The following is a 144179-nucleotide window of genomic DNA, read 5'->3' on the forward strand; positions in this document are numbered from 1 at the left end:
CCTTTTTAAAACAATATGTTTTTTTCAGCATGCTGGAAAAACAAGTGACCACTTACTGGAGCAAAGACATTCAGACAAAAACTGAAGCTTGCAGCTTACTCTAGCATAAAATATACAGACTATAAAGCTGCTAAAGCTTTCTATTTCATCTCTTGCATGATCTGCAGGAGACTCATAAACCTATGCAACTCTCGATCTGATCCTACCTTCTGTGTTAGAAGACAAATCTTAATCACTATCATAAGATGTCTGAGTTTCCTTCTATTGCATAAATGTTTCCTTGACAGGTCAAAAAGCAGTTTTTCACTTTTTTTTTTTCAGCTGAAGCTGTTATTGGACTTTTTCTCTTATGTTCTGCTAAACAATTTTTTGCAACAAATGTCTAAGTTAACTGAAGACAATGATTATATCACAAAATAATTTGTAAATAAATTCCACTTTTAATACAGAGAAACACAATGTAGTCACTCTGTTATCCATAGGACTACTGACATTTGTTGTGATCTTAAATCACATAGTAGCAATCAGCAATTGGAAGTATTTTGCCTTTACGTATATATGCCCCTCAGAAAATTGGTGGGACTAACATGACATGGTTTTACTCCAGAAGGTAGTCAAAGACTAGACAGTCATTCTCCTATTCCAGATAATTCCATATTACTTGCTGTGTGTGATCCCTATCACACTTTTTACTGTTTTGGGGGGCTGGATTAAGGTTATCATTTTTCGCAATGTTCACCAATTTATCATCATGGGCAATACAGAATCTGTATAGAGTAGGTTAATTTAATTCGTTGAATACTGATAATAGAATAGCACAGTAAGAAACAAGAAGCAAACTAAAAATATCTTTCCCATCCACCACTTCTATCTCTTTCTCTTGAGAAGCTCTGGGGAATAGAAACTGTGAGCAGTTCATAATACTTCCATCTGTCACTCCTTCACAGTCACTCTCTGCCCCTGCTCCATGTGGGGTATCTCCCCCCACCAGGGATTGGACACCATCCTTCCCAAATTGACCACGTGTGGGCTTCCCACAGCCTGCATTTCTTCAAGTGCTACTCTGATATAACTCCATACCACAGGGCCCAGCCTTCAGGCGTTGCTCCACACAGATCCCAAGCAGCCCTCCTTCCCCATCCTGGACCCCTCTCCATGGGCAGTAGCTCTGGCCCAGGGTTGCTCCTGTGGCAGCTCTCCAGGGGCTATGTTTCCTTCAGGCTTCATCTACTTCACTGTTTGCTCCTCCATGGCTGAACAGGGAGATTTGCTCCAAATGGTGCCCATGGGCTGTAGTGGGACATTCTGCTCCATCATGGTCTGCAGGGAACATTTGCTCAGCACCTGGAGCACTTCCTGCCCTCCTTCTACACTGACCTAAGAGGCTGCAGGGCTGTTTTGCTCTCATTTTCTCACTCTATCCTAGTTGCTGTTGTGCAGTAGTCTTTCTCAAATATGTTCCCACAGTGGCACAACTAGCATTGTTCACTGGCTCAGCTTTGTCCTGCAGCAAGTGCATTTTGGAGCCAGCTGGATCAGGCTGTTTCCTAACTTGGGAAGCTTCAATGTTCTCACAGAGGCCACCTCTGCAGTACCCCATGCTACCAAAACTTTACCACAGTAAACACGATATTAAAATGACTTTTTCTTATTAAAACTTTATCCAATACCATCATTGCAATTGAAGAGGCAGAAAAACAAATGTGGGTCTATGTGTGTGTCTGAACTTAAAATAGATAATTCAGGAAATATGAATTATACTTTATTTCTTAATAACGTGCTTATGATTTTGTTTCTCATCACAGAAAGAGTGGCTCACAAAGACTTACATCACAATGAGAACTATTTCCCTGACCTTCAGATCTGACTTTCAACCCATATCTGCCATTTAAATAGGAAAATAGCAACCCGGTCTAACTAGATAAAGCATATACTGTAGTTGCTTCCTGGAATAGAAAGAAGACAAGTATGGTGTTTGCCATAGGCATATGAAATAGATAAAGGAAAGATCAAAGATTAAAAAAAAAGAAAAGAAAAGAAAAGTTAACAATAATGAATATACAGCAATGGAGAAAATAAAGGTTTTGTTTTCTTTTCCCCCAAAGTAAAAAACAGGAAAAAAATCAAGAACAGTTTTCCCTGAGAAGCGACAATCTGGTATACTTCTTCAATCTTAATAAAGCATTTAGGCTGAGGGAACTCTCAGACACTTGAAGGGAGGAGAGACAGAAATGTTTTACCTCTGACATACAGTTCTACAGTAGTGAGTTTTTATATTTAATGGGATGCGAGGTCATTTCCCGTGGGCTATTTAGTGGACCTTTGTAGCTTCAAAATGTGATTCTTCCCTCAGAAGGGCCTAAAGCTGATTATTAACCATGATACATAAATTCTTCAGAAGACGATCAAGTTAGGTTTATGAATTCAGGCTGAGACAGAATGCAGCCTTCTTTTTTTCTGCCTATAAATACTAAGAAGAATTGCTACTTACAGCAAAATAACCTTTTAAAGTCTATTTCTCATCCTCATTGTCCTTTTCCAACAGTGAAACAGCTGTTTACATGATTTTTTGGTGCTTGTAGAGAGAAAAGAAATGAAAAGAATAAAAAAAGGACACATATTCCAATCTCTCATTAGAATGACATATGTTCAGTTATTTTTTTTAAAATAGTTGCAGATTTTAAAAAGCGGACACAAAATAGTGGAAGGGTTGGGAAATGTTTGCTACATGATATTTGGTCTGATCTGGCAATAAACTGAATACTACATGATATTGTACTTGATACATCATACTCCAAACACATTGAGGGAAACTAATGTAGAAATACTCCAAATTTCATTACCACGTTGAACGGAGGCCTCGCCTGAGGAATGTGCTTGGAGAGAGCTACAGATTTTTAGGCCAAATACTCTGGATAAGTAAAACCTCAGATAAAATGTATTGACATCTGCAAATTTGCTTCTGTTTTATCTTTTCCAAAGGTAGTAATTATGAAAGAGGAATGTCCTGCTTATTTCACCACAGTTTTCATGATATTGCAAACTAGACATTTAACATTGCAATGCACAGAAAATACTGTCAGGACTAATAACACTGTTTCTAGCCTGTTATTGTAAAGGCCTTTTGTTACATATAGCTTAGTGTTCTTTCTGTTAGTATGGTTAAGTGCTGGCTTCCAATCTTTGATTCTCCTTCGGTTGAAATCAGCTGAAGGACTCCTCATATTAACGTCATATATGAAAGCAGCTCTGTTTATAGTATTCTTTATAGTGTTCTTTATATGTAAAGCTGAATTAAGATTGTCACATTTGTATCAATAAAATAACCACTTCTTTCCAGTAAAATAAGGTCTAGGCACATATTCTGTTCTCTAAATACAGTAATTGTTTTCTTTAAACTGTTTGTGTTAGTACTAGTAGCTACTTCAATACAATGATTCAAATATGGGGGATTTTAGTTCAACTCTTTTCCATTTGAGAGGTATTTTAGATTTATTTGATCAGATGTGTGAAGGAAAAAATAGAGGAAAGAAGGGAGGAAAGGCCATTTTCTCATCAGACAGGTTTTCTTAATGGTTTTCTGTTTTAGTGACTGATTTGATATATTTGTTTTCATTAAAAATGTTTTTATGGTTCATTTAACAGCAAGTTACTACATCTACAAAATGTAACCACAAGTTTATGAAAATTACAGTCAGTTTATGGAAATTCATTGTAAATGTATATGAGATGTTCACTTTTAGAACGTGCATATGTATATACATGCACACTTGCCCATTCACTATTGTAGATCAGCTGGTTCAAGAAGAATGTAATCTAAATTTTTTAAGATAATTCTATTAAATAATTTTTTTACTAAATCTATTCTCATGACAATTTGTAAAACACCTTAATCATCATGTCAGAAAACTAATTTTTTTTTCTGGAAACATTTTGTGCCTCTGATGTTACCTTAATAAATTGTTTTTGACCATGCATAAATATCTCTTTGTCCTAGGAGGCAGAGAGTCAGCAGCTTTTATGACAATTTGTCTTCCCTCTTTTTCTTAAGTTTATGTAGGATTTAAGGGCCTATATAGGCCCACAAAGTACAGGACTGAAAAGGAATGACAGAATAAATTCAGGTAAAGATTCATGTGGGATGACACGAGGGATGGTAATAGCTGCCAAGCCTTGCTTTCTCCAAAAGGTTGCCCAGACCTTTAGTTCTGCAAAACCCTTTAGAGCTGCAAAAAGACCGTTACTTGAAATTTTGAATCTTGAAATATTAAAGTAATCATTGCAAAGTTAGATTACTTTAGTCTGCTACACTGAAAACAACAACAACAACAACAAAAAAAAAAACAATACTAAAATCACTCAAAAACAGTGATATAAATCATAGAGTTGCTAGGGCTAGGCTGGCAAACTCTCACAGAGGGACAAACAAGACAAATGTGGCAACTACTTAATTCATATCACTGGTATGCAGTTAAACTCCAAAAGATTGGGCACAAGCACGTTTTGTACTGTCCTGGCATTTTGGAATTTAAGGCAGAATGATAATGTTAGTAGCATTACACTATATTTCTTCATTTCATGAAGAACCCTAAAGAGAATAAATGTCACTGACTGAAAACTTGTGGAGTTAACATGGAAACAGGGATTCTTGGAGTGTATAATCTTTGTGATGATACATCACAAATGATCCATGATTTCTTGGTGTTTGTACTTTGGTCTCACGGTTCTTTCTGTGAAGAGCAGACCTCAGTTCCACTGAATGTTTGTAGTAGAACAAATCCATCGAGAACAGGCAATGAAACTGTTAAATATTTCTTCACAGGAGTCTTAGCTGGTGGAAAGAAGATTTCAATTCACATAATTTATTATAGTCCAACATTCTCCTTCCTGCCTCAATAGCAAAGCTGCCAGTTAAGATCACACTGGAAGATTGCTGCAGTTTTTGCTGTTATTGTTTGATATTAAACTTGCATTTTCTTCTTATTATTATTTTCTATTAAACTAATTTATTACTAAGAAGTATTTTCATTTTGATTGTCTCCACCCATGTGCTGTCCCACACTTCATTTGTCTTTCCAGTGCATAAATATTTAAATAGAGATCTAGCAGGATTTTCAGAGGGGGTTAAGGGTATCTATGAATTGGAATTAGATATTTATATTTTCATTGTTCAAAATCAATATTACTTTTCAAGTGGAAGATATCTGGAGATTGTCATTTCAGTGTACCATTTATTAAAGCTCAGCAAAAGTAACCTGCCAAGGTTTTTTGAAATCTGTTATCTATATCTACTTCTCTCACTAAAGTCCTTTTCTCTTCAGTCTGCTAATAGCAGTGTCCAAATTATGCTTCTGTAATCTAATTATATTAAGACCAATGTTGCTAGTGTAATTGAGTGCAGTGTAGATTAAGGACATTGTTTTTAGTGTGACTATGGCTTTTCATGGGATGTTGTGAATAAAGGGCATGGATATTTTGAAAACATGTAGAAGGGATCCTGATATCTATCTAGTATGATCCTAAGTAAAAAATTTCTTCCAGGTGTAGCCTTAATAGCTACAAAGGGAGTTAGCTCTCCATGTCCAGAACCTTTCTTTTCTGATTTCATTCTCCTAGTCTTTTTCCCCACTTTGATAATTACATCACTTCCTGCCTCTGTCTGTGGCCATTCCTGCTCTTTTTACTATTTTTTCTCCTGTTTAATTTGTTTGTTTCAACCTTGCACACTCACCCTTTCAAGGACTCCCTGTGCAAATGCAACAACTCTGAGAGAGAAAGCAGAAGCAATTTTGTTACTTACAGTTTCAGGAGAACATTGATAAAAAAAAGTATATTTCCTATCACTGACAAGGACAGAGAATCACATAGGAAATTTTGTTATTATCAAAGTTAATTGGATTTTTCTCTTCGTTCAGTGATAACACTTAACAATATTACTGTCCCTATCGTCCTTCTATCTAGAAAACTGTTTTCTACCTGGGTAGACTGAGGCTGGCAATGAACAACTGAAGAAAATAAACTTTAGACTTTGAAAAGTCCTACTAATTAATAGATACAGGAGACATCCTAAGCTTTTACTTCAAAATAATCAACTTTTCTGGATTTTGCTAACACCTCTTAAATTGTCCACTGTAAGATACAGCTGAAAGATACAGCTCAGAAAGCAAATGGTATCCTGGACTCCATCAGAAGAGGGGTGGCCAGCAGGGACAGGGAAGTGATTGTCCCTCTGTATTCTGCTCTTGTGAGGCCCCATCTGGAGTACTGTGAGAAGGACAGAGAGCTGTTGGAGAGGGTCCAGAGGAGAGCCGCAAAGATGATCAGGGGAGTACCTCCCTTATGAAGACAGGCTGAGGGAGCTAGGCTTGTTCATCCTGGAGAAAAGAAGGCTGTGGAGCAACCTAATTGCAGCTTTTCAGTACCTAGAGGGAACCTACAAACAGGAAGGGAATCAACTCTTTGAAAGGGTACATAACTGCAGGCCAAGGGGAAATGGTTTTAAATTGAGGGAGGGAAGATTTAGGTTGGATGTCGGGGAAAGTTCTTTACTATGACAGTGGTGAGGTGCTGGAACAGGCTTCCCAGAGAGGTTGTGGATGCCCCATTCCTAGACTGTTCAAGACCAGATTGGATGAGGCCCTGGGCAGCCTAGTCTAGTATTAAATGTGGAGGTTGGTGGCCCTGCATGTGGCAGGGGGTTTGAAAATTCATGATCCTTGAGGTGCCTTCCAACCCTGTAGAAGGGGGTACAATCACCTCTCTGTCCCTGCTGGCTAACCCTCTTCTGATGGAGCCCAGGATACCATTTGCTTTCTGAGCTGCAAGAGCACACTGCTGGCTCATGTTAAGCTTTTCATCCATCAAGACCCCCAGGTCCTTCTCTGCAGGGTGGCTCTCAAGGACCGCTCCTTCCAGGCTGTATAGACGCCTGGGATTGCTCCAGCCCAAGTGCAAAGCCTTGCTCTTTGCTGTGTTCAACCTCATTATTTTCACCTGGCCCACCTTTCAAGCCTGTTGAGGTCCCTCTGAATGGCATCCCTTCCTTCTACCGTGTCAACTGCACCACTCAGTTTGGTGTCATCCGCAAACTTGCTGTGGATGCACTCAATTCCATTGTCAATGTCATTGATACAGATGTTAAAGAGCACTGGTCCCAAGACAGACCCCTGGGGGACACTGCTCGTTACTGGCCACCACCTGGACATAGGACCATAGATGACCACCCTCTGTCTGCGGCCTTTCAACCAATTGGTTATCCATCAAGTGGTCCACCCATCAAATCCAAGTCCCTCCAATTTGGAGATAAGGATGTAGTGGGGACTGTCAAAGAGTTAATTAGATCAATCTATGCCCGTGACAGGGAGGCAGTAGCCCCTGGGCCCCTATGACCCCATAAAATGGGAAGGAAAAGGAAAAAGGGATAAGGAGACGGGAGCTGAGCTCTAGAAAGCAAAAAAACAAAACAAAACAAAACAAAACAGCAGCAATGATCTACGGCGGAAAACTTATTTTACTGATTATGATATCGGACAAATAAATCAAATAAAAGAGGGGAGAGAGAGAGAGCTCCTGAGACAAAGTCAAACCTGAAAAGTTTGGTATAGCTAGAAAAGCACCCTCCAGCACCCACTGCAAGGCACTAAGAGACCGCCAAACTAGGAAGGGCCAGACCCCATGACTTCCATGATGTAGAGGGACAGGTACCCGGAATTGGAGCATTAACACTTTAACTCCAGTGCACTACGTGATGTTATGATATGGAATACCAAAAACCAAAAATTACAATACCATGACAGGGACCATGTCAAAGGCCTTTCTCAAGTCCAGGTAAATGACATTGGTCTACTTTCCCTTGTCTACCAATGTTGTCACTCTATCATAGAAGGTTCAGATTGGACCTTCCCCTGGTAAAACCGTGCTGGCTGTCTCAGATCACATGTTCATTCCTCATGTGATCAAGCATGTCATCCAGGAGGATCTGTTCCACGATCTTCCCAGACACAGAGGTGAGACTCACCGGCCTGTAGTTCCCTGGGTCCTCCTTGCTCCCTTTTTTGTAAATGGGAGTGATATGTCCCTTCCTCCAGTCATCCAGGACCTCACCTGACAGCCATGACTTTTCAAATATGATGGAGAGCAGCTCAGCAACCACCTCAGCCAGCTCCTTCAGAACCCTGGGATGCACACCATCTGGCCCTATAGACTTGTACGCATTCAGTCTCAGGAGGTGGTCTCAGAATTGCTCTGCCCTTACAATGGGGGGGGGGTTTACCACCCCAGTCCCCATCTAGAGGTTTAGGGATGCAGGGCTCAGGGATGTGACAAATACTAGAATCCTGTCCATCATTGAAGATCAAGGCAAAAAACTCATTCAGTACCTCAGCCTTCTCTTCATCTGTTGAAGCCAGTTCTCCTTTTACATTTACCAAAGGAGGTACACTTGCTTTGGCCTATCTCTTCTGGACAATGTACCTGTAGAATGCCTTTCTATTGTTTTTCACATCCCTCTCCAATTTCAGTTCTGCCTGCGCCTGGCTTTCCTGATCCCATATCTGCAAGTCCAGACGGCATCCCCGTATTCTTCCCAGGTGACATGCCCTTGTTTCCAGAGTTTAACTGCTAGACACGCTAAACTTTCAGATAAACACCATAAGTAAAGAAAATCTTGAATATTTAATTCAAAAGGATTTTATTATTGGTCTCTCTCTGAATGATATGTCTCACTAAGAAGGAGGAACCATTCTGTACTATACATTTGCAACATAATTGGGCTTTTAATAATGGTCACACAAATGATCTTTAAATCAGCTGCCAGTAATTTAATTAGATTAATAGGTAAGTTACCATAAAAATAATTTAATATACTAGAATTTTTGAATAGCTGGTATTCCTGAGAACTAGAAAATTGATTAAAGAGTTTATGAATTTCAGTACGGAGATTGGATAGAATTCCATTTACAGTTTTACTGTTTGTTTTGATTTGTTTTGTGGGGAGCAATATTTTGCTGAATTTCATAACATATATATACTTGGTCTAGGCAATTCAGTCTCAAATTGAATTTAATGATTTACTCTAAAAAGTGGATAATCATAAGGATAGGAAAGGAACTAAGCAGACTTTGAAGTAATGTACTTTAAAAAGTAATCAGCAATATTTTTCCTCTTTTAAAAACCTGCTATTTTGTATCAAGCTCTTAAGACGTTTTAGAAGAAAACAAAATGAAGGAAGTTATATATATATAAATTAACACTGTGAAAGAAATACTTTATTTTAGAAATTAGAAATAGAAAAACAATTAATGACAGTCTATCCAGATGTAAGTATTCCAGTTAGGTCCAAAACCTGCTAAAAAAAAAACTTCTGTTACAATGCAGTTAGAAAAAATGGACTGACTAACTGTAAAACTAGATTCTCTAATACTTAAGTTTTGCTACCTAATTTTCAAATGTTTGGCACCACATGGCAGAACCTTGTCAGAACTTTCTTCTTTAAATAGATTCACCATAGAATGTCCGCTTTTTACAAATTAAAGGTTTTAGCTTTGCAGAACTGGGGAAGAAAAACCAAGCTATTTTGGTCTAGTCTGAACTACAGCCAAAGGACAGCTTTGAATCAAAGCATTTGATCTGAACTTAACTGTGCATATGGGGGGTGGGGAGTGCATGACTGTGTATGTATGTACGTATTTATATTTATATATTGCAACTGACTGGATGTGTGATTTAATCTCTTCATCTTCATGCATTGTATAACTTTATTTGCAGTCCACAAGTCATCTGAATGATGAGCTGAGAATTTATTTAGATATTAAAATAAATTCTAAGCCTCAGTGATTTTTTCAGCATCAACTGAAAATACGTGAAAGCCTCAGCGGCTGATATTTATACAGAATTTAAACATACAAATCATAAAATGTTATTAGTTTGTGATGCAAATTAGATTTACAAAATGCTTATTTTTCCCTTTGTTGCTAAATCTAAGCTATTTCTATGAACTATAAATGGAAAGTAGAAGAGTGAATTCCTGGAATAATTTTTGAAAGATCGTGCAATTTTATTTATTTATTTATTTTTTTCTAAATGGGAAGTGAAGTGATGGGAGAAAAGATTTTTGTTGTTCCTTTAAAAGCAAAAATAATCAGTGTTACAGAGTTTCTATTGTTTAATTTAAGTTCTCTGGTCACTTCAGGCTTCATAATTTCACATATACAAGTGGTAAAAGTCAGTCATGTTTTGATCTTTATCTTAATAACCTGTATCCACAGTTAAAATTCTAAGAGGCTGGAGTCTTATCTATTTTGTCCCTCCTCTTCTACCCCCACCTCTCCCCAGCACTGAATGTAAATTGACTCACTGTACATTTTAAGATCAAGCTTGGATCCCAATTTAGATTTAAGCACATTCAAACTTCTTAAAAATATACATTCCATTCAAAAGTGAGGTATTTTTTTCCAGTGCACACAGAGCTCTAATCAAAACTAGAGCTGTATAGAATGCTTTAAATTTAATCCAAATCTCGGTGAATTTCATGAATCTGACTACTCAAGCTTTACATGAGTGAGCTCATAAATGTTATTTCTGCTTTTATGCATGATAGGTTGCGGGTTACTGCTGCTTCTGGGCTTTCACAACAAATGCCACAAGCCAGAGTTCATCTCTACCTTCATGCATTTTTCATAGCTCCAGCTAAAAAGTAAAACTGTACTGATTGATATTAGCTAACGAATACGTAAGCTGTTAGTGAATGTTTTCCACAGGTTACTAGTTTGTGTCACAGACAGTTGAACTGGATAACTGATTATCCATAAAGATCACATTTGTTTATTCAGGAAGTATATGTCAAAAAGAAAAATGGGAAAAAAAAAAACAAACAAACAAAAAATAGATGTTATTTTGCCTACTCATGGTATCTCTACGCCTTCTAAGAAGCAGGATTTTACAGAATTTTAAGAAACGGGGTTTTTTCTATTCCTCATTTCCCAATATTCCCTGTGGTTTCTTCTTCCAAGAGGAAAAATATAGAAGAGTGTCTACTCTAAATGAATTTTATACTTGAGCAATGAACACTGTAGGCTGATGTGCAGATTTTTTTTCATCCTTTACTTGTAATAATGACAGAGGTCTTCATTTTCACAGAAAGGTTGGAACTCATTTATGAAAACTGACAAATTTGGCCAGAATTCTGTTAACATATATTTCTACACATAATTTCTCTATCTATTTGCCTTTGTACAATGATTATGGGGAATGCTGTATCTTTTTTTCCCTTCACTGAGGAAATTTTCTTGCCGTGGCAGTTTAAATGCTTCCTCTGTCATTATGAAAACAATGTTTTGCAATTCAGAGATGATGCTGCTTCGGAAGCAGTTGAATCTGTATTATAAGAATATCTGTAAAGAACAGTGTACTAGAATAGGTGTAAGATATATTCTCAAGAAATGTAGACTTATTTGAGAAGTTTAGCCAAAATTAACATCTAAATCTGTAGCAAATATAGCATTTTATGCTTCTTCACAAGAAATCATTTCATCTCACTTTCAAACTGGGGGGAATTTTTCTTTGTTGCAATTACACAATTAAGGGACTTGCTGAATTTTTAAAGTTAGGTATTAAAGATAACACACTATTCTTATTTTCTGGCCTTCCATCACAACTTTAGTATATAGGAATGTGATGAGCGATGTCAGAAAGTCAGTGATATACACAATTTAACATGTAATACTTCAGAAAACAGAACTGTGATTAGAAACATCCACCACAAATATTTGAACTGTGTAACCATAAGCTGCAGAAATCACAGTCTCTCATTCTGTGTTGCCATGTGGTGCCTGATTACTGCAGAGCTAGCTGGAGGCCATACCACGATTTCACAGTATGGCCATTTCTTATTGAAGATTAGGGCTGCTGCATGGGATGAAACCATGAAGAGAACGATGAAGTTTAACACTGTATTATAGCTCCAGAAATCAACATGAATAAGAAGGCAATTACTTAAACACTTCACTTGATAACCAGTGAATTCATTGGGTTTGGTGACTAACAAAGGAAGATTTCCATGGATAGTACTGTGAAATACCTTTTCTCCAATGTGGTCTGAGAGACTGGAAGAACCGACTTAATATACAAACAACTACCAGATCCCATTTTGCAGAGGTCTGTAGGAAAAGTCAAGGGAGACAATGAAATTTTAGAATTAGAAGAAAAAAATATGATGGAAGGGTATGTTTTTTTCTTCCTATCACTGCTAAAAACCTTTTACTGAATATCTAAGAAATGACTGAATTTCCCAAAATGAAATCTCCTCAAACATTTTTGGAATTGTATGTACTTCTCTGCCAGTTGGGAATATCTCAGTCCAGGACTCATCATGATGGATAAGACGTTGCCACTAAAATGTTACAAGTTTTAGAATGGTATTACTCTACCGAAAACAAGACTTATGCTACTTCTCCATTAGCAAGTAACTTGATTCAATAGAAGTGTATCAACAGAATAAAGGAATTGATTACGAGACACTTGATTCTGGCTGGCTTATTTTTGAACAAATTTAGTCTGCTAAAAAATAGTGTACAGCTTCATTAAGGAATAGCTAGCAAGTGTGTTTCATGGATCTGCAGGTAGAGCAGCCCACAGTAGTTCTGAACTGAATTAACTTTAAAAAAATAAATAAAAAAAAAATCAAACACTCTGAGACACTTTTCAGTGAAGCCTCTAATTTTATTTTCTGAAAAGAAAAAAAAAAAAAAAAAAGAATTCTACTTTACATCTCAAAATTCACACAAGAACAGTAGGAAAAATAAATAGAAAATTTACTTCCAAACCATGGTACTGCTTTAATTCAAAATCTCAGCTATTAACAATATTAACAACTTCATAATCAACAGAGACTTTTTGCTCTGCATGTGAATGTATATAGCTCTGCTTGTGAATTTGACCATGTGTATTGAATGATCAATCAAAATATATAAGGTAGCATGATGGAAATGACTTACAGTATTCAAAGTATGCACTTTTACAAGAAAAGCTTTTTCTTGTCTTGCTTGTTTTTCCTCCAAAATGAAAATAAGCACAACACATCTCCTCAATAATAGTCTGTGAATTTGAACTCCCATATCTTCAACTTCATGGTTATGAATTATCTAGAATGATGTGAATATGTTGGAGATTCACAGCCTGGAAGTATGAAGGAGTTCTGGAGTAACTGAGATTTTGTCTGTGTAACTGAAAAAAATCCACATTTTCAGAGGTTCAGTAGTTTTTTGCTTTGGGAAGACTATCAGTTATAATGTTCTGAACTTCTATTCAGGATGGGCCTCTAAATATCTCTGAAAGGTTTTTAACCTCTAAACTTTTATCGTGAAGTAATTTAGACAAAATGGTCAGATTTCTGGAGTCTGTGGAGGAGAAAAAATGGCGTGGGTATTTTATCTCCCTGAAATATCCAGATTGTAATTTAGGGAGAATTCAACAAGCTGGTTTATTTTGATCATGTCATATGAAATTTTGATGATGGGTGCTGAAAACTATGAGAGAAATGGCTGGCTGAAGAAGGATACAACTTACTAATCTTCACTTACATTCTACTATTTCTTACATATTAATATTTGTTGTTGAGTATACACTGAATTTATTTGATGTATTTTTCTCATTGCTTTTCTAATTTACGCACATAAGTGAACCTCTTTTGAAATTATAATATGAATCTTCTGGCTACAGTAATTAATGCTAATTAATTAATGTTAACAGGAGAAAAGAAGCTTTTAGATCCTTTTGGAAATACTGACTTTCCTTTAGAGTAGAATCATCCAATTAGACTCTGTGTTAATGATGTAATGGTAACACCATCCTGTTTAGTCAATTGGTATCCTTTGGATAAGGATGGAGTTATCTGGAATACCCAGATTTGCTCTTTACTCACTAGTACATTAGTAAAATCACTAATGAATTGCTACCTGACTCTTCTCCTAAGTTTTCCACTCTGTCTTTTGCAAACAGATTAGTAAAAAAGTTGAAAAAGAGTTATTGAGAAAATATCTTCCAGAATATGGAATAGCTAATGAATATGATTATTTTAATCCATAAAGGTTGCAGACCAGGAGGGACAACAGAGAACAGGATAATTGGTACTCAGAAAGAAGTATATATAAAAAGGAGCTGGGAGATTGACACTACTGAATGTTGTTAAATGCAAGCATTAGGAAAACAAAAACTAAAGAGCAGAGTCCTATACTGTGTGCAAGAAAAGCTGTATGCCTAAAAACTACTCTGATGAAAGCAAGCAAAAGTCTTCTGAAGGGTAAAGCAACACTGCAAACATTGCAGATCAGGAACAGCTGTGCCAAATTTGAGAAGATTCATAAATAAATGGTATATATCATGTGATCTTTTTATGCATAATGAAGTATAATTGTCTTTAGCAAACAATGCTTTATCTGAGACACCTTCCAGGGAAAATAATTTATCTGGCTGAACTATACAACACTACTTGGGATGAGAAACTGAATAGAGATTGAATCTTCTATCGATTATCTGTTTAAGTTAAGACATGGGTCAGAAACTGTAATCATTTCCAATTTTGTGTTAGGATTCTGATCACATAAAGACAAACCAATACCTGAAATCCCATTGTTGTTACAGGCCAGTAAAAGATAGAATGATAGTCAGACAGAATAAAATTCTAATGATAAGAGCAATAGTTAAAAAAATGGAAAAGTTGATGATAAGTGATCTAATAATCATTGACAGAGGATGTCAAGCGTTTCATGTTCTGGGTTTGTTTTCTACACATGACACAGAAGCTGACTGTATAACAAAGTGTCTCTAGCTTTATGGAGCTATTTTTAATCCTAAAATACAGTATTGGCTCTTGGGAATCCTTGACTTAGATCTTGTGAACATGCTTCAAACATGCATTGGCATGTTTATAGAACCACTAAACTGTTAAATAATTCATGATGGAAGGAATCTCAATAGGTAATCTAGTCTAACTTCCAGCTCAGCAGGAGTGTGGGGAAAGTCATCTATGAGATCAGCCCTCCTTGTTCAGGACTACATCCAGCTGTGTCTCCAAGGATGCAGACTGCAGATCCTCTCTGTTTCTCTGACTATACTTACAAGGAAAAAGTTTTTTCTTATTTCAAGTTGGAATCTCTCTTGTTTCAAAATCAACAAATGTAATGTAGCAAGCTGAAAAGAAACACCTTAACAAGGGAGCTGTTAAACTATGGGCTGGAAAATCACGTTGCAAGTTCTTTTGGAACACATTTCTGGACATCTGAAGGAGTTAAAGACAACTGGGAAGAGTCACCATATATTTGTCAAGGATATATCACAGCTGATCAGCCTGACTATATTCTAGAGTAAAATGACTGACTTGTGGACAAGAAATGGATGTTACTTACCGTACTCAGCTCAGACTTAGCAAGGCATTTGACGCTATGTCCCACAGTGTTCTTGTATACAAGTTGGTGCCTAAATGTCTGAGAGGGTACACAGCTACTAACTGCCTGATAGCACTCAGAAGGCTGTGGCAAGTGGAATGTCACAACAATCCATCCTGGGATATGTCTACATTAGCATCTTTAAGTGATCTTTAAGTGATAGAGGAGGTAATAAAGTGTTTGTTCAACAATTTTGGACATTACATCACATTGGAAAGGTAAGGGAACTGGATAATTCTATGATGTGGTCAAATTCACTGTGAGGAAGTCTTGAAAACCTTGACCTTTACTGAGGACTGTGGAAGGTCTGCTATAAAACCATGGGATTTTATTTGGATTTGTTTAGAAATTTCTTTGATATCTTTAGAGAAAGAATTACTAAGATAGCTTTCTACATGGAAGAGTTATTGAATCAGGACATTAATATCCTCTGTTTGTAACAAAAGAAAGTGTTATAAACTATAGGCACATCTCAGAAAGGACACTGAGATCACTAAGTTTAAAAGTGTCAGAAAGCTAAGATTTCTATGCAGTAATAATGAGGTACATTTTGAAAATCCTAATTGAATATATTACTGTGATTCTCACTAAAGACAATCACAATAGAAAGCAGAGGCATTGATGGTTAATGAGAGTGAAGGTACAGAATTTAAAATTCCATATCCGAGGGCGAGGAAAATTCAGAGAGTAAATGTGTTCAGTAAAAAAGATCTGATGATTTCCAACTAAGAAATATGGGAAAAATGAAAACTAGCCTATGAAGCAAGATATCACATGCACTTCTAGGTATGTCAAATTGAAAGAGAAATGTATAAACTTGACCTAAATAACTTGACCTAATAGATAATATCAGAAAAAAATTTGAAGGAAAGTATAAACGTGGACATAAATAAAAAGCAGGAGAACAAAAACTGCATTAAGTAAAGACATATCATTCCAGACAAACTTTTTTCACTGGTGAAATAACTGTCTTTGTATCTTAGAGAAAGTTGATAGATCTTATTTAGCTAGCATGTTAGTAAAGATCAGATACACTTCTGCAGAAGATACTTTTAACTGAGAACCATAATCTAGAATGATGTTAAATAGAAATTTATTACTTACGATGATAGAGATGAAAATTAAATCCTGAAGTGAGCAATGAATTGGTAACATTTGACTGTAACTTTGACTGTTCCGGAAAGGGAAAGAGTGGTCTGACACAGAGATCCTAAAAATCAGGTTGTGATGATGAAAATTCTTCTGACAAAACATGGAGGTACTATGAATACAGAAAATTATTGAATAATTTATTGAAAGAAATAGAATGTTTGCATTATCATTTTATTTCAGAGTAACAGGGAGACTGTGAAGTCAGTCTACTGATTTTTCCCCCTTACTATGATTCCCATCATAAACGTCTCAGAGCGCAACTGGAATACATTTCCTGGTGTATCAGGAAATGCACCCAACGCACTTCAAACACAAATAGGTTCACTGCACCACTCTTATCTGCATCAAAGTTCAAAATGCACCCTGAGATGTGCAGACCAGAAGTTCTTAACACTACTTCTTGTACTCAGTGGATAAGCTTCTGCTAGTCCACACTATTCATTAATATAGGCCTATAATGTAAATGTAGCCTTGCCATTTATTCATCTATTTCATCACAGAGCCATAAAATACCTTCTTTTAAGGTAAAATTAAACTGAAGCTTGAGCTCAATGAGGATATCTAACATAATCCAGTCACTAATATTCATTTCATAAAATCAGACTTGAGCAAATCTTAATTAAAACCTCAGGTACGTGTCCTGTGTAAACAATGGATTCTGGACATCAACAGTTTGTGATACAGATCCACTCCTGTTGTGCAGATCTACTCTCTAAGGTATGTATAGCCTGTGATATACTCAAAGCTTGAATTAAAAACTAACATTGAAAAATAGAAGCTCATCTGTTGGAAACAACTTGGAAGGAGAAATTTTGGCTATATTACTTCATCACAGAATAATATAAAACAATCCAGTGATGTGATTATGAAAAAAGGAATGTATATGAGTCAAAATTTTTCCCTTACTAATATTTGAAAAAAACATTTATGTAACATTAATGTCTTCACATTAGAATTTGAAGATCATGTTTTTTAAAATGCCTATAAATGTTTCCTTTTATTTCTCTACTGTTTCTTACATTTCTTGGAATATCTGATTTTCAAATAATGGCTGTTCTTCAGGTTAGCCATTTTCAACAGTCTTGAGATTGCAAAATATAGATATTCAGAATCATGTCATTTCCTTTATTTGTGCAAAACTGAAATTAGTTTCAATAAGCAGAGGAAAAATCCATAGAGATAGAGGTAGCTCTAAGTTCCTATGGAATACAAGTAAAGAATGATCAAATAATTCTATATTAAATAATACTCTATATTAAAAAAATCTATATTAAATAATATAGAATGGTATAGATGTGACTGAGGGGCTGGAATCCAGCGACTCCTCTAACATACATGTAATCATGGATGAAAAAGAATGGGCAGCAAATTACATTTGTGTTAAAATATTTGTATATATTTGTGCTTCCTATTACATTATAAATGGTTTTATTCATTTTCTTGTATTTTCTCATAATACATTTGGAGACATTGCAAGAGACTATTCTGATTGTCAATCTTTTTTATGATTAAAAAAATCTCTAATGAACTACAAATGAATCTTATGAAATTCTTGTTTTAAACTCTTATTACTGATTAATATGCAATGAAGGGAACATAAAAATGCTAGGAATTAAATAAGTGGTATTTCAATCTTGATAAGTACTTACTGTAAGCAACATCTTGTAGAACTTTAACAATGGAATGAGGTGTTAGTTTGGACCTGAGACAACCAAGTCAATTGCTTATTGCTTAATTTCCAGTCAAGGCAGAGAAAAATCAGTTTCCCTGTCCGTTTTTGCTTCTGTATAAAATCTGGTGTTGAATCAATTGCTCAGTTTTACTAGCTTTTTAAGCTTTTCCATGGACATGTCTCTGTTTAGGTACTTTGAAATTCATATATTGTTTATGATGTTTTGTACAAATCTGTGTGCTGTCCTTTTGGTGACTGTAAAACCAAATATATGCAGTGCGTTATGCTTTTGGAAGACTCTGAGTTGCTTTGTCTCCTTATTGGTTATGAAATCCTGCACAGGCATTTTGATTAAGGTTATTATTAAAGATCAACAATTTCAGATTCTGTTTTGTATGTCTATTGCTTTGTCTTCCAGATGTGAAATTTCATAAATGTTGATGTTTTGCCACAGTAGAGGGGAAACTTCTTGAATCAGACTGTTCAACAGTACCTGCTGATTATAGCTTGCCTGTGTTTTGAGGTAGTTACCTTTTCCAAGTTCTAGATATATCTGTTTCTTTCAAAAATAACAGTACAGTGATGCTCCAAGAAAACGCCAGTGCCCTGTTACAAGACCTATTCATTGTGTATTACAGAGTACTAATTACTCTGTTTCTTTAAACCCTCATCTTCTAAAGTTGTGGTCTTCTGCTCAATTTTATATATAGTGAATAACTCCATTAAAGGCAAGAGGCTGCTCACTGAGATTAAAGCTAAAAACACGTTAGACTTCATGAGATGTCTTTGGAGCTGCTGTTATTAGCCTTGATTTATTTTTTTGTCTATAAAGAAATTTGAGTTCAATAACACATAATCATTTATCATAGATTTTAAATCTCAATAGAAAATGCATTCACCGAGCTATTCTTTTATTAAACTTCTGAAATATAACAAACCACTAAAGGTATTTCTTGGCCACATTACAATGTAATCTCTACTTGGTTTTGATGTAGTTTTAAAATCAGTAGTCTCTCCACATTTTATTTTATTTTTTTATTTGCTGTCTTTCATGATCTGTTTAGTGTTATTTTGGGTTGTCAGAAAAATAGACCAATTAAAGATTCCAAATGAACTTAAAAATATTTTGGATGAGTGAGACATTTTTGAATTGCATATTGCTTTAACTTATATATGAGGCTCAAAAAAAAAAAAAAAAAAAAAAAAAAAAAAGCCAAACCAAACCAAAACAAACAACCAAACAAAAAAAACCTACTGAATACTGATCCTACTGTTTGAGTAAGTTTTATTAATTTTACCAGTACTGGACCTAGGTTTTGCACAACAGTTTCTGAGGGCTTCGTTTTATACAGTATTTATATTGCAGAAAATGTTCTTACATTACCCTAGTCTGCCTTATGCATGTGCCACATGCTGTATTGATGTCCATCCAAAAATAATAAAACACTCAAAATGTGAAAGGAAGAAACTATTATGCATAAGTCATTGTAAGTACAAAGCCAATTTTGTATTGTGGGATGGTGTCCAGAAACATGCTCAAAGTGAGGAAAGAGTTTTCTTTCTCTAAAAACAAACCTGCATTTTAATTTAAGCAAAGTTAAGTAGAAATTGTTTTCTTTGATTTATTTTCCCTGAATAAGTTCAATTCCCATCATGATACAGGGATTGGGTTTTCTTTTTTTTTCTTTTTTTCTGTTTTTTCTGTTACAGTTCTATTTACAGGTTTTGTTCGTATTTACCATGAAACAAAATTTCTCTTAAATGTTTCCAGGCCTGAAATGGAAGAAAAAAAATCTCTCTTTGATTATCTTGATCTGAGAAGCTCTCCTGCTGGCAAATCATTCTTTCTCCTTTACGTTTTCTTCCAGAGCCAAAGGACGTGGTAAATTCTGAACAGCCTGAACCTTCTCTGCTCTAGAGAAACTGCTAGTCCAACAGTTATGACATGTGGTAAACATGTGGGAGACTCGTTTTTAGTTGCATTTTGTTGAGAAAAATATACTTTATGTTCTGTTCAAACTATTCCACTTCCTATAAATAATTAAATATTCAGTGTATCAGAGAATGAAAGGGAAATGTAAACTCAATAAGCCAGCGGTTTGATATTCAGATAGCAGATAAAAGACGTAGATTTACATTATCCCTCATTTCAGGTGAGGCCTGCTACTGTTTTTCAGAAAGTTAGTTCATATTTCTAAACAAATGGATTGTCTTCAGAAGTCTAATTAGGTTTTGATTGTATTTTGATGAATGAACAAAGGTCTCCCAAGATATATAGGATATATGGAGAGGCATCCAAATTCTTCCAGAAATGGACTATTGCAGAAACTTAAGCCTGTTCTGAACTCGCTAAAATATTAGCCTAACTTCACCATCAATTTTTGTTAAAACTAGTATGTTCTTTAAAGCTTTGTTTGAAAATGTAATATTTTTACACAGGAAACTATTAATCAGAAAAATCTCTACTCATCTTTCTATTTCAGAAATTACGACTGCAATATATTTAATTTATATTTAATTTTGGCATATTGCTCGGAGATACTGAGATGAAAGGCACTATGTAAATGTAAAGTATGTTTAACAAGTAATGACTTAAAAAGTAATATAAGTAAATAAACATAAAGAGCTGAAGATAATGGAAATTACAGGGTAATATTTTAACCAAGATTCTGAACAGGCTTAAGAGTAAAAAAGAAGAAGTTGACATTCTAAATGAAGAAAAATAAAATAGAAGTTTGGAAATGTTTGCTTTCTAGCTCCTCATCGTGTGCTTGTGTCTGACTTGCTGAATATGATCATGAGAAAATTTATTTCATGAATGCAAAAGAAACTAATTCAAATCAAAATAAATGGGAAACTTTGAAGCTTTCCACTGAACTGGCATATTTTTTCCCACTGGTGATGTGTTCCACAGTGGGATGTGGAATGAGGCTAGAGAAGTTCATGAAGAGTCTGATCTTAAGGCAAATATGGGGCACTGTACACATGAAATAAATACACTTGTTCTCTCAAACATATTAAAAATATGTGTAATCGAATGCAAGTTGATTGAGATGTACCTATAATTAATAGAATATTAACTGTTTCTGCTATAGTTAGAGGACATAATTCTTTACTGTTTTCCTCTGGCACTGTATTTGTATCAGCAACACTTTCACTCAGTGATTTCTCTTTGAATGGGCCCTGCCAATAACAATCCAAAGTCCTTGCCAGGGAAAATAAAGCTCTAAGATTTAGGAGACCAGTGGATGGAATAGAATTGAGAGGGCTGAGGGGGTTTTTCAGCCTGAGTTGCAGTGACCAGCACTCCCTCATTGCCAGCAGCACAGTCACGGCTGCTTGGGCCTCCCATCTCTCTCCATCTGCCTGTGTCTGGAAAGAAGGCTGCAAAATTGGATCCTTTCGAATATTTTAAGCTTTCAGAAAGCTTCAGTAGGTTGTTATTTCCTTCTGCTTCTAGTTAGCCCTTACAGTTGTGCTGTTTTGATGTGAGCTGACTTTGAGAGGTCAGGCAGGTTAAATGGTGTTTGATTAAAATCAGAACACCCAACAACTACTGTTTCACAGTTTGACTTGGTTGGCCTCTTCATCTGGGAATTCAGGAAGACACCTTCAGCTTAAAAAAAAAAAAAGAAAAGAAAAAAAAAAAAAGAAAAAAAAAGAAAGGAAAGGAAAGGAAAAAGAAAAGAAAAAAAGGCAGACTTTTTTTCTTATGACTTGAAGAGAAACAAAGAAAAAAAGCCACATTGCGTATGCTTTTCTGGCAATAGGCCTGCCACTGTTTATCAAACCAAGGCAAATCCAATTAGCCTGTGGCCTGCCTCCCAACCTTATTAACCTGCTCAGCTGTGAGAAACTCAACAGCCCCTGCCAATATCTCATTTCTCCAGCAGCCGATAAGATCAGCTAAAGATATTCAATGGGGTTTCCTTTCACTCTGGTTTCATCACAGTCACTGGCATCTTAACCGCAGTAGCCGGATCTTATTTTCCTCTCATTTACTACATGAAATAGGATGGCGACTCCAAGGCCTATGCAGCTTGCTGGAACAAACACTGATCAGGGCTCGGCGGTGTTTGACAGGACGGGCTGATTTCCCTTATCACGGCTTGCCCACAAAGGCACGGGCCAGGCCTGGGTTATTAGCATTCCTCGAAGAGGTGCGTCAGGCCTATTTCTGTCACGCAGACAGATTGAGCCTTTCACTCAGGCTTGCGAATGAGTGACACATGGCCTGACTGGGAGGACAACATTGTTATTTGAGTTAAGAAATCAATTTGTATCAAATGTACACTGTAATTTATTTGTTGGCTTTGAAGGGAACCTGGCTGAGATAAATGGGAATGGGCTTCTTTCTTCCCCCCTATGCTGAGCTGATAAAGTTCTTGTGAAGCTCCAGATAGCTCCAGTCAGAGCCAAAGTGACAAACATGTTTAAAGTTGCACAGTGATCTTTAAATCTCAAAAAGAACACCTTGTTGGACATGATAGAACATTTTTTACCTTTTCCCTCTATCTGTCAGAAAGCTGCTGTGACACATTGCTTTAGTATTTTTGCTGACATTTTCTTTATCAAGCACATCTGTTTGTGGTCGAAAGATGCTTATTCCTATTTTCTTCAATCCACAGCAGCCTAGGAAACTGCCAAAAGGAAAGAAGAAAATGAGACATTCTCTCCAAGAATAATGCTTATTTAATTTTCTTTTTAATTGTGACTTCTCCCGATCAGATTCCAATTTTCTTTTTTTACTATTTTTTTAAGAGAAAATAAAAATATGGTGAATAACTTTCATGAGATCTTGTCTATATCAACAAGTTTGGTTGGGTTTAGATTGACAGTACACAAAGGTGTTGAGAAAATATTTTAAATTGTGAGCTATGATTTTGACATTCTCCTCCATTATAGTTATAAATATGATTCTAAGTGTCACCCTTATGCATCAGTGTTATTATCTTTGAAATAATATGAATAAACCAGAAGTTATATCTGTGGTTTAACATATGCTTGTAGTTATGACTCCATAATGAAAAAATGCCAGCAAACTAGCCACAGGCAGAGTAGCTCATGGCCATTTCAGTGCAAATAACTTGGTTGGTTAGTTTTGCTTTCAGAAGTGATCTACTTTATCCTTCTTCTGCATTTTAGCTTTCCTCCTATACACAGACTCTTTCTTTTTTTTTTTTTAACAGATGCGTGTGTGTATGAATACACAAACACACAAACATTATAAAGCAGTACAGACTGCCATGGTCTGTTCAGTCTGCACAAAGTAGCAGAATGAGTCATTCTCAAAGGAAAGTTAAGTTTGAGATAGTGTAAAGTGTGCAACCAGGGTTAAGCACTTTTCCTGTCCTTCCAGAAGCTAGATCGAATACGATGAGCAGTGCAATCATTTTTAAGGTAAGTTGGCTTTAGAATGTGTTGAACTTATTAATGGCCTGATTATACTATTACAAAAATGGTCACACCATTCCTAGGAGTCTTAGGAAAGGCCGTGCATCAGGATTCCACTTCTGTCAGTCTGTCCAACCAATGTATTACACTCTCCTCATTTCTGCCTTTCCACTGGGAGCATTGCAATCCTTTAGGCTGTGAGCAGCCTGCCAGCTTTAGATCTTGTTATACCTATGAGTACTGACACTGTAATAGTCTTAAGCCTTGCTTTCAGGTTTCTTCTGTGCCATGCCCTTTGGGTAAGGGCTTGCCCTTTTACTTTTCTTGCCCACGTGCATAACAACAGTGTTGTTACTATGACTTGTGCGACATTCTTTAATGTGATGTTTTTAAATCTTAATTCTGTTTCCAGTTTTAGGCAAAAGCTTCAGATTTTTGTAGTTTAGCAACTAGTGACAACACATCATTTTGAATATCTAGAACAGTGTTTGATTGTAATCCAGTAGCATGGTATGTGGATATGACTTTTGATTTTCAGACACTCAGAATAGGCAATACTGCAATCCAATTCTAATTATCAAGAGTAAAATGCTCCCTACTTATATGCATTCATACTTCAACAAAAGCACATTCCATAAAACATGCATCTTCTCAAATAAGATCTGTTTTGCCATGATCTTTTAGCTGTATTCATATATTACAGCCTAAGCACATCCATCAATTCACTGTCAGATCAGACTGTTCAAGAAATCATACCAAATATTGTTTTAACTTCATTGCCTTAGAAATAACCATGGGCAGTGGAGTAATTTAGACCCCAGAAATGGCAGTGCAAAATAAAACACCCTCTAGCTCTGATACAAGAGCACTCTATCATGTCTACAGCTTAGCTCTATTAAAATAATACATCCTCCAAAGCAGTTATTTTGGCCATCTCCTGCATTATCTTATATTCGTTAATGACAGAAAATGGAAAGCACTTAATTTCTCTTCCAGGTTTGCATTAATTCATTATGAGCAATGTTGTTTTTGCTTCTGCTGTGAAATCTCCTGATGATAATATAAAGATGAACACTTAGCATGGAATTCAACGAGGGGGAAAAAAAAAAAAAAACTTGCAATGATGCGCCAGGTTTGTTCATGATTTACTGTGCACTATGTTCTTCAAAAAAAAAATGGCTGGCAGCAGGTGCACGTCGCCTTTTACCTGGTATTCACTATCTCACCTGAGACAGAGGTAATGCTCTGGGCCAAGGAATGCTCTTCTACTTCTGAGTGTGTGAGCAAGTGTCCAAAGCTGGGAAAAGCCTTCAAGAAAACCTGGGGGGGAAACCTTTTGAGCAAGCCTGTAAGTAACTCAGTAAGTAAAGAGCCTGCAGCAGGAATAAAGGGTTCCTAGGGAGATAAGGAAAGGAAAGGAAAGGAAAGGAAAGGAAAGGAAAGGAAAGGAAAGGAAAGGAAAGGAAAGGAAAGGAAAGGAAAGGAAAGGAAAGGAAAGGAAAGGAAAGGAAAGGAAAGGAAAGGAAAGGAAAGGAAAGGAAAGGAAAGGAAAGGAAAGGAAAGGAAAGGAAAGGAAAGGAAAGGAAAGGAAAGGAAAGGAAAGGAAAGGAAAGGAAAGGAAAGGAAAGGAAAGGAAAGGAAAGGAAAGGAAAGGAAAGGAAAGGAAAGAAAGGAAAGGAAAGGAAAGGAGAGGAGAGGAGAGGAGAGGAGAGGAGAGGAGAGGAGAGGAGAGGAGAGGAGAGGAGAGGAGAGGAGAGGAGAGGAGAGGAGAGGAGAGAGAGGAGAGGAGAGGAGAGGAGAGGAGAGGAGAGGAGAGGAGAGGAGAGGAGAGGAGAGGAGAGGAGAGGAGAGGAGAGGAGAGGAGAGGAGAAAAAAAGAAAGAAACTACTTCTCAGGAGCAGAGAGGACAGCATTGACTGTACTTCAAGAAACTTTTGAAAGTTGCTGGATTCAGAGCAAAGCTGGAAAGAAGAAGGGATACAGTGAGCAGGGGAAGATATATTTTCATATTCTTTTACTTTACAAAGAAAGCCTCGCTTATCTATTTAAAAAGGTTCATTGTTTTACTGCAAGCTAAAATAAATGGTAACTTCAGAGTTCATTGAGTGCTTTTGGCTAGCTAGCTGTAAGAACAGTATCTATCTCAAAACCCTAACTGGCTCAGGGTTCTTTCCCTGAAAATATCTCTGCATCCTGAAAGCTGCAAAAACAACAAACTTGGAGATGGTGAACAAGAACTCAAGTTATTTCACAACTGGTTGTTATAATCTAAATTTGACATGTAGAAGAGGCAAGCTGTCATTTACATCTATTAATAAAAGCAAAGACTGAACTTAGAATAAAATTCTGGTCTTTAATATAAAACAAAACAAACTCACAATCCTCTGAATGAAAAATTTCCTAATATAATCTAATCTAAATTTCCCCTTTTTTAGTTTAAAATTGCTTTCCCTTTTCCTACCATGATCCGATCTTGTAAAAAGTCTCTCTCCCTCCTGATTATAAGCTCCTTTTAAATACTGGAAGGTCACAATGAGGTCTCCCTAAAGCCTTCTCCCTCTCCAGGCTGAACAAATACAGCTCCCTCAGCTTGTCTTCACAGGAGAGGCATTTCATCCCTCTGATCATCTTCCTAGCCCTCCTCTGAACCTACTCCAAAGTCTCCACATCTTTCTTGTGCTGAGGACCCCAAGCCTGCATGCAATACTACTCCAGATGGGGTCTCTCGAGGACAAAGTAGATAGGGACAATCACCTCCCTCACGCTGCTGGACAACTTCTTCTGATACAGCCCAATATATTATTGACCTTATGGACTGCAAGTGCACATTGTTGGCTTGCATCAAGGTTTTCATCCACCAGAACCCAAAAGTCCTTCTTCACAGGGCTGTTCTCAACAATTTCTAGTATGTGTACATATCTAGGATTGCCCCAACCCAAGTGTATCACCTTGCACTTGACCTTGTTGAATCTCACTAGATTCTTATTGGTCTGGTTCTCAAACTTGTCCAGGTAGCTCTGGATGGCATCCCTTCCTTCTGTTATATCAACTGTATCACTCAGCTTAGTGTCATCAGCAAACTTTCTGAGGATACACTCAATCTCACTATCTATGTCATAGATAAAGATGTCATTGATAAAGAGCACCAGTCCTAAGACAAACCCCCGTGGGACACCACTCATTAGAGGCCTCCACCTGCACATAGAGCCATTGACCACAACCCTCTAGCTGCAACCATCCAACAATTCCCTACCCACTGAACAGTCTACTCTTCAACTCAGAGATAAGAATGTGGTGTGGGACCATGTGAAAGGCTTCCACAAGTCCAGCTAGATAACTTCAGTTGACTTTCCTTTGTTCACTGATGCCATCACTTCATTGTAGAAGGCCACCAGCTTGAACAGGTATGATCTGTCCTTAGTGAAGCTGTGCTGGCTGTCTCAGATCACCTCCTTGTCTCCTGTGTCTTAACTTTTCTTCCAGGAGAATCTGTTCCATGATCTTCCCAAGCACAAACATGAGGCGCGCCAGCCTGCAGTTCTCTGGGTCTTCCTTTCTACCTTTCTTGAATATGGGAGTGATATTTTCCTTTTTTCAGTTACCAGGGACCTCTTCATACAGTCATGACTTTTAAAATATGATGTTAAGTGGCTCAACAACCACATCAACCAGTTCCTTCAAGACCCTGGAATGCAAGTTGCTTATCCCTGTAGACTTGTACACATTCAACGTAATCATATGGGCTCTGACATGCCCTTCTCTTACAGTGGGAGGAATTTTGCTCGCCTAATCTCCATCTAGAAGATGAGATGTGAAACTTCATGTCAGAATATCCATGTCACTGTTCCAAGGTCTCAAGCATAACGTTGCTAGATCTGGTTATCATTTTTTTAAATGTATCATGTTTCTAGAGTCAACATTTCCCCAGATTCCTCCAGGGAAAGAAGAAAAAGTGGCTAAAAATATAAGTACGTCATCCCATGTTGATGCTAAAGCTAATGTGGAAGTAACATTTCTGCATTTATACTATCTATACTTTAGAGATTCAACAGCAATATCTCTAAAAACTCAGGATAAAAAGAGAAAGAAGTCTGCCTTTTCCTTTCTCATAACTCTAACTGCTATGTTGACATGTAGCAAGGCGAAGGGCAGCTGAAAACAGAGCAGTGCTCAGCTGTTTTTTGTTGGCTTTGGGTTTTTTTTGTGTGTGTGTGTGTGTGGTGTTTTTTTGTTTTTGTTTTTGTTTTGTTTGTTTGTTTGTTTTGTTTGTTTTCCACATATGTTGTTTCTTTGTGCATGGGAGGCATACCTGCAAAAAAGGAGGACACATCACGAACCCTAGGATGAAAAACCACTCTAATCTGCAGGCTGTAGGATGCCAATTTGAGGCACGGGACTTAAAGTCTCAGGAAAAAGAAACAACTACCCTTGAAGAATCTTTTCAGAATGGCAACGATATCTATTTGCCAGTCACCTATGTTTAGTGTCTACATGTGACATCTTCTCATTGAAAAGTGAAAGCAGTGAAACTGCAAGCACTCGCAATGGAACTACAGAACCTATGGAAAGCTAAAAATGGGACATTAGTTTTGTGAGTAGGAAAAATGGAAGCTCTAGAAAGTTCAGCTTCATTTCTCTCATTTCTGAATGAAGATTTGAGATTTATTAACTAACCGAGTTTTGAATTGGTTCCTTGTTCCTGATAGTCAAGATCTGGTTAATGAAAGGGTGGAGATGAGAATAGGATCAATGTATATCAATATAGGCAGAGAGTAAGGCCTTCCAGATACTGGGTATCTTCAACTTAGCTTATGATGCCTTTTCAGACTGAAAGTATTCACATAAATCTTTGCTTCATACTGAATCATTACGGACAGATTCAGCCAAAACAATTTTGGCAAATGATACAGGGCAAAGTATGTTGTTTTGCCTGTACAGAGAACTCTTATGACCTTTCCTTAATTCACTGTGTTTTGTAGTAAATATGACCCTTTGAAAAGAGAAAACTTGATGGAAGGCAGACCACTTGGCAGACAGTTAGCTTTCACCAGTTTTTGAAAAAAAGAAGCAGTTGTGACATGAATATCTAATTTTTAAAAACTGTAATAATATGCATATATTAGATGGCACGATTAGGGCTATAAATAAACACTGACATTTTCCTAGCTGTGGTATTGTTATGTCTGTAATTGTATTTGAAATAATCTCAAAAATGTTTTCTGTGTTCATATATCAGATTTTGTGCAACTCCTCTCAGAGAGCTTCTGAAAAAATTCCATGCAGTAGAATAATCATCCTTAGACATGCAAGTAGATATAATGCTAAGATACGTGTACTATCATATGTCTTCTAGTCTTCATCCTGTTCAACTCCGCAAGAGTTAAAGCTGTTCTAATCTGCAGGAGATGACCTTGATGAGAATCATTTTCCACTGCCAAATAGAATCTTATATTAAGATAAAGAGTACTGTTTCTCAACTGCAATTCTTCAGTTTCTTGAGTAGCAGAAAGTCTGAATGCTGGAGAACCTGATGGCAGGATGCATCAAATAAATCGTATTACTCATGATGATGATGATGATGATGATGATATAGAAGCAGTGGGAAGGTGCTTTGGGGGAGCAAGCAGTCAAAAATGAGGAGCATCCATAACACATCATTTTACTTTTTATTGTTTCATTGGCATCAGACTTTTCTGGTTATTATGACCAAGCCAGGTAAGGGAAGAGTTGTTACTCAGTCTCAGTTTTCTCCTGATCTACAAGCATTGAGACAGCACAGGAAAGGGAATGAGAAGACTCCTTCACAGCAGTTTGAGGCAACTACAGGCTAGATCCACAGCTTCCTGTCTTTCCAGCACATTTTTGGAGAAGCATCTCAAGATGGAATGTTCCCACTGCAGGTTTCTTCAGCCCATGTATATCATCAGCTAAACAGCTGATTGCTGGAGACAGCCTGACTGCACATAAAGCACAGCCTTTGTATCAGCCTCAACCTCAGATCCCTTTCCTTTTCTTACTGTTCATCCCTAGGGGGAAAAATTGAAAGGAAACAAAAAATTTTCAAAACCCTGGAGACTAAGCTATCAGGTGACCTCATCCGAAACTATTCCATAATTTGATGAATGCTACTTGGGAAACCATTACTTAGCATTGTACCGTCTCTTTGTTTTTTAGCATGGAAGACTGATGTGAATGCATTCCTACTAAGAATAGACTGGCTTACTGGTTTGCTAAAACTATGTACAAGAGATGCATGTATATGCCTGCTATATATTCAGAAGTCAGCAATCCACTTCAGTACTCCTTTGTAAATGCTTGCTTTGTGAATATCTAAAGAATTTTGTGATATCTAGCTTTCACTTTTGGGTAAGTTAGTTAGAGCTACTTGTATACAACAAACACACCTTTCAGTGAGTAATGCATTTCCAAATGTTTTCCATCCAAATACTTGAGATATGATGTTATGAGATTTTTAATAAAATATTTGGCTTTAGTTGAAAATGGCAATGGTGAAGACACTGCTCATTAATAACAGGACATACTGTAAATTACAGCTTTCAATAGAGTAATAGAGTACTGCAAACAAAGAGTGACAGAGGTAAGTAAAAAGGAAATAATTTTGAAACTCTACTGATTAAGATGCTAAAGTAATTTGCACTGTTTATTTTTAAAAAAGCTAATTAAAGAGTTTACATTTGATCAGGCACTGTAAAGAATTCCTGACAGGCATTGTTATAATATGAAATGCTGCAGTCTCCAGTAGAGTTTAATTTAGAGTAACAAAAAAGAAGGGAAAAGAAGAAATAAAACAATTGAAATGTTGCAAGCACACTGCCTTAAGCTCAGGGGAAGCTTTTCAGAAAACTGTTTGGTAGAAGCAATGCAAACTAAGATACTGCCCTGGGAATAATATTTTTCCCAAAATTGTTTCAGGTTGAAGTGTTTAAAGGAGGTAGTATACAGTATATTTTATAAGTCACCAGCTAAGAAATTGAAGAATTACAGCTTTTCATCTACTTGCACTGATTTTGCAAGATGATCCAAAGATACTGGTGTAAATTTTCACTGTAAAATTAGTGATTCCTGCATGAGATCAACAGAGGTCTGCATTGTTACCAATTACCAATACTAATTCAGTAGTAAATAGCACAATGTTTGCTAAACATATTCAGTTTTAACATCTTGTACAATTGTGTTAATTTCTTCCAAACATACCAAGGCTGCTCCAAAAGTAGTATCTCTTATTTTATTATGTTGGCCTTTGATATCAGAAGTGGTTGCTGACATAGAGGTTGAACCTTCTACCACTATCCCCTTATGTTTTGTTACCTTGAGACAGATGGCAGCAGAGGAGCAGTCTGACAAAATGGCATCTGACGTGGAAATGTGTATGAAATAAAGGTGTGTCATTGAATTCCTCCATGTGGAAAAATACTGAATCCATTGTCATTTACTGACAGTTGCTGAATGTTTATTGAGACCAAACAGTGGATACGAGCACAGTAAAGCGGTGGGTGTGTTTCAGCAGTGGCAACAACAAGAAAGGGTCAACTCCTCTGCTGCAGATGTCTATGAGCACAGCATGTAGGCTCTTTCACTGGTGAAAATGTATAGCTAATGGAGATGTCTGTGTTGAAAAATTGTGTTTAGTAGCTGAGAATTTGCAGTATTATTGTGTTCTTCGTTGTAGTTGCCGTAGAAATAAATAGGAAGCATTACTTTTGGAGTGACCTATGTGTTTTTGGCCTGAGAGCACTTTGGAAACTGTATTGATTTCACTCTTGATTAATAACTTCATTATGAATAATGACAGTTGATGCATGTCACTTATTTTAAATCAGTCAACTGTTGTTTATTTACTTTAATGCTATTTACTTTTACAACAATATTTTTTTCATATCCACTGAATTGACACTGAGAAGTTTATTGTACTTGTGGCTATTAATTTTTTTTGCAGGATATATGAGAAGGCAACTTTTCTTTGCCATTAGCAGCCCTTGAACTCTTCATATTTTACTTTCCTGGTAGGTAGATGTATGAGCTGTTACAAAGGACGGGAGTTGAGCTATAAGACATTGACTACACAGAAGACAGACTGCTCTGTCTCACTTTTGTCACCAGTACAACTGTATGATTTGCCTTCCTAACATTTCACTTTGTGTCAGAGTTGGAGGAAAATTAATTGGCAGAGAACCAACTCGGATAAAGCAGTAGCATGAGGAAGAGCCGCAAATGCCTGGTAAGAGTGTTTCTTGCCATGTATGTTGAGCAAATCTTTTCCATCTTTATTCAACATATCATAACCATGGAGATCTGGGATATGAGACTTCTGATGGAATCTACACACACAGTCCAAACTACATATGGTTGTGGCCATATGCTATATGACCCCATGTATATCACTCTTTCAGGTTCTGTATTTTAAATTAGTGGAAATTAATCACTTCATTATTGCTTGCAAGGCATTAATACAACTTACTGCCACAAGAGAGCATTTGCACTTAGTACATGCGTAAATTTTATTTAAGGAAACATTTTCTCATTTAAACGGAAATGAAAACACAGCCATTTTTACTAGGCAGACTTGAAGTGCAGACAGACTGCTTCTGCAAGAAGACAGTACAAATCTCTGTGAATCAGGGTGTAAACCTACACTTCTATCAGCCAGACATTGCTGTTGTAGGTTGAATGTGTTCTACTAAGACTGTTGAAACAGCTGGCCTATCACATTGAGTGCTTGGATATTAGCCATATCATACTATCCCAGATCTCTGAAAATTGTGGGGTTTCTTTTTAGGTACAACTGACTATTTTTTTTAATATTAACTGTACTCTCAGAACTGGCATCTTATGTGTCACCTTTGTCTGCCTTCTACGTGTTCCGATATGGAGAAAATCCTTTGTGTACATTTTATTAACTGTAGAAGAAAATATTTACTAAAATAAATTCACTCCAATTAAACTTAAGTAAGAATTTGTGTTAAGTAAGTGGACATTTACAGCATGGTGCAAAGTCAATTTGTCCATGTAGTCTTTTGAATGAATTACTTTTGAGATTTTTGTGTGTGTTGTTATTGAAAACTAAATGTTCTCCTTACAAAAAATACACTCATATCTCCCAACGAGCCCCCTGCAAGCTAGTTCACTCTGCGAATACCTTGTGTTTCCCATTATCCAGTATGTGCCAGTACTGCCGTCAGCATTTATGTACATCATTGTCCACCAACAATGCCAAAGCTGATTGACCCATAGTCTATTTTTCCCAAACTCAGCATGCATTTTCATGCCCCTGCTTGTTATGGAATACCCTTTCCAGTTTGCTGTTTACAATCTAATCTCAACAGAAATTCAGTTCTGTTATCCCAATTCATTTCAGGATGTTTTGGATAAAGGTGTAGACACTGCTTTTGAAAATGTCTTATTTCTTGGTAACTGTGGGATATAAATAACATTTTTTATTAGTTCATGTCTTTATTTCTCTAAGGTTACATGTGAGGAAACTTGGAGGAGTTCTTATGCAACTCTGAGCTTAAATATACTCATTGCTAGGTTGCATTTCAAATCACAAGAGATCCTCTATTTCTCTCCATTCTTGCTTACTGTTTCCCTGCTTCTCTATTCACATCTACCTTATCACCATTTCACATGAAAGGAAGTGAAGCACAGGGCTCATAAAAATAAAAGATAATACAATGTATGAATATCGCTGAGAGAGCCAATTTCTCCCAGTTAAGCCTTAATGCAAGTTCAGGCTACCTAGAGTGTGCTGTGACAGAAGACAGAAATAAGACTTCAGACAGCTTCCTAAAGAATGAAAATCATACCTCACTTGCTGTATTGTTGCAAAGGGCCAGCAGGTTAATGGCAAAGCAGCTTTATAACATATAGAATGCACTGGCTGCAGAGGACAGAGGGCCAGACAACCTGGGATGTAGCCTATGTGCTGGTGTTAAATGTCCACAGCTGCGTTACACTGCAGCAAAGAGTAGTGGCAGGTGTTGGTGCTAGGCCGTTCTGGAATATCACAGTATTTTGCCTCCAATAGTGGCTGTGACCAAATGTGAATTTGCTTTGCAGTTTTGGAGAGGAGTTTTTGTAAATTTGAGCTGTTTGTCTTTTTCTCCCTAAATTATAACACTGGATTACAGTAAAAAATAATATTAATCAAGTCTAAAGGCCACTACCTAATTGACTTTTATATTAGACCCAATTAATTTTTTTTTAGCTACACTAGTAAAAATTCATAACTATTACCAGCTGCCAAGTGGATATGTATGCCTCAGTGCAGAATTTGTTCCATTTATTCTATTTACTCAGTGTCTTTCAGAAAGACTCTGACTCTTCATTTGTACATATTTTTTACTATGAATTGCAACCCCAGCTAATGCCGCTTTGATTTTACTCTTATCTTTCATTTCAATGAACATTCTCACAACCTTTACTTCTCATCACACATAGCCAGGCACTCTGAGGCATGGTGTCAATCACTAGACAAATCATTAAACAAAAAAATAAGCCAGTTATTTTAAAGCTGGAGTATTTTTCGCAGGCTCAAAAGACAGAGACCTAATGACTTACCAGGGGCTTTGCTCATAAGCACGCACCTATGCTATACTCAGGGCTCAGTATTATTATTATTATTTTTATTCTTTCAATTCTCACACTTAAAACACAAACACATTTTCTCCTAGAATATGCTGACAGCGTGTCTTGGTATCTCAAGGCAGAAAGGTTGCTTTCCCCCAGGCAGTGTGCTAGCAACCTTCACATGGACACACATGACTGAGCTGCCTATAGGCACCCTTGCTTTCATTGTTTCCATAATTCAATATGTTTAAAAACAGCCATGCTAACAAACACTAGAAAAAGGAGTAGGAAGTGAAATTCTATGGGAGTGAACTTCAGAAATGTAGCATATATAACTGAAGAAGGTGTTCAGAGTGAAAGTCTGAGAGGGATTTGATATGCAGGAGTAAGACCACATCTGAAGCTGAAAAATTACTACATGCAATCAGAGGGAATAGTGGCGTATAAAATAATAATAAAACACTGATTGTTCTAACACTAACATATGGTTTGAAAGAAAATTTTAATAAATTACATATTATCACAAATAATTCACAGTTTACAACCTTTTGCTTCATTTTATTAATCCATTCTCTACCACATGAAAAAGCCCTCCTCAGTGAGCTACTATAATGATTTGAAAACATTTTCTGAGCCTAAAATATGTGGCAAAATTATCTTATCTCTTAAACTAGTTTGGGCTACAGGAAAAACATAAAAATAATTATGCTTTTCCAACCTACAAAAAGTAAAATTCAGGAGAAATTGCATATATTAAATGAAATAGTACCCCTTCTTGCTCAGGACAAACAAAAAGTTAGACATTGCTGCAGGAGAAGAAATTATAATAAATATGGCAGAATTCATTTTATTTTTGTTACTAACTATATTTTTTATTACTATATTCTTCTATATAGTTAGACAAGCTTTTGAAGTATATAAATAGGCAAAGGTCAACAAAGAAGGTCAAGAGAGCCAAATGGAGTAAGGGGAGCAGCTGAGACCCCTTGGTCTGACCAGGGCAGGAGAGGCTGAGGAGAGGCCTCATGGTTGCCTACAAGTCCTCATGAGAGTGGAGGGGCAGCACTCAGCTCTGCTCTCTGGTAAAAGTGACAGGACCCAAGGGAACAACAGCATTGTACTATGTCATGGGGAGGTTACGTTGGGGGTTAGAAGAAAGTTCATCATCAAAGTGTGGTGGGCATGGAACAGGTTGCCCAGAGCAATAGTCACAGTACCAGGCCTGCTACAGTTCAAGGAGTTCTTAGACAAAACTCTTAGACATGGTTTGAATTTCAGGTCCTATGTGGAGCTAGGAGATGACCTCAATCTTTGAGGGTCCCTTCCAATTGGGGATATTCTTTGATTCTATGATTCTAAGTGTATATTTTTAAAAGCAAGCCAAAGTCCTTTGAGATGAAATGTATATGGCATAGTTCTGTACAACTCCTCAACCACTTATGAGTGGACAGAGGATATGACAACACAATGATGCAGAGACATTAGTAATCCCTTTTCAGTATTCAGCAAGAAATGATACCGCTCCCTGAGGTGATTTTAAAATGATTAATAATGCAGAATAGTAAAGTAAGCCATAAAAAAAGTGGTGCTCCCCCTCACCGTATACTTGCGTGAATCACAGAATTGTAGAATCACGAGGTTGGAAACGATCTATAAGATCATCTAGTCCAACTGTCTTCTCATTACCACTGCTACCACACAAGCTACTAAACCACAGGTTCGCAGCTCCTCATCCAGACAGTGAAGGGCCAAAGAAAATGAAAAATTGTAGGAGATGTGAATCTCCATATATGCTTTCACTTTTGCAAGACTAATTTTTTTAAGACCTTTTGAATGAATGTGTAATATGTAGATGACCTGAACTTGAATGGACATGCATCCAGTTTTCCTGTATCAATATTGCTTTGCTTATTGACAAACATTTGAAGGTATGACAGAATCACATTCTGGTGCAATTGCAAAATTTGAGCCCAACTTGAAAGCTGCAGCTGCTAATTTATTTTATTGCAAGAGAACTTGTTCTTCTCATTCATTGTTTGCCTGTGCAGAACATGATACTAAGACTTGACAGCTTTTCAGAGAATTCTGTTCATCCACTGAGAAGATGAAAGATCACCACTGTCTGTGGAATGTATTTTTCCAGAATTGACATGATACACATTTCTTGTTAATGCCTTGGAACATGCTAGTGGAGGAGGTCATGGAGGTCACGTACAATGCTTTAGAACTAGTTTAACAAACAGATTAATCACAGATTGCTGTATTTTCTGAAATAGCATGAAAAATTGCAACATGGAGTAACCAGTAGTACTGCTCCACCAGGCACTTATTGTGATAAGCATTTGTAAAATTATTTGCATTCTGGATGAATTTCCTATAGGGTATTTTATAAAATCCTTCATTATAACATTAAATTTGCTATTAAATCTCAGTTATAATTACATATTTTTATTAAAATCTTGGTACTTTCAGAGAAGCACTGAAAAATGAAAAGCATATATATAAAAATGCATAATAATTAAAACTTAAACAAATGAACGTTTTTCAGACTTTCTACATCTGTACTACTTTACCATGCTTTGCTAAATAAGTGTTACTACTGAAGAAACTAGCCTCTTTAAGAAGAACTTAAATATCTTAGATGCCCTAAATCATTATTTCCTGTGGTGTAGCAACATTATATGATTATAATTTTATGTATTTTTTCTTTGCTAGAGTGGGAAAAAAAAAAAGCTTGATCAAAAATGAATGTGATCTAGCATATAAAGTTTTAAACATATATTTTAAATGTATCTACAGGAAATAGTAATTTATGGAAATTACAATTGGATTAGTGCAAACGCCATAAACTGCAAAAACAATGCTGGTCTTACTGTATCTTACAAATGACAGTTGAAAACAGGTCAGCTATGAAGAAGTTTCAAGCAGTAATTATGGTATGCAAACTTTGGAGACATCATCTCATTTTTTCTGCGTAACAGCTCATTGTAGTGAGGAGAAGCCTTCAGTCATTAGATGAGCTCAAAATGTAACACATTTTTACTTCACTCTGCACTAGTATCAAATGCATATTGTATTTTTCAGTGTGTTTGCTTGCTTTTCACTTGGCACAGAATGTATCTACTGATAAACAGCCCTTATATATTACTAATATACTGTAGTATAACACCAGGAAAGCATGAGACGATATTCTGTCTAATTGTTTTGATCAAACATGACATGGACTTTGTACTCACACTAGACATATTTCTGTAAGTTATAGCTTTCACAGTACCTGCTTTCATTTTTTTGTAATCCTGTCTATTTCAAAACCTAAAGAATGCAGCACAACCATTTCACTTTTCAACTTGTCAAGACTTTGCACAAATGATTTGTCAAGAAAAAGTCTAATTATGTCTGGCTTAAGGTTTCCATGTTAAACAGGAACAATTGTGGTGACTGCGAAAGAACCGCCTCCTGGCACTTAAGCGAAATGTGAAAGCAACATGATTGTCCTGCCTTGTGTCTTTCCATCAACACCCTGTGGTCAGAAAAAGAAACCACCAAATACTTCACTTCCATTTCTATCAGTTTCTTGTGATTGGCAGCACCCTGACATTTGCCTTTTACTGTATGTGAGTCATACTGTTAGGGCAACAAGAGAGCCTGTTGAATACAAAGTTTGAAGCTAAGCAGACATCTTGCCAAGAGCTGCTACTGCAGCAATCAAGCAGATTAGTTTAAGTAATTCTAATGAGCATATTAAAGCTCAAAATTAATGAGGATATTTGGAGGGAAAACATAAATCAGGCCAATTGTAGGTGATCTAGCACTGTGAAACAGTTTATAAATACATCAATTTTGCTATAGCATTTTTTTAACAATCTGACATATCAGTAACTACTTACCTTATTTTTCCATTTCAGAAATATTACTTTTACTTCCAGTATAGTCTACAAACAACAATAAAAATTTTATCCTTTACTGAGGACCTGATCCAACTTTTTAGTGGTGTCATTAGTACCAGTGGAAGGCTTCCAGAAACACTGTGGCTATTTGTTTTGAGGTAAAAATCCTGTAATAACTATGCTGACCCATAGCTTGTAAGGAAATACATGGCAAAAACAACATTTGAGGAACTAACAAGTGATGTTCAGACAAGTCGTCACAAACCAGTAATGATATCAGTACTTGGCTTCTGCAACATCTATCAGAACAATGAGGCTAATCATGATTTAAAAGCTAATAAGTCTGTATTAGCCTTTCAGTGTTATGACTTGGTGCCTGGTGACAGATGAATACAGTTACATGCAACCACATATATTGGCCAGAAAATTTAGAAACAGCCTTCATTGCTGAAGCATTCTTGTTATGTAATGACCAGCAAGCATGTTTGTCTCTCACCAGACCCGTTTTTCTGTTTCTTTGGCTAGGTATCAATACTATTACTATGGTAGATGTGAATCATTATCTTATTTACCCATTTAGAACATGTGATAGAGCTTCCACCTCTGAGTTTCAAACCATCCTATGTAGAAATTGGTTTTGAATGTAATGACTTAGATCTTGCCTTAGGGAATTAAGATTCTGGGTGTAGATGGACCTGAGTTATTGTTTGAGGTCTAGTGGGTTTATGCAAATTGCTTGACTGGAGCTCTGCTTCGGGTGATAAAGATGCAGATGCGTCAAATTCAGTCCTGTGCTTAGCTGCTCAGCCATTCCTTGTGTTTATTTTAGGAATCAGATAATTTGTAGTCAAGAAAGTTCTCAACTTACATTGCATAAATTAATCAATGTTTCCAAGTTGAGTATTCACCATGTAAAGTCCACTTTAAGACTTCATAGAGTGTATTTGGTAGATTTTGTTACCTGATGTACTCTACTAATTTCCTCATGCAAGAAAGCCCTTGGGGGAGAACCAGAAATAATTATTCTGGCATCAGACCTACAGTGATATCAGGGAAACATAAAGATTCACATGCTGAAGATAAAGAATATACAGTAGTAGTTCAGGAGAATGCTGGCATCTCAGAGAATGAATCAAGCAAAGCCTAGGATTCATTTCCTCAGTGCTCATCTAGAGATGGAAGGACAGGTCAGTGACTGAAACTACCAAGTAAAGCTCTTTGCAAGTTTGGCGTGTTGGTCAAGCAAACATAGATGGAGAAGAGCTCATCTCCTGGAAAGGAAACAAGGCCACTGAAATCACTGAAAGGGAGCTACTATGACTTGTTAAATCTGAAGGACTGCTGAAACAAATACATTTATTACACTCAAGTCAGAGTAACTAATAGAAAATCAAGATTTATCTTCTCAGAAACATTCATTCCTTTTCTAAATTTAAGTTGCAAATAGTATTGTAGTTTTTTTACAGAAAAAAAAAAGGATTCTTCAATTTCCAGATGACTTTCAGCAAAAGTAATGTGGAAAAAAAAGGGCCCATTTATTTCCACCCCATTCACAGACAATTTTAGGTTATCTGGCATTTTATCCATACACTTTACTGAAAAAATTACAGTATTTTAATTTGTAAAGATTATGAGTTTCTTCTCTACAGTATCTTACATGACAATCATTAAAGCACCTTATTTTTCTTTCTTCACTGAAGTGCAAACATATATTTTTTTTAAATTTCTAGAAGGTGCTTTAGTTAATAAAAATGTTACCTTCATCAGAATTACCGGGACCAGTAACTACATTCCTAAGAATGAAATGTGGATGTTCTGAATTATTTCAGATTTCCTGCTTGTCTCTTGATATGTTAGAATATCTAGTTGTAATAAACAAAGGAACTCCCAGGAAATAGGACCTGAAGTTCTCAGAATCAATTAACTCTCTATTTTACCTCAGTTATTTTCCTCTTCTCCTTCTGCCTCTATTTCCACATTTCACAACAATCCCTGTTGTCATTCTTGTCAGTCTTAAAAATAATTTAAATATATTTTAGCAACAGAAAAGACTAGGGGTAGGATAGATAGGGGATTCACTACTGCATAGAAGCTAGAAAGAATGAGAGACAAATGTCACAGGACATAAAGCCTGATAATTACTTTATGCAGAGAAAGCAACTGCATACTGTTACTTCTCAAGTTATTCTAGGGAGCATGGGAATTTGCATAGTGTGTCTTTTTAAAGCAGTGTTTGTTATGAAGCATGGCTTGTCTAATATGAAAAGGAAGAGAAAAAGAGTTTTGTATTTATTTGTACTTGTTTTTAAAAAAATTAATCTTGATCTGTGTCAAATTCCATGCTGCTTTGAATTTTTTTCCCCATTGCTACGGATCTCTGGAACAGAAGGTTTGCATGCCTTTGATGTACTATGGTAACTATACAATCTCTAGAAAAGCTGATCACACTAAAAAAAAACACTCCAAAACTCAAAAATGTTCAAATGTATATTTGAATATAGCATACATCATGAACACATTCTTTTACATGAAAATATTTTTAATTAAAACTAAAGTTGTTGTCTGAAGGGATAAGAAAGAAAATATTACGTTTGATACTGTAACTAGAAATGATTATCTGAATATAAATGATGCGTTATTTTATGTCTAAGTGGAAGAAGAAAGTTTTGGAAATTTTGCTTGGATTACTCATCGTGCAAGATTTATGACCAGTTTCAAATTAATGTTGCTCAGAACCTCAGCTTGCAAGCCCTATCAAGTTTATGTAACATCTTCTTACCAAAATCATAAACCACAATATTTTAATTGAATAAAATATGTTTCTTAACCTGTCATTGCATAACGGTACCCTCATCTTTGGCTTAGTTATATAAAATGTATAAAGTCAATGGAAAAAATGGCAAACAAGACTCAATGGAAGTGGGCATAACAAGTTCCAAGGTGCAGATGTTTATCTTGGAAATGTAGTTATCTGAAAAGGTTCTTCTTAGCAACTGAAAAGATAAATGATCTTACTTGAGAGCTTTCTAGCCATTTATCATTTAGATAGTATTGGTCACCTTTTTTGAGTGAAGTGAACAGCTCATGAGCATATAGTGCAGAGCCCTCAATTAAACAAGGAACTTAAGGACTTGCTTAGCTTTCAGGGTGTGAATGAAGCAAAAGATAGAGATGGCCTCTGTCAAAACACACAATTTGATCATTCTTCTTTGTCCATGTGCACGATTCAGGCTGTAAGCAGAGGAGAGATATTTAAACTCTGAATACATTCTTGCATGAATCAGCTATGGACATAGCAGTATACAGAAGTGTGGGCTTTGCAAATTTTCTCTCTATACAGTATTTCACCAAAGGTAAAAGCAGTCAATGGTGTTAGGAAGCCATTGAGGGGGGTGGGAGGGGAAGATCAAGAAGCTTTACCTCAAAACTTCACTGGAGTGGCCTTGAGTTCTGCAGGAATGGCTGCAAACAACTGAGAAGCCTCTAAACTTAGATGGGAATGGCTCAGCATAATTATATCTTGTCCTTCAGTGTAGCATGCTGACATGTAATTTTAGCATTTTTATAGTGGATTGCAATGTTACAGCATTTCAGATGGCACAAAACACAACAGTATCACAGCTTTGTTCTTTGGAGAAGTTCTAAGAATCGTAAAAATGACAACTGAAGTTTTCCCATCAATTTTATTGCTCTGTGCAAGTTAGTGAGTTCTGACTGAGGAAAAAATAAGATAAAATTGAGTAACCACATGAAAATTTGCATTTTTTTTTTTTTAGTAATTATTTCATTTTGTATAACATAGATTTACATAAAGACTCAAGATGTTACACAGAAAATACAAAGTTTGAGACAGGATAACAAAATCTGTGAAAAGCCTTGCTAACATTTACCTCTCATTCAATGTCATAAAGCTTTAAATATTAGCTCAGAAAGATTTCAGGGGAAGCCAAAGCAAAAAATAATTTCTCTACTACACGTTTGTATCTAAGACATATGGGTGTTCAAATTGACCAGTGAAAAGAACTAATGTCTGCTGATGAATATGAAGAAATAATAATAATACATTCTTAAGACTGTGCAAAACATATATCTCCATTGCTGGAGGAACTCAGCTATTGATAGACTGTCTACTCTGTGGTCCAAAAATGTATACATAATATTGCTATGGTCAGGACTGGTTTTGGTATTTTTGATATTCCAAAGAGTTTAGACATTCCCAGATGACCCAGAAATCCAATGCATGCTAGAAGAGCAAATGCTGTCAGAAGCAATGAATAACCAGATCACTTTTGTCTCAGGTAATGTTAATGACTCTATACAGTCTGAATACAGCTTATCTGCCTTGATGGATTCAGAATAAGACCTGAACAGAATAGATGTGAGTATACATTGCTTGATCTAGATTTTAAATACCAGGGCTACTCTGAAAGTAATCCTTCCTTTTGTATTATGTAGGCCCATGATGACAAAGGCAGATGGTAGTGATACAGCAGTAGGGGTTGAACCTTTTCTGTAAAATCCCATTACATTTTTTTTTCCATTCAAGAGATGGCAGCAGAGGAGCAGTCCAAAAAATAGCATCTGACATGGAAGCACGTATGAAGCAAAGGTGTGTAAGTAAATTCCTTCATGTGGAAAAAATTGCACTCCCCTACCTTCATCAGTGCTTGCTGAACATTTATGGAGACCAAAGAGTGGATATGAGCACAGTTAAACATTGGGTGGTGCATTTCAGCAGTGGTGACAGCGATGTGAAAGACAAACCTTCTTCCAGATGGCCATGCAGATTTTTATGGTGCGGGCATGCAGGCTTTTGTTCATTGCTGGCAAAAATGCCTACCTAATGGTGATGATGATGTTGAAAAAGAGTCTTTTGCAGCTGAGAATTTACTCTATCAGATAGAGTTATTTATATCTGTTGTAGTTTCCATGGAAATAAGTAGGAGGCATTACTTTCGGAGCAACCTATGCGTATGTCTTGAATTTCTTCCAGGTGTTCTATAAATCTCACACTCCTTGAGCAGTACATTTAATTTAAATATAGCTCTGCTGTCCCACTGGAGAACAAAAATCTGTGTCAATCTGGGAAAGACTGTTCTTACAGCAGGAAGAAAGGTGATTTCATTTAAATACGGGTGTATTTAATGTTTTTGTTTCTTTTAATGTGGCAGTTTTGTTTCTCCTGAGATGACTGGTGTGCTGAGCCTTGGCATGTTGAAAAAGCATTTTTATCATTGTGTATCTTTATGGGAATACACAAATTTTTTTATCTGCTGCCATCCTACTCAGTAATTTGTTGAGAAAGAGAAGGTTTGTGCTTAGACCTCCTTGTGTATCCATGGGATACCACTTGCTACAGTGGGAGCTGAGATAATATTGTCTATGAGCAATTAATTTTTCAAAATATACAATTAAAAAGGCATATTCTTTTTTGTATACTTTCTTACGGACATCTTTATTTATGTTTCAGGCAGAGTATACACTGTGTATTTGCTTTCTCTCTGCAGGGCAACATCCTGTCTACTTTTCTTTTTCCTTAATAGTTTAGCCCTTTGGTATCAACATCTTATGACAACATAAGAAGAAAAGAAAAGCTGATTCCTGCACAAGGCAAGCTTAGCTACAATCTCCTCACCTTTGTGTAGATGTCCCTAAAGACTGCTCCATATTTGAGATATAGATGTTGAAAGGAGGTTTCTCAGCACACTGCATGTAATCCAGTGCTTTTCAATCTGTGTTTTTCCTTGTTTTCAGCACTTTGTATTTGCCTCTACTGAACATTTCAGCTCACTCCTTTTCTATCAGGTTAAATCCTTCAAAGTAGAAAAAAGAATTTTTTAAAAAGGAATTTAAATGCATATGGGAGTTTACAGTAATAAAGGACAAATCAATGACAATTTTTTGTATTAATTAATGTAGCAGTTCTTAGGTCCTACCTTGTTTGCCTTGTTTGGATAATAAAGGAATTGCATACAACTCATTTCTGAATATTAAGCAGAAAGTAATGTTGACCAGCCACATAAAATACTAGTCTGAAAAAAAAAAAACCTCTTTGCACCACCTTTTGCCTTCATACACATTGGGTTAAAATTCCCCTGGTTTTACTTTCTTTCAGCAATATTGCGTCTTTTGAGCTCATTTACAATATCATGCAGTAGCAATCATTATGATCTTTTTCATACTTAGTCATTGTCTGCTTCATATGCTTTGAATTTCTGCACCATTTTGTCCATCACCTTTTGTTGTAATTATCATGACGTGCTTCTGAGGCTGGCTTGGTCTCTTAGGAGAAGAATCTTATTGTTTTGCTTATCAAGGAAGTGGGTATTCTTTTTGTAAAATTTGGGAAATTTCATACCTCTATTGTTACTTCTAGCACTCATATTCTTGTTAGAGGAGAGAAGTCCTAGTTCTGTCATCACTGGTATCTGACCTAAAATTTGCAGATTGACTGCCTTTTTTTTTTTTTTTTTTTTTTTTGGAGAATATGCCCTAAAAGGAGAGACTGAATGAACTGGGCTGTGGGAGAGGCTGAGGGGAGACCTTATTGTTCTCTTCAAATACCTGAAAGGTGCTTACAGCGAGAGTGGGGTTGGTCTCTTCTCACTGGCGGCAGGTGACAGGATGAGGGGAAATGGCCTCAAGTTGCACCAGGAGAGGTTTAGGTTGGATATCAGGAAAAAACTTCTGTACAGAAAGGATTGTTAAGCACTGGAATAGGCTCTCCAGGGAGGTAGTTGAGTCATCATCCCTGGATGTGTTTAAAAACCATTTGGATGTGGTGCTCAGGGACATGTCTTAGCAGGGCGTTGTTAGGGTAGGTATGGTTAGGTTGCAGTTAAACCTAATGATCGTTTAGGTCTTTTCCAACCTGAGCAATTCCATGATTCAGTGATCATCTAGCATGCAGTGATTCCTCTTGTAATTTCCTACCATAAATGCATGCCATTATCCCAGTCTTAATTTATCTGGGATTTCACTGATTTTCTGCTATGTAGATTTTTTGCTCTTGAATTGACCTTTTCCTAAGGTTTGTATTTTCCAGCATTTAGATAAAATGTAGAAGTAAAAGATTTTGTAGTAAGAAAGCTTTCATGAAATAAACTAGCAATTAAATAGTTTTATCTGTACTCTTTCAGATGAAATAAAACTTACTCAAACTAGAATAACAGCTGAGAAAGTCCCTGAGAAGTTACAGACTTCAGAACATAGGATGAGGCCTTTCTCTTTAACTCTCTTTTGCAACTTCAATTTAGGATTCTGCTAAACACTAAACTATCCTTTGATAACAAGTTATGGATTTCTTCTATTTCAGTATTTCTGTGTGGAAACATTTCCCAAAGGATGCACCACTTGCTGATAAACCACCCTGAACAAGAACTGAATTTTCAGCTGTCTGTCCAGTCCAGTATGTCCTCATGTCCAGCAGTTTTGCCTATATTGTCCACATAGCCTAAGCTCAGACCACACAACTGTCAGTGGCTTAATCATTTGCCTAGAGTCACACGACCGCATTTACTTACAGCCTTACTAATCTGTAATTTAAAAATGTATTATGTTCAAAATACACATATGAAGTTGCATGCAGAGGTACATGTCTCCCAGACAAAGATTGGCAGCACTTTTAGTGTAAGGATTGCAAAAGTACAGAACTAATTCTCAGAGAAGGAATACAAATGTGAGAACCTAGTGCCAGAATAATAAAAATGCTACTGTGGTACAGAGGATAGATAAAAAACAAACTAGTTACTTCTTCTTGCTTTCTAATAATCATATTGTCTTTCCTAGTGCATCTGTAGCCCTCTAGCAAACTTCCAAATTTCAAGTTCTTTAGTTTGCTACCTTAATATCTCTCAAGCCATACAAACGCTTTGAGCATTCTTGCAATTCTTCCTTTGCTCGAGTAGTTGTGGTGCATTTGAAAATTTTTAAAAGATTTTAGACTTGGACAAAAAAATTCCACTTCCAAAAGAAATCCCATCATTTCAGGTGATCATTCTGCTTTCTTCCTTTCCCCTCATTCTACTTCTGCATGTGCACAGTACCTAGCAAAAAAAAAGAAACAGTCAATCCTTCAACATTGAGACATTTCTTTGAAAAAGAAGCCAGATGTGGCTGTTTGAAGACAAAGCAATGAGCATCTGCTATACTTTGGAGGACATTGGATATGTGGACCTATATTATATCCAATTATCATCAAAGAGTTTGAGAACATATTATTTTTCTTTCATACACAAAATGAAGACAAATTTCTGAGAGTGCTTCAGTCTTTCCCACCTACATTTAATTGCCCAAAACATTTAACAAGTACCAAGCCTGTAGGCAGGAGTGCCATGCTTAGTATTTTCTTCTTTGGTCCTCAAGATAAAGGCCAAGCTCTGCACTTTTGAAAAGCAAACGAAAGAAATGGAAATACCTTCCCTTTCCAAAGATCTGCAGGTTTTAAAGGATACCGGGATAAAAAAAAAATCCTCAAAGCTTTCTGCATGGTGGCTAAACAAGATTAGGTAAAACACATCCTCCCCAATGCACACACAGAATATAAAACATCTTAATCCCTCTCCAGTAGGGTAGCATAAGCAGTTACTATGCAGAAGAAACTTGCATACAGTAAGCAGGCCAACAAATGCATCCCCATTGGTCAGGCTTTTTTGCTCTAAAAAAAGAGCGTTGCTGGACTCCTAAAGGAACTATGTAAGACCACTGGCAGCAGAATTACAGAGAGAAAAGTAGTTTACTCCTTATTCTGTTAAAATTAAAACACTCAAGAAACTTCAATATGCTTGTTATTAAAATATGAATATCAATGGAGACAGATTACCTCCATCATATACATGTGATTTTCCTTTTTACCAAATTAGCTGCAAATTTTTATAAAAATTTTTATTAAAGTTTTTAAAGAATCCCAAAGCCCCTGATGATGTAAACACTAAAGCTTTTGTGAAGTAAAGGAACCTGGCCAAGCCTCTTCCTAAATATGCCTGTCTCCCTATCAGCTGAATTAACAAAAAAGCTAAATCCCTTCACTGCAAGCTACCACTGTTCGTTCCCAGTGAGTACATCATTTACATGTATCACCCTGCTCTTTCTTTTATTGTGTTCTTGTTTTGGTTCACTGTTCCCCTTAATTTGAAAAGCCACTTTCCCTTGCTGTACATTTGGAGGTATTTGGTAGCAGAACAGAAAAGGCTTGTTACTGAAGCTGAATTAACCTAACAAAGAGAAAGAGAAAAAAAATAAGAGCCTCACACAGAGCCACTAAACTTCAACCACAGTTTCAATATTTAAACACCATAAACACAGAGAAGCATAAGGCTTCTTTATTCATGTACATTTGTTATTTTCCTTCTGTGTACATCATACATCTGTACCTATGGAATGGATATTTTGATAGATTAAGTTCTCACAAACGTGTAAAATATGTTATGAAATATTAAACTACAGATTATTCTGGTTTCTTTTTTTATAAGTAGAAATTAGTTCTCCTATGCCTGAAAAGACCATTACTATCACTGCAAGGATACATCTACATTACTTCAAGTGCAAGGCTCAAATTTTACAGATTCTGCATATACAGTACAGTACTTGTTTCTTCAAAACCCACTGGGATTTCAAGTCACCAAGCATTTATTATGCTGAAACAGTCCTTTAAAATGGATTATTTTGAAAGCTTACAAGGAAGAGCTCCTCCATCTCTATTAGCAAGCTGTGGACTGGTTCCCTTTGTAAGAAGCTGCAGGGGATGGAAATACTTGGCATCACTTTGCAGTTTGCTCAGGAAAATGTTCAATATCCTAGTACAAAATGCAATAAGAGAGCTGTTTACTATGGTGACTATCACAATATCTGTTCAGAACCGCCAAAAAACCAAGAGTCTTACAACAGAGATAACAAAATAGCCAGGAAGACAAAAATCTACTCAACACTTGATTTAGAGAATTTCTGTGGGAATCTGTGGTTCATGCTTGAGGATACAATGCTTCTTGTTTAACATAGTTAATGTCCATTGACTATTCTTTGCACCACTACAGTTACACACATATTGTACACAGAAATGGGACTCAAACACTGTGGATTACCACCTATGGTTTTACTAACTGAAGAATAGATTAGCAGTGAAATATAATAAAGGCTTCTGCTAGCCCACATGAATGGACTTTTTAAGAGCAGTGAGGCAAAATGAGAAGCCTTGGCATTGCAAGGTGGTAGTACAGAAAAACTTAATGCATTCTGGAAAAAGGAAAGTGACAATTTTCATTAGGGATCAATTTTGTTTTCTGAAGATTAAAAATCAAAAGGAGGCAAATCTCTTAATCGTCTCATATACCAAGTTCTTTTTAAGGCTTAGTATAACTGGTCTGAAATACACCATCTTCAGAGAAGGAACACAAGGAAATACTCCATCCCTCCCTCTCACAGACATTTATTTCCCTGTTTTTAAAATTCTGGTTTTAATAGCAATATTTTGGAGTGAAATCAAACGGAAAGTAAATTTCAAAGAATTCCAGGTATCACTTTTTGGGGATGGTGCAGAAAAACTTTAAAATATGCCCACTTGATCTTTCACATCCTCAAAAAATGAATAAGATGGGAAGTAATGCTAATACGTAATGATGGATATTTGCACATACATTTTGTTTGTTTCTGTATGTACTTTATATCTTTTTTAAGAGGAGTTAACATTATCTTTCAAAAGCTCTGAGAACTCCAGCATAATAAAATGTCTTTCAGAGGTTTGAGACATTTCAGGAATCATTCTATGGGAAAGTTCTCACCAGACTCATAGTTTGTACTGTGTTCTTCAGTACAAAACACCAACTGAGATTGTAGGCATTCTCATAATAGAAAGTCATCTAATTCCAGTTCCTCTGCTATGGACAGGGTTGTCAACCTCTACATAAGGCTGCCCAGGATCCCATCCACCTGACCTTGAATGCCTTCAGACATGGGGCATCCACAACCTCTTTAGCAGTTCTTCACCACCTCACCACCTTCTGAGTAAAAATTTTCTTCCATACATCTAACCAAATTTTCTTCTCTTTTAGTTTAAACTCATTCCCCCTTGTCCTGTCATTATCAGACCATGTAAAATGTTGATTCTCCTCCTGCTTGAAGCATGATAAAGGACATAAAATAATCTGCACAAGCAGATTACATCTGCCTAAAAACTTGTGTAAGTATTGTTGTTGTGCATTATTTTCATTTGTATAATTTTATCAAATGCCTTGATTTATATCTTCTTTTACTTTGTAAGAGCTCTCAAATGTTTCTTTTACCCTTTTCCAAGTGTCATCAGTAAGGAAAAACTATCCTGTTTCACAATGGGTTAAACCCAGCTCATATTCCCTATGACCTTACTACATATCACCCAGCTACAGAACTTAGAAGGAAAGCTGAATTCATTATTATTTCATAGTTTGCATAAATTAGAAAGGCAGGAGGTGCTTCAAACTAAATTTCAAATGATGTCTTGAAACACAAATCATTTTGTCCTGCATATAAGAGTTTGGCATCTTTCTGTAAAAAACATCATTTACTGTAAGAAATATCTTTCTGTAAAATCTATGAAACAGTGCAGTTCTTTGTTGTTTTTACAGATAACTGTAGTTAATCAAAACATAGAATTTTGACAAATATAGGGAAGAAACTTATATACAAGTAATAACAGAAATATTGTTCTCATGCTCTTTACCCTAGCATTCAATAAAAATCTTCTGTTTATGAACATAAATATAACTGCCTCAGAATTCAAGCTAATGCTCAGTTTTTGCCAATGAGATTTGCTATTTTAGCAACATTTCTAGTAGCCATATAGAACAAAAGAAAACTTGAGTAGTACAAATATCTTAGAGATGTACTGTTTCTCTGTGATTATGAAGATAAGGTTTGACTCCAGTTGTTATATAAGCAAAGAAACAATTATTGTTTGTTTAAATAAAATGTATTAGCTTAAAGAATTGCACCTACAAATATCACAACCTATTATGGCTGCAGTGGACCTTGCAGTTTATCTTTATAGTGATATATAATGCTGAGACATAAATGATAGTAGTAGATTGTTATAGATAGTTGTAGATCTTGTAGAACAACATACTGTTCTTCAGAAACACAGTCTGCAGAAATTCTTTTCCCATTATATGGAAATAAGAGTCTTCATTACGATCACAGATTCTTTTTTCCAAGGGTCTTTGGACATAACATCATAGTACCTAACAAATTTATGTTTCCTTTTCTGCCATTTTCAGTTGTTCTGTGGTATACTAAAGCTGAAGGGTGTAAGCACTGCAGTGACCCCTGAAATACTGATACTTCATTTTGTCTTCCAGAGGGAAGAATTTCAGTGTTTGGGAGACAGTTACCTTAGAATTATCACCATCTACATCACACAGAACCATCTGACCAACTTGTGAAAGCTGGGCATAATGCCACTGCAACAGATGGGCATGGATGCAGAGAGCCAAGAAATCATGTGTATGTATCAAATGTGAGAAATGAGGGCAAGACTCCAAAGACAAAAATATATAAATGTCAGTCTTCATCTGATACAGCTTCCATTCAAGAACAGTTCATCACTATGGTCTTGGCAGATTAACTAAAATAAAAGATGTTCAAACTGTGTAATAAAAAAAAAGTGTCCCACTGTATTTGGTAGAAGCATGGCAGTAAACACTGAAGTCTACCATTTCATCTTCCCTTTGTAGCTACCAAGGAACTGCCAGAAACAAGGATGATAAATTAACAGACCTAACCTCTCTATATTCATCTGTCTTTCAGTTATGCAATGTTATATAATCAGACTTCTAAGAATTCAGTGAATCACAGAATATCCCAAGTTGGGCGGGACTCATAAGGATCATTGAGTCCAACTCATGGCACCACAGAGGACCACCAAAATCATACCATATGCATTGTCCAGACACTTCTTGAAATCCGGCAAGCTCAGTACCATGACTACTGCCCTGGGAAGCCAGTTCTAGTGCCTGACCACTCTCTGGTTGTCATGGTTTTATGTTTTTTGGTTTTCAGTATTCTGCGTCATAACATCATGTAGTGCACTGGGAGTTAAAGTGTTAATGCTCCAATTCCAGGTACCTATCCCTATACATTACAGAAGTCATGGGATCTGGTCCTTCCAGGTGGGGTGGTCTCTTACTGTCTGGCAGTGGGTGCTGGAGGGTGCTTTCCTAGCCGTTCCAACCTTTTTAGGTTTGACTCAGTCTCAGGAACTCTCTCTCTCCTATCTTATTTGATTTATTAGTCTCAATTTCAATTAGATTGTATTATATTGTGTTATCTTGCATTCCAATATAGTAGTTAGTAAGATAAGTTTTACTTCATAGATTGTTGCTGCTGTTTTTTCCCTTCCTTTCTTCCCATTTTGTGGGGCCGGGGGGAGGAGGGGGGAGGGGGCAGGGGTCTACTGCCCCCTGTCACAGGCAATTGATTGATCTTGTTATCTCCGTGACACTTGTGAAGAACCTTTTCCTGATATCCAACCTGAGGAGCAGAAGTGAATCAGGGGGCTTTGGGCTATCTGATCTAGTGGAAGGTGCACCTGCCCATGGCAGGAAAGTTAGATCTAAATGATCTTTAAAGGTCTCTTCTAACCAAAACCATTATACATATCTCTGAATCCTGTCCTACATAGAGTCCTCCTGGACACTCGAAGTTTCCTTTTGTTTTGTGCAAGTGAGATTTATAAAGGATCTTATTAGTCTCATGAAGACATCTGCATCTAAGCTTCCAGCTTCAAGTGTAACCATTTTCAGACTTTGAGCTGGCCTTTTTCTAGACAGCACTTTACAGAGTTAAACAATGCAAAAGAATGAGCAATGTTTACTCATACTCTTCTTCCTAGTGAGTCTTCACTCAGTCATTCCACCCAAAAAGCAACATTCCATTAGCTGCTATATGTGCTTGGCAAGGTCTTGAAATATCACAGCCTTTCTATGCAATACTACATTTTCTCTAATGTCTATAGACTTTTTTAGAAATAATGATCACAATAAAAATGCACATACATGAATAATAGAAATAGAGAAATTAACCTGTGCAGATATACATATGAAAAACTGGGATGCTGTATTCATTTCTAAAGAGAAAGAAAGCAAGGGTGGCAAGGACAAATAAATCCACCTCCCTCTCAGAAGACCAATTTTTGCCTACCCAAACTTTGCTTTCTTCCTAAGACCCCAAATGCAGCAATTCACTTTTTTCTTCATTTTGTTGTTGTTGTTTGTTTGTTTTTTAAGTATTTTCCTTATCAAAATGTGAGATTATTGTCCAGCACTTATGACTGAAGGAAGGGAGGGAGAAAATCTTTAAATCTCAATTTTCTTCTTTATATCTCAGTTTTCTTTTCCTACTGTACTTATTCCTCCTATATTTACTCCTATTTATAAAACACCTGCAATTAGACCCATGGTGACTCTGAGCTTTTGCTGAGCATCACTAAAGTCAATGCAACTCCATGCAGGTCCCTTCTCCACCCTCAGATCTTTCTGAAATATGAAGCCCCAAAGATTAAAAGACCAGGTCAGAACTGTAAAAGAGCTATCCAAAAAAATAGCCCCTACAAAGTTCACAATTGTTGTAAAGTTCAACATAAGATTAATGAAGCACAATGCATGAAAGTCCTATGTTTCAAAGCATGAATTATAGATCCATGTCTACAGACAAAGGGTCTGGTAGAGGAAAATTCACAATGTCTATGGATGCTGACATAAGGGTGTTAGGAGGGGTCTGCAGATTTGTCTTGAAACTTTTAGACCCCTGTAAACAAACTTTGTGCCACCTTCTTTTGGTGAATAATTCATAGGAAGTATTTTTATAAGTGCACGTTAGATCATGTCCACTTATTTAAAATTCTTATTATTTTAAAATAAATTGTCTTACTTAAAATCTGAATGATACCGCATATTCAGAATTAGTTCTACTATTTCCGTTTGGGAGGATAAAAGTTGTTATTAATAAGTTTCTGTTCTAATTGCCTGCAAAATGCAATAAGATATGTTTTTCCCACTTCTGTCGAGCACTCATGCTATAATTAGCTTTCTGCAAAAAAAAACTATATAACTCAATCATGATCACTTGCCAAGTAGTGTAAAAAAGATCAAAATCAAAGGCTAAGATCCAGGTGACTTCTTAAGAGTAAGAAATTACTTTTCAATATTTGCTCAAAAGATACTCAAAATTTTAGCCTAGATTTTTTTCTATTGCTTGACCTACACCAGCAGGAAAATCAGAAGTTGTTGAAAGCCTTCCTAAATTTTGCTAAAATTCTTAAGCATCATTTCTCTGCAGTAAAGTATGAATTCCCTAAAGTGCACCTTCTGAAATGTCTGGAAAATATTTTTCATTCTCAAAATTATGTCAGTTTACTGCTCTATTTTTCCTTCAAATATAAATCTAAGTTGCCTGTGAAAGTTTATTCTTTACATTTTTTACGTTTTCTTTCTACTTCTTACTATTCTTTACATATGCATGCTTCAGGTTGCTTTTAATTATTTATTTGTTTTCCATAAAGATCAATCTTTTATGGGTACATATTAAGATACAAGGACCTGACTTCTTTTATGTGTGCCTGTACACAGAATTACTTACACATATACTTTAGAAGTTGCTTTCCAGAGTGTATATGGTATAAATAGCATTTTTCTTCACTGTTGTTTGATTTCTCCACATTTTTTCTTACTTCTGCAATACATTTTTGTTTCTTCTATCACCTTTTTTTAATTTTCGTTTTCCTGTTTCACTTTAATTAGACATGGGCATCAGACACTAAATTCAAACTAATCTTTCAAAGAAGTCCTGACCAGATTTCCTTAGCATCAGGCCAAATATACATGCAATTTCAAGTAGGTGATCAGCTTAATGTATTTAATAAAGTATGTAATTCTTTTGTCTTCATATGAAATTTCAGTGAAGAATTCAAAAAAATGAGAAGCACTGGATGAAACCTTAAAAAAAAGAGATGCAATAGTGTTGCACTGTAATTCCCATATATTTTGCCTGCTGGTGAAAATCCAGGAAATAATATTTCATGAAGGACAATATTCCGACATGATTCAGAGACAGGCAAGGTTTCTTCAATAGAATTAGTGATGGTGCTATCAAATTATTTTCTATAGAATCTGTCATTTGTAAGCTGTTTAAAGTACAGTTAAAACTAGCATTGTGATAAGAGACTATGTACCATAGGTCTCTACATCTTTAATGAGGAAGGGCTTATTTTTTGTTAAAAAGAAATTCAAAAGGGGGCAGTGTGCTTTAATTAAATATAACACAATGGGGATTTTTTTTTTCATGGTCTCTGCAGTAAAACACACAGTGATAAAGCCACGTGTGCATGTCTTGTTTCCCCCTCCAGATTCCAGTGATAGCAAAAGATTTTGCCCTTGATCATGCGGTTTTAGACATGAAAGGCTTCAAATCTATCCAAGCTCAAGATGAACACAGAATGCTAATTTGAGTTCACATGAAGAGCTGGACAAGAAAAGTCTTTCATTTTAAATTGTTAAAATGGACTCTTTTTGACGTCCTTTTCCAACTATCTGTTTCTGAAGCACATTAAATTGCTTGTCAATCCATCATGAAACAATAAATAAATTCTATAAAACATTTATTTGACACTAGCTTGTTTTCCTATATTTGAAGTTTAAATTATTATCTAAGAATTTATATGCTTTTATATACGTATATTCTACTTTTTTTTTTACCTTCTTGCAACTTTGTACTGATAAAAAATAATTTTATACAGAATGAGAGAGATGAAAGTAATGTAAAAGGCATAAAATCAAAATATAACAATATAAACCATAATTGGACATATCTCCAAAACACATCAGACTGAAAAATGGTATTTTGCAGAACACTGATGAAGAGAGCAAAAGAGGTCTTTGATGAATTTATAATTTCATAAGCAACATTATATGAGGTGTCTCATAAAGTCCAAGATGATGCATTAATTTTATTCTATATGATAAAAAGATTTACTGAGAGAAGTTTGATACGGTGATAATAATAATTTTAAAAAATAAAATACTAATAATAATTTTAAAAAAAACAACAGTGCCAGGTAAATCTCTCTAGGTCTCCCTAGGCAGAAAAATGTCATAGTTTCAATTTCAGTAATTGGGGATGCATGGGAAGCAATTACTTCATATCTCACTGGAACACAGAGACTCTATCCCCCTTTTTTTAATGGTTCAAAACTAGTAAGTTTGTAAGACAAAAAAATTAACTTACTACTGTCATCTGTGAATGTTGCTCATTTTTGCCACTGAATAATTGTATGTTTGGGGAGCAGAAAAATGAGAGGAGAGAAAGAACTAATAGAATTATTAACACTACTACAGATCACATCTAAATATAGACTGGCTGACATTTCTCTGCTACCTGGGACAGAATTATTTCAGCCCTTTATACTGCTGACCTCTAAATCTGGATAGGTAAGTCTGCTTCTGAAACTATCTATTTCAGCTTTAAATGGACAGAAGCAAGTCTCTTCAATGCAACTGTAATTGCTCTTGCTCTTCAGCATTGCTGATTTTGGAACCAAAAATTATCTGTTAGTTGTAGATGGGAATGAATGATAAATAGAAATCCAGACCATCAAAAATGACAAATGAAGGTGAGAATTGGGTCTTTCTGAATTTTGTGTGTATGTGTGTAATTTATGAAGTTTAGTTTTCTTCAAGTATTTTGATTTTATTCTCTTTCCTGGAAACCAGTTTAACAGGAATTTAGCATTGATGAATTATTACCTTCCAGTAACAATAAAATATCATCTCCATGTGCCCACATTACTAGCAGAAAGCACAGGTAGAAGTGGTATTAGAAAGAAAAAAAAATCAGAGTCCTAGACACAACTTTTTCTTACAGCACTTTGAAATTACCATACAAAAAAATAAAGTCAATTAATCTGTAGAATGGAATACTGCAGTGGCTTTCATTACAGATGACAAGTCTTTTTACTTTCTCATCTACCACCCTCTATAAACTATGATATGCCCTCCAGTGTTAATTGAATCTTTTGCACATCCTTAGAAGCTATATATTGAAGAACAGAAAAATGATCATTCAAATTTGATAACAGACATAGAAATATAATGGTAATAATCATGTAATGTATGAATCCAGTAGAAAAGAAAACATCCCCAATAAGGAATTTGAGCAAAAGATTTGCTCTCTCCAGCACTTTGAGAAAGCTTGTGAGACGGTCTGTAACCAAGCCACATAAAAAAACAGATCACTTTTCTTAAGATATCTTCAAATATCATCAAGTCATACTAAGAAAAGATTAGATTAATTATTTACATCATGTCTTAGAGATCTTGCCCTCAGCCTTCTTCCAAATACAAAATGAAACTTTATACTGTTTTTTTAGTACATAGCAAGATCAAGGAAAACCTGACTCATTGCTCTTGTGCCACCAAATTAATATAGTGAACTTCAGTTCAGGCAAAAGTAACAGACAGAACAGGTCCTAGGCTGGAGATACCCGAGCATTTACTTCAACAGCAAATTTGATTCCAGCTAATGAACAACACAGAGTCATAACCATTAAGGCAGTTTTACTATGATGTACCTTCAAAATCTGAAAGTAGTAATCTACCATCAAACACCATCTATTGCTAAAATGCGCATTCAGACACCTTATTAGATTCTCTGCTTAACCAAGAGACTTTTAGTGAAGTTGAGAGCCTGTCAAGGAAAAAAATGAGCGTTATAGAACCAAAATAACATTACGTTTTCTTTACTTCTTTATACATACTTATAATAGTGGTGATAGCCTTTAAATAATTTTTACATTATTTTGTTTGAGCATGAAATGCTAATACAATTTTTAATGGGTGCACGTAAGTACATGGAATTCCCATTGTGAATGACAACATTTTAAGAATAATATTTTAAAGCACATTATTAATGAATAAATAATTAAATAAATAATAAACAACCTCTTTTCATCTCATGCAAGAATACTACAATAATTCAGCAGTCCCCTACTCCCACATTCAACCAATCAAAACTACATTAATCAGGTGCAGTCATATCACTGAAGGAATGCTAAATGGTACGGTGGCCCCTAATCAATTTTTATTCTAATCAAATTCAATGCATTGTTCATCGTCTTGCTGTTCTTCACCTAGCAAGATAATGTGTCTATTATGTGTTTAATCATCATAACTTCATATGCAGTTTCATTTAGCCGTATGTCATGAAGGCACCTAGAAATGGAAAATTTCTTGACATCTTCACTGCCAATCAAAAGTCTATCACTTCAGCACCAATACCACCACTTGCTGAGGAATCTTACTACTCTTTCCTCATGGACAAAAATACCCTCATCAGATTCTGACTTGCTACAGAAACATCTAGTGTACAGATTCCAGCTGCAAAATGCTGTTTGTGTTTAAACATGTAGTTAGCAACTCTTACTCTGTACCTATCTGTCAGCAGCATAATTAGTATCATCATCTAGAACCAGCTCTGAAATCACTAGGTCTAAGATGATATTGTTACTTCTTTTGCTGCTCCCATCACTACTATCATATCTGTGCAACATTAGTTGCCCACAAACTATGGTTATGCATTTTACAGACACAAAACAGAAAGACAATTCATGCTCCAGAGAATTTATGGGCCTACTGCAATATGAAAAAATCATACGAAAGAAAACACAAAGCTGACATATCATAAGGAAGCAGCAAGATAACATGGATGCACTAGCAAGTCCTTTAAAAGTATTCTAGCAAAATAGATCATCATGAGAAATCAAAAGATATTGATTTTTGTTGAGAATGTAGGGTTTTTTGTTTTGTTTTGTTTGTTTGTTTTTTACGTAAAATTATGAGGACTAACATAGTAAACATAGCACAAACAAATATTTTAAAATCTTGAAAAATGGCTGGTAAAGACTTGTCCAAGTGAAGACAAATTTTGACTGTGAACACTCCTCTCACAATGTACACATTTTTTGACTTCTTGACTGAGGGGGAAGAAAAAAAGATGTAAAAAATAATTGAGGCTGAAAAAGGAAGAAAAATTTTAGCATTTCACCCCCAACGGGTTGACCTGGAGCTGGCAGGTTGTAATTAACAAGAAGACAACAGAGAGGAAAGCCAGTATTTATTCTGGTCATAAGGAAACAGGGTTTGCTTGCCAAACAAGATATTGCATAATTGCTTTTTGTTTTAGAGTCTGTGGTTTAGAACATTTGTAAAAGAAGGAATGTTAGCATCCATATCAACTCCTGTGTTTGTTGCTTCTACTTCATTTCCATTCCTCGTTGGGATTTAACTCACAGGATGTCAAATCCCTGGGATGAAGAATCACAAAGAGCATCACTGTCATAGAAAGGAGCAGGTCCTTGCCTCAGCTACCATTACTGTCACTGAAAAGCAAACAGAAGACAAGGCTCAACCAGTAGAAAACCAATAAAAAGGAAAAATGAAAGCCAGGATAAAAATGAACTCCTGTTTTGATAGAGCCTGGGATACTGTTCGCCTTCTGGGCTTCAAGAGCACACGAGCCAGCTGTGCTCTTTCATAGCCCAGAAGGCCAACAGTATCCCAGGCTGCATCAAAAAAAGGATTGACCAGCATGGAAAAAGAGATTATTATCCTATCCCTTCTGCCCTTGTAAGGTTGCATCTGGAGTTCTGAGTCCAAACTTGGAAACCCTAGCACAGGAAGGATGAGGAGCTATTAGAGCAGGTCCAGAGACCATGAAGACGATGAAAGGGCTGGAGCACCTCTACTATGAAGACAGGTTGAAGAAGTTGGACTTCTTCTTGGAGAAGAGAGGGCTCTGGGGAAATCTCATTATGGCTTTCTAGTACTTGAAAGGAGCTTACAGGTAGGAGGAGGACTGACTTTTTACATAGTCTGATAGTGACAGAACAAGAGAGAATAGATTTAAACTAAAAGAGACGTGATTTTAGTTAGCTATTAGAGGGATATTTTTTACTCAGAGGGTGATGAGGCACTGGCACAGGCTGCCCAGAGAGGCTATGGCCATCCCATGTCTGGAGGCATTCAAAGCCAAGCTGGGCAGCCTGAACTAGTGATTGGCAGCTCCATCCATGGCAGGGAGGCTGGAACTAGATGATCTTTAAGGTCCCCTCCAACTTGAGCCATTCTATGATTTCATGATAAAGCAAGGGAAGACATGCTTGCAAGAGGAAGAAAATCAGCTAGTTCCATCAAGATAAACTTGTAAATATATAATACTGCAGAGTTTGGGATTATAGAAGGCATTTAGTGAAGCAGTGTGGCACCATACTGTAAAATGCCACCATGGGAGGAGAAGAGAAAGAGATTAGAGGGGGTGTATAGGAAGCAGTATGGGAATGAAAGGGTATGACAAATGGTGCTATTACAGCTCAGGTTGTTCATGAGGGTCCAGTTCTAATGGATAAGAGTTTTTTGTCTAGGGCAAATACAGATCTGAGGAGCAGAAGGAAGATGAGAGCTTGTAGGAAGGCACAGAGCAGTTGAAGACGATAAGCTGAGAAAAGCATTATATTAAAGGTTATGTGAGTGGGTCACAAAATGATGAGGGAGGAATTAGAAGAACCAGACATGAGCAAAACTGAATCAAGTAAATAATCCGTGTGGGTACAGGCAAAACTGAACCATCATTAAGGGACAACTGAGATGGAGTAACAAAAAGTTCTAGCTAAGCTATCAGATGAATAAGCAAATATACCTCAGTTATTTATTCTATTATGTACAGCTCAGTAATGATCTGTGAACCTCAGTCCTTAAAATATGCAGCAAATAAATACATTTAACAGTACATTTCTGATTATTTGAAGCTTACATGGAGACTTCATAGCTTGTTTCTTATACTTAAGAAAGCTAGTTACAATAACTCTATGAGAGATGTTGAAAACAATTTAAAGGGTAATTTTTTTGTTGGGGTCATTGCTGGCAACTCTGTTTGGATTTACACCTCTCCCCTATATGAGGAGAGAAAACCAGATTAAATAGAAAAAGGTATAAATAAAATCATTTTGAAAGAGTATTCAAAGATTTACGGTACTGTACTTGAGTAGGAGTGATTGGCAGCACATTAAATAGAGCTTTGTGTCAGCTGCAGAGTGGACGCTGCAAAGACAGGATGTCAAGTTACGAACTGCAGACTTTGTGACTCCAACTTAACTCCTTGTTACATTTTGTGATATTAGCTGGGAGAAAGTTTATATCTACAGTGCTGGAGAAATTAAACACACACACATTGTCATGTTAGCCAAGCAAAATTTTGACTAAAATAAAATATTAGTGAAACAAAACTAGAAAGAGAAACAAAACAATCCTGGCATTTTATAAGTAGGTTATTTCAACAAGAACTGGATGGCTTGCAGAGGCCCTACACTAAGCTGTAACTTTGTATTTGAAATAAAACTATTAGCTCTCCCAGTAGGAGAGGGCCTCTAGTTTGACAAAATTTACTTAATTGGTTTCTAAAGATTACTCAATCTGTACTCCAGCTTTTTTCTCTATTACTATACAATATCATCGTCACAGATAGAAAGACCTGGTTTATATACAACTAGTCAAGATCATTTTATTTTTTCTTACTCATTTATAAGATTATTTCAGGAAATACCTACTGAGATATAATTGTTTTCTGGAAATATATGGGAGTCTAAAAGATGTGGACACTGAAACTGAAGTCACAAATATTCCCTACTGGTGAAAATAAATACTTTGAAATGCTGTTCCTTTTATGTGAGGATCTCAAAGTGTTTTGCGAATATTATTCACTAATTCTACATTCACAGTTGTCCTATGAGGAGAGCAAGCAGCATTTTGAGGCTGCTGTCTCCAGGCCTTTTCCAATGTCTGGTCATAACTGATTACTGTTGCTCTTGAAAACTACAGATTTCAAGCAGACCTGTAGATATATTTTAGTATCAAACACCTATAAAAATGATTTTACTGTGACATGTATAGTGTAGCAGTTTGAAATTGGGATTTCTTTACTTCTGTTTTTGTATGCTGCATATAAATTGCAGCTGGAAATAAGAATAATTTTGTCTGAGGGATTCTATGGAAGAAATATTTTCACAACACAGGCTCCATACTAGTTATGTTATCCAAGATCTGACTCCTCTAGACAAGCAGAATTAATAAACTATCTGTATCAAAATTAGCCAGTTCTTTTTAATAGTCTCCCTACAAATCAGCGGAAATATTTGTTTCAAAATTTGTTCTGCAAAATATTTCGTTATTACTTGAAAAAGACAAATGAAGTTGCACACATCTGATACCTCTGAATATCAGATCCCAGTATTTTTAAATGAGCAGAATGGAAAGAAATATAGATTTTCTGTCAATCTCTTCACATTATGTTTTTACACTGAAACTCCCATTTTCCTGTATGATTTTTCCACTTACAGGAATAACATCCATGTTCTGCCCAGCACTGACCCTATCTTCACCATCCAACAAACACAGAAAACTAGCTTTGTAGCATTAAATGTGTCCTGAAGACAATAACTCAGAGCATGGAGTATAGAAATTTGAAAGATTACTGGTGGAATTAATAGATCAAGAGATTTTTCTTCCTTGAGGAAAAAAAAAAAAAAAGAAAAGAAAAAAAAAGAAAATCACTGCACAACTCGTAACTTGATATTTCATTTTTATTTGATGTCAAGAAAAAGAAATTTTAATTACAATTTTGAGATTCCTTCTTGTCAGTTATTTCTCTTGTTTATGTCACATAATGCCTAAATATACTAACAATAGCACATCTTCATGAACACTGCATCAGTCAACATTCAACTAAATACATCTCTGCACATTTCTGAATGTACTCTTCCTTCATTTATTAATCTCAGTCCAGTAGTCTACAATGGATGTTGTCAATAAACTGTACGATACTTATTAGCATCTATCTAAAAGGAAAGTCGAACATAAATGTCAATCAAAGGATTGGTTGTAAAGATATGACTATTGAGAGAGACTGAGATTAGACCCCTGTATTGCCTCAAAATGCCAGTAGTTCTCCAAAAAAAAACAAACTAAAAGGTATTCTTAACCCTAGCATCTGTGTAACAACAGAACATCTGATCCACAACTGCCATTTTTCTTGTTCTTTACTTCTCGTTAAATATTCTAAAGATGTTCTAAATTGTTTTCTGTTTTGAATCATTTTCTTTTTTTAAAGAAGGACAATCTTCTTTTAGTTATCAAAAAGCTGTTCATTACAAATACTGTGAGAATTTTATCATCACTTGCATTAAAAAAAAAACCTTTTTTTTTTCTTAACTGAAAACTGGGTTTATGAAACCACTTGATAACTTCTCCCACATCTTTAATACTTCAGATTATTTCAACTGCCTCTTTTTTTGGAGAAGTACATCTATAAGATTGAATATTTTGACTAGAAAACACTTTACTCATAAGAGCAGGTTTTTTTAAGAACTTCAAAATACTCTCAAGTAATAGTTGTGGATAGATCAGTTCATCTTTCACCTTAGGGAAAAAAAATTCCAAACCTTCTTTATATCCCTCATTAGCCTGAAGATTGCTGTGGACAAGAACATCCACAGAGGGTCTTCTACAGGCTATAGTCCCCTTGCATCAGATGTGCCTTGATCTCTACAAGCCACAGTCCCCTCAGATGGATCATTCTCCAGCAGCAAGCAATTCATCCCAAGAGAGCACCTCCAGATGTATTACTCGTAATGCTACCTTCAACATAACTCCTCCATTTTTTCTCCAAATGGATCTCTTCACATTTGTTCCACTATAAAAGAAGGAAAATTACTTCTGAGAGGCTCTTGGCAATATTAGGCAAAGTATTTACAAGTTGGCTGACAGCTGTGTGTATGTATATATACATATATATATAAATATATATATTTATATACATATATAAAGAAGATTTGAACTCTCAGCTGCTGAAGGAGCTTTCTGAATATGTAGCACTCCTACTCAGGAATCAGCCTAGATCCAGGAGAAACTCTCCCTTCTGTGGCTAGCTCTTATATGAGTCCAGAGTGGCAACACTCCTGGTTATGTGGAGAGCAGTGCTCACTCAGCTAACCACATCCCTTCACCAGGTGCTCAATCACCAGTTCAAGCCAGGACCTAACAGCTCCCCTACAATATTTATCTTCAAGAATATCTTCTTGTGTGTCTGTTTATACCTCTTTATCATGTCTCCTTACATCCTCATCTGACTACTTCTTTATTCCTTCTAATCCCTCCTTTTTTGACTCCTCCCAGCCATGCAGCTTCAGTCTCTCACAAATATTTCTGATAAGAGGACTGGCTGAAGTTTTAGTGCCTAATGAAATGCTCCCACCCATGGCTGAGCCATATGGAGCTGGCTGTGACTGGTACAGAGAAGTTCATAAACATATCCCACACATTGCTCCTGCAGTGTCCCATGACCTACCCAAACCATGTCGGCTAAGTCAAATACATCATAGATGAATTTTTCATTTTCATTTATAGATTCATTTTTCTCGTCAAGATCAATGAGTTAGATGTCTCACCTGTGAATTTTTGAGGATATAGCTCTGCCTTTCTGAATCCATTCCAATCTCATCAGGCCTGTCAACCCACCCTTCTTCATCCAAAGTATTTCAGGCACACTGAATTTTCATAAATGCAGATCTATATGAAGATGTGACCTTTCAAAATTGAACATATTATGAACACCAATATAAACTTTAAATATTCCTGGTTTTCTACTCATTTATCTGTGCCAGATTTCAAGAGAGTATGGACTGATGGAAAGTTATTCTATCTTGTAGCAGCCAAAGAGCTGAATCACTGTCTGTTTCACCTCCCTATTTGCTGCTAATTAACAAATTAATAAAATGTCAATATAAGAATTTGTTGGACACTGTCTGAACTTGATGATTTTTTAATTAGGAAGCCAGAAGAACATATTCTGTGACACTACACGCAGGTACTACAATTTGAAAAATGCAATCATTGCCAAACAAAGACAAATAATATTCTGTTACTCATTAAACTTTGCTTTTATGTCTGAAATTTTATTGAATGTAAAATGGAAAGAAAAAAAAATACCTCATTGTTCCTTGTAGAAAAAGTAAAGTTGGATTCATCTACCACCATCAATCATTCAGTAAACAAGAAGTCAGTTTCATTCATATCAAAGAGCAGACACAGATTCATTATCAAAGATTAAATACATAAATAAGAAATTAAGAGTTTACAATATATATCTTCATAACAGTGGCCATGGAGTGCAAATAAAATTGGTATAAAATACTTTCTTATATCCAGAATTCTTAATAAATGCAATGAAAGAGAGAATAGAATAAAAGCCAGCTGTCTCTATGCTTTGTTTGTTTCCATTTCTTTTTTTTTTTTTTGTTACTTAATCTGTTAGATGAAGATATATACATTCTGTTAGATGCATTCTAAAGTTGACGGTACTGCAGTAGAATTCATTTTGGAGAAAGACAAACAGAAGATATATCCGATGAGGGTTACAAGCATTTCTGTGCTTCTATCTTGCCTCCTTTATGGACAAGGACATCATAATCAACCATTTCCTTAGGGTGAGGCTTTCTGAGAAGGTTTCCGACATAAAGATAGAAAAAGAAAGAACAATGAAAACATCACTTTTGTACCAGGCAATCTTATTAATAAAGGAAGATTTCTGAGTATACTGATAGAAAGTGCAGCATCTTCCAGGCTTTTCTTACAGAAACAACTCCTATAAGCCCACCTCCAACCCCACAACCCAATACCTTGCCACATAAACCAAAGACTTTTGCAAAGGCAAAGCACACAAAGAAGTGATTTGCATTAAATGAAAAATGATGGTGCTCTGTCATGTAGACTCCATGCAAGAGAAACTTTACAAGCATCTTCCTTCTTTGTTTGTGCTTAGGATTCTTGTTGTTTTCTCTCATGTCTTTAACACAATCACAATGCCCTGTAAAAAGCCTTCTCAGATTTCTTTCCACTCTGTGAAGTTTCTTTCATATCTTCCTACCCTGCCCAAATTTACCATAAGCTTCACTCTTAGCTGTCCTCTTGCTGGATTTTTCCTTAGTGTCTAACAGGGTCAGTGAAAGTTCTTGATAGACTGTAATCTCAGCTCTGAGATAATATAAATTTGTTTCTGCGTGAGATGCCATAAGAATATCAATATTTGACTTAGTCCTTGGTAGGATGCACAGGCATCTGGAATTGCCCCTAGTAGTCATGACTTCTGGCACACAGAAGAGAGAATCATAGAACCTTTGAATTGGAAGTGTCCTTTAAAGATCATCTAGTCCAACTGTCCCACAATGAATGGGGACATCTACAGCTAGATTAGGTTGCTCAGAGCCCACTTCAGCTTGACCTATAGTGTCTTCAAGAATGGGACATCCACCACATCTCTGGGCTACCCGTGCCAGTATCTCACCACTTTTATCATAAAAGTCTTCTTCCTTATGTTCAATCTAAATCCTCCCATTTTTTAGTTTGAAACCATTTCCCTTTGCTTTATCACAGCAAAGCTTGCTAAGGAGTCTGCCCTTTCCTTCTCATAGATGCCCTTTAGATATTAAAATATCTTTATCAGGTTTCCCCATAGTTTTCTCCAGTCTGAACAGCCCCAGATCTCTCAGCCTCTCCTCACAGAGGATGAGTTCCATCCATTGGATCATTTATGTGGCCTTCCTCTGGATGCTCTCTAACAGTTCCACATCTTTCCTATACTGAAGACTTCACATCTGGACACAGTACTCTGGGTAAGGTCTCACCAGCATAGAACAGAGGGACAGAATCTCCCTCAACCAGCCGGCCACACAAGATTGGCTTGTAAACCCCTGACAAGATGTTAAAGAGCATTAGTTCCAGTATAGAGCAATGAGGCACATCACTCATCAGTAATCTCCATCTGGACGTTGAGCCTCTGACCACTACTCACTGGGTATGACCTCAGAACTTGTTCCTTGTCCATTGAATTGTCCACCCACCAAATCCATATCTTTCCATTTGGAGAGAAGGATGTTATGAGGGGCCATATCAAAGGCCTTGCCGAAGTCCGGATAGATGACATCAGTGGCTTTTCCCTTCTCCACTGATGCAGTTATACCACCATAAAAAGCAACAATGTTGGGTCAAGCAGGACGTGCCTCTTGGTGCATTATATCAGTTTGATAGTGGGAGTCCTCAGAAGTTCTAAGTGTGCTATGGCTGAAAATGCCAGAAATATTAAATGTTAACTGACAATTTCAGTGAATGAAAATGCCTGTTATGCATACAAATATGACCAGAAATACAGATCCCTGTAGTTATCATAGTTACTCAAAATCACACATATTTTCCTGTAAAGCTATATTGCTTTTATCTGACACAACAATCTCCACTTCAGGGATCACCCCAGAGCACAACCCCAACCCCTCTTAACAAAGTAGTATGTAGTTAACACCATCCAGAGTGGACATGTATTTTCTTTGCTGCAAGCACCTGACCTGATATTTTCTCTGCTTCACGTGGCACCCCTGTAGCTTGGATGACATAAATATTTCAGTGTGGTGATTTGTCTGTTCAAAGTGCCTGAAACAAACTGAAGACTGTATAGCACCTTGCAAGAACACTGTTATTACAAAAAATCCTCACTATGCTATAGCCATAACACATTTTCCAGAACACAAAATGAAAATTTTAGAGCTCATAGACTGCATAGTTTTGATGTTATCAAATATGAAACAGGCTTTGTTAAGCAGCCTATGAGCTGCTAAGTGAGCTATTTTTAGAGCTGTACACATATTTTGTCTGTAGTTTCACTAGAAAGAGAGCCCAGGATTAGTGTAATACCTACAAGACATACAAGATTATGGCATTATATTGAGTGAGTAAAGATAAAATTATGTAGGTTTCTCTGAAAGTAATGCCTCCTATTTAATTCCATCGAAACTACAACAAAGAGCACAATAGCATTATTTGATAGATCAAATTGTCAAGCTGTAAGGCACTCATTTTCAATATAGTCACCACCTTTAGCTATGCATTTTTGCTAGTGATGAACGAGAGTCTGCATGCCATGCTTGTAAAAATCTGCACCAGTGGAGGTGACCCACTGCTTCACAGCTGCAGTGATGATGATGCAGCCCACACAGTCCATCTTTTATCGATTTGAGCAGACTAAAGTCAGAAGTTACCAAATCTGCTTTCGTCATCATGTTGCAAGAGAAAGGTGGTCTTCTTCACTGTCCTGACTGTGGAAGTTTGAGCCTTCAGGTTTGTCAGTGTCTCAGTGTAGCAGGAAGAGTTGATAACTTGCCAATGTTCCAGGAATCCCAAGAGCATCACCCCTTTCCTATCCCCCCCAAAAATGTACACAACTTTACCCACTGCATTTTGACCATTTTCTTTGACAGGTAATTCACATGGACTATTGTTTTAATTCTGGCTCATAGTGATGACACTAATTCTTGTCACTGGTAATGACGTGATCCAGGAAACTGTCACCTACAAATTCATATTGATTCATTGGGTCCTGACAAACTTGCACACAGTGTTCTTTCTGTTCCTGTGCAAGCATTTGTGGAAACCATCCAGTACCAACTTTGGAATATTCCAATGTTGCTGCCATCATTTCCAATGCTTTGAAGCTGATATTCAGCACCATTCACAGTTCCTTGATTGTAATCCACCCACTTACGTGAATGAGCTGATAGAGAATCTTCATTTCATGATGTAACACATGGCCATATCAAATACGGTTTGTCTTTCACATTGCTGTTGCCACTGCTGAAGCACAATGCCCATAGCCTCACTGTTTGGTCTTCATAAATGTTCAGCAAACATTGATGAATGTCAATGGGTGCCATTTTTTCCTCATGGAAAATGAAATATTGGCGGAATAGTTCAACCTCTACTGCCATATCATGAACATCTGCCTCTGACATCATGGGCCAACAGAATAAAACATGAAGCATTACTTTCATAGTAGCTCACTTACTTTATGATTTCACATTTTAATTTTCACTTTACTTCTGTTTAATCATAATAAGGCTATGAAACTTTGTATCATTAAATGTATAGAGAACAAATATTTGCAGAAGTCATTCAAGTTATAGCATAAATGTATGAGAAGAAAACTTACTTAAAATTCAAGTTTATTTCTACAGACAATGTTGACAGCATTCATTTTAAGTATACTACTTTATTAAAGCATGTGCTTGCAAAATAACTAAAAATAGCTGGATATAATGTAAAGAGCATGATATGCTAGGTTGTCATCACTAAGCATATCAGTTAGCATTGATTTTTGCTCTGACACAATGATGTACCCACCAGCAATGCCCTCTAAAAGGCAGTAGTCTTTGGATATTTGTTACCTAAAACGGTTGGCAATTTTCCATCTCTTTAACATTCTTCATACACAGGCTGAAGCCAGGAAGAGAAGCCTGCAAAGTCCTTGTTGATGGTGAGGAGTGTGCGGTTTACATTCTCCATCCTGATGCTGGTGCAGGGAGGATTGTTTCTGAGGCCTCTCAGAACTGTCTGATATAACTTTTGGTGCAGCACAAGGGTGATTAAAAGGCACTGACAACATTATTTCCTTCCTGACTTCTGTTTTCACCTTCACTGAGCGTCTCTTGGTTTAAAAGTAGACAACATTTGAGCAGTTCCCAGGGGAGCTCAGCAGTGAATGACAGGGCCCTGAGCACACACCTCAGGGATCTGGCTGCTGGGACTCAAGGATAGCTCAGCCCCAGCGAAGCCGGATGCAACCCCTAACTGCAAAGTGCCTGTGCGGGCACAATGGCTGACCCGAGAGCTGCCTCTGATGAGGCTGTGCTGTGGGTCTGACCTGAGGTCCAGCCCTGCCATTCTGTGGCCCTGTCTGGACCTGGCTGCAGTCCTTGGGCTACCTATCTACACCCACAAGTCCACACTCCAGCTTGGCCTTGGCCTGTCCCCTTCTTCAGGGGTGTACCCAGGCTACCGCACTCCTGGCTGAGGCAGTAGGATGGGTCCTGGCTGCCAGGTGTAACCCTGACAGACCCTGTGAGGAATCTTCTTCTCTGAGGGGTCTCCTGACAATACAGTATGGCTCAGTGAACTCACGTCTTCCTCTAAAATATGTTTATAGTATTTGCAAACTCAAGGCAGCTGTGAGAATTAAGTAGTTAGCCTTGAGAAAGTGTTGTGAGTCCTTGGGTGAAAGCTACAGCCTCATTCATCAGATTGCTTCTGATTTTTCTTATTTTATCATCATGTTTCTGACTGTCATGCATGTGCTTTGTATTGCTCTTACCTTGTCCTTTTGAGCATGTGAATGAAATGAGCAGCCTCATGTACTCAGGCCACCTACAGCTGTGTCTGATCAAGAAGGAAACTGTGCTAGGACAACAAAGGATATTGTGGCACTGGAGAAGAAAAAGGGCTTCCTAAAAGACAGAGGAAGAGGTGGAGGTAGAGTTTTAGCAGCACCAGGTACAAATCTGGTCTTTTTGCAATGCAGAAATCAAAGCTGAACTACTTTCTTATATTTTGTATTAGTTTTAAAGAAAATGACAACTACTGACACTCAAGATCCTACCAGAATTTCTTTCACTTAAAAAATAAAATAAAATCTACTGTTTTTCTATATCAGATAGTATAATTTTGTCTTTGTATGTGTGTCTATATTGCATCTGAAGCTGGAACAAGTATTGCAAAAATTATTCTGTGCTACACATCATCAATGGAAGGTCAAAAGAAGAGGTGAAAGAGGAGGCCTGCATTCATTTCAGTGCTAAAGAATGAGGTTCTTACATGAACAAATGCAATACAAATTGAAAACAAGAAGGGAGGATGGAGCTGTGATTCAGCTCCTTCTCAGTTCAGCAATGAGGGAAAGTTTAGACTACCATTTAAGTGACGTTAAACTGCGCACTTTACTTGGTAGTCCCTACAACAAATGCAAAACTTGGATGTCAAGTGTACACCATTCTTTTGTGCTGAGAGAAGCTCTTATTCAGGTTCTTAGCAGAAGGAGTGAGTGCATAATAAAGGCATCTGCCTTTGCCATATCACAGAATCACAGAATAGTTGAGGTTGAAAGGGACGTCTGACAGTCATCTGGCCCAACTTCTTGCGAAAGAAGCGATATCTAGAATATGTTGCTCATCAAAATTTTGAAGACTACCAATGAAGAGGATGATGCAAACTCCTTGGGAGCCGGTGTTCCACCAGCTGCACAGTGAAGAAGTGCTTCCTGATATTCAGAGAGAACCTCCTGTGTTCAGCGTTTGACCATTGGCTGTTGTCCTGACATTGAGCACCACTGAAAAGAGCATAGTTCTGTCTTTTCACATTCCCTTCTGATATTTATATACATTGATAATATCCTTTCTGAGTTTCCTCTTCTCTGCTGAACATTTTCAGTTCTCTCAGACTCTCCTCAAAAGAAAGGTGCTTCAGTGCCTTGATCATTTTGATTGAGCTCTTTCCAGTATTCTAGATCTGTTTTGGAGCAGGCAGGAGCAGAACTGGATGCGATACTTCAGGTGTAGCCTCACCAAAATATCCAATTTCTTTTCAAACTGACTGTCAGCCTCCAGACCTGCTAGATGTTTCCTTTCATAAGCCTAAAATTAAAATTAAATTTAACATAAAATTATGTTAAAAATAACATAAGCCTCATTTAATATGTCTACTTTGTTTTCCCTTATGTATCACTAACAAGATTTTGTAACAGGATATTTTTCAGAATATTATGAATGCACAACTTCCATTTTCTTCACATAATTGTTTAAGATTTCATTTATTAGGGCTTAACATCTATTTTACACTAAGTATATAACATTTTTTAATTTTGGGAAAAGAATTATTTATGGTAACTCAATCTTTATCTAAATGATTGAAAACGTACACGATCAACTGCCACAGCTTTTGTCAGATCCTATTACCATGCTAAATCCAATTGTTAGGATAATTAGTTTAATGCGCATTTATTGATCTCTTTTTAATGAGAAGAAAATAGCTTTCAAAATTTTGTACTTTGATAGATTGTTCAGGTTATTTCTGTTTTTGCTATATCTGTAAAACTCAACTGAACTCACAATCTTTCTGTAGAAGAAATATAAAAATAGTACTATTTCCAAGCTGGATAAAAATGTGAGAATGGCTGTCATGGAGAGGTACAGGAGTAAGAAGACATTCATTGAGTTCACTCTGATTTTTAATCAATATTAACTACATAATATACTGAGAAGCACAATACTCAGAGAAAAAGCATGGTTAGGACTGTTCTTTTATCCTATGAAGGTCACAATAAGATGGGTGCAATGACAAGAAAAATAGATTGAAAATAGCTTAAAGTACAATGGGGAAAAAAAAGAAAAAAAAAAAAAACATATGTTATGATGAAGAATTCCCTCCAGAATTCTTGCAAAAGGACTGACCTCTGCTGTAAATTTGCTTGAGAACTAGAACGGAAAGTTTAAATGAGATCTTTAGTGATTTCTGGCCTCACTGAAAGCTGAAAAATGACAATTACTCAATTTAAGAGATACTTTGTCTCAGAAAGGTAAATAAAGGGCAACTTGATGGCTCAACAGAATAATGTTAGACTGTAGACCCTCTAGCTTCCAAGACCTGGTGTTGTTCTAAACATTGCTAATCATGTCAACACAGTTGTTTCTTGTGTCAAGTAATGGAAGGCTTTGTGAACTGATCTTGATTTCATTTGACGAGGAAAGGAGAGAGAAATGTTGATAAAATTCTCTGAGGAATTTCCAGGTAGAGGTATATAAGTAATTTCACCAAGTAAAATTCCCACAGAAGCTCTAATGTGCCATAATGTTTCCTCTAGTTTTTGCTCTCCTCTTTTAATGATCCCCTGTAGATTTTCTTTTGGATAAGTTTTGAAATAGTCTAAGCCAAGGAAAAGCCAGTACTATTAACTTCATCTTATATTTCTCAGTATGGCATTGAAGCAAACAATACTACATATTATCTTTTTCATTACTCTTTTGCTATTCACTATTCTACTACTATGTGAAGATTTGTTTGCTGAAAAGTGTTGTCTCTTAATTGAATACTAGTATAGCAAATATTTCTTTCTCCATTCATTCACCATGAAGTGTTCAATGTGGATTAGAGAAACATAACATTGTCCTAGTCGTTTACAAAACTAGCACTAAAAAAGGTAGAAATATTCTTGTGAGAAGTATAAATTCAAAAATAATACCTATTTATTTCTAATTCCCAAATTTCCAGGTGGTGATTTCACAGCAAGGTGGAAGTTTCATGAAGCCCAGGTTCACAGAGAGATAAGACTGCTAGTACAATTTCTCTCTGCCTTTTTTTTTGTTTTTTTTTTTTAAATGGTTCTCCTCACTAGATTTCTCCTTGCTTCAAAATAAGTTAGTTATCAATAAAATGGGTTATTCCTGTCTCCTGCCTTTTAATCTTCTAATTTTAAAATAGAATTATCAGTATTGACTTTTCCTGCCACTCCCAAAACAGAAATGTAGTTTCCATTACAATCTGAAGTGAAGCTAGATTGAAGACACAAGGAAACATGAATGATCACAGTTTGAATAATAAAGGTAACTTCTAAAACCCAATTCCAAATGCTTAATGTAAAATGCCAGAAATACTATGAGATGCTGCCTCTTTCTCTGCTAGCATTTATTTTAAAGATAACCTCTGGAAGCAGGTTCCCCAGGTAATTATTCCACCGAGTAATTATTTCCTTGAAAGGTCACAGTATGACTGAATAATAATTAAGAAGAAATAACTATCAACAGTAACTAGGATTTATGAAGAACCCAATCCAATTTTTGCTTTGAATACATTTTGCATATACCTTGGAGGCAAGTTCCCATAAGCAGCAAATCATAAGAGGGTATAGAAGATTATATGCTCATGTCAATTATAAAGAAAGGTGCAAACTTCCAGGCACCAGGACAGTGAAACACAATGTAGCAGCCACTTATCTTTCATTCTAATTGCTTACATTTCCCAGTGCAGCCCAACTCTAAAAACTGCTTGTTTGCATTAGGTACATTGTCTTAGCTTCAGCTGGGGTGGAATTGTTTTCTTTAGTGTCACATATGATACTATGTTTTGGTTCTAGGAGAAAAATAATGTTGATAACACACTGATGTCCATAGTTGCTGCTAAGCAGTGTTGTACAGAGCCAAGGCCATTCTCAGCGAAAGGCCCAAGGAGCTGAGAAGGAATAGAATTAGGACAACTGACTTAACCTGACCGAGGGAATATTCCATACCGTATGACATCAAGTGGAAGGGGTTTTGAAGGAGATTGGAGTTCATCTTGCCCTAATCTGCTACTTAGGGGGCCAGCTGGGCATCAGTAGACTAGTAGTGAGCAATTGCTTGTGCGTTACTTGTTACATACACTCATATATATATATCTACTTGTATAGTCGTGTCTATTTTCCTTTTATCTCTCTTAGGAAATAGTTTCATCTCAACCCAAAAGTTCTACTTATTTTTCCCAATTCTCTCCCCCATTCATTTGGAAGAGGAAAAATGAGGAAACAACTATGTGGTACTGAACCACCTGCCAGGTTAAATCGCTACAACATACTTCTTGATTTTATGCAGTCTGTTTCTTCCTTCCTTCTTTCTTGTTTCTCCCAACTCATTTAAGTTACATCATTCACATACACTTCATATTCAAATGTAGGTGCTCAGAAAAGGAGAGTAAGAGTAAATACAGCAAATGGTCTTGGACAGGTCTGTAATAATTCTCATTCAACATTAATTTATTCAACAGGTTTTGCAAATTAAAAACTGTTGCATTTCAAAAACAAATCTTATTTCTATTGTTTGGTTTTCATATTTGGAGATTGAAATAGTGATTCATTTCTTTCTGCACTTTTTTCTTATTTACTTTTTCCCACAAAGATGGTGAAGGGCCTGGAGCATCTCTCCTATGAAGAAAGGATAAGTGAACTGGGTCTGTTCATCCTCGAGAAAAGAAGACTGAGAGGGGACCTGATCCAGGTCTATAAGTATCTAAGGTGTGGGGGGCAGAATGGTGAGGCCGGACTCTTTTCAGTGGTGAGTGGAGACAGGACAAGGGGAAACGGCTGGAAACTGCAGCATAGGAAGTTCCGCACAAATGTGCACAAGAACTTCTTTACAGTGAGGTGACGGAGCACTGGAACAGGCTGCCCAGGGAGGTGGTGGAGTCTCCTTCTCTGGAGATGTTCAAGACCTGCCTGGATGCCTACCTGTGTGACCTGATATAGGGAACCTGCTTTGGCAGGGGGGTTGGACTCGAAGATCTCTGGAGATCCCTTCCAACCCCTACAATTCTGTGATTCTGCGATTCTGTGATTTTTCAACAAAGCTTTTCATAAATTGAAATTAAGCCATAAAATGAACAAATGAATAATAACAACAAAAATTCCACAGAAATTAACAAAATATACTAAAACCCTGGAAAATTATTATTTCACAGTTCTGTTGCAACTCATCCTCATTTAATTTGAATGCAGCTCTAGAACATCCAAAATGGGGTTATGGGAGTCACCAAATATCAAAACCATGCCAGTTATTCCAGTGTCCCATTCTCCATTTGGACAACAGATTCACAAACAAACAAACAACAACAACAAAAAGAACATTCAAATTCAATGGATACATATACAAGATGTTTTCTTCTCTTTGGTACAAAAGATTTAATGACAATTCAAGCGTTTTGTCTTTTAGTTCTGTTCAAGTAGAATCAGTAACAGAATATTTTCCAAGCGTTTAGTCACTTTTCACTTCATTTTCTGTAGTTGAACATACACCTCTTAAATACTTAGAAAGTTTGTTTCAGAGTTTCAAAGTTTGCTTAAAACCATCCTTGCAGCTGAGTATCAGAGGAAACAGATTTGAGCTTGAACACTAATTTCCAGCTGTTCTATGACACTGCAACTACTTCAGAACGCATTTGGCATAGAACATTGAAAACATTATTCAGCAATACCCTTTATGCAACAAAAATATACTAGCAATCCAACAGCAGAGAGCCACATAGCATCTGTCTGTGCTCCTGTGCATTACAAAACTTAGAGCTCAGAAAGGAGGGTATTCAACATTTGGTCAAAATGAACTAGCAGTCTTAGTATTTCAAATATACTCATTTTGCCAAAATAAACATCTTCTTTATGTAACAATGATTTTTTAAGATACTTTAAATTTTACACAGACAGTAATAATGAGACACACTCTAGTATTTCTACTAGAATTTACAAGTCAAGATCAGTAGGTGCAAAAGAGAACATTCCTAAAATTTATTTCTCAATTATAAATCCCTACACAACACTGTCCACTTAAAAATCAGAGTCATTTTTATGCCATTAGAAACTCTAAAAACCTAAAAAGATCTTCTTCAAACTGTTTTCCTAAACTGCCCTTTTAAAGAAGAATTTGGGTCCACCATGCTTGCATTATTAGAGTTCATATAGTACCAGAGTCCTTTAAGTAAATTCCAAAAAAGTACCCTACTTCCCTCCAGAATTGTATAGTGTTTACTTCTTAGTGTTACATATCATACCTCCTGACCCAAATCTGAAAGATTAGGTTCTCTTAGGAAAAAAGAATCCTAAAGTTTTGATAAGAAAGACATAGACAGAACAAAGTTCCTGCTGCAGAGATGTTAACCTGTTGGCAGGGCTTAATATAATTCTTCTTAGACTTCAGGTTATGTCCTACAACACTGTCTGCTAGCAGAGGTCATGTGTCATACAGATATACTCCCTTGTATTGAGTGGCTTTTTAATTGTCTGTCAGTTCTGTCTGGGGTCCCACCCGTGTATGCTCCAAATGCAAATACAAAAAGCCATGAAAGGTGGAGCAGAGCCCATACTTTCATCTGTGTATCACTTTTCAGACTAACTGAAACTAGCCTGTCATTATATTACGGCCCATGCATTAGACACTCTTGTTTCACAGTAGCACAAGTCACAGTGGGAATAGGGGCCAATCTGTCAAGCAAGGCTTCCAGGCAAATTCTTGTTCAGCACAATGGGAAATAGTACAAAATTCCTTTCTTCAAGCTCTCAGTAATAAAGGTTGCAGGACCTCTACCAGTGCTGACAATTTGGCTGAAAATGATGCCCTAATGGCTCGCTCATACTATGGCGCCTGTCACCATCTCAAGGACAACCTCTAAGAATTTTTTGTTTAATTTTGCCCTTCAACATTTTGCGATGTCATGAGCATAGGTTACTTTTCCATCTTTAAAAACATCTTTGTGCTTTTCACACTTTGTCAGTAAAATATGGCAAGAGGTGATTTTTTTACATTACTAAATCAATCCATTAAGCATGCAAAAAACAAAGCAGTCCAGTGCTTACCCAGTTTCATTTCTTACTCAGGAACCCATCTCTACACAGTCTCCAGGAAAGAGGCTGCTAACGTGGGTGTCTGGGGAAATATTCTGGGGGAAACAGATCATGGTAGTCTGTGCCACCACTGCTTGGTACAGGAGACACTGTTCATCAGTATTCCCACTGAGGGAGAACCTAGGTGTTTCAGAACTAAGCTCCATAGCGGCAGCATGTGATTGCATCTGTAACCACAAAATGTTACTTCACCTCTTATAGGCAGTTTTAAGCATTAATGAATAAGAAATTATCGTTTCACTTGAAAATCTTGACTTTGAGTATGTTTTCTGATGACATAAGTTGAAATTAAAAGAAAATAAGGCTCAGGAAGTTGTCACTTATGACCTTAGTCTGCCCTTTCAAAAAGTGATAAAGTGAGTGTATTTAGATTCTTACTAATAGTACGCAGATCTCTACCATGTGAACAACTAAATGATTTTTGTGGGTATAAATTGCTAACATGTGTGTTCACATACTCCACTATGTCTAATGAACAGCACTATGTGATAAATATAAACACTTTTATAGCTACTGATGTGTAAATTTATATATATACGCAGTCAGTATTAGGCTGCATGATAATGAACAGTTGACTTGACAAATTGTTTGGAACAGGCATTCTCAAAACCATTGTCTAATGAATTTCTGTGGGTTGAGCCACATGTCTCCTTTTTACTCTACTTGTTGCTAATAACTTATGGCTTTGGACTATGAATTCTGTACTTGGTTTATATCACTAAGAGGAGTCTGTCTGTTGAACTAAAATGGAAACAGGAGGCCCAAGCTCTGCAGACTTTTTTCTGCCAAATACCACAGTTATTTTAAAGGCGTTTGCCAAACCACTTATGAAAATTTCCATACAGGAAAGAAAGGATCCAGTATAGTGGTAAATCACAAGGCAAATATTCTTCATTTGACAACTTTGGTATTCTTGTGGTCTGTAAGAGAGCAATGAGTGGTTGAAAGAAGGCATGATGGTTTGACTTTTCATTGTTCAAATCAGTTCACTGGCAGTCAAAAAATTTTCAGGAAGCTGACACTGATACATGTACAAATTCTTTTCAAATTTATGGAAAGCTATCAATTAAAGAACTTTCTCATGGCTTCTCTGGATCTAACAATCTCCATATCCACTACAGCATCATCATTATTGGTCGCTTTTTGTCAATAGTTTGTGTACCTCAGTTTACCTGCTAGCTGGTAAAAAAATTCATTCAAATAGCAATAACTTTAAAGAATGGAGGTAGTTTATCAGAATGATGAAGAGAAAATACATACTGGACAAACTCAAATAGCAGTGGCTTTTAGTTTCCACAAACAGGGAACTCAGTCAGCAAATGACATATTTAGAGTATTCAGAAATCTTCTTGAGCATAACATTATTTCTAAAGAATAGACTTACAACATTCACTTACATATTTTGTTTCAGAAGATAGCATTTTGGAATAAACTGAAGATGATCATAATTTTCATTAGAAAAGGCAAAGTTGCCATCAAACATCCACCTAGCAAATTCTTCCTTGGAAAGTTCCCTTATCAAGATTGTATGCAAGGGACAGAACTGTTTTGAAAGTCAGTGGTTTTAAAAAAGCTCTGTTTTCCATGTGTGTTTTTAGATGCAACCTTCAAACTGTCAGAGTTTTGTTATTGTTGATAAAACAGGTCAGTGATTGATGCCCAGAGGGGGGTCTGAGTTGAAATTATGAGTCAAAGCTTGAATTTAATTCTCTTGGTAGAAAAGACAGTAGTGAATACAACCCTTGCCGTCTTACTAGTGGCTCATCTATGATGACTATTGATTTCCAAATAACATCACTTTCTAATTTAAAAGATGAACACTCTGTTTTACAGCAAAACTATATCTTTGTTAGTATTTTTCATTTAGAAAAGAGACTATCAAATTCAGAATACATAGTGCCTAAATATCCTAAAATTCCGTACTATATTCTGAGTTGAAATGGTTTCAAAAGTAAATGTTGCATCATTTTGAATAGTTATTAAAAACGCATTAATATTTATGACAAAATATATGTGAAAAAGGACCATTGTATTCACATTTCAGACCAATCGCAACAGAAAAAATCCTTGACAATTAGTCTTCAAAATCACTAGGGGTGTGTGAGACACCCTAAAAAGGTCACAATACATGAATTATGCCTACAGAAAAATTCCTATAGAAAAATACTGTGTTTCTAGGAAATGTGGACTACTAATTTTTTTGGTGTGTCTGCACATACGCTGTATAGGGTGAAAAAGTAGTCTTTTTTGTTTCAAATTAATGTACATTCAAAATATGGCATGTATTAGCTCAAACTGACCTTCCAAACTTTTACCCACTATCAGTCTCTTGGAACTAGAACCAATTGAAATGTTTTATATTAAATGTGGCAGTTCATTGTGATGATTTCTTAAGACTGTAAAAATATTGTGGTATCACTTCTGAGGACATGTCACAGGTTCAAACACTATGACTGCCCTGTACAACTTGATGAGAGTTTCCTTGTCTCAGGTTATTTATCTTCCACAACAAAAAAGAGCATGCTTACTGAGTGAAGGTCACTTCTAAAACTGCATTTTTAAAATCCTATATTTTCCAGCATTTTCAACCTCTGATTAATGTATAAAATTCCAGACCAGCTTTTACACTACCACCTTATACTTTAGCAATCCCCCCACCTACAGAGGTAGGTAGATTACTTTTTTTCTTCATCTATCTTTGAGATGAGATGAGAAATTACTGAGGAAAAAAGGAAAGGAAAAGAGATTCTTTTGCCATTATACTAGCAAAGTCTTGTTCAGCCTGTACACATGAAAAGATATACTGTATCCCAATCTGTTCTGAGAGATCAAAAGCTGGCACTCTAAAACTTATAGAAGAGGAATTTTTTGCCCAAAGTAAAATCCATCCCCAACATCCCCTGTGTTAATGTGACTTCAGCCAAAGAAAAGTTTTCATGACTAGCATAACACTCAGTGACACTACTCCTATAGATCAGCTTCTGTTGCTTTTGGTACTGTATAAACATACATAGAAATTGCTACACATAAATAATTTATATATAAAATAGAAATGCCTATAGAACAGAAAGACCTATGTAGGACAGAGTTCATGCAAAATAGTCTCTGTTTTTTAAAGTTATGAAAAGGCTGATGTTTGGGGCAATGGCTCCACACCTTCAAAAGCTAGGAAAAGCCAAAAGTGTCCATGTAAGGAATTTCTACTAACAAAAGAATATTAAAGCAACAGTGTAATTTGTTTTCTGTCTAACTGGACAGAGTCATCTCAGCCTTACTAGTCAGTCAGCTCACTCAGTAGAATAATTTATATTTGGCACTTATGTGAGAGAAAGTATTTGAGGATTGAAAGTCAAGAGGGAGCACCAAGGGCTAATACAGACCAGTTTGGTGTACACACTCTTAGATCATCATGAAGCTCCTGAGGCCAAGAGTATGAGTGGATAGAGGCTCCACATGATGCTAGTCAGGCTCATTAAAGCCTTCTGGTGCACTCAGGGACTTAACAAGGCTACTTAACATTCTTCACAATAGTAACTAACAGATTACTTCCCTCCAAAAAGTCATGGGATATAAGATGGCAAAAATCTAGCCAACATTAACTTTTCAGTGATTGACTTAATTCATAATACACATATATTTAAGATGCTAATCAAAACCACTGGATAGGATTTTTTTCCAACATATCTGTAAGCATTTTATACACTTGATTTGTTTCCATTCATACTAATTTTATGTAATTTTCAAGAGCTAGAAATTTTATCAAAATTCCATGACTGAATTTCTAAGTATGAAATCGAAAATGAAAATAAATAAAAATGTAAAAGCCTGGTACACATTACTGTAGGATTCTGTGTCACAGTTTCACTGGAACAGAGCTTGCACATACAGCCAAAGATAACTGGGTGGAAATGATTTTCAAAATGTAAACAAAAAAGACTTGGTTTGAGGTTTAGTTTTTGCTCATTTGCTTATGACTTTTATTTATCCATATTTCTCCATGAGCGTTTAGAAAGATAGAGAAATAAGAAATAGAACTCTCTCTATTTTTAATCATTTCTAATCACTTCTCCTGCATTTTGTACACAGGAACAAGCTCTGTCATTACAGTAGGACTGAAAGTTAATCATGATTATGTTGTGACACTGCATTATTATAGAAAAATATTTATTTATTTTAATAGAGGTTTAAAGCACAAAAAAAGATTTGCCATATACTGAAGAATACCTTGTGTTTAACATAGTTCTACAAAATCACATGCAGATGATTAAAAGCAAAGTTTAAGACTTACTAAAACTACAAGGGATAAATATTTTATCAGAAATAAAATTCTTAATTTGTATGTTGTTTCTATAATACTGAGCTCTTGCTATTTCAGCTACCTCTCACAACTACATTTATAATAAGGAATTCATTTCTTCTGTAGGATATTGAATAACTTAGTTATATAATTAATTTCATTATAAAACACGCTTTTTAATTTGTACAATATTTATAAGCTACAACTGTCTTCAAATTGACACATGCATTCTTTCACTTACCTAGCTTAAACTTGTTTGAATGACCATAAGCAACTGCGAATGGATTTTATAACAGATTTTTTGAATGACTACAAATAGCAAAGTAAATTTTGTGTTCGTTAGGCATGCAAATGGTTGGAATAGGAAAGAAGTGAAAGACTTTATTAAAATTTGAAGGAAAACGTGCCATGTCCCTACTACCTGATGGCTAGTTTTGTATTCTAATTTACAGAATGCTTTTGTAGTGTATTATTTAATTACATTTGACACCATAAAATATCATGTCATAAAGTGATAACCCTGGACACATAATAAAAAGAAGAAAAAATTAACATCAAAATATATACAGAAGTAGTTCATGTTATAGGTTACTTGTCAGAGGCCTACCTGTGGAGCTTAATTTGATTTAAGAGAAGGTAGGATACACATAAGACAACCAAGATCCTTCCTCAGATTTCAGCGGTAGTCTCAAAGCATTGAGACATTTTTAGCCATCAGTTCTACAAAGTGCAGAAGCATACTTCATCCCTCACTTTGAGATTTTGTAGAATTGGTCCTGTGTTCACTTTAAGAAAATAATTCATAGGGCAATTAGAGCTTTAAGTAAAATACTTTGCCATGTAATATTAACAGGATGATGGAAATTACTGAGGCAAAGGGTCAGACAATTCAAATTTCACTACTACACTTAGCAAGCTTGTTTACTCAAAGTACAAATGGACTGTCTTGGTCATGGATGAGTGATGGAATCTAAAATGTCTTTGGTTTATAACAAAAGTGGAATGCTTTGCTTACATGCATTGAAAGGCATCTGAAGAGTAGAACTCAAGTAAGCTTATTTGATAACTATTATTAATAGTTCTCTTACCATACTTCTATTAGAATGAAATAGATGTATTTATGATAATGAATTAGTTTAACCTTTACCATATTACACACCTTATCCAAATGCTTAGTAGAAGTGCTGAACGCTCTGAACTAAAGGAGTAAGAGATCATTTCCTCACAGAAAGTTTCAGTAACCTCAGTTAACATGTGGGCCACTTAATATGTTACACTTAATATGTTTCATAAAACTGTTCCTATTTTCAGGAACATGTCACCAGCATCTTGTAAATCAGCACTAAATTTTAGCAAAATATTGGTATATCATGCTGTTTGAAAATATAAAATTAGGTAACAATATAAAAAAGAAGCAACCACCTGAAGTTAAAAACCTTCAAATATTGAAGAGTTATCATACTAAGTAAAAGGGACCTTTTTACGAAGAGCAAGAGCTGAGACATGAAGTACAATAAAGAATGAAAATTAAGCAAAAAACCTAAATGAACTAAGAAATCTTTTCCTGTCTTTATTAGAATAATCTTTAATAAATGTATGTCCTCAAGTTGTATTATGACTCCTAATTTGAAAAATGTATTCTATTAAGGCCTAGGAAAGTTTTACCTTACAAAAGTAGCTTTTCTAGAAGAATGATATGGAAACTATTCTGAAGTCCTTTCTTAATAAAGAGTTTAGTATGCTCATGAAGCCATCTGTGGAAGTACCATTCTGTTTTGGCTTTAATCATCTTACTATAAACATTCTTGTTACGCTATTCAGATGCTGCTAACTATTGTATTTGTTATCCCATTGTGATAAGGGCATTATTCCTGTACATATAATCATGTTTTTGTTTGCTTTAGGATTTTGAGGTTCCTATTTAAGCAGAAGTATTTATGAAGGTTATAGTTTAAAGCACTGTACAAGTGTTTCTTCAAACAACGGTAATCAGTATATAGATTTAGCCCTTCAAAATGAATACAACATTTTTCATGTGCAAATATTCTGCCATGTTTTAACCTTGGCAACTGATACAGCACAATAGCAAAGCTGGTGCATAAAATTTGAGATTGAAGACAACAAATACTTACCATAGTTTCTTCAAACCTTTTTGTACATGGCTGGCAATTACAATTTCACTTTGATGTTTTCCTAATAGGATTTGAAACTTCATGCTTAAATAGTTACTCTGAAATGGAAAGACTGGTTTGTGTAAGTTTATAGCAGGCAGTACAGACTGTTGAGAAACCAGAGTCATTATGACCATTCAGATGTCTTTGTATCCTGTAGTTTCAAGCTCTATTGTTAATGACTTGAGTTACAATGTAGAAAAGATCTCCGGTTAAGTAAGTCTTTAGCTTCAGTTAGGCATGTAGTGCACTCAATGAACAACCTGCAGGATGGAAGTTAAATGTGTGTAAAATGCTTTGCTGGATCAGGGACATATCTATCAATCGTGCAGCTCTAGGGAATTTTCTTTCTATTTATGTCTCTAGGTGATTATTTTGTAAACATTTTTATACGAATATTATAAGAACAAAGGGGAAACTATTTCCCTCCACAGTGGTCACTCCCTACATTCACACAAGTATAACCCATTTTCCCAGACGTAATGGAACTTCTGCGAGTGCATTTATACTGGAAAAGTTGTAGTGATATGCATTCAAGATACTAGTTTACTAATCAGTTTGGTCTATATATCATGTATACTTTACACTTAGAATTCCTGTATTCTTCATATGCTGCTCTACTATGCCTCAGCAGTCACCACTAGAGAACCCGTGTCTTTTGCTCCCAGCATAAATTAGTGGTTTCCTGAAATCATTCAAGCCTTCAGTTACTTAAACAATGAGCAAAATATTCAAAATAGATGTTGACTGCCAAATATATTTTAAGTAGTGAAATAAGTATCCCTAATAATTTTCAGAGGTGTTCAAGTTCTTTCTGTATCACAATGGGAAAATTAGAATTGTACCAGGATAGAACTCTATTGGAATTATATCATAGAATCATAGAATGGCCTGGGTTGAAAGGTGACCATCTAGTTTCAATCCCCCCGTGCTATGTGAAGGATTACGAACCACCAGTCCAGGCTGCCCAGAGCCAAATCCAGCCTGGCTCTAAATGCCTCCAAGAATGGGGCATCCACAGCCTCCTTGGGCAACCTGTTCCAGCGTGACACCACCCTGTGTGTGAAAAACTTCCTCCTAATACCTAACCTAAACCTCCCCTGTCTTAGTTTAAAACCATTAATTAAATGCAACTAAATGTAACATGTAACTAAAATCCAGATTTTTTTTTCCAAAATATTTGCACGAGATAACAATCCTTTCCAAAAAGTGTGTTCTACTTGATTAGTCAGAAGGTGGAAGATCTTCACTGATTTATTCTGTAGGATAGGTTGACACAGTTCAACACCCATTGAAACATAATTATCATTCAATATTTAACATTTGGCAGGAGAACATATTAAAATGTCTTCTTCAGAGCTACCAGACTAGATAATTGTTGATAGTTTTACAGAGGAGTCATTTCTAACGATCATAAAATGTCTTGGGTTGGAAGGGACCCAAGGATCACTAAGTTCCAAACTCACTGCTACAGCTAGGACCACCAATCTCCAGATCTGCTACTAGACCAGTTTGTCCATGGCCTTATTCAACCTGGCCTTGATCACTTCCAGGGACAGAATATCCACAACCTTCCTGGGCTGCCTGTTCCAGCACCTCACCACTCTTTCCACAAAAAACTTCCTCCTGACTTCCATTCTTCCTTTGGAAATGCATAACATAGTATTTGTGTGCAAAATGAAAAGTTTATTTCTCTTTCCGTCTGTACAAAAAGAGCACATATACATTTGACTACAGATAGCTTGCCTAAATGAGTTCACCCAGAAAGGTGATGAGTTCCTGTGGTCCTTGCTTAAATTAAGTCAGTGAGAATTACAGATTCTCCCTGGATCAAGCCCAGAGTGTAAGAAGGAATAACAATATTTTTTTCCAGAAGAAAAATGAAACTGGTTTTCAACCTCTCTGAATGTTTGAAAAATTTACAGTAATTACACATGCCAGGCCTAAAAATCTATTCAAGTACCAGTAAATTCAGGTCTTTTTTGTGTGCTTTAAGAGTATCATGATATCAATTTCTTTTGGCAAGAAATACCTAACGGTAATCTTTTCCTGCATTCCATGAGAGTTATTAGTCAAAGTAATCGTTTATTTTTTCATCAGAAAAATAAACTATAATGCACTCAGAACTGCAGTTCACGAAACCATAATTCTGCTTTGTTTGACTTACAAAGTGCTCTGTATTTTGAAAAAAAATGTTCCATAATGGATGAGGGATCTGTGAAAAGTTCTACCTCACAACATTAATTCTCCAGCTCTACCAGAATTGCCACTGTATGAGACCACCAAGAGTTATCTTCCAAAACTGTACCACTGATGACATAGAATAATGTATGAGAGAATACACACTGAAAACAATGTTAACTGCTTGGTTAACCTTTGGTTTCAATGTGAAAGCAATACTCAGCTTTTAATAAGTCTTATATAGAAATTATAGATCCTCCAGTGAATGGAAATCTGTAATGAGATACATAGGAAATAACTGTAGTCAGTTAATAAAATATAAATAAATGTTAATAAAATTTAAGTTTCCAAAAGGAGATACATGACGTATATGCTTTTATACAAACTAGATGGCATTCAAAACCCACCATGTTCAACATTATTAATTATGGCACAGTAATGATTTAAATTCAATTTGTGTAAAAATTAAGTAATGAAAGCTTTAAGGAAAAGACAGATGTGTATGTATGACATGTATTATATACTGTACACCAAAAAAGCACAATATCATATACATCACTTGGGAACTTAATTGAATTCTAGTATTTTCATTCTTAAGAGAAGAACTTTTCATTTTTGTCCTCTTAAAAGACAATGCTGTATTAATATGTACACATTTAATTACCAAAATCTAACAAAATAACATATTCACACACATGTATTAGGACTCAGTATAGAATTAAGCATTTTGAGTCTCTTTTAAAATTACTTTTAATACATTCACATTTAAGAAAATTAATTCCCTCCAAGTATAATAATGTTTTTGGGGAAAATGAGGTTCAGAATTATAAGAGCATGAAATGGTCTTTGTCCTATTAAGAACCAGGAAAAATTTCCTTTTTCCCTTTGATTTTGAAATTCCATTTTCAGTTGTATAGGTTAGTGAGTCATACCAATCTTTTGATATTCTGGTTCTCAGAAATTCTGTTACTGGTCTAGAATCAAGTTTCTTAGGTCTTTGCTCTTCCTTGGGTGTATAATCTTATCTACAAGAACAGAACAGAAAAAAAAAAGAGTATTTGCCTTTAGGAAAGTGCTTCTAAATAGCATCTACTTGAAATTTTTATGAGAGTAAAGTGTTAGATTAAGTTTCAAAAGGGGTATGTTGGTGAGCGGGAAGCAGGTGCTGTGACCGCAGATGTATGAACACATTGTATGGCTCTGCAATTTACTATACAAATGTTTCTACATAAGTGGTGCATAAAACAGAGAAACACCACCTCTTCTTCTTTCACCACCGAAGACAAACAAAAACTAAACCCACTTATGTTAAAAGAATGTTATTCAAATTGTGAAATGAAGCACTTGAAAGTTAGGAAATGCCAGAAGGCAAGTTATTCATGCAACATTAAATATGGCCTCCCACAAAATATGCTTTATGAGTTACAGTTACAGAAGTGCATAGATGTCTTATTGGCCAGACTTTCAATGTCTTTTTTTTTTTTTTTTTTTTTTTTTTACTTTTATTTTTAACTCAGAAGCTTAAACTAGTGTTGATAAAGATTTCATCAGCAATCTTTACTTGCTCATACAGGATTTTTTCACTAAGACTATGTTATCTTATTAGTCTTACCAGATAGTAAGGCTAGCCAGGGCACAACATTCATGTTAGATCATACAAAGACAGTTTTCATCCATAGGGGGACATTTTCTTTTGTAATATGTTAATCCTTGCAAAAATAATACACTCAGTCTCCTGGTTCTCATATTGCTACAAATGTAAAAATAAAAACCTTCTCTTCATTGTCTGAAAGTATGACCCACCATGAAACTTATTCAACATAGTGTCAGCATCAATTTCACCCCAAGAATTCCTAACTTATTTCCAAAAGCTACCTTATTTATGTGATTCTCACCAAAAAATTTAAAAAAAAAAAACTAACAAACAAATAGCATGCATAGAGCCAAATAAACATAGTACACTGCTTTATAGAGGTTTAGTTCTGTCTTTAAACTGTAAAGCTATACCAATGCCTGCAATTTCATAATAATGTGAGTTAATTCTATGATCAGAAGATTTCATACTCAGCTGTGGTTCTTCTCTTTTTTTTCTTTTCTGTACCTGTACTCTTGAAGAAGATTGACTTGTCTCCTTTTTAGCAGCAGATTAAAAATTCACTGCAATTGCCAGAACTATCTGAACACAAGTGCTTAGATTTGCTTAGACCGGAATTACAGCAATGTGTTCAGAGGTAAACACAGAAACCAAAGTCCTTGTCTGCTTTCCAGAATGTCAAATATATACTTTAATTACCTGTTATTTTGAAAATATTATTGCTATTCATAATTATTCAGCACAGCTTGAGATACCTTCTGCTCTGCAAGACTGGATACCACTGTGGCATCAGGCTGAATGCTCCGTTAATGCTTGGATAAATTCTTCAAAGAGATGGTAGATTCAGGTACTTTGCTTCACAATATGAAACAAACCATCTGATATTCTTCTGTCCCTAGTTAAAATTCTGTTCAGTCACTTTTCTTTCAACCTCTCATCTCAGCTGCTTGAGCATGCTTGGCAGGATCTGTGACAAAGAGTCACTGACAAAATTTCAATAAAATATGACTGAATCATAAAAGAGATGAAAGAATGAAGTTGTACCTTGCGAAGCATATATTTGAATGTAAAAGGAACAAGCTTGCCTCTCGTATCACTCAAATTGTTTTTAAATATATCCAGCCACAATCAGCTATGGAATAAACACACTAAAAGAAGGTTACATCTGAAAACTTTGTTTCAAGTTTTTACTAACATCATCTCTTCTGAATATCTTTTAAGAAAAATACATCATTCCAATTTTTCTGACCATTTTCATTATTTAAAAAGGGTAAATATTTAGATGTGGGTTTTTGCTTTTTTTTTTTTTTTCACTTTATTTTTGTTTTGTTTTTCCCAGACAGTTGAAAAAAAGAAGGCACTCAGCAGTGCCAGAGGATTATTGGAAACATAGCCTCTATATCCCACTTGCTGAAGCCAAGTAATTAGAGGAGGACAAACATTCTCTTGGATATATCCATTTCAGAATGCAACAAATTTTGCTTCAGTGTGGTGTAAATGCTTCTATGCCTGAAATTTTTGTCCATATATCATCTTCTCAACACTTCTAGTCAGAAAAGTGTTACAAAGCACTACTGTACTATTTAGGCAATGTTGGAACCTTTAACAGCTCAGCATTTCTAGAAGTCTAAGCCAGTGTGAATCCTAAGCAATACAATGAAAACAGGTCTTGGAATCACCTAGGAATTGGAGCTGAAAGAATTAACTCCATGTAAGATTCCCACAGTGCCTATAGGATTACCCTGGATAATGGTGTAATGGTCACATTGTGCATAAAATATTTTTGCCTCTCCTTTTTCCTTTTGCCTCCTCTTCTCTGTCTCCCACTCACAGAAAGGTCAAATGGAAAGTCCCTTATCTTCTGTTGTCTTCGGGAAACCAGTGAGATCCTGATATTCAGACAAAATATTTTTACTTTTGTCTATGACCTTTTATTTTTAAAATTGTACAGGCCACATCTGAATCTAACCTCATTCACAAATCAGATATGCTAAGTTCAGATGCAAGGGACAATATGTCTCTGCACTTTCACAGGAAAAAAAAAAAAAAAAAAAAAAAAAAAAAAAAAAAAGTTTGTGAAAAACTTACAGGAACTGCAATAGTATGTCTAACTTATTTTAAAAATGACTAGACATTTTTGCATTAGACAATGTAATCTAAAAATTTTCTCGAATTTGAATAAAACTGTGCAAGTTTCAGCTAAAATTTGTCTGTTTGGTCTGTCACTACAGACTCAGGTGAACATTTCATGGAGAACAAAAGGAAGGCGGTACATAAACTTGACACTGAATCATGACGACTTCTGGAATCTCTTGTGTCTTCTAGATTCCTTGCTGCTATGCTTTTTTCAAAGGATAGAGATATGTGATTCCATATTATTACACTTTGAAAATAAGAGTAAGCAATGCAAACAGGAAATAAACAGATTTAGAATTACAAATGTATACACTTTAACCAAGTATTTTCTTGTAATTCCTAAAAATGAACTTTCAGGCAAACCAAAAGCATTATTCAATTACAGGAACATCGCATATATTTTTCATCATTCCATTGGTTACTATGAATTAATGTTCAAATTATTTTATGCTTTCAAACAGGAACTTGTTGAAAAAACATCTTGTACAACTCAGCATTCAATGCCATACATGAGGTGTTGAGAACCTCCCAGGAACACTTTGGTGGCTGGTGTACAGGGCACATTCCTGTCATTTGTGCATTGTTGCAAACCCACTTTTTCAAGACTTTGATCAGCAGCTGACATCCTCCAAGCACTCAGGTACACTTTATTTTAAAGCTTTACAGCATTATACTAAAATCCATTATTATATTGCACTATTTTAGATTATACCAAGAGGTGACAGGATCTCAGCAGATGGAATAACAGTGATAACTCAAATGTCAAATTAAAAAAGCCTCATTTAGACTGTAATTTGTGTCTACAGCATATAGCAGTGATATGTACATCACCAGGAGATCTCAAATGATTCATCTGTAATAAACAAATAAATGGTCAATTTCTGAAAAAAACAGAAAAGCCAGATACCAGTATGCAAATTACTTTAGACACCATAACTGAATGCAGAAACAAACACATAATAGAAATGAACATACAGATTCTTTCTGTTCTCGCTGAAAACTGAAAATATATCCAAAGTAACCTGCCTGGTAATTTTTTAAGAATGAATGTAGTTCCTTTCTGACCAGTTCTTCTCAGTATACCACAATTTCTTTTTCACAACTGCTACATAAAAGGAAATCATAATTGAATGAAATAATAGTGCCAAGAAACTGTAGAATAAAGCAACTAAAGAAATGTCAATTAAGCAAGATCCACAGATGACATTCAGTCTCTGACTTTCCTATGCTTCCAAATATTTTCCCCATGACAAGATATTTTGGTCCTTTTCCATTTCTCATAGCCCAAGGGGGGAAAAAAAAAAAAAAAAAAAAAAAAAAAAAAAAAAAAAGCCACTATTGCTTCATATATTTGAGAAGCCAAATAAATAAGATTTTATATTTTTCCAAATATTAATGAAACTATTTTGAGAAGTGAAGTTTGCACAGGCACACATATATAGCTCAATCTGTGTCTTCTTAATCATATTAACACGGAAACTTAAAACTTCATAAAGCAATACATACTTCCTTAGAAATAAAATCTACATGAGAAAATTAAATCCTGAGGCACTTACACTTTAAAAAAAAATCTTTATCTAACAGACTCATTGAAATCAAAGAAAATGTGCCAGAGTAAAGCATTTAGGATTTACTCAACATTGTGAGCTAATCTGAATACACAGATAGCGCAAAGATTAATTACATAACCTACAGTAAGATTCCATAGTCTGTATATTTCATTTGTAGTTCATGTAAACATCCATATCTTTTGCATACTATCTATTGGGAGTTATTTATAATAGTGTAACCTACAAAGTAGATTTCGTTGGTCAATTCAAAATAATGCCTACCATTTATTTCCATGGAAACTACAACAGATACAAAGAACCCAATAACACTATTTGATAGAGCAAATTCTCAGCTACAAAATACTATTTTTCAATGCAGTCACCACCATTAGCAGTGCATTTTCTTCTGTGATTATCAAAAGCCTGCATGCCACGCTTATAAAACCACACCAGCAGAGTTGTTGTTGCCACTGCTGAAATCCACCACCCACTGCCTCACTGTGCTCATATCTGCTGTTTGGTCTCCATTAACATTTAGCAAGCGTCAGTGAATATCTGTGAGTGCATATTTTTTGGTATGGAGGAATCAAATGACACACCTTTGCTTCATACTCATTTCCATGTCAGACATCATTCTGTCAAACTGCCCCTCTGCTGCCATCTGTTGCGTGGCAACAAAATGTAATGGAATATTGGTGAATATTGCCGTATCACCAACATCCACCTCTGTTGTAGGCCAGCCTAATAAAAATAGTAGCCTTTCAGAGTAGCCTTCATATGTTACTGGAGCTAATAATAAACAAAAGCCGATTCTAAGAAGTAACATTTTTGAATGAACATTTGGTTCTAGGTTCCTTTTGTTGGGATGGACCTTAGCCTGGTGAATTTTATCCCCTGAATAAGTGGATCTGGTAGTTTGTCTCTATGCTTATATAGACAGAAAAGAGGAAAATCCTGACACATTTTAGCCATGGATGTATCCTAGGAGCGTGGGTGGCTTGGATACAACTACAGTTCATCTTCCTGGCGAAGTGCCATGCACAGGAAGATAGGTTGTGCTGGCACGTTTGTTATTCTGTCCCCCTTCTACTGCCACCATGTGTACTTCCAGTCAAGGGAAGATCATGAACATGGAACAGAGAAGAAGCAAAGCATCATATGTTGCTTTCACAAAGAAAATTCTTATAGCAACAGAGACATCCAGCATCATCTCTACTTAGCCCTCAGCAAAACTATGCATCTCACTCTCAGAGCTCCTTTCACACTTGTGATGTCCAAAGGCCTTTGTCACATGCAAGCACAAGATGCAAAGCTTACCACAAATCAGTACAACTCTTCAATTCAGATGGGCTTCATCATCTTTTCTTTAAAATATTTATCACTTCATAAGATTAATAAATGGTCAAGATTCAACAGGTATTTTAAAACTTGTTTTGGTTGATGTGAAACTACTTATCTTCCTGGATTCTAACCATATACTCTGCCTGAAGTTTTCCATCTGAAGCTTCTGCTTTTGGTTTCTTGTGCAATTTTGATATATATATTTTCAATACATTGATATTTTTCAAAATATCTTCTTTCTTGGCCATATAACATAGGAGGAGTGAACAAAAAATAGGCTTGGAGAGAGAAAGAAACCTCAACATAGCTACATCTGGATGTATTACAATGTTCCACACTCATATTTAAACCATAGACCCCAAGTGTTTTTGTCACTCACAGTCATATGTGTAACACCATATATGTTTCTAAACTTCAAACTAGTCTATTTTTTATCTCAAATAAGTAGTTTGATCACTGTCTTATCTGAGGAAACTTGACTTTGAAGTAGATAATGCTGTCTGTCTATGTAATGGTAGAAGATATCTGGACCACTTTGTACTATTTTACTGTGAAAAGAAAATTAGTGATAGGCAATTTGAATATATCATGCATTTCTGCATACTTGAAACAGGGCAGATACTAGAAAGAATAATGAGGCTTATACTTCTCCCTCTTCTTTTCTCTGCATCAAGTGGCACTGCACTGTCTCAGTGAGACATTTGCACTCAGAAAAGACAGAGAATGAGGAAGAAACAAGGACGAGATCAGGCAGTCCACAAAGAGCAGTCTGTAGTCCACAAAGCCTAGAAGTGTCATCTGCTGTTGTCAACATCCAGTTTCACTTTAAGTGAATGATACTTGGAAGATTATTCTGCTAGTGCTACTGAAAATATGTGTGGGTCAGTCAATTCATATATACATAAAATACATTCATTCACAGGTACATCAACTGGAAAAATTGTAGAGATATGTACAATCAACTTAAATTTTCAGTCTCCTAATAGAATATATTCTATATTCTTTAGGTGGATTAAAGTCTTAAACATCAGTGTACCTGGGAACAGTGTCAAAACTGTCAGGTTACAGAAATTAGGGATATACATTTAGGGTCCAAGTTAAACTTGCTTTTTTTAGTCCCACTTTTTAAGTGGGTCTTACTTTGGGAGCACAACTTAAAGTTGGAAATTAGTTAAAAGAAATCTAAGTACAACAGTTCTTGTCACAGTAGTGGTAGCATTTATGTAAAAAGCTAGAATAGAATACATGTGAAATCATCTCTACCTTTCTTCGTGTACACTGGAACTCACCTGACTTCGCTGATCTGTTCAGTAGTGATTCCACTTAGTCCAAGTCTTTTGTTTCTTAACAACAGCAACAACAAAACACACACACCAAAACAAACAAACAACAATAACAAAGCAACAAATTGCATGTTATTAACTTTTTAAAACCATTGGATGAATCATATCTTACAAAGCATGAGAGCATATGTTTTACATTTGCATGACTTTACCATGCAACCCTGTATTTCATTTTCCTTTATACATATCCACTTACATTGCAACTTGATTTTAAATTACAGTTATGTTATACATACATCTTTCCTTGTTGTAACACCATGTGAAATATTTTTTTCCATTATATTGCTCACAGTTTTGCTGTTGCCCATTCTTCTGTTAAAAATATTTTTTTCTGAGCAAGAGTTTACAGCTTAATATTGAGAAACATACAAATATGCAGTCATAGTACTGAAGTTGCATTTAAATTTTAGTTTTTTAATGTTACAGTTTAAAATTATACATTCCTACATCAAATATATATATATTCTAATTATATATATCTCTGTAAATCCTGAAGGTGTTCCTGCATGAATTCAATTTCTCAGTGATTACTTATGGTATGTGAGAGAAAAGAAAAAAAAAGAAAAATTAGAAATGGCACAAATTAGAAAAACAAACAAACAAACAAACAAAACTAAACAGGATTGTTACAAACTTTGACAGAGAAAGTTTACTTGACTGTTCCAGATATATAAATGTATCATATAACCAAAGCATTTTTTCGAATATTATTCACGAGAAAGAGAAAGAAGAAAATAAGCAAAGCAGCTAATTTTGCTCGCGAGCTTGGACAGTGCAGATTTTATTGGCAATTAGAGAAACAGGCTGTTGGAATGTGGCTTCTCCCCTGTTCTGGCTTATCTTCACTTAGCAACAAAGCATGAACAAAGCTGTTCAATTAAAAGAATGTACATTAAAAAATACAATAACTGATTTGCATCATCCTAGTGATTTGGGATTGATGTCTTGTACCTTTTAATAGCACAGCTTGATTATTCAGTCCTCACTGGGTCTCTTGCCAGTCATCAGGCTTTTCCAACTGCAGACTGTGGTCATTTACAGACTTTTATAGACACTGAAGAGGTCTGTCTGAAGGATAAGAAAACGCAAATTAGCCTTTGCAGATTGGCCTCAGTCAATGCTGGCTTTGTGCTACAATATCCTCATTCAAACAGTTGGATAGATCACTTTAGGCACGTTGTGTCTAAGAATTATACAGAAAATGAGTAGAAGGATGGTTTTCCTTTGTGTGTTATTGTGGTTTTGATGCTTTTGAGGACTTCTGAACATCTTTGAAATGCAACAATATATGTACATGTTGCAAGAGGAAACAATTTCAGGTCAGATATTTTGCAAAGAAATTACAAAAGCTCACTCATCTCCTCATTATTTGCTAAAGCAAAAAGACTCGTTCTTAATATATTTGTTCTTTTATGTGAAAGGACTGAGAATGCAGATGATAAGTTTCCAATACATAGCCATTTCCTAAACTGTATGTTTTAAGGGGGAATTACAAAATCTTTGATTTGATTTGTCAACTTTTTTTAATAAAAATGACATCAGCATTCACTTTTTTACTGAATGGTGATTTTTCATAACTGCAATATCTGAACATATAGCGAGAATATAAAGTATATAAATTTTGCTGTGTTTTATTTTTCAAGAAGTTGCAATTTGACATCTATTTTTTGTTCATCACATAAACCATTAGAATAAGACAAAGGATTCTCTGAGTAGCCATTAAAATGTGAAATCAACATTTCATGTGGTCTGTAAAACAAGAATATTTCACTGAATATAGCACATACTTATAGCTTCAACATACATAACTTAAATATTTCAAATTTTTTTTTCATAGGAAATGTTCCACTCAGAAATTGGCATTCCTTGTCTAAATAATTCATTACAACCTATTCACTCAGCTTTATTATTAATAACATTTCCTTTGAAATACTTGAAAACCCTATGGATTTTGTATTAGTTAGAATCTGAAACTTTTAGAAGTGACTGCATTTCTGTTCATATTTGACAGTGTTGATACTGGGTTTTTTGTTGATTTTTTTTTTTTTTTTCTGGTAGAATCAAACAAATGATTCTTTCCTCTAAGGGTAGTGACAAACATGGCTAACCTCCAAAACATTTGTTCTTCTAGAGTATTATCTTGCATGTTCAATATATCTTGCAGACTGGATCTGGCAGTCATTTTTATCTTCTTTGAAATATCTCCCACTCTCTAGCTCATAATAAAAGGGGAACACTGAAGGAACGGGTGTTAATTTGCTAGCTTATTTTATCATATTTTATATTATTTATTCATAATGTATTGAGTGAGTCAAGAGAGTTTAAAGGAAACACTGTGTGTAAATGGTTGCTTACATCTACTTAATTTAGTTTTTAAATTTTTGATTTTATGGAATGTAATTAAGACCCCATTTCCAGTGCTGGCACATCCCTGTGCTTAAGTAAACCATGTACAGAAAAGTCAAATAAAATTTGTTATTTAGGGATGTTTCTTTCAGTCAAGGCACAATTACAGACAGGGCCCTCACCTTCCTTATTTTGTCCAACTCCTGACTACTTACGAAAACCATACTTCTTTCTGGAAAGAGTTTTAGTAATATGTAGCTTTATATTCTGGTGAACTTCTCACTCCATTAAACACCTACTACTATTCTGAGATATTTTGTGTTAATACTCCAGTATAAAAACTAGATAAATCTCAGTGTAAATACAAATATTCACCCTTTTCTGTACTTAAAAAACTTTAGAATTTTTTCTGCATGGACCAAGAATGCCTCTTCTGAAGAGTCCTCTAGAGAGTTTTCATTTGTTTATCTGGATTTTTTCCTTATCATGAAGAGAAATCCTATAATTCTTCAGATCAAAGTACTGTTGATTTATTGAGTCATTTCCTTGCATCAGGGATCAGAATTCACTGTCAAATGAAGAGGGCAGGATTATTAAGAAATACAAAATATGGAAGTGGAGGATGAAGTGGCAATACTAAAGAGACATTCAACATTCCAATTAACTGAAGTTAACTATGCAATCACTGCAGTCATTAGAGTAAATGAATAAGACAGTCAATCATATGTTGCTTAGTGAAATCTTTTTTATTTTTTTTCAAAGATACCACATTTTTAAGTACTAGTCACATGTGGGAGTTTAATACAAATAGATAGTAAATCTCTACAATGATATTTTAAAAATATATTTAAATAAATTTATATATTTACTGAGTGCTAGCACACTCCTTTCATTAATTTTAAGGCAAAGTCATAGTTTCTACAAAACTTGTGTTGAGTAAAACATAAGCAAGACACTTGAGTGCTAAATTTTTAGTATATACAGTTAAGCAATTATATTATTTAAAAAAAAAAAAAAAAGAAAGAAAGAAAGAAAAAGAAAAGCAGTAGACACAAGCTAAACATCTAGAAGGAAAATTCCAGGGACAGCAGAGGGATATTAGCGCTACTTTCAGTGACTGACATAAGGATTTATGTTGAATCAAGCTGGATTCTGATGTAAACGTATGTTTCCAAGATTTTACGTATCCATTAATGTAAAATTGCAATCTGATCATAATATTACAAATGTACAAATAAATGTATTTACTATTTGCAGTCAGTCAAAAATAGACAATTAAAAACTCCTGCCTTCTTATTCTGAAAGTCATGCTTTTACATTTAGACCCTACTTTTTCCCTCTCCTTTCATTGTAATGCATTTTCTCTCAGCAATGAGAAACGCTAGCAAGGATAAAACAAGGCAAACATAATTAATCTACAAAGAGGAAAGTCATTTAAATTTTTTTCTCTCAAATGCATTTTTCAAATGCATAATAATCTTATGGTAGAAATTCACTTTCAGTGAGAAACACAATTCTTAGAATCATAGAATCATAGAATGGTTTTGGTTGGGAGGGACATGAAACATCAACTAGTTTCAACCATCTCAGCCTGTCCTTGTAGGGGAGGTGCTCCAGCTCTCTGATCATCTTTGGGGCCCTCCTCAGGACTCACTCCAACAGCTCCATGACCTTCTTGTGTTGGAGGCCCCAGAACTGGACACGATACTCCAGGTTGCGTCTCATGAGAGCAGAGAGGGCAGAATCACATTCTTCAACCTGCTGGTCATGCTTCTCTTGATGCAACACAGGACACGGTTGGTCTTCTGGGCTGCAAGTGTACATCACCAGCTTGTGTTGAGTCTTTCATTAACAAATACCCTCAAATCCCTAGTATTTCATTAGTATTGAACAGTTTGAACTTGTTTTGCACTAGACATATCTATGAAATTCTGTTCTTCAGAATTTTTTAGTCAGTTTGACATACTATAATACAGAACTTAGAACTACTCCTTCAGGTGATATACAAGTTCTGCTAAAATAATTCTGCAATTAAGTTTGGCAGATACTGAAAATTATAGGATAGGATTATTGATACAACAATTGTAAATGTAAATGTCTATGTCTTAGTGAGTTTAGTAATGTAAGATTTTCATTCAAGTACCTAAATACCAATTGGAGATTTCCCCTACAGATTTTGGAATAGTGCCAAACTCTTACAAGCTTCTGGTGCATTGGAAACACAGAGAAATCTCTAGTTATATAGTCCCTAGAAAAAGAAGCATTTTTCAATTGTATTTCCTCTGTTATTTTGTTCTGCATTGTACTTCTGATATATTATCTTCATAAAATAAATATACATAGAGAGAGAAAAACAGAAAATATTGCTTCAGAAAATGCCATAGAAACTTATAAAATATTTTTATATAAGAGCCTTGAAAATTTAAGCCATTTCTTTATCCAAATGCAATTTTTGTGCTGGCACTGTAAATACTTGTTGCAAGCTCTTATAAGTTTTTTTAAAAAAATATTAAAGGTTTAATAAAACAGGTTAAGAATGAGAAAATCTGTCTTAATGAGTTTTAGGAAGTTCTATGGAAAACAGGAGTTTCTGTTCTAATTTGTATAACATACGTTGTAGATTTCTGAGCAAGTTACATGGAGCATGGTCTGAAAATAATTAGGAAAGTATTTTGTGGTAAATAAAAATTCCAAATAAATAATTTGCTTCTCTGCCTTACAAATAAAATTATTATCATGCTCAACACTGAAAAGGTCAGGAAGTAGCTGATAGGCAGTGGACTGACAAAGAGAAAAGGGAATAAATTTAATTATTTCTAATGTTTCTTTCACTATTCCTATGTAGAGTAGAAATGCAGCATTCCAGCAACATCTGACTAATACTGCTGTTTACGTTACTATGGACAAGTCACACCTCTGGAACTGAAAATCCACTAAAAGTTCCAGAAAAAAAAAACAAACAAAAAAAAAAACTATTCTACTGATTTTCAGGGTTGCCTAGCTCTCTCATATCTGAACTCACTAGATGCTCTCTCAAGATTAAAATCTTGCAAACCCCTTTGGTTATACAGAAACATGCAGATGAGTTGCAACCCTCATCTAAAACATTCTTGTGATCTAGAAACAGACAGATAATCTATTCAACTCTATGCAAGTGCTAAATTTCTTCTGGGGACTCAGGAAGCACTAGGTTCTAGGTTTTACTTGAAGTGAATTTGCACTGAACACTGCTTGCTGAGAGTACCTCCTTCAGAAGGCCGAGGGATGTCTCCTGCTGGAAGGTCAGAAAAAGAATCTGGAAATAGAAGAACCACGAGTCCATCAAAGATGACAAACTGCAAAGTGATATATTTGGACACATAGGATCCAGGGCACTCTCTTGAGAACTGGGAGGAATAAGGAGCAGTGTCTGAGACAACTAAGCACCATAAGCAGTGCAGTTTACACCTCAAAAATAGAACAGAGTTAATGATATGAAAAAGAGAGCATGCCAAGTTTATAAGCAGTAACATTTAAGTAAGGTGACAAACTTTCCTTTTGTTCACAAAGATTTAAAGGAAATTTTTGGAGGGATAAATAACCTCATAAAATGCAGTTAAGTTAAATGAAATTGATATCCTTAACTGTCTCCTCCTGAATGTCACTACACTTCTTTTGATAAAAGAACACATAATATTAAATGCAAATTATGAATTAATGCTGAAATTAAGGGATATTTCTGAAAATCAGAAATAATAAAATAATAACACTACATACAAATTATAGTACTGAATCTATTCAGTGCCTGGATAGAACTATGAAAGAGCTTTTAACAATAAAATTCTTAATATTTAGTTATTAACAAAATAATGATAGAAAGGAAAAAGAAAAATTAAATGAACAAATGATCTTACACCTTCTATGATCCTTATGAATTTTCAAACAATTGTCAAAAAGTTAAAATCATTAAAATCCATAAGATAAAACAGTCAAATGAGTTCTTTTCTTATAGCAAATATAAAAATACACCAAATATAATGCAAATTTTAAAAACCAGTGATTTGTATGAACAGTATAATTCTAGTTAAGTCCTAGTTAAATATCGTTTCAATGGACCTCAAGATTTGGATATGAGTAAGGTTGAAGAACGTCTACATATATAGCCATATGCTGAGAGTTTGATTTGTTTTACAGGGAAGCAGTGATGATAAAATCAATTTAACAAATGTTAAAAAAAGTCTTAATAAATTAAACATGCTTCAAATTAAGTAAAAACTTTGATGTTAGCCTGAACAAGGACTAATTATATTGCTAAGGAGTATATAAAGACCTCAATACAACTACTACAAAAATCTGCATAAGTGTATCATCAGTAAAAGCACCTGAATGATTTTTTCAAACAGATCTTTACTGAATGCACACCAAACGACTTTAGGGCACATAGTGCATGAAAGATACCTTACACAGTCAGGATTCAGCATGGAATGCTCATGTTCAAATACTTGCAGGATTGGATCCACACGTATTCCTAAAACTTCTTTCTAGACTATCTGTATGACTTTACTGGTTGAAAAAAAGTCATCTTCCATTTCTTACAAAGTATAAACTGTAATATGGCAAATATTCAGTAATGCAAATAATTTAGTATATAAAACAATTTTCAATGAAGGAAACTGATGTAATAATGGGCATAGTACAAGGTTCAGATTTTAAAGCCACAAATTTATTTCTGCATGGGCAATAGATGTTGTGATTCTAATACACTTAATGAAATAAGTGTATTATAAGTAATAATATAAGTGACTGAAATATTGTAAATTAAACCAAGTATAAACAAAAGGATACAGAATCATATAAAATACAAATTGATAAATAAAAAATAAAAATAAAAAAATAAAAAACTCCCTGTGCTGATCTAGATTTTCTAGAATTAGAAGAGGTAAATATATTATCTGCAGATTTTACAGTGTGAACATTTTGAACTTATCCACTCCCATCATCTGATAAGTAAATATCTAAAAACATTGGTTATCATCCAAAATGCTCTGATGAATTTTTAAGCTAAAGGAAAGGAAAGGGAAAGAATTCCTGTATCTCAGTTTCATAAGGGTCTTGGATAGGATGAAACGTTCACCTCATTTGCTACACTTTTGAAAAGAAATTAAAGAATATTAGTAACAATTGAAGAGATTAAATTTTGCTCTCAGTTACTTCAATGTAAACTGAGTACAACTGCACTCATTTCAGAAATGTTATTTGAATCTTCATGGGCTTCACTGTTAGCTGATTTTCCTTACTGCGCTAGCATTTGCTTTTAATGCAACATGGTCTTGAATGTGGACACCGGAAAAACTATATTGTGAGTTAATTTTTCTCTTATTTGGAAGGACGAAAGTACAGAAACTTATGTGTATCAAAAATAGTTTTGTATCAGTAAGATTTTGTATCAGCTCTGATACAATACATTTCAACTTAGGGATACTAAAATGTCCAGAGGATATAAATATTTTGAGAGGAAAAAAAAAAAGAAAAAAGTTTCATTTCAATGTATGGTGACCTCCTTCTACACATTCCTTGATGAGTTTTATAGAAATAACTTTTTTTTTTTTTTTTTTTTTTTTGTAACACTGGTGTTACAATGTGGCAATTTATGTGTATGAACCCTCCAGAATGCACAGCAAGGAATTTGAACAGATGTCTGAGCACCAAATGCTCAAACAGTCCACTCAAAACCCTTTGCATCTAACATAAAGATAAAAGATTAATAAAGCATCAGCAACAGCTTTCAGACAACCCATAAACTGAAAAACTGAGAATTCGTTGAATCAGTGTAACATTTAGTAAAACAAAAAACAAAGAACCCAAACTAAAAACAAACAAAAACAAAAACAAAAAAACCCACTAAATCTGAATTATGAATAAAAAAGAAGCCTACAGTGAATTATAGTAAAATACATTCTCCAATCCTAGGGATGCAGATAGCATTCAAATTCTGCTCCGTATTCTTCAGCATTTGAAGTAACTACAAAAGAAGTAATTGAATGCTTTTGACTGCAATAAGAATGAATGCAGTGAATGACAGAGTTCAGTTACTGGAGGCCCATGTAGTGGTTGTGCTGAGGGCACTAATCACAGAATCACAAAAGGATTGGAAGGGACCTTGAGGATCATGAATCTCCAAACCCCCTGCTACATGCAGGGCCACCAACCTCCACATTTAATACTAGACCAGGTTGCCCAGAGCCCCATCCAATCTGGCCTTGAACTCCTCGAGGGACGGGGCAACCACAACCCACAACCACTCTGAGCAGCCTGTTCCAGCACTTCACCACTCTCTCTGTAAAGAACTTCCCCTTGACATCCAACCTAAATCTTCCCTCCCTCAACTTAAAACCATTTCCCCTTGGTCTGCTGTTATCTACACTTTCAAAGAATTGATTCTCCTCCTGTTTGTAGGCTCCCTTTAGGTGCTGAAAGGCTGCAATGAGGTCACCCTGCAAACTTCTTTTCTCCAGGCTGAACAAGCCCAACTCCCTCAGCCTGGAGGGAGAACCTTCGTAGGGAAGGTGATCCAGACCCCTGATCATCTTTGTGGCTTTCCTCTGGACCCTCTCCAACAGCTCTCTGTCCTTCTTGTACTGGGGGCTCCAGACCTGAACACAGTACTCCAGATAGGGCCTTACAAGAGCAGAGAGTAGAGAAGGACAATCATCTCCCATTCCCTGCTGGCCACCCCTCTTCTGATGGAGCCCAGGATACCATTTGCTTTTCAAGCTGCAAGAGCGCACTGCTGACTCATGTTAAGCTTTTCATCCATCAGGACCCCCAGGTCCTTCTCTGCAGGACTGCTCTCAAGAACCGCTCCTTCCAGTCTGTATGGATGCCTGGGATTCCTCCAGCCAAGTGCAAAACCTTGCACTTTGCTGTGTTGAACCTCATTATGTTCACCTGGGCCCACCTTTCAATCCTGTTGAGATCCCTCTGAATGGCATTCCTTCCTTCCACTATGTCAACCATACCACTCAGCTTGGTGTCATCAGCAAACTTGCTGAGGGTGCACTCGATTCCATCATCCATGCCATCACTCCATCATAGAAGGCCACTAGATTGGTTAAGCATGACCTTCCCCTGGTAAAGCCATGCTGGCTTTCTCAGATCACATGCTCATTCCTCATGTGATCAAGCATGTCATCCAGGAGGATCTGTTCCACGATCTTCCCAGACACAGAGGTGAGACTCACCGGCCTGTAGTTGCCTGGGTCCTCCTTGCTCCCTTTTTTGTAAATGGGAGAGACTGACACTTCCTCCAGTCATCTGGGACCTCACCTGACAGCCACAACTTTTCAAATATGATGGAGAACAGGTTGGCAACCACCTCAGCCAGCTCCTTCAGAACTCTGAGATGCACGCCATCTAGCCCTATAGATTTGTATGCATTCAGTCTCATAAGGTGGTCTTGGACTTGCTCTGCCCTTACAGTGGGGGGGATTTACTTCCCTGGTCCCCACCTAGAGGTTTAGGGATGCAGGGCTAGAATCCTTGCTGCCAGTGAAGACCGAGGCAAAGAACTCATTCAGTACCTCAGCCTTCTCTTCATCTTTTGAAGCCAGTTTTCCTGGAGGTACACTTGCTTTGGCCTGTCTCTTCTGGCTAATGTGCCTGTAGAATGTCTTCCTATTGTTTTCAACATCCCTCACCAAGTTCAGCTCTACCTGCACACGGCTTTCCTTATCCCATGTCTGCAAGTCCAGACGGCATCCCTGTATTCTTCCCAGGTGACACGCTCTTATTTCTAGAGCCAGTACGCACCTTTCTTTGCCCTCAGAGTGTCCAGCATGTCCTTGCCAAGTCATACCAGTTTCCTACCTCCTCTGCCCGCTTTCTTAGTCAGAGGGGTGAAAAGCTCTTGGGCTCTCAAAAAAGGCATCCTTGAAGAGTAGCATCTCTCCTCAACAACTTTGTTTTCAAAGACAGAATCCCAGGGGCTCTTAGTCAACAGTCCATTGAACAGCCTAAAGTTCGCTATTCCAAAGTTTGTGTTCCTGACCCCACTCTTTGCCAGGTCCACATCCCTCAAGATCACAAATTCAACCAGGGTGTGGTCACTGCATCCCAGACTCCCTCCAACTTTAACGCCTTGGTACTAACACTTGGTGAATAGAAATACTATGATTTTGCTTATGTTTTGTCATTCATACTCTTGTGGAATAAATGAACCTAGAAGACAACAATATTAAAGTAGCATTGTGAAGGTCTCCAAGTAGACACTTTTGAAAAAACTTCACTGGTGGGAGGATTCAAAGAAAATTGTATTGCTGTAGTCAAAACAGAGCTCTTCAAACCAGGAAAATTTCTACATATTATAAAACAGGCAGATACTATGCTACGAGAACCAATAACTTCATTCATTCTTAGAAGAGATGTATTATGTTCATAATTTATAATACAAGAGGCACTTACACTCAAGTCTGAGTACTTGATCTTTGGTAGTGAGCCTGATCAGTCTTCTCACAAGAATCTCTTCTTAGATAGGACAAAAGGCAATGGCTTTAAGTTACACCAGAAGAGGTTCAGGTTGGATATTAGAAGATTTTTATTCCCCAAAAGAGTGGTGAGGCAATGGCACAGGCTGTCCAGGGAGGTGGTAAAGTCACTGCAGGGACAGTGAGATCTTCAAGACAGAGATCTTCAAGAACATGTAGCACTGAATGACACAGTGGGTAGTGGGCATAGTGCAGATATGCAAGGGTTAGATTAGATGATCCTAGACATCTTTCCAACCACTACAATTCTCTGAATCAAGCAACATTTTCATCTGTATGAAAATTAATGATTAGCAAAGAAATCAAAAGGTGCTATTTGTTGAAGTTGGTGGTAGATGTTATTGTCTGCACTTGCAAGCTCTAAACATGAGAGAAGATAGTCCAAGTCTCAGAAGAGCTTGAATTTTGTATTACTATGAACTATTCACCCATATTGTTTGCTATTGTTAGTCATGGTAAATAGATGAAATAAGCACATGCATAATAAACCTTTATCTTACTGTGTAGTCATACTCCAAAAACTTACATGTGCAGGCAGGCCACACTTTCTTTATAAGATGTGAATCCTGCTAATGTTGGATAAGATCATATATTTTTTTACACGCTCTGTTGGCACAGTGTCTCAGCTTGAGCTCTCCTTACTACTACTGATGAGTTTTGAGTACGAGGATATTGAATGACTGTGATTTCTCCTCTGGAGATGATGATCATAACATAAAAATAAACATTCTCATGTTTTGTTCTACACCTTCTCAGAGTATTTCCACAAAAAAAGAAGCATCAGAATAATATGTATTTTACTGAATCATAAGTTATCTTTGAAAATATACAGGATTTCCACACAGCTTTCAAACATAAGGTTTTGGGCCAAAAGGAAGAGACATTAAAATACTTATTTGCCTTTACCAAACCGCATCTTGGCATATTCAGAAGTTTTAATAACATTTCATTCTCTGATACAGAAAAAAAAAAAAAAGTATTATAAGTGGATTGCTAAATCATGCCTTATTGAAATATGTACGTGACTATGAACAAGGTAGTCCCTTCCAAATGTGTTGAGACTGTAAGAACAGAGAGAGCTAAATGACATGTCTGCAAGACCACAATCTTTGTCTGGATGCTTCCCTTCTCATCATGTTGCCTTTCTCATCATGTTCTGATCCAAATCTTCTCCCTCAGCATTAAAATCCCAGTGCTACTTCACTACATCTTCTGTACAGTGGTGGAATAGATGAGCTTTCTCAGTATCTCTGCAGGGAGAAAGCATTTTTTGTACAACAAATTTGGATGAAAAAAAGTATTCAAAGCAGAGATGTCTTCAGCACAGCCTAACAAGAGGGAAAGTATTCCATTCCCTTGAGAACAGAGAATCTGAGCAGTTGCCTTCTCAGGAGGAGCAAGAATGGTTTGAGTTGTACAATGTGCCTGATGCTTGTCCCTGCTGGGAAGATAGCTACTAAATCCCCACAACATCAAAAGTAGTATTAGTTTCATATATGTGTCTGTGTCTGTATTATTGAGCCTGCATGCCTGCATGTGTTAAAGAACCAAGGACTTTGAACATATTAAGGGGATAATTACAGCCAATCCTATCACAGGCTTTTTTTTTTCTTTTTTTTTCTTTTTTTTTTTTGTCTTTGGAAAAATAAACTCCACATCTGGATTTAGAAGTTCACTAGCACTGATAACATCACGAATTAAAAGCAAGTTATAAAAATTTAGTGGTTATATTACATTTTCTTGGACAGTTTCTGGACCACAGAAAGGCTCCCTGCAAAGAAAGAAGTATCCAGACCTCAGACCTCCCACATGAGAGCACTCATCAGGAGGCAGCTGAGCCCGGCTTCCTTTCTCTGTACCCTAAATGAATATTGGATTCTTGTCTGTGAAGTGACTTTTTTAAAAATCTCTTTGGTGTAAGGAAATGCAGAGGATATGACTGTGCTTTTTTGCTGTATCTTAAACAAGATTTGGAAAAGGGAATGATTTTCAAGAGCAAAAGTCCTCACTCCTGTGACCCAGAGTAACAAGCAGTCTTGAAAATTTTCATTAAAAACATGTAATAAAGAAAAAAAAAATAAGCTAGGTATTTAAAATACATTTAAAAAAAAAAAAAAAGCAAAACTTTCTTAATAGTATCAATAGTATTAATCAGGAATTTAAGCCCTAATTCTCCTGGAGCTGATGGAGAATCCATTTAATATCTGCCAATTTTTTTCAATTGTTTTTGCAAGCACTGATCAGAAACTAGTGATTTTCACTCCCTCTTTCAGCAGAAGGTGAAGATCTCACAGAAGAAACTTAGAACTCCTTACTGACATTCGCAAAAGTGTGTTCCTTGCTGTAACTACACTAAATGAGTCGTTATTCACCCTAATGCATAGTGTAATATGTCTGGAGCTGAAGTATGAGACTAGGAGTTGGTTTAGAGGATTAAGGTGAACATACATCTTACTCTTCAGCACTTACCAAATAATTTGTGACTTTTTTAAAGAGTTTTACAAGGTTAAACAAAAGCTGTACAGTGCATTATTACCACTAAGAATTACATCACTCTTTTAGAAATCTTTATACTTCATGGCACTTTACAGTGTCGTTGTCAAAAGAGCTGGAAGAATACAATCGATAGCTGTTAAAAACTATACAGCATCAAAAGCCTGAGGAAAATAAAGCTCACAGGTGCACCGACTGCAAAAGTATTGCAGTAATATAGTGTTCTTCAGTGAGCACTGAATAATTTTAGCAGACTGTTTTCTGAAAAAAAAATCAGATTTTCTACTGGTTGTGTTACTTTAAGCTTTCCTCAGCTGTTGCCAGTGGACAATTCTATGACCAGTTACAAATTTCATGCACTACGATACCACATACATTCTCTTCATATATGTCTGGAACTTTTTTTACTTTTGTTATATATGCCAGTTCAGGGCCAAGTACCCCATGATGATCTAGATGAGTGTTTTCAGCAGTTCCCACCATACCCATCTTACTAGTGGAGGTGTGTCCAGTAAGACAGAAAAGAAAATATTATGGCTTTGTTATAATGCACTTGACAGCTTCTTCTTCCCCTGTAAAAGGCAGTCAGTACTGCACAGAGCAGAAGGTAAGAGTCCTTTTATATGAACAGTGAACTTGCTATCTCAGCTGTTCCTGACATGAGGCAGTTGTCACAGAAGGTTCTGTGTGTCAGGTGTATTGAAAAACTAAAAAATAACCTTTATTCTTTTAAATCTACAAGGACCACACCTCTCATAACATCGTACAGCAGAGATTCCTGTAACTCCTTGATGATTATGATGACTGTAACTCTTGATGCTCCTGCGCACCAGGAAAAGAAATTGGCAACTAAACCCATGGAGATTAGTGACACCCAGAAGTATCTAAGAAGGAAAGAACAAAATGCGCTTCCTTCTCTACAGGCTGCAGCCCATCAAGTCTATGAGCACTGCACACCATGCTGAAAGAATGGAGATAAGTTCACTTCTCTGCCAGCACTAATTACATCTGGAACATGTGAGGAATTTTCAGTTATTAATCAAAAAGACCACCTGTTGAAAAGGGATTTAAAAACCATTGGTTTATTGATAAAGATTATGCAACAACAACACAATCGTAAAAAAGGAAAGGAGCACAAAAGCTCTATATTTTGTCAGAATATTACTCACCTTTTATTGTTCTCTTTCCTTCCCATTCCCATTGCCGCTGAGCATTTGTACAGGGAGCTTCTGCAAAGAATGGCTTAACGAGTCAGAAAAAACTGCAAATTTCCAAATTATCTTTGAGAACGAGTGTTTAAGAACCTTTGGGGATTATGGGACACTTTTACCAGCAAGTGTAGCACCACGAAGGTGTGCCTGGGACTCCAGAGGTCTGTGTCCCAGCTAAACTGAGACTCTCAACTCACACTGGCAGGTACTTAACAGAATTTGCAGGTACTTATTCGCTACTAACTTAATGGAGGTCAAACCCAGTGTTTGTCAGCATCTCATCTCTAAGCATACACATTTAATCTTTTTGAATTTCTCAGAAAAGAAGATCCTGCCATAGTTTGCTTTGTTTTTCATTTTGGCTCAACCAAGTAACTTTTCAATATTTTGTTCTATTGCAAAAATGGGAGTACTTCTATAGCAACATATACTTATTGCAGCCAGAATAGCCTTCAAAAGAAAGTGTTTATTCCATGAATATGCAGGTTTACTGAGAAGAATATGGGCTTTCTGGGCAAGTTATTATTAAAATTCCCTATTTCTGGAAAGAGACATGAAGTATTTCAATAATCTTGTCTTCACATATTCTGTTATAAAATCATTTCACATGATAATAATATCTTTTTTGGATTTTTTTTTTTTTTTTTTTTTTTTTTTTTTAATGCTGCCTGTTGTCAGCATTCTGCTTGGGTAACAAAAAGTACTTCTATCTTAAAGTGCTGCATTACATTTCTCCCCCTTGAAATAAAAAGATGGCAAGGCCTAACGCAAGGCTTAGAAACGATCATTTAAATATTCCAGCTCTAACCACACTGCTTATAAAAGGAGTTCTGAATAAAGAATTTCCCTCCTCCCAGGGGTAGCTTTTAACTTTCAAATGAAGCATGACTAAATTGTAGCAAAGCAGATCTGATGTTTCCAATCAGCTCAGAGAGCTGAAAATAGTTGTGATGTTATCAGACAGTGGGTGATGTGAATGGGATCTGCATTCTGACATTCTGCATTCTGGTAATAAACTCAGAAAAGACATAAAAATGATTCAATAAAGTAATTGTGCATTCTGTTTTATTATTATTATTATTATTAAATTTTCCAAGGAACTGCTGCTCGTAACGAAGCATCCATATTTTATTTTTTGGTGATATTTTTGGCATCCAATTTATAGTTCATGAATAATAATCTGTCTTAAAACAGGAAGGCTTCATAGCATTTTCACCCAGGGCCTGGTTCAGCTTTCTCAGGGGAAGAAAAAAGCAAAAAAGAAGAGGAAACTTTTCCGGTTTTGAGTCCTTTTCTCAGTTGGCTGTAACTTGAGTATAAGCAGTAATATTAACTGAGGCCATTGTCTTACGGAGCTGAATCCTTGCATTAAGCACAACCACTGCTAATGGAGACAAGCAGGAAAAGCTAGAGTCTTATGCTTTTCCTAACATTGGAAAATGTTATGCTACCGATGAGTTATTCTCTCTTCAAATTATGTTTCATAACATAAATGACCGCAGTGTGTACTGTGATGTAAGAACCTTTTGTTCACATGCTGTATTATTATTACTGTATTATCATTGGCTCTAGAGTATGGCTTTTTTGTAATTATTATTATTTCCTCCTATTCTGTTTATTTTTACAGCTAGTTAAAAACAGGCTCATCCAGGACATACAGCATAGATTAAGTGAACAAAGCCTTTTTCAAGTCTGTAAACTAGTTGTTTAGCAGCTGGAGTTTGGTCAAGGAAATAGATCTTGCAAGCTGAGTGCAAAATGAAAAGGCAGCATTAACATTTTTTGTGGATATATTTTTATTGAATTCTAGTGTAAACATGAAGGACAAAATATGGAACATAATGTTTGAGTAAAACACATATTTTCCCGGGTTTTCTTTCCTTCAGAAAACATTAAAATGTTTTCATTTGCATATGTGATTGCTTGCTGAAGCAGTTCTGGTGGTAATGGTTTTTTTTTTAGAGCTACACTAAATCTAGTAGGATTGGGTGGTGAGAGAGAAAACTTACATAATTTGGTAAAAACTTTGCCTGGCTCAAGCATTCAAATCAATACCTACTGTAAGGGTGCACGTTTTTGAATAAACAGAATTTTGTAAAATATTTCTTCTTCCAAGAGAAATTGCTTCAGAAGTATTACCATTACAGAATAAAGAAAATAACTTTTCAGTAATACTTCTGTTGCTTACAGATGACATCACAAGTCAATCTCAGTTCCTGGTGGCAAATATATCTTATTTTGAGTGAAGAAATCATATTTAAATAAGTGGTAGAATCTACGGGCCTTTGGGGAGGCCAAGTAGAAATGTGTTTTTGAGACCTAATTGACATTATTTTGCCAGGAAAGTTTTCACAAAGTGTTTTAGAAAAAGACAGTGCTTTCTCAAGGACTGAATATGATATGGAAATTACCACGTCGTTGAATACATTTTACTAGTGTCTTTTTTTCCAACATTGGTTTAAAAAAAATAATGATTTTTTTTTCTTTTGGCTTTATAAAGAAAAAAAAAAAAAAAAAAGGCTCCTTCTAAGAAAATGTCAGTGTTTTCTCAATGTGAAAACCAGTTTTAGCAAATAATTGCAAAAGACTCAGCAAATATCAAACTTACCCATTGTACTTGGTAATAGAAGCTGCTATTGTCCTCTAGTTTTCCCACCACTTTCTGAGGATTTTTTCCCGTGATAGATAGCTTCTCCTATTCCCTGGCTAATTCTGCAAAACAGGTTAGGAAGATCAGTCTCTTTGAGATACAGGTTTCTCTGAAATATGGCAGATCTCTTCTATCTACATTTATTATACTACAGTTGTGTGCAAACACCATCCTTGCTCTATCTAAAAGGACAGGAATGGAAGAAGCAAGGACTGTATAGAGAACAACTCTCACAGCTCTCCCCATGCCAAGGCATGGAGCTTAGCTCCACTTGAAAGATGGGTTTGTCAAATGAAATTGTAAGAAAAATGACAAGTCTGAAAAGGAAACTAGAAAAAAGCAATTGGGGAGCCATCATTTCCCATTCCTGATGTTCAAGCCACTATGCTTGGTGTGTATCTCCATGTATGAGGCTTTTTCTGCCCAAGATGAATTACTTAACAAACTTCTCATTCAGTAATTAATAAAAAGTCCTGAACAACCAGTGTCTTTGTTGGAGACTCAGGTATGTTTTCATGCTAATTCTGAAAATGGAGATGATCACATTTAATTGCTTCCATGCATAGTTGGATCACAGATGTGACAGGCAGTATGTTTGACCACAAATTATTAAAGAAAAACATTAGCTAGTATGAGGCTTGTTCATGAAAAATTGCCAGTGGAAAAAGTCACAGAATCATGGTCTCCTGCTACTACACAGATGCCAAGGAAAAGTATATCAATAAGAGATGAAGTATGCTGTGCTTTTCTGAATAAAGAGGGTTCTGACTGCATTAATTTATATTATTGTTATTTAAATACTAAACAACATGCAGACATCCAGCAAGCTGACTGACTGCTGGAGTTTTCGTTTGGAAATTCATAAAACTACTCCATTAGATGTTATTTAATGATTTCTGTCTACAAACACAATTTCACACCATTGGCTCAACTAAACCAAGTTTCAAATAGGTAGACAACATAAGTTTTTTCTCATTTTTGGCTCCAGGTTGCAGATGTGAACAGTTACGTACCAGCCTCTTGGCTGCTGACCCATGCTGGGCTGTGCAGATACTTATCTTCATGGGACAGCCTTCAGGGATGAGTATCCTGGGGAAGAGTGCTACAGCTCCAACAGATGGCTGAAGCACAGCTGCACATGTCCTGCTCAGGGGACAGGAATGCTCCTCCTCAGGTGCTGCAGAATGGAGTCCTCTTTTCCCAAGTCTGAATCTTGACAGGAGTTTAAGGGTGGAATAGCCAGTTTCCCATCATTCCTACTCACTTCTGTTTGAGGCTGGGAACTTGCAGGAGTTAAGGAAAAGTCATTCCATCATTCTTCTGCCATACTTACTTCCTGTATATTCTTCTACAAAAATTGCCATTTCCATATTGTTAAGTGCCAAAGAAACAAAAAAGAAAAACTTTGTGTGCTGTATGACTGTATTTGTATGCTCTTTTATGCTGGTTTCAAACATGCACAGAAACTTAAGACATGACCCTAGGCTAAAGTAGAAACTTTTTTTGTTGTTATTTGGGTCCCCAAATACAAATTTCCTCTCCATTCTTTCTTCATACACAAATTCCAAACTGTCCCAAGAGTAGCTGCAGAAAATAGACATCTCAGATTCATTGAGAGCCTATGCTTGTTCCTAAACTGACTGATACTGTGATAGACTTCAACTTATGCTCCCAAGTATAGACAAAAGAACCTCTGTAAACCTGATAGACATTTATCCAAGCTCCACTACAAACCAAAGTCCTAAGTTTTATGTGTTCTCTAAGCAGAGATAAGGGTACACCAGCAGATAGAAGTACTGCACAGCAATACAGGCAGCCAAAAACCTTGTTCATTTGAGCATAAGAAAGTTCTTCAAGGTGTTCCATGAGAAAACATTTATCCAGAAAGTAGGAATCCTATTTTACAGCCTTCTTCTACCTCCATCTCTCATTTCTCACCCTTGCCATTAGCATATATGACATAGAGATAGCCAGCTTAATTTTTTTTCAGCAGGAAGAAATGCTTAAAAATACCAAAATACCCCAGTCATTTATTCTTGGGGAAAAAAAATCCAACCTCCCTTTCACTGATACAAGCATTTGCCCCAAAGAGTGCAAGTAAGCCAGAGCACATTGTGCTTGCAATGTTCAAAGCCAGCCATATTGACATTGCATAGTAGTTTCACGTGGCATTCTTCATTTTTTTCTGGTTTAAAACTCCTTGGTTGTAATGAAGTCTATGTCTCATCTGGTCAGAGTGCTGGATGACATGAAAGATTTCTGTTGTGAGCACTGAGCAATGATATGAGGGAGTATTTGTGTATGAGGCATGTTCTGCTAATGCCAAAGGCCTCCACATAGCAGATGGAGTCAAAGGGCCTCAAGTAGAAAACTATGGCCTGGACTGCACCTCAGCTCAACCTCAGAAAGCACTAATTGATCAGCAACAAAATAGCACCTGGAAAGGAATAGTCAGGCAGTGTGGTAATGTGGGAAGGACACTGGCATGAATCAAAGCCCATTTCCCAGTGGAGAAAAACTTGTGTGCAGTCCTAAATGAGATGCACTGCCAAACAAAGAAGTACCTGAACTCCTGTTTTCTTCTCCAGTTTATCCACTATTTGGTAGTTTTCTGAGCCTCCCTGCTGAGCCTGCTTCTGCAATGCTCTACGTTAGGCACTTACAAACTGCTGTGACTTATACGTGAATCTAACTAGTGACAGAAAATATTCAGGACAAAGGCAAAACAGATATGCATAAAGGAGTGTTATTAGGGTAAGTATACTTGGCACAACTTTTCCTCTTAACCATCTAGAAGGCTAAAAGTGTCTACTTCCCAATTTTATAGATTTATGTTTCAAATCCAAAAATGTGGGTTTACATCTATTATTTATCTCAACTGCTAACAACTGTAAATAAAAACTGGCAGTGAGAGCTTTCTATTGCCTCCTTCCCGCTATCTGTATTAAGTCCTGATGGAGTGTCATGGAGAAGGAGTCATGTTGCAAGAGGGATCCAGGAAAGGATATTCACAACAAAAAAATTCAGTCTGTAGCCCCTATCTATCATTTTCACATCTTTTTGCAAAGACCTTGATCTGCACCCCAGAATTTAAGAGAGAAATTCTTTAGCAGTGAACCAGTTAATTCCATCAACATACAGCCCTACTTGGGAGACTCAAATCGCTCTTTTTTTACCGCAGCAGAGCAAACGCCCTTTATAGAGTCATGAGTAGATGTCCCAACAAAACATAGAGCACTTAGTTCCCTTCCCATCTTCCAGAACCTTCCCTTTCTAGCTGCTCTCAGTGCAATTGTGCCTAGTAGTAGCTAGCCAAGGAGATAACCTGTCAGAATACTGAGTCCATTTCCTTGTGATGGTAGGACATAGTCCCATGGGAAGTAATGTATCAGATATTAAAGTGATTTCGCATTTGATCTTTGCCAAGAGGTCAGACCTAATATTTATTGTACATGGCAGCTCTACGAGTTTGGCTTGACCATTTGGCAGTAAACAGACAAATCCTGCACAATGAGCACATGCTTTCTGTCTTGTTTGTGACAGTGAATCCTGCAAACTGACTCTAATTGTAAAAGCTTGATTTTCAGATTTGATCCTGGGAATCAAAACAGGGAGTCATTCAGAACATGGCTTGAAAAAAGCTCCCAAAAGTATTGACAAGGAGTCCCAGACTTAAAACATTGTGTGTACATTGGAAAAATTACCCCTAGCTTAGAGCAGATCTGACATCATTATCCAGACCCACAGGAATTTGGTGCGAGGCAAGGGGCATCCTCTAATAAAATCCTAACATAATGTATTCAATAAAAAGCCTATCTAGGAAGAAATTAAAAACAAAACATAGTGAATTAAAAGCCACAATGTTAAAAAATAATTTAAAGAATGGAATAATGAAAACAATTTTCAGCCATGAAATGTTTTTATCTTCTGATAACTTGCAAACGGTAAAGCCATGAATTTATGCATAAGATACAATACACAACAAAGAGATAATTCATATTCAAATCTCATGGTCTTCCATCACATATCCCTCTGTTTATATGTAGATAGTCTTATGAGAAAATGACACCAGGCACAACCAAAATTATGAGACAGCAAGTCAAGCCTGAAGATAATTACTTAGTTCACAGAGGCACTGTGAAATTCTTCAGCTCACTGTCTTGGTGACCTGCAGTAGCAAATGTATCATTTGAGAGTAGTAAATTAGAAGGATGATCTTTCCTTTCCCCTTGTTTTTGTTTTGCTTTGTTTGTTTTTGTTGTTGTTGTTGTTTTCCCCTGTAACACTTAATGAACTAATAACTGCTTGGCAAATGCATGGCCATTATTCGAGACAGAAGGGGGATCAGGGGACAGGCTGAGAACACCAACAGCCAAAATGCATTCTCCTTTACATAAGGATAAATTTTGAGCAAGTCTATTGACTTTAGCTGAGTTACTTTGATTACCAAGTAATGTAAACCTGGGGAGGAAAAAAGGATCAAATTTTACTATGGGAAGACATTTGCGCACTATACAAACTACAAGGAGTACTCAGTGTCCTAGTTAAAGGTAATGTGATAAAATAAAGCAATGAAAAATTAATCTAATCTCATAAAATAAAAGCATTAGAAAAACTTATTTACAACATTTTCCCCTTGATAAAAGGGACTATTTATCATTTTGTCAAGATGCTTAGCTATTCAAGGTCTTCGTTAGACTAGCCTATTGAGATATATTTAGCAGTTTACACAAGAAATGCCTTAGTATTCACTTCTTCCTGAGAAAAGTTTGACTATTTATGGTTTCATCAAGACTCAGATTTTCCTTTTCTTCTGCTCAAAACAGTCAACAGAGCAATTAATTATGACATTTCTCTCAAGATGACTACAGGTTGGAAAGTGTGCAAACTGTCTGTTTAATGTAACGATACATTTAAACTTCCTAATTGCTAGAATCATGATATACAATAGTCTTTTCTCATGGAAATTTTGATTAAATAGTCATAGGGTGTCTAAGAATAAAGTACTTCTGGCACTTCTGTAAAATAAATTTAACATCAAGAAGATTTTGTTCTAGTGAGTCTTAAAGCAGCAACATGTTTCCTTTAAAAATGCCAATGCATAATTCTGCCTTGGGATTTTTTAATGTATTTCTATTCTTTCTCCAAATATATTTTTTTTCTTCTTCTCCGGTCTCCTCAATCACTTATAAAATGCTCAGTCATGCATTCTGCTTCCCGTTAAAGATGTACAAGTATTTGTAACAATCTTCTCACTGTCCTCATCAAGTTCATTGTAAATTGTTTGCTAAGGATATATTGTATTGTATCATCGCGATTCCAAACATGCATTCACAATTTGCTTAATGTGAACCAAGCACCACATATACACCAAGCTTAAAACCAGCAGAGAAATGCATCTTTTTGAAGGGGTCTCAATGTGTGGCTGGTAGCATGGACTGCATGCTCCCAGATTCAAGGATTTGGTCATGAACCTGAGAGGACCAAATGTAGCAGATAAATACAGGCAAGTAAATTCTCAGATCTGCTGAGCTGAGTTACAGTGGCAAAACGTAAATATTAAAAGATACTAAGGTGCATCAGCTATTAACTATGGTAATAGGTTAACACAAAAACACTTAAAAAATGTGAACATACAGAAAATTCTTCAACATGAATTTAAAAGACAATTATCTTAATTCAGCTATCTTTTAACAGAGCTTGTCTGAACATATGCTGAAATTATAGACTTCATTTAGAGAGACTGGCTGCACTGAAAAAAAGGAATTTAAACAGATTATTTTCTTTAAGATTTTTTACAGGATATTTGAATTTGATTTTAGAAATCTGCGTTCATGGAAATTGGATATGCTGGTGGGAAAATTACTGTAAGACAACAGCAAAAAAAAAAAAAAAACCTAAAATAATTACATACAGTTTTGCGTTTTCAGGTATGTAAATAAATGATGGGATTGTTTCTGTAGCAGAAAGCATATTGCAGAATCTCAGTTCAGTTCTCAATGATAACTTCAGGAGCTTGATGGAAGTTCAGAGTAATACCATATACTTAAAGCCTTAGTCTATATTCTGCGTTCAATTCTGTAAGAGATGTTAATTTAGTAGCATTCTGCCAATTGCAAGCTTTTTAATTTTTTCATTTTATTTCACAGAAAATCTCCTATATGACTAATATATTTTATGATCCTAAATCTATAGAATAATCTAAGAGTAGCAAGCCTACCGTTTAATACTAATATGTCATGACAAAGACAACAATCCCCAGACAATTGAAGAAACGCAGTTCAATTCTCTAATTCATATTATAATAAATGTTTAATAAAGGTGAGTTGGTAATTCAAAACTATTTGATTTATTCCATCTTTTTCTTTCTGTTCACAGATTGTCTTAAAACAGAACATGTTATTCTTCAGTTATTGAACTATTTGAATTACAGATTTATTTCTCAAAAATCTACTGACAATTTATTAGATAGCTACTACTTTGGTGCTGTTTATTTTGAATATTTAATTTAAAAATCAGATTATTTATATTAGCTACATGGTTCATGTTTGCTCTTAAACTGGATAAGCTTTACTATTAAACTTCCAGTGTTTGATGCAAATTATTTGATTACAATTCAGCAAGTTTTCTTCAAAGAATATTATCCACTGTAGTATTTTACAGAACATGAACATACATATACATATCAATATATAAAAACAATTTGTCTAAAATTTCCATGATTTCACAGTTTCCAAGCCCTCAGTTAATAGGAAGCCCAGAGAGGTTGTAGGTGCCCCATCTGTGGAGGCATTAAGGGCATGGCTGGATGTGGCTCTGGGAAGCCTGGTCTAGAGACCCTACACATAGCAGGGTTGAAACTAGATGATCTTTGAGGTCCTTTTCAACCCCAGCCATTCTGTGATTCTATGATTCTATGATAATATTTGCATGGGAAGGAATATAATCATTTCTTCAATGCCAAAATTAACTCCACAGATCTTTCTAAAGTGTACTATCAAAACACACAGCTAAAAATGTGTGTATTACAGCAGCACAGCTACCACAACAAACTGTAAGTACTGGTTAAAGGCTGTTCAAGCAGACAACACAATCTCAAGTCAGAATCCACATGACCTTAATGCATTATATTGTCTAACTGAGAGGGAAAACAGAAAAACAGGTGTAAGCATAATTTCTTCTTCCTTTTACATGCTTTTTCTCAATTAATGCAGCAAAGCTTAACAGGCTTTTACTTTTTCCCCTGGAAACGGTGTTCCTTTTTTGAAGGAAATATTCTCAGGTTGCATTTTCTTATCGAGTATGAGGATCTCCTCTGCACTCCTACTCCCTCTGGAATCCCAATGATGTCAAAGGCAGATCTGCATGCAGAACAAGTGCAGAGTAAGCACTTGGGATCCATCCTGTGGTTAATTAGAAGAAATCCTACTTTCTTACAGGATAACAGACTCAAAAGACGTATGGATTTCAGTGATTTAACTGTTCACAGCCACCACAGCAGAGAGCAATTCATTAACAAAGATTAATGTAGAAAAATATCAAAGCTAACTTCAGCAACACTATTTCTTCGATACTCACAGTACAGGCGAGCCTTAGAATAATCGTTGTGAAAAGCTAACAAATAATATCCCAAATAACTCCCTTTCCACACCCTGTGGGCTTTCTACAAAATACCAGCACCATCAGAAGTGTTAAGAAGTCCAAAGAAAACAATTTGCAAACATTCTTAGAGACCATGCTATAGAAAACTACCCAATCTACCAAGATGCATATAGCTTCATTTACTTTTGATGTTGCTTTTGTTTTCTTAATGCTGTCTGTATGACCAAGACTTTTAAAATTCATTTTAGATGTCTTTTTAAGTAATGTTATTAGAGGATTGTGAAATAATACGTCAAAGGTAATGGCTGCTTATCATGACAAATAATGATGAATGCTCTGAAAGGCATTTTATCATCACAGATTTTTAAGCTCTATGTCATTTTCTTTAAATGTTTTCCACTTAAAAGCATGATTCCATTATTTTCAGTTTCATTTGAATTAGAATTTCTATGCAACAGAAATTAATGCAGCTAAACATTTGAAACATGAACATAGCTCACTTAAAGAGTGCTAACTTTAAGGGTTTCTGAAATACCACAGTGGGGTATTATGTGGGTTGTGTTCCAACAGCTTCTCTGTCGAATGTGATGACTAAAGTGTTGCAGCTTTCACACAGTCCTCTGTTCTGATATATTCATTAGAGTAACTATACTTGAACCTCAGTGGCCTGGATTCTTGTCTAATTTTGGGGTTGTGTCTTTTGTCTCTAACATGCTGTACACACATTGTGTTTTAAAAGGGCTGCTCTGAAAATAATGCCTCTTATTTTGGCCCATGACATCTGAGGGGGATGTTGATGGTATGACAGTAGAGGTTGAACATTCCCACCAACATCCCATTACCAATATCCCATTTTGTTGCCGAGTGACAGATGACAGAAGAGGGGTAGTCTGACACAACGGCATCTGACACAGAGGTGCATATGAAGCAAAGGTGTTTCACTGAATTCCTCCACACTTCTCCCACTGGTATTCATTGATGCTCGCTGAACACTGATGTAGACCAAGCAGTGGATATGAGCACAGTGAGGCAGTGGGTGGTGCATTTCAGCAGTGGCAATGGTGGCAGTAGGTCACCTCTGCTGTGACAAATGCAGTGTTGCTGGTGAAAATGCACTGTTTCTGGTAGTAATGATGTTGAAAAATAGTGTTTTGTAGCTGAGAATTTTCTCTATCAAATAGTGTTATTGCACTCTTTGTATTTGTTGTAGTTTCCATGAAAATAAATAGAAGATATTACTTTTGGAGATACCTACATCGTTCAACAGAGATAATCAATTTGTTCATTTTGATAACGAACTATTCTCCACTCCCTTATTTCTATACCTTTCTGTAGTCTAATGTCAAAGCACCAGACTATTTATTTATTCACTATTTTTAGCTCTGGAATATGAGACAGGAAGTTACATAAATCCCAGGTAAGTAAATACATAGAAAAAGTAGACATATTTGAATTAAACATCTACCATGGTTAAATATATATATATATATATATATATATATAAATAGTCTGCCTACATTTCTCTGCTTTCTCTTTTCTTTTCTGTACTTCAGAATTTGGGTCATTGTCTTCCAAGAAGCCCTACTGTGCATAGCTTCTCTTTCAGACTAAAGAAGCCCATTGGTCTATACCTCCTGTGTTTGAAATAGCAAGAAATCTGTTACTTACTAGCCTGTGCTGCAGATGTGTTAAACTTCAAAACTTTCCTGACAAAAAACTGCAGTCTTTTACTCACAATATAGTTAGTGATAGTGACAATGACAGCAATATTGATAGTTTTTATAGTTAGTTATACAGTCAAAGCAGAAAAAAAGTGTTTTACACATCTATTCTTATCAATCTATTTGTTCTGTGGAAATATAAGTACAACCCAGTAGGGAGGTGTTAAAGATGTACTCTCACAGTAGTACTTGCAAAGCAGAATACCATTCTTAAATGAGCATGAGTTATTAGATGATATGGGACAGAAGTAAATTAAAATAACATAGCTGAACTGAACTGTTCAATTTCCTGCAAGTACTGATGATAGTACTACTATTAATAATTACAAAACTCAACATCATATCAGGGCTACACTGTACTAAAACATACATATGGAAAGAGAGAGAGAGGGAGAGGGAGAGAGAGAGAAACAACGGTTGATTTTTCCCTGAAATTTACTGTGGAATGAATAAGGAAGACAATATATATATATATGGTTTGTAAAAGATCACACATTAGATACACTACTGAGAAGTAGTATCTCAAATCACAGCCCACTGCCTGGTCACAGTATGAAGTAGATTTACACAGTAAGAAATACTGACTTTCAAATTCTGTAGCATTTTTAAAGGTTAAAATTTTGCACAGTTCACAGCAGATATAATTTTTAATAGTTCACCTTGCTTTTATGAATTTATGGATGGATATTTTCTACGTATTTCACAAACAGTAATTTATCTTGATAATTTTACCAAAAAAAAAGAAAAAAATAATTTTCCTTTTGTTGTATATTTTAGCTAGCATTTTTAATGTCTGGAGAATTTCAAAGTTCTCTGAAAAATAAAATCCTTTCCCCTGAGGACTTCATAGCATCCTATATGAACTCCAATACATAAGGCATGCAGATACCATCACTGTCAGCATCAGCATAAGAAAACTTTGACATAAACATTTGAAAGGAAAAGGAATGTCAGAAGTCTGGGGAATTGGGAGGAAGACAATGGGCATATGAATCCTAGACGACGGGAAAACAGCATCTGAAGGATAACTTTCCAACATGTTTGTAAAATAAGTCATGGGAAAAAGTAGGCACAATTATTTAGTAGTAAAATTTGACTCTTGTAACAGAGTAACAGCTTAGATTCAAGCGTACAGAAGAACAAGACAATTGCTGAAGTAATAGTAGCTGAAGATGGAAATCTTAGACATCGCATTGAAGAAGCTAAATTAGTGAAAACTAGAAAGAGTTATAAGTCCTGGCTTAGAGGAAATCAAAGTAAACACTACTGTGTCAGAAGTAGAAATGGCAAACAACACAGCACAGTTTTCATTATAATTTCTCTGTGCAACAACAGAAACTCCAAAATACATGGAAATATTTTAAAAGCTGCTGAGAATCCAATGACAGCTTATTTCAATGACAGCTACTACATATTAATTGCTTTGGAGAATCAGGAAGCTTTCAGATTGCATTAGTGACATTCAGACCTTAAACACTGACTTTTCTTCTAGAAAATACATCCAGAAATTTGGATACAGATTTCAACTCCAAGTCTGAGTAAGGGAGAATGAAGAGAACCTAGAAAGTTGCAGGCAGAAAGTACATCAGTCATGACACACTATCCAGTACAATTTTTACAAATGTTTGTCCTCGTTTTGTTTTCTTTTCTTTGTTTTTAATATGTGGCTTTGTTACTAGTTTCTCACCATATTTTCTCCAAGCATGAACAAACGTCAGTCTTTTCATGAGTTACAGTTCACTTCATTTTTTCTTCAATTCATTCAACATGAAAGAACGACATTTGAAATACCCATATAATGTATTTTTGCAAAGTTTGGATCTTGGATCTAGTAACTTGCAAAATATTGGATCACTTTATCAAATTAGCAGCACAGTCACATCTCCATATGGCAACAGAATCCAGTTAGTATCACACAGGTCTGTTATAAACGTCTCTGTGATGAATTTACAAAAGAAGGGAGGATAAAGGTAAATGCTACTGTTGGTGGCATTCCATCTTTTTCTTGTATATTGTTTGACCCTCCACTCTGGCAGGGACTCACTCAGTTTATGTGTATTTTTCATAACTCCCAGCCATTCTGAGAGCAAAGAAGTTTAACTGCACACTATAAATATGTAATATGAAAGCTTTGTAAGCTGTCACAGAATATTCCAGTGTTTAATGACAGTTTTCAAAATGTGAGACTTGCAGATCTCAGAAAGAATACATACCTTGGCCACTGAAATACATCCACACTTCCACTGCATTTATTTGAATATTTCGGTATTCCAAGCTACTCACATCCACTCAAGGCTAACCAGAGCCTGAAATCAGAGTGAGTTTTACTCACAAATCCTTTGGTATCACAAAGGAATCAAGTCAGGAACAGAGAGTCTGAGTGGAAAATTTTTCCTTATACCAGCCCTATCCTACTGAGGAGACAATGCCACTGAAACAAAAAGTTTCCCACTTTTCAAAATCCTTCACAAAAAGCTTAATATATAAAACATTCCTGTATGTTGTAAAATTAAAGCAAGTCAATAAAGGATTTTTTTTTTGTACAAGATTATACAAAAAGTTATAGTTATTTATTGACTTCCAAAATTCAGGTCAAGCCTCTTGGGAAGAGGAGCTCAGAAAAACTAATTGCTCCTGCAGATAAAGTTCTGTCGCATCAAAAGCGAGGAGTATGTGTTAAGTTTAGGACTGAAGGTAGACTGAAGTTTTCTGCGTATTTTAAATACTAAGAAAATGAAAGAGTGGTTCTGTAAACCCTGCAGTAGCTGGGGAAATTAGGACAACTTCTATGTCCTTCCTGTTGATTTTGAATAAAGTTTCAGTAACAGACCTGTGTTTTGGGATATTTCTCAACTCTACCTCATTTCTGCTCCCTCTGCAAAACAAGACACCAGGAATTCCCATTTGAGTTCAGGCCAGGAATGGACATGAGGTAAAGTGGTTTGGACTGCAGCTGCCTTCCGCTCCTGAGACACGATGGCCTTTATTAGAGATAAACCCTGCACACCTCTGAGAGGTGAGGGAGGATTACTGCACACTTTCAGTGAAGCGAGAGACCTGACTACATGAACTCAAATCACATTTTAGACATAAAGGAAATTTAAAGAATTGTTCTGTTTCTACAGCTGAAATCACGAAGATGGAAGAGGCGTTAATCTTATAAAGGATTCATTATTGAACTCAAATGTGAACTAAATAAGAAATCTGCTGTAGATTAGCAAGTTAAATATATTTTTATTTCGAAGATACCTGTCATTATCTTTAATTTATAATCATCTGCTTTAATAATCGACTACTGACCAAAAAAAAAAAATACAGAACACAAATCTCAGCTGTCAAATCTGAAAGAACTTTGTGTCCAGAAAACCCTGCATCTCTACACTGCATTTGTTACGGTTCAAATGCATCTCACATAAGCTAAAACAAGTTCAGAAATGAAGCCATTGTAACTTTAACTTGCAGTGTCCCTTCAGCATTAGAACTAATATCATAATTGCAGTTGCCACAGTTATGAGAGATAATATACATCTTCTAAACTAAAATATCTAGGTACACAATATGGGGGTTAAGAAAATAAATAATCAACATAAATACCTGGTTCTATTGCTTATCATTCTTAAGTGGCATTGCAGTAAAATGACTAGATCAGTAATCTTCCAGTTATTTAAATGCAGTATTACTAGCAAATAACATGAATTATATTCCACAACAGAAATACATAAGTATTCGATATTTAAATGTTTCTTAATATATTTATTAAATACTTAGTGTGCAATACATTGAAAAGCAAAAGTAATCAGAATTCCAGAAATATTAACAACCGTAGATCATAGTCAGATACCAGATACCTTTATATCAGAAGGAAGGAAGGAGACCAGATAGATAAAAAACAATAATAATTAAAAAAAAGATTATTGAATGTATTATTTTATCTGCATACCAGCATCTCTATCAAAGGTTAGAATATTGTCTATCTTAATTTAATGTGGAAGGATTCAAATTATTCCTTTTTTTTTTTTTTTTTTTTTTTTTTGATAAAGACAGCACAGATTGTTTTTCTCTGTAGCAATATTGCAGCCAGACTCACTCATATGCACTCCTGGAGACAGACAGACAGAAAGGATGCTGCAGATGTCAGTGTACACATGGACTGTGTACAAATTGCAAAAAGGAACCAGATACAGAGTAACAAAATTCTTGCAAAAATCAATGAATTGCAGGAGTCATTCTGAGGTCGCCTGGTCTCTTTTTATAATTCTAACATTTTCTATTTGACAGATAATTGGAAATAATATCTAAAATATATTCTAGAGGAATAAAAAGAAAATCATCTCTGGAAAAAAAAGTAATAATAATGTACAAAAAAAAAAAAAAAAACCCATAGCATAACAGTATGAGGTATGAATTTAGAAGCAGTATGTTTTCAGAAGTTGTATTAATTTTAATAAAAAAGCATATCACATTTTTTTAGTTCATAGTTTTTCTTTGTATGTTCCTAATAGTATAAATTTTTATTGCAAAACAATTATAAGGGTTAAGCTATTAGTATACATTCAAGTGATATTAAACAATTACAGTTTCATCCAAGAGCTTCTCTGAATTTTGGGTTCTAGAAATTAATCTTTTCATAATCTACACTCATTGTATTATAAGAAATTCTTTGTGCTTTTTCATCACCCACAAAGTACACACATGGAGGTTTTTTTACTTCTCACATAGTGCTGTATTATAACTACTGAAGACTAAAACAGGTGATATGGGATACAGTACTTATAGTCTGCATTCTTTCTTCCAATCTTTCCATACTTACAGTCAAGTATGTTCTAAATTTATTATTCTGAACAGTTATGTTAAAAAGACTCTATTAACCATTTGTTAAAATGAAGCAGCAGAGTACTGGAAAGCAGAGACAATTCCACAGAAATTTGTAGTCATTACAGAAAGAATTAATATACTGCCTGGAGCCAGCAAACAGGAAAGAAAGTCAGAGCACTGTTTGGGGAGAGAATACCAAAATATTCCATGTTTGACAAAATCAAATACACATGACATTCATTTGGTTCCAGCACTATACTAGTCATGGACTGAGAAGATTTATTTATTAGAATCTATAGCCTTCATCTGAAGACTAGCAACTGACCGTCATTGCTTAAGAAAATAACAAGACTACTTAGAAATCTATTTTATGTAAGTTATAAGAAGAGAGAAGGGCCACTAGATCCTAAATATCTTTACTGGAAATAGCCTAGAAGTAAAAGAGTATGAGAAACTATTAAGGTCAAGAGGCTGTCAGGAGGCTCTCTAGCCCAGGAGCAGCAGAGTGCTATGGACAAATATTGTTTTTTCTCCCAGGTTGAGCGCATTAGGGAAGCAGGGAGTGTCTCTCCACCCAGGCAGCCTCTGTATTTTACAGCCTCTTGTGAAGGCACATGAGCTTACAGAGCTGGGAACAGCTCCAGACTGTTCGTTACCACTTTTCTTCTTCTCTCTCCCTCCACGATGTTCAGGGAAATTGCTTAAGAGGAAACCCTAGCACGTACTACTGTCATGCTGGTGATTTACTTCCATGCAGGCATCTGCAAAGTCCTGAATACAGCAGCTCTCACAGACTCGCAGAAGTCCCTGCAGAGTAAAGTTTCAAAGAAATAGCCCAATAGCATCTCCTTACTTTCACACCCACATGCAAGTTTCACCAGCCTCTACTCACCTTAATGGATTAGTGGATATTGCAATAAAATAATTAGAGATCGGTGTTGTCATCTCCACTTTACAGATGTGAAAATTGAGACATGCAAATGCAGTGAAACTCTGCAGGGTTTCATAAGAGGCAAGACCACAGATTAAAGAAAGGAACACTACGTGGCACTTTTACTACTCAAAACTATAGTTCAGAAATGAATAGGCGAGATACAGTACTTTAACTTTGGAATGATAAGTTTTTAATCTTTCATTAATTAAAATTAGAGCTGTTATGTGAAAAAAGGGGGGAAAAAAGTGAAAATCCTAAGCACGTGAACTTTAATTTCATATATATTTATTCACTGTTTTTTAAGAATGAATAATGAATAAATGATTATTTTTTTTTTTCAGTGCAGCTGCATTTTGTAATCTTCTGGGATAATACTAGTGAAAGATAAAAGCTTCTATTTAATCACTTGTTAATATAAGCAGAGCATGCTGAAAATCACCATAGTCAAATGGAGGCATATGGAAAACTTATTTCTTTAACTACTGATTGCCTGACTGTCTATTTCCTGTGCACTGATCACAACAGTACATGTTCCTAAATTATGTCAAAGTTACCCCTCCTCCCCATTTTAAAGTTACACTTAACTTGTGCTAATGCACAGTGCAGCTGTTAATTGTACACAGCTGATTTTCCTTTGTGTCCTTTTTCTTAAATCAGTTGTATCTCAGCTAACATAGTAACAGAAATAGGTCTACATTTGAGTTCCAGTTGTCATCCCAAGCAGAAAAAGCCCAGTTAGTGGAAACAAATCTTTTTGTAATGAAGGATACACGTGAAAACTGGTGGACTTTGAGGCCAACAAACTTAAAAATACCTGTTTAGCAGTAATGACAGTAGTTGCTGCGTTTCAAGAGTTGAGAAGATTAAGGTGAGCTCTATGAGCAGTGAGCACTGAATCAGTGACAAATCAAAATGATTAGTAAATTCTGCTTGAATGTAGAGCTCTAAAACAGTATTAAAAGGAAAGACTGCACGCATGATGTTGAGAGATGATGAAAATTAATCTTCAGCCAACTGGAAAGACAAACCACCTATTTAACTCACCAGAATTAGCTACTGCAGCCAGTCTGTAGAAGGAAGTAGAATAAATTTTAAAAAAAAATTTAAGAGAGACAGCAGATATAATTCAGGTAAGATCATGTTTTATGATTGACTAGCTGCTTTTAATCTCAGAGTAGTACTGTCCTTCATGCTATACCTTTCTCCTTTGTTCTCCATCAATTCATTTTTATGGTTTATGTTTGTTTTTTCATTTTCTAGATTTTAATTACTTTTCCTTTGAATTTGTGATAAAAAATTCTTTAGAGAATGTGCTGCAAATATTGGGTATTTGGGGGAAAATTACTGTTGTTAAAACATGCCTTGAAAAAGTTGCCCTTCTGGTATTCAGAAGTGCCTAGGCAGATACTCTTATAAACAACTTTTTTCTATATTTCTTGCACTTGGCTGTTGTTAAGTATTAAAAACCAGTCATGCCTTTCTTCACTAATGTTCAGCCTTCTAAACCAAGCCACATTCACTAACTAAATGGGTGTAAAAGGCTGTACATAAAGTGGATTTTATTCAGCATATCTTTGTTTCTTGTTTCTGATGTCCCTAAAGACCTGATAACTACAAAGCAATCCTGAATAACAGGAATGTAGGAACAGATGTTATTTGTTCATTTTCACATAATAAAGACTTCTAAGTATCCCCAATGCCCAATTATCTAAATACTTATTCTTAACTTTTCATCCAACTCATGATGAATTTAGTCTATTTTAGCTGAATTCAAGACGAAAGTGGTTAGTGTGGAAGTGATGTCAATCAAAATAGACACATAAATGAACTGAGTAACACTATCTCGTAAAGCATACAAAACATAATCAAATAGGTAATTTAAATAAGACCGGTGTATCCTGTAATAATTGCATAAACGCCATGTGTAAAGAGGGTAATTATTATCTTGTTATTTTTTAATTATTTTGGATACTTGAGCATTGTCATATACAGTATATTACTACAGTAAAAATCACATGATCTTTTTAAGCTACAGTTTTAGAATAAAAAAAAAACAAAAACAAAACAAAACATAGAGCCAAAATACCAAGACAACCTATTTTGATTTGGAAGATCTTCACTTTCACCATCCTTGCATCCTGTGAAGGATACATACATACAACAGGGTATGTTTGTGCTGCACCTGAAGTGGGAAACCCATCTTCAATGTCCCCAAACAGCCAGAAGTGTTACAGATCTGAAAATTACCCTACTCTTCTCATCTCAGCTAGTCTCAGATACTAGCTTCTTCAGTATTTGCTCACTGGTGGGCTGATAATAATGAGTGATAGGATTACCCTGAAGGAAATAGCATACAATTAGGTTTAAATTTTACAGAAAACAGTGTATCCTTTTTTTAAATTCTACTCTTGTCAAGTCCAACTTCCAGAAGAGAATTCCAGAAGATGAAGAGGCAGAGAAGAAAAGCTTAGTTGAACCATTTGAATTTCTAACTCTAAAGTCAGAGAAACCATGTTGAAACATGTTTTCATCTTCGAGAGTGAAAACATGAAATGCTAATAAAGTGTAACATAGCAATCACTGAATAGAGACACTGCTCTCTATATATAGCATATATACATATATTTTTTAAAGTAATATAAGTCACAGTTGTGTTACACAAACTTAAGGGTATATCAACCAGACTGTTAACTATCAGTGTGTAGTTCTGTAAGTTTATGAAAACAAACTTAATTTTTTGTAGAAATAATTAAATGTGGTATTAGAAATTAACACCTTTCTTTTTTCCAGCATTCAGTGTTTCCCCCTCTACCCCCATGCCCCCTCACATCCCCCACCCCCCCCCCCAAAAAAAAAGAAAAAAGAAAAAAGAAAAAAGAGAACTTACTTATTTTAAGATTAATCAATTCCATCTTTGCATTTTTTTATTTTCTATGATGGTTGTCTATTATTGACAAATTGTATCAATAGCTTTTGCCATGCTCATAATTTATTCCTGCCATTTTCATTAGTTTGTTGTTTTCTTTAATCAGGATAGTTAGTAGCCAGACTGTGCTGTGGGAGTCAGTATAATTCTTATGTTAAAATTCATCTTCTGTCTCAACTTCTTAATATGCTGCTGTCTCTTAGCTTACAGTTCTAAGAACTTATACACACAAAATCCTAATGCTGTAGGGATTTTCCTTTGTAATATACATGAACCCAATACAAAGCAATATGGATTATTTTCAATACATATATATCTTCCAGGCATGTGAAGTCCAAATAAGGACAGAAAGAGGAGGAATAAAATCAAATATGAATAAATGTTCTTTCATGAAGGAAAAACAAAGAGGTTTTCAAACACTGAGCATGTACATTCAAATCACCTTGAAACAGGTCTAATATATGCAACAAACACTGTTGAGACAGGGGAGACACTAGAAAGGTAAGAGTTTCATTTGAAGTAACTTTGAAGAATCTAGTCAAGTGTACCTTAGTCTTCACTTTTGCTCATGTAAAAAGCAACCATTTCCAGGCAATTTATGTCTTCTTTTGCACAAGTACGCCATCTTGTATATTAACAGACTATCAGAGTTCTTTTTTTAAGGTTTAGATTTTGTAGGATGCTTGCTTTCAAAATATGTCATAAACAGTCCTTCAATTATGCAGGTCAGTAGCACAACTGAATTTAGTTCTCTTCATTAGTAACATCTTTCATCTTTCACTTCTGAGTGGACAGCACCACAACAAAGCAAAATGTTAAATTCTGATTTTAAAGTACATGTAGAGAAAACATGTGCTAAGGCACCTTTGGTAACAATACAAAATGAAGTAACAAACTGCTCAGTATGCTTTACTGAAATTTATTGCCAGCCTCTACAGAAAGTGACCCAGTTCATCAGAGTGGTCTGTTAAAAGCAAGCTCCAGATTGCTTTAACCTAGCCCAGGGCAAGAAGTCCAAATCCACATGGGAAAAAGCAATAATGAAAAGCAAGGACTGTCTTAGGAGTAAGAGATATGTTTTATGAAAAGCTAACAAGCCTATTCAGTTGAGAATTTTGTATCAAAATCCACATGCAAAGCCAAATTCTCTACCCTATCATCAATTTTAACTCACCCTTACTACCTACAAAGGGTCTAAGCATATTAATGGAAGCATCTCTGTACAGATCCTACACAAAAATTGGTTTAATTTTCCATGATAAAAAGACGAGCTTTTTATCTAATTGGAACAAATATGTACTATTCAGACAGGCAATAAAGGAAGAGGGGAAAGTGTGCAATAGTGAATGTTGCTATCTTAACGTATAGGTTAAGATACATATGCAATTAAACCCGCAGAGCATGCATTTCTTGACAGTCAGTAGATAAATACTAGTAGATAAGTACTTTCTCAACTTGTTGTCTGTCAGTTGTGTAATGTGTTTCTTTACTCATGCTTTGGTTAATCTGGAGGCTTCTGTTTTTTATCCAAGTTCTTTCTTTTTTTTTTTTTTTACAAACATGCAACCAACTAGGTGATGACAATGATGCCAGAGGGTGAGAAGGGATGAAGAACAGCTGGATGCTGTCAGGAAATTCTGCATCTGAGCCAATTAAATCTGTTTTATGGTTTTGCACTGATATTGATCAATGACATTGAACAGGATTGTACCTAAGGTACAACTATTTTTTCATAAGACGTAGGATTTAGAAGTACATTCAGTATGAGAAGACCCTGCCCATCACAGTCTTCTGACAGCTGTAATGGAAGCAAACAAAGCCAACTTAAAGTGATTTTGATAACTCTCACCATGGCATAAAGATTGCCTCATATCCAGATTTTTTGGGTTTTACACAAAGAAACTGAGGAAATTTTTAAATTCAGTGTTATTTATTGAAATATTGCAGTTACTGCAATCACCAAATCAATCTAAGCCTAGGACGCTTTAGTCAGATGATGCTACTATTATTTTCTGAAGAACTTTGCCCAGGAAAGGAGAAGCAAAATCATAATGTTATAGCTACAGTTCAGTAATTTATATTTAAGCAGTTGTTAGGTTACTGCATCTTCTACAGCGTTCTACAGTGTTTGGAGCATTAATGTCACAAAGATCATCCCTCATAATAATGGAGGTCTCCCTGTGTTTCTTGTTACTTTCCTTATTAAAACTCATAATGCAAGAATACAAATGTCAAGAAAATCCCAAAGCAGATCAAGCATGATCTATCTCAAGTAAAACTTGTACATTTCCATCTTAGTGAAGATGAGCATAAATCAGTGGAATAAGTTGTCTGAATTTCAGTTATTTTAAAATTGGTTATTCACTTCATATGTAAATTCTACCTTTTAAAAAATTCCATACTCTGAAAATAGTGAATAACATTTCACCTGAAACATGATGAATTAAAGTAGAAAACCAAATTATAATGACAAGCATTGATGTGATCTGATAGATTTATTTCCACAAAACAGCATGGTGCAAGATATGAGTACAAATGAGAGCTCTGCCTCTTACTTTTTCAGGAACAACCAAACACTGTTATAGAACATCTGTAATGGATGATAATATTTTTCGTATTTCATTTTTCTTTTCTGCTTTGTAAAAGAAACAGATAGCAGCAGGCCAATAGAATGAAAGAAATAAAAGAAGAAAAAAGAAAAAAAATACTCCTTTAATCCTTCCCTGATTGGCAGACTGGAATGCTCTAAATTATTTAACAAAAGACATAACTTCTAACAGCATAGAAGTGACACATAGAGAGGAAACCTTCAAACAGGTGAGAAAGCACACAATGAAAAGTGAAAACCTTATTCAGCCTTATCCCCTTCGTCCCAAGCAGCACTTCATTTCCTCACTATTGAGTTCCTTCTGTCACAAAGCTTCTGTACTTTGTGGCAATGGTTACAAATGATAAAGCGTGTTTTTCACTTCCATAATTTTAAGTGTTAAGAGTGAAAGTGTTTGAAGAAAGTTGACTAATATCAAATATGAAAGCAACTAATACCAAACCATTCTCCGAGACTAAAATTCAGGTAACCAAATGCAACCAACGCTTGACAGGAAATACATTTCTAGCAAGAAACAAACATTTCTGTCTAAAAAAGTAAAACAACAACAACAAATCTATTGCAGATCTATGAAAAAATTTCTGTGACCTTTTTTTTCATCTGGTAATTGGGTTGTTTTTTTTTTACTGAACTACCCCTTCACAACCAATTATGAATACCTGCTTTTTGTAATAGCTTTAACCTTTCCATTGAAGAATTCTTAAAAAAATGAAAGCTTTCCAGAAACAGTCTTTTCCAGGTTTGGATCTTAAACCAAACTAGTTTTCTCAGGAAAAAGTATTGATGAAAATGACTTTTCTTGCCCCTTTTGCCAAGGGTTTTCATCAGCAAAATCTAAGAACAGCCATAAAATTTGAGCAACTGCACTAGTAAAGCCAATAATCACCTATTCCCCCTGCAGAACTGGAGGTCACCAGGATGATTTGAGAAGTTATATGACTGAGGGGTTCAGAATCTTGGAACTACCAGGTCCTACGAAGGCAATCTTGTGTATTTGGACTCTTTGAAGGTGAGAGTGCATCAGTGCATCTGGTCAATGGTACTGTCAGAATATTTTTTTCAAGTAGACACCTCTGTTGAAATCTTCGTTGTTCATGAAAGTTTGTTTTAGTTTTTCCATAAGAAAGTTCCAAACAATAATCATAGAAGTTCCCAACTCATCTTTTTGGGAGGTTCATCTCAGTGTAACACACACAGAGTTGCTTAGAAACTTGTGGGAAATTTAACTACATCCCTCTTAATGCCACATGTTCTACCATATAATCCCACTAGATGCAGCACAATCAGAGTTGCCTCTGACACTATCTGAGGTCAATCTCACACTTCACACATTGTTAAAAACTGTATTTGTACCCTCAAGATGAATGGACAGCCAAGGAGAAGAAAGCATATGTTGCAGAACTGTGAAACACTGTCCCCAGTTACCTACTTCTAGCCTTTATACACCCGGGACACAAATTAGCTAGTGTGGCTAGTAATCTGCAGTTATAGAAGCCCATAAGCCAAGGAGCCAGTGTTCTATGTGACTAAATGGCTGAATGACAGGTAAAGAGCTCTGGAAGCCCAGGGGAATAAAAAGAAGTCTCAGTAGCAGGCATTGAGATCAAATTTAAGCACTCTGTAATCCACTCTATGAGCCACCCTGTAGGAATTCCAACTGTGGGCTCTCATTAGAAGTAGCAACAGCAAAGTCTGAGAGACAACATACAAATAGCTACCTTTGAAGTAAAGCTCTGATGAACTCTGATGTGGATCAAATGAACTAGCTAAATTTTATAACCAACATATGTACAGGTACTCTGAAATTCATACCACAAATTTTTTATCTTCATTTTTCCCTTTGTCAATTGTTAAAATGTAGGTATAGCTCATCCAAATTATATTTTATATACAATTAATATCTTGAGTAGAGTTTGGGAATGTTGCTTGACTAATTCAAGTTAATTGGTGACCCTGGTCATTACAGATATTTAATAAACATTAAGTACTGCCATTAACCTTAAGTTTGATTGTATATTTTAAAAGTACATTAACCAATTATCTAGGCATGTTAAAGTGGAGACACAGTTCTACTACACATATGCAATGGAAGGCAATTACTTTTTTTACTTTAACATTTTTCCAAATGAATACAGAATCTCTTTTTCCAGTTTATACTTAGCTAACAAACACCACCAACAGAGACAATGGTCAAAGAACTTTATGAATTTTCAGGAAGGGAAATATTTATGAAAACATACTGCATGGTTAATGATAGTATGCATGGATAAAGAATCCTATAATGTATAACAACAATAAAGTTGGGTTAGTGTATCTAAGGTTGTTTGGACAAGATTCAGTTCCATTTTCAAGAGACTTCAATTTCCTTTCACATAAACACTGTGAAATACTTTATGTGACATGTTTATGACTGGCTGTTTTTATGAATGTTATAATTGCAGACTCTTATGAAGGCTAGGAACAGTGTTGCCCCTTCAACAAGCTAAAAGCAAACAGATGAACAAGGCAATTATTAGTTACAGTAGAAGAGACAAAAAAGCCCAGACCTCAATTACATTGCACAAGATCATACCATTATATAACATATCCTATAAAACTTAACTTTTTTCGTATTTTCCCAATAACTTAAAAGGTATACTTAAGATCAAGTCCAGGAAATAGGTGTGAAATTTAGAATTTCTCTCTGATTCACTAGGTTTGTTATATCAGCACATTCCACAGTAACATTTCAAAAACCAACTATCAGATTTATAGTTCATGCGTTGTTAATTTCTGTTTAAATTTTTGCTTAGGAAGATCTTATAATATGTTTCAGAGAACTTCCCCTGTGATGTGCCTGTTTGACTCTGATACTTAGATAACTCAGGTTATCTAAGCAGTATAGGTTATTTAAACACTATAGGTTATAATCTCTTCGTGAACATGCATTTTTACTGACCAGCTATTAACAAAGGCAAAAAAGTCTAACAATACACAGACATTTTAAGGTAGAAGAAAAATCTGCATCATCAATACAAGCAATGCAAGAAAACTAGATCATCTATTTTCATATCAAGTAAATATCAAGTAAATAAGGTATCAGTAGAGACTGCTTGAAACCCATAAATTGAACTAAACCATATTTACAGCTTTAACTGATACATGACAGACAATGACGTAGACAACAAAGAAATATGATGAAATTAAACTCTATGTCTCTTCAAGCTTTTATAGACTTCTACAGCTCTATATCCCTTGGGAGTAGCACAAGATATGTGCTTGTTCCTTTCAGGCAAGTTTTCATTAACAGAACAAGAGAAAAAGTTGATTGGGAGTACCTGCAGATGTTACCTACCTCAATCTTCTGGATGAACTTCAAAATTAAATCAGGCTGTTCAGAATCTTATTGCAACTTGTAACAGTTGCATCCTGGTGTTCTACTGTGCATGACTGCAACCCAATTGAAAAACACCACTGACAATTTATATCTGCTGCCTGTATGCATTTCATGGCTGTTGTATGTACCACAGATTCATCAACATAAATACTTTATGATTTTTTTCTTCTCTGGACTGTGATAGTTTGTATTGTAACCAACACTGTTTGCATTGTGTTATAAATTCATACAAAATAATATTTAAGTATGATCCTAAACAGTATTCTATTTCTACCTTCACTTTAAATTATTCAAAATGCTTCCCTGACTCACTAAGAAATTTTTAAATCTAAGAGTTTTTAATGTCCTTCAAAAACCCATTTGAATGGTTATATCCTACTCCAAACTTTCAATAACAAGCAGTAAAATTAGTTTCTCCCTCCTTAAAATAATTGATTCTATAATCTAGATAACTCTAAAAAGAGGAAAAACAGCTGAAAAAAAGTAAAATGTTGAAACAGTATGTAGAGAATTTCATTTGTGTCACAGTTTCTAATTCACATTAGATGTAGCATTAATTTGTGCAAGAAATGTACCCTCCTATCAATTTTTACTTCTTCTATGTATTTGTAACTGATAAAATTATCTGGAATTTACTTTCCTCTCTACCACACACTCCTAGATCCAGAAAGAAAGAAATCCTTTAACTAAAACATAAAGGCATGTATATTTATAGTCCAAGCATAATAACTGTATTTTTACACATATGCAATTTATATGCCCTCTACATCACACAGTCTAGCAAAACAAGTTAGCATAACATTAAGATTACACAGTCAACTGCTGAAGTTTTGAGATGTCAGTATCAAAGTTGCCAGTAAAATTGTAATTCAGAACTCTTATATATGTGGTATTTTGCAGTCTTCTTTAGTTAAATGCATGCCACTCTCTGTAAAAGACCACCAATTCATTCAGCTTGAAGAACGATTGGCATTGTGCTCCTGAGGATATGTTTAGTACTTTGTTTTTTTCAGTTTATGCCTCTCATCTTTCATTTTAGCTAACTCTTCCCGTCCCACTCAGACCGGTCTCTTTCATTTTCCCATGAGTATTTTCCAGTGTCACCATAATATAAGAAACGGCACTTTAAAGTAGACAGAGATAACTTTCTTTACAATATGCTGATGTACACTGACACTAAGGTCAGAAATTTACATTCATTTGCAGTATCCAATCTGAGATGCCTTACAGAACTGGTTTTCAGAAATATGAAGGAGATTTGCTTTCATTTAAGCTCACCATCCATTGGTTTCACCCTTCAATGCAGCTGCTCGCAGTGCAGTGCAATAATATCAAATCAGGCACAAAGCAAATGAAGCTCATACTATTAGTGATCCCTTGTGAAAAGTTTGGCATGAGAACCTTGCTAAATGTCTTGACAGAAAGACTAAGAATTTGGTCCTCCAGAGTAGGGCAAAACAATAGCAAAACTGTATCACCCCTCTTTATTGGCTGTAATTACACGCTGCATTCACTAATACCTTCTCATTTTTGGACTTATGTGAAGATGAAGAAGACAGCAACCTTGTTAATGACAATGCTCATTAAACCCTGCAGTGTATCACAACCAAAGTTGTTCATTATAAGGTATCAACAATCACATAGTAAAAGAATTAACCTAAATCAGCCACAGTACTTCAGCATTCAGTTCAGAACTTGGAGTTGGGATTCCTGCCTCCAAAATTACAAAATTTGGGAAGAGAATGTTAGCTGCCCACTAATTCTGGAGGTACTTAAGTTTTCAATACCACCTTTCTTTTCATTCATTTTAACTTCAGAGCTCTAGAAGCATCTAATCCAAAACATGCCAAGTCTTTACAGCCCAGGCAACTCAGCAGCCAGGCTGTGTGTGGAAGCTCTTGTCAGTACTTGGAAGTGCTCTCAAAACACATTTAATATGCTCCAGAATTATCATCTTCAAGCAAAAAAAGTCATTCTCCAGTCAGATGGAGCGCCTTCCCTGGCTAATTTCAAAAAGCATTGAATTTTTCTTTGTTAACAGTCTTTCTCCATAATCAGGCACTAACTGGTGCATTGTAAATTTATAGAAATACATTATTTCCCTTCTAACAATGCAGATAAACTTCAGGAATTAAGATGCCCCTCTCTTCTGACCCTTTTCTACTTAGCTCCAAGCAACAATCTGCAATTCGGCTGTTCAGAATGCAAACATTTTGAATCTCATTCCAAAGTACACTATGTCTTTTCTGGCTAATTAATGAGAAGCCACTGTCTCTGCTTCTTTATGTTTTTTCTTTATTAATTCTTTACGTAAATTCTCACTACCACTGTAACATTGTTTTAATTTCTGTAGCACTGCTTGACAATTGGCTTCTTCTTGATAATTTTGATTGAAAACTTTTCAGCAAATCTAATATCATGGCCTTAATAATATTTTTTAGAAATCCAAATTCCTCACTTTTTTCTGTATCTCCATTTGCTTTCCTAAAAAGTTCAAATTCTTATTTTAATCCCTTTCAGATGAGTGCTGTGTGTCTGTAAAGTTCAATTTGCAATGGGATAATCAGTAGTTTCTTCACCGTTTTATCAACTTTATGCCTACAATTGTCTTTCAAGAGTTTTCTTCATGTCTTTTACTTGTAGCATGAGGTTAAACTTTACATCTGGTGGTGAATAATTGTTTCTTTGTCCTAACTGTTGCAAAATATGTAGAAAATCTTCAAAAGCAAGAGCAAAAGCTGTGTAGGAATAGATTCATAAATGTTGGAATATCTCCAAGAACAAGCAAAATCAGAGCCAGTGCTATCATATAACGATACATAGATATTCACAGATATATGCATATATTCAGCTTTCACTAAGCGCTCAAAAGAGATTGATGCTAGATGACAAAGCAAAGATCAAATGCACCTAAACTTTTGTTGCCTAAATGCTTTGCTAGTTCTGTGTCAGATTGCATGTAGATATGAGATAAATAGCTCAGGACAGGTGCCTGCAACAGCTTCAAGTGTGGCAGTTCCCAACTGTTTAGTGCTTGACTTCATGACATTACTGTTTTTCAGCATGATTTTAGACCAGTGTGGAAACCAGAGCTTTTGCCTGTAATTTTCTCTTTTTTCAAAATGTGTAACAACTCCCCAACCTCTGTTATCCTATGAAATTATTTTGGTGTTTTTGTTGTGCTAATAAACTTTTATTGTGCTAATAAACTGGCTTACCCTATGCACAAAATTATATAAAGGGAGCTCACAGTCATTCATGAAAACTTTTTTTGCTCCATCCATAAATTAGAGTAGAATGTTTTGTCAGAAGATTTCATAGGCATTAGCCAGTAGCAAAAAATGGGATAACATAAACTTTTTAAAAAGATGGCACAGCCAAATCTGAGCAAATTTTAATGGGATTGGCAAAAGCACAAATCTAACACAGTTATCTTCTTTTGCCAAATTTTAATACTCTGCTCCAAAGAAAGTCGGCTGCAGGTGAAGAAGTGATAACAGAAGGGACCATCAAATTCCTTTTTTAGTACATAAAAGCAAAAACATTTTTTTTCCCCAGAAGACAAGATATAGCTTGACTTTCAAAGGTGGCTGATTTCTCAGTTCCATACTCATTTCTTGATTCATCTTCCTATGTCACCTTCCTTTTGTTCAACTCCCTATCAAAAAAAAAAAAAAAAAAAAAAAAAAAACCAGATAAATTTGGAGGCTCAGAATGTAAAAATGGCATACTAGTGGTTAAATCTGTAAAGTAATAAGCACTGGAAACAAAAATCTCACAGTGTCCTTCTTAAAATTTCAAGCAACTTTAATATTGATAAGAAAACCTGTTACAGGAATGTAAGGTGTACTGTAATTTTGCTTCTGTTTTAAAAGAGCTAAAATTCACTTTTTTATTTTTGCTATACTTCTACCTCTGTTTGCAACAAGTAACTGAAGCTCAGGTAAGGCAGAATACCAATGAAGATTAAAACAAAAATAAAAATATAGCTTTATTTCTATGCAGTGACACAAAGCTAAACATACAGAGACATGGTAAATTTCAGTGACCATAGTTTTTTCTGTTTCTGTTTGAATTAATGTTCCTAAGACAAATAATAATATGCACATATTTAAATATATTTATATGCAAACTAATTTAAAAACCAGATTATTTAGTATCAGACTGTTAACACAGAGGGTTAATCAAACCCTATAAGCTCCTTTGTAGTTCAATACTTTTTATTATCTTTTCCAAAACTGAAACCACTTTCACAGTAGATCAACATATGCAGTTATGTGTGAACTTGCTTCAGAAAATATATTATTTGGAGGCCTTGATATAACTGGTATCTAAATTACTACTTTTGCCTAAGATTTCCCTTTTTGCACCATGGAGAAGCATTGCACGGATGAGGACAAACAGTTTTTTGATTGCCCTTTCATCTCAACAGATGCAATGCAGAGGCACATGAGTGGCACCTACTGAGAACAGTAACTGACTTATTTCCTGCATTTTAAATCTTGACAGAGCATTTGGAATCCGGACTCAGATGAAGACCATGAAAAATGTGCAAATCCAGACATCTTACTCAGAAAGGTAATAATAATAAAGAAATCTCTTGCCAAGCATCTTTTAAATAGTTTACCTGCATTTCTTTCTTAAAAGAATTAAGCACCTCATTTTAATGATTCTAACTGACTGAGAAAAGAAGAGCTCCTTTTGTTGCAGTATATGCTAGTTAGGCTAACATATTGATACTTGTTTTGGTCAGCGTGTAATCATGAAATACACTGAAATTGGTCAGGGTATAATTACAAAGTCAATTACTTGAGATTGTCCTCTTTTTGTACATCCATTGCATAAAACAGACGTTTACAATTTTGCAGTGCAGATCTGTGCCTGTAAAGGTGGCTTTCATGAAACAAACAAACAAACAAACAAACAAAGTTCAAGTGATTGAACATTTCTGTGATTCTATGACTTCATAGTGAACTTCCCTATGAAAAGCAGTTTACTCAATTCTGGAAAAATCTTGCATGGATGGGGTATTATCTGATAAGCTAAAAGTTGACAGGGTAAGGGAGCCTCTCACTCACAGATGTTTCCTCCCTGGGAGCTCTCATATCCGTACCAGGCTTGAGAAACTTTGTTTTGGTACAAGATGGTAATCACTGTGAGAATGAGGTTCACAGGAAGAGCTGGGTAGTGACAGAGAAATAGGTGACATGAGAAGAGGTAAAAGAGGGATGACATCTAACATGAGATTTGGTGTGTAGTTTGTTTCAAGGTGGCACCGTAGACAATCTTGGAAGCCCTTGTACTGAAGCTTTGATATAATCCTTCAGTAACTGACTCAGAATGAGTGTATGAATGAAAGATGAGAGCAGGGGATGTTCTCATTTCTAAGCTAGCCTTCCAAGGAAACTACAGCTGGTGCATAAGTCAAGGAATCAGAGAATCACTGTGGTACTGGGTTAAGAATACAGCTAGTGACAATGCCAGGACAGAAATCAAGGGAGATTGCTGAGGAAGTCAAAGCCCTGGAGATCTTGCAGTAAACCTGTTTACGACCAAGATAGTGGAGTAGAATGATGTTCCTGCAGTACAATGGATCCTGTCTTGCCAGCATAATCTATACATCTCCTTAGTGCTCTGGTAGTAATCAAGTAGAAATAAAAATTACAAGGTCATTTCATTATGTTATCAACTTTGATTATCTTTTAGGAAAACATCACTCCCATTTATAAGAAAGGGAAGAGAAGGAAGGAAGACCTGGGGAACTACAGACCAGTGAGCCTCACCTCTGTGTCTCAAAAGATTATGGAACAGATCCTCCTGGAAGACAAAAGGGATGAGCAGGTGATCTGAGACATCCAGCATGGCTTCACCAAAGGAAGGTCATGCCTGAACAATCTGGTGGCCTTCTATGATGGAGTGACAACATTGGTGGACAAAGAGAAGGCAACTGATGTCATATACCTGGACTTCTGTAAGGCCTCTGACACAGTCCTGAGCCACATCCTTATCTCTAAATTGGAGAGAGATGAATTTGAAGGGTGGACTATTTGGTGGATAATAAATTAGTTGAAAGTTCACAGCCAGAGGGTTGTGGTTAGTAGCTCTATGTCCAGTTGGAGGCCAGTAACGACTGGTGTCCCCCAGGTATCTGTCTTGGGACCAGTACTCTTTAACATCTTTATTAGTGAGATAGATGATGGGATCAAGTGTGCCCTCAGCAAGTTTGCTGATGACAGCAAACTCAGTGGTGCAGTTGATACAACAGAAGCAAGAGATGCCATCCAGAAAGACTGTGATAAACTCAAAAGGTAAGACCTTGTAAAACTAATGAGATTCAACAAAGCAAAGAGCAAGGTTTAGCACTTGGTCAAGATAATACCAGATATGTATACAAAGGGGGAGAATAAATCCTTGGGAGTAGCCTTGCTGAGAAGGATTTGGAGGTCCTAGTTGATAAAAACCTTAACATGAGCTAACAGTGTGCACTTGCAGCCCAGAAGGCCAATGGTATTCTGGATTCCATCAGAAGAGGAATAGCCACCAGGGCAAGGGATGTGATCGTCCTACTCTATTCTGCCCCTTGTGAGGCCCCAGCTGGAGCACTGCATTCAAGTCCAGGGCCCCCAATAGAGTAAAGATGTGAAGCTTTTGGAGAGGGTCCAGAGAAGGATCATGAAGATGATCCAAGGTCTGAAACTCTTCTCCTATGAAGATTAGCTGAAGGAACTGGGTTTATTCAGCCTGGAAGAGAGAAAGCTGCAGGGAGACCTCATTCCAGCCTTACAGTATTCAAAGAGAGTTTATAAAAATGAGGAAAATCAACTTCTTAAAAGAGTAGATACTGATAGGAAAAGGGGGAATTGTTTTAAACTAAAGGAGAGAATATTTAGATTAGATGTCAGAGGAAAGGCTTTCACTGAGAGTGTGATGAGTTGCTGGAACTGATTGCCCAAAGAGGCTGTGAATGCTCCATCCCTGTAGCTGTCTAAAGCCAGGTTTGATGGAGCTTTGAGCAACCTGACCTAGTACTTGATCTAGCAGATGGCAACTCTTCCTGTGCAGAGGGGTTGGAACTTGGTGATCCTTGAGGATATTCCAATCCAAGACATTCTATGATACTAGATGTTGTGATCTTTTTCCTATATTGTTTATCAAGGAAAATATTTTAAGTATGTGTAGAACCTGCTATTCATAATCTAATTTGGAATGTATATGTACGAATTAATGTATAAGAAAAGCTAGTGTAATGCAAAATTGTCTAATGACATTGTCTCTTGTGAGAAAGTGGTAGTACCTTGGCATGCTTAGCATTTATGTAAATTACAGCTATCAATATTTACCTCATAAATATTTTGTGTGTCATTCTGCCTCAACTAAAGAGAATAAAAAAGTCTGAGTTTGATGTAAGCAGAAAAAAAAAGGGAACAGATAAAATTTAGTCAGTTGAACTTTTCAAAGATGACTGACACTGCTAAAAATTTCAGATGATGTATTTGAACAACGTAATGTTTCTCTATTTATAACTTTAATAATTCTATTGAAAGAAAAAAAAAAATAGTGGATGCTTCGAGCAATCATAAATGAAGTGTTGAGAGAACTATTCATAGTAAACAAACTATGAAAAGTTCCTTTTCTTTAGTAAATTTTCGTGAACGGTCCATAATTTTCCTATATTTATTTTAAATCAATAAATTAACTATTCATGTTAGGCTTGAAAGGCCTGGATTATACACCCTATGAGGAGCAATTAGAGGACCTGGGGCTGTTTTGTCTGGGGAAAAGGAGGGGAGACTATTGCTCTTTTCCAATACCTGAAAGGTGCTTACAACGAGAGTGGGGTTGGTCTCTTCTCACTGGTAACAGCTGACAGGATGACAGAAAATGGCCACAGGTTGTGCCAGGGAAGGCTTAGGTTGGATATCAGGAAAAACTTCTGTACAGAAAGGGTTGTGAAGCACTGGAATAGGTTCCTCAGGGAGGTGGTTGAATCAACCATCCCTGGATGTGTTTAAAAACTGTTTGTATGTGGTGCTCAGGAACATGATTTAGCAGAGGCTTGTTAGAGTTAGGGTAGTATGGTTAGGTTGTGGTTGGACTTGATTGTTTAGTCTTTTCCAACCTTTTCCAATCCTATGATTCTATGTGATTCATTCATAACTGTACCTTATTCTGAAAGAATTGGAAATTGGTGGTAATAGTGAACTATGGGCCAATGACTGTCCATATCATTCACCAAGTTTATTTCTGTTCTATGGTCAGGTGAATAAAATTTCAGCTCCAGTTTCCAGATATTCATGTCTGTGAATTTTATATTTGGTTGTACATTTAATGTATCGTTGAACACTCCCATTAGTAAATTTTTCTACAAAACTATTTGTAAAAATCAAGTTGCACAAGTAAAATAAAAAGGCTGAGTAAGCATGTAAGGAATATTTCCTAGAAAATTGTGCTAAAATGAATTTTTTATGACCAAACAATTTTCATAAGCTTTGTTCATTCCTGATACTTGCACAAGAATGAACTACTAAATGGTATTAACTTTTGGTAAGGTAGCATACACATTTATTATACTGTAATTCGTGATAGAATGACAAGTATTTTGGAGCTGTGGTCAAGAGAATGAAGCTTCACTGGTGGTACTTTCACTACTGAGTACTGTAAGTCACTGACTGATACTCAACATTCATTGAAAGATAAGTTAAAGCCAATGAAAGACAGAAGAAAGGGTAACTTTAATGGTAACAAGCACTAAGCACTTGCCTTTAAGGAAAAAAAATAAAATGTGACTTCATTTAGGAGATGAGAAGTTTGAAGGGAAATGCAATTCAATTTTACCATTATGATAAAAGATTAAGATCAGTGAGGTTTAATCTAGTAAATTCCTAAAATCTGGAATTTCAGAGATATCACTGAATCTAGTAGGAGATAATCTAAAACAAATGGAAAAATATTTTTACTGAATAGGTACTAAATCTTTGAAAATTGCTGTCATAGGAAATTATGCAAATAGATAGTATCAGCTGTTTCAAAAGGACAGTAACTCCATAAGCAGATATTAGAGACAATATGCAGGGATGTATTCTCAGTCCCATATCATTCACATGCATCAGATGTGGAAAAAGGCAGGTGGACAAAATCACATATTCTAGCTAATTAACATTATCCAGAGCCACTATTAGGGAAAAGATATGGGACAGGACACTGGATGTGATAACATCCCTCAGAAGAATGTTTATCATGTTCTCATTGTACAAGAATTTCCTAATATGCCTACTTCCAGTTGGTACACTTCTAGTTCCTTATATATCATCAATCAGTTTCTTGTGATTAGGTAGAATCAGGCAGATATTACTAAAATTTTGAGATCTTGGCAGAGTAAATTGTTATATGTGCATATTTGCCTTACAGGTTTACTGGGACAAATTAATTTCACAATTCCTTTACTCATATGAGCTCTGTACAGTTTGTCAGTTCCAAAAGCCTGGATCCCTTGCTGTTAAACCTGCTGCTTGTGAAAGATCAAGTACAAATCAAGTATGAATTCTCTTTCTTGAGCAATGTCTCTCTTCAAGGATTGTCCCATTCTCAGCTTTCATTGTTGGATATGGAAATCGTAAATGAACAAGACCTAAACAGAGTTATTGCAATGATGTAGCTCCTTTTGTAGTAGAAATGAGAACAGACCAGAGAAATTCTAAACAAAATATGTTCTGACTGAGCATGAAACTATCATTATTGAAATGCATCTTAAAAATATTGTTAAGTCACCTGCAAGTTCCTTGCAAGAAAAGAAAGAAGAAAGAAATCGTAGAAATATTTTTAAGATCACAAGGATCAGATCAAGCTCATTTATGTAAGCACTTGTAAAACAAAAT

Source organism: Lagopus muta, chromosome 3 (genome assembly GCF_023343835.1).
Source record: "Lagopus muta isolate bLagMut1 chromosome 3, bLagMut1 primary, whole genome shotgun sequence".
Classification (NCBI taxonomy): domain Eukaryota; kingdom Metazoa; phylum Chordata; class Aves; order Galliformes; family Phasianidae; genus Lagopus; species Lagopus muta.